The sequence below is a fragment of the Pavona decussata genome, unplaced genomic scaffold (assembly GCF_977016875.1).
Source record: "Pavona decussata unplaced genomic scaffold, jaPavDecu1.1 SCAFFOLD_59, whole genome shotgun sequence".
NCBI classification, from domain to species: domain Eukaryota; kingdom Metazoa; phylum Cnidaria; class Anthozoa; order Scleractinia; family Agariciidae; genus Pavona; species Pavona decussata.
Window position 1 is genome coordinate 959,017 of NW_028145481.1, and position 143,865 is coordinate 1,102,881.

The following is a 143,865-nucleotide window of genomic DNA, read 5'->3' on the forward strand; positions in this document are numbered from 1 at the left end:
AAGCAACAAAACTGAACGAAAAGTAATCAAAGCCAATAAAGGAGCACTAACATGTGCTAAAACATCAAAGTTACAGTAAGAAAAGTAGTTGTTCTTCATTGCAAAAAACTACCTTTCAAAAATTGGTTGCCATGGTAACATCAAAGTCCACGGTTTCCATGGATTCTCGGTTTGGTCTCTATCATGTCGTGTTATATTTTCTATGAAGTCAGACCAGCACTGCTTTTATTTGAGCTAAAAATATTGGCCTCGCGAGATCGATATAGATTGACTCTAAGAAGAAACTCGCTCGTAAGCTGTACTAGTTTGTTACATCGTTTATAATCGATTTTGTTACAGGGACACCCAGTGCCTGTTGTGGGGAATAGGGCGAAAAGAGAGTGAGCGGGGACCGGGGTGGGCCCGCTCCAGTCCCCGCTCACCAGTTTTTTCTCGCACTATTCCCAGTAATAAAGACTGTTCACAGACAAAGGCCAAGGCCACGATGTGTTTTACCGCTCGAAGACACCGTGGCATGTACTTCAACTATTCCTTGGAGAATTTTGAGTTTTACGTTTTAATCCAAGCTTCCTGTTTCCTACATGCAGTGAACATTCATGCAATGAATATAAAAGTCGAAAACATTGCTCATGGACTTTTAAACTTGATGGCTAGTTACAAAAACAAAGATTTAAAAACGTAGCATGCATGAAGTCAACAGTAGCCATTACTTGCGCGATTTGTTACGAAATTCATGGTGGAGCTTACGTTTGTATTGCTCTATGTTTTAAAAACGCTTTCCTTTATTCGTGACTTCAAGGTCACGTGTAGCGTCTAAGTATGCTAATCACTTTTTTGGGCTCGGAGTATTTCTACAATAAAGTTAAATTGAGGATTTGTTCAAGACAAAGAACTACTCTGAAAACCACATCACGGGTCCTCTCCAATTGCACTGCACCGCATCCACTTTACGACCAAATAAGGGAGAAACCCCGCCAGTCCATCCCGACAAGATAAAAAAAGAGCTCGACTGCCAACAGTGTATTATGTGAATATGAATATATGAAACATATATTTGAACTGCGGGTGGCTGCGAGGGTCTTTCTTAAGTTAGGGTATTATGTCTTTCTTCACGCGGGTATGCAAAATTGGCGCGTCCAAGCTATACAAATGCCTTTAAAGGATTTCTTGATGGAACCAACCTCGACACCTCTCTCACGGATACCGGTCTCTCACCTGCAGATAATTATTCGCGACATGTAGTACAGATATAATCACGGATACTTTTTCTAAACTTCAATGTAAAAACGCCTGCTGGCAATCCCCTACTTTCTGAATCAGCTTAATCGAAATTATAGCTTTTGACAGCTGAAAGCCACACTTTTTGCCATTGATTTTTTGCTCAGTTTTGACTTTTCTTTGTTTGTTTTATTCTTTCTCACAAAGTACAAACAGAAAATAGAGACAGGGTCATTGAAACGAGTTTTAAATTTACTAATTGAAACCCTAGTTAGATTGGTTAGCACCAATCAGTGAACAAAATATTGGGACAATTATTAAGATTTCAGATTGTTATAGAAGACATCGGTTTGCGTGGAGGGAACTCAAAAACTCGTAATATTATTCAGTGATTGTAGCTGTCCAAACAAAGTTTGAACCAGACGTATAAATTCAATTTCTGTTTTAACGTTTTGCAGATAAGAAACTAGTTGGATTACCCGCAATTCATAGCACATGACAAGCAATTTGCGATCCCCGGAAGAAAATCGCTTAATGGTTCAAAAAGACTCGAGAATTGAATAAATTATTCAGTGTGATAAAGCTCATCAATTCGGAAAAATAAATCAGCTTGGAAAATAAAGGAGCTAATTCGATGCCTGCACATCCCAATTTGTGTAAAAAATTTTCAGCTGCAATTTGTTTTCCCTTTCCGGTAATTACAAAGGATCTTCCACTGAAAAAAGACATTTACTTTACAATTTATCCGGGCATTTATGTATCTTTCCATTTTGATTTTCATCTTATCATTGTTTGGAAACGACAGACAAAATAATCAAAAATTCCTTTTAAGGAAAATCACGGCAACTCCTTGTCAGTTAATTTTCACCGCTCATTTAAGTTTGTCAGTTAATTTTTTTTTAAAACCCGATTTGTGCTCGAGCAATAATCTTGTTTTCTGTTTCTGCTTACGGTTAAAAAAAAGTCATACCCAATAAACAAGTAAAATGGCTACATTAAAATAACTCAGACTTCTTCATTTTCAATTAAAAACAAATTGTTTAATTCAACTCAGAATAAATTTTAAGTATATGTAGTTCGAATCCGTGCATATATAATATCTCACTCAAACAGATTCATTTGTTCAACGTGCCTCAGTCTTGACCTTGTTTTAAAATGTCTATTTTTTTTTTATGTTCTCTTTTCAATGTCTTCTGTTAATTCTATTTTCCACTGTTTTTTTTTTTTTTTTTAAGAAAATAAAGCTTCGATATATATCCATTCTAAGATTTGTGAAAATCTGAGCGTGACAGCTGATCAAAGCAAGACAACATCGCCCGGTCTGTACAAGGAAGATGTGGTAGTGAACATTAAAATCCTCATGCATGACAGTTCCTGGCAACCCAGGCAAGTTCATTTTTCAAAGGCAGGTTTGTACTCTCCGTAAAGCTCGAAAAGTTCATCCCAGTACTTGTTCAAGTTATAGAAATCTTCGACAGGCAACTCGTCGCAGTCAGGTCTTAGCTTCTCAACGAGTCGTTTAAATTTTTCCTGCAGTTTGTGAAGACGGTTGCGATCGCAAATCTCCAATAAACCTGCGAGCTGGTTGTTTTTCAAAGCGCGAGCCTTCATTTTCATCTTCTTCAGCATCGAATGAGGAGCATTGCATTCAGAATCTGGAGCGAAGTAAAGAATTTCCTCCAGGTTCAAGGCCCACCGAACTTTTTTGTGAGTATCGAGATGTATTTCATCGCACGAAAGCTCTGTTGTTGGTTCGCTGTCCATTGCCGGTCTCGATTAATAAATTTTACTTTGCACGTAGCTATCTCATGTAGGAGGTTTAGTAAAAACTGAAGTGCAGTAAAAAAGGCAAATGGCTTTTAACTTCAAGCAGCCGCGTGAAAAGTTATTTTTTGTGCTTTAATAGCTGGTCATGAAAACGTGAACTGGCCTTACCTTCAGATCCGGGAGCGTGCGCCTGCCTTCGGCAACCTGATATCATCCTCGGATTCAAATACACTGAGATTAAAACAAGCGCTGGGCGAAAAAAAACTATTCTTTTTAGATGTGACGCGAGTTTTGGCTGGGTTAACATTGTTTTTCAAAGGCTCTTGCTATTTTCAGTTTTGATCTTGGTTCGAACGCTATCACGCGTAGTTCATTGAAGCAGTTTGACGATCCCGTGAAATCAAGTCGCTAATCAAATTTTGACAGATAAACAATCCACCAAAGCCCCGCCTTAAAATCTCACCTTGTTTCACTGAATAAAATTTAAAAAGCAATCAAGTTGATCGGCTTACTTTTACGGTGAACTTAATCACCATGACTTAGAGCCATTTTACGTACTGGAGTCAGTCGTTAAGATATTGGAAGCAATTATTGTCATTTTGCGTACTTGAGAGGGAGTTTACACGTCAGTTTAGTTTCAGACGAGAAAACTATACCTCGAACTGAAAAGAAAAGCATTTTGAATTAAGAACGACTAAATTTTTTGGGTTTGCCGCATATGACGTTTTATCATTTTCCCCCAAAAAACCTACTATCTTTCATACATTTGGGAGCCACCTTCAGTACATCATGCATGTACACCCCGCTGACATGTATCCGCATTCGTTAATGTTCCTTAGGCTATTTAATTTTTAAGCATTCTTCGCGGAAGTTATATATGTTCGTACCATTCTCAAAGATCAATTCGAGTATTTTAACTCCAGTAAAGTTTGTTTAGAGGCTCAAAATATATTACTGTTTCTTATGCCGTGTCTACACTTAGCGTCCACCGAAGTTCACGTTGTTTATACTAACTCAAACAACCAAAGTAACCTGCTAAGAAAGGCGGCTGATAAGGAACAATCCCTGGAGGCATTTTCTTTATGTTGGGGTTAAAATAATTTCACGTGGAAGCCTTAAAATTGTAACTGATTTCATGTGTATCTTTGAATTGCACATTGGGAACATGCGTCAATAGAGAATTTATTGCGTCGGAAAATTAAAAATAATCAATTGAAAATACATTGTTTCTTTCATTCTGTAATTTAAATAGAATATTTCGTCGATCGTACACCGGCTGTAGGTGAAAAATGATTCACTATAATTTAAAAAAATTGCTCGATATCGGCTCATTTCATGTGCAACTTGTGTCGCAACAAAATTGCGGGGCAAATTGGAAGAAAAATTGCCTTGTGTAACTAGAATTTTATGATTTAAAACAAATGTTGAACACATTCGAAAAAAAATTCACTGCCTGGTAAATGAATGAGAATGATGTATAATTCAAAATGACACAGGCATACTCGGAAGATCTAGAAGGAAATCCGAGTGCTTACTAAATATCACAGGGGTCGAACTTAAGACCTTCCGATTACTAGTTCGGATGCTCTACCACTGAGCTACCGGAGACTCGTGGGAGCTAAGGCCATTAAACTAGGTTCATGGAACAAACAACCTGCATACTGCTAGGATTTGAATGTCCACGTGTAGCATATATGCGCAATGGGAAAAATGTGATGGTATATTTTTTGAAAAGGTATCATTCAAGTTTTCCTACTAAAGGATTCTGATCCATCTGGCCAAAAACTGAAACTCTAACACCACAAGAATTAATAGATGAATATCTTTTTAATTTGATAGTCATTCACGGTCTGACAGCATTCTGTGCACACACTGAAAGTTTTAAAAAAAGAAATCGAATTCGAGCTGTATTTATTTTCACTTGCTTGAAAAGTGAGCGTTATAAGTAAAAGAAAATAAGTAATGCGGTGAGATGGTGATAACAGTGCGGATAAGCGAATTCATTTCCGTCAATGTCCCTCTGTTTGCTCTGTGATATCACCTGCATAAATAAGGCAATCACGTTACTATTGTCATTGAAGCACGTACGCCAAACATACCGAGCGGTATCATAGCTCAGCTGGCAAAATCTGCTTTTACGGAAAACGGCAAATGTCAGATTCGCGTTCACTTTTTTTTTTTTGAGAAGCACAGAATTTAAAAACAGATGAGAATGGTAAAAATTGAATAATTCAGGTCTTCGATGCTAACGTGAAATTACTTGTTCAATTAGACTCTTGGGGAACGGGGAGCGGCCAACCGTAGGACAACCATGGTCACGTGGTCATTTTACCGTTTGCCGGACGTTTCTCTCAAACGTGACCTTCATCTCACGTGGAAAAGTTGAGGAGGAACTAGATTAAAAAGTTTTGCAAAAATCCCCGATGATTAAGGTTTTACGGACTCTAAAGGAAACATTGAAAACACTTATGTGAAGCTTAAAGTGATTACAAGTACATAAATTCAACCGACCCTTCTCACAGAGGATTTTCTAGCTTTGCCGTTTCTGCTTTCTTCTCGTATTTTGTATTTTCTTGCGGTGAAGGAAAACTGAAGGGTCAAACATATAAAGAAAACGAGCAGAAGTGACAAAGAGAAACCTTTTTTCTTGTAAATAGTTTAGTAGGAATATTGTGTATCATCTTTAATGTATTTATGTTGTATGTTTTGGTTAATGGCAAAATAAATGAATTGAATTTTCTAGCCGGGGGTTAAATTCAACGAGATTAATAAATACAAAAGGCGGACGATCAGTCGGCTTCGCCTTTGGTCGCCCCAGCTGCTCCGGGACTTTGAGCGTGATGCTCAACGAGTTTGCCCACAAATTCTAAAGGTCTCTGAAGAGTCTCTTGGCCGAGACGAAACGCCACGTCAGACTAGCCACGAACATTTCACAAGTATTTGACAATTTTTCAATTCTTTATTGTATATTTAACAATAATACCGCGAAATATCGCCTGATACTTAGCCGACAAGGCCGTAGGGCGAGTTAGCTAAAATCTGGCGATATTCCTCGATAGTGAGCAGGATAATTGAATTATTATTAATATAACAAAGTATAGTTTTATTTTTTCAGAAAAACTGGATATGTTCTTTTTTATGACATCATATGGTCTTTATTTGTTACACTCTTCTTACCGATACACGAAATTGCTAATGTCACAGAATATCTTTTATATACAGTCGACGAACATTGAGTGCATCATGGCCATATCTGGGCAGTGTTACAAGGCGTTAAATAATAATATCGAATATATTTTCCCCTGAATTCGAGGTAGCAAGTTGCGTATTCAAAAGAGGAAAGTCCTGGACAAGACAATCCTCCAGGGCTCAGTTCCTTTTGAAGAGTGGGGTTAGGTTAATAATTCTGGTAACGGACTATGCGAAACAAACAATCCCCGTCATTGTTTCGTGTAATTCCCCACTCCTGAAACTATGGGTACGAGTGGGGGCAGGAGCTTATGACCTCCTGGTGGGGGATTATGGGATCGTTTGGGTAGAAGGATGGAAATTGCGCTGATGAATAAGTGCATTTTTCGGCAGTCAGATGCATAGAAAATACTCTTTTAGGTGAAAACTATTTCACAAGAACTATGCTACCCCGAGAAAATGCTGAAAAATGCACTTATTTGTTGGCGTGACGTCCATCCTTCTACCCAAACGATCACACAATCCTTCACTCGTACCCAGTCTTCTCACAGCTTCTGAGGTGGGGAATCAGATTGCGTTCGACGAAGAAGAATTCTTCCTTATCCTAGCAGGTGTCACGTGATTACGTGAGTTTCTTGTGTAACCAAACCAAAAGCTTCAAGCATTTCTTTTTCGTTGGGTCGTCGTATACCATTTCGACGCCGCACTGGCATTGAGATTTGAAGAGACCATGCAGAGGTTTTGTGACATGTTGGAAGATTTTGTGCTTTAAGAATTGAGGAGACTTTGGCTCTCCTTGGCTTCACAAGAACAAAAGGGAAATCTATCCAAAGGCTATATACTTAAATGGTGGCCTCTCACAAGTTTGGAAATTAAACTCGACCTATCAAGTCTATAAAGTGCTCATGTACTCATGTACATGCATTTAGGGTCTCTTTATTCTTTAGTGTTTACAGTACCCATGGGCACTGAAAACAATAAAAGATAAATAAAGATTAAGAAAAAAGAGACCTTATATACATGTAGGCTCATCCAATTTATTTTTACCATTTCCATTAGATATGGTAACTTTGTTTTGAAGAACAAAAATGTGCGATTTTAGCTAGGAGCAATACAATTAAGTTTTCTTCCGTTACATCAATATATTTCCTTGCCCTTGGATTTACTCTGCAACGAAAAAAAAAAACAATGATGAAGTTGGTGCTATGTTTAAACTACGAAAATGCAAGCGAAGAAAGAGTAAGAAACACATGAAAAGCTCACCTCGTGTCTAATTCCGCCATTTCATTTTCTCTCGCAAACGCAGCGCTGTGTGGAGAGATCACCTGACTACGAGAAACCTTTGGTCACGTGGTAAAAATGGCGGGAAACATGTAGCGATTTGGTCGCAAAAAAAAGACGAAAACATCAACTTATTACTTGTTTTCTGCATGTTTTTAGTGATAAACTAAAATAACCCCTCGAGATTTTAGCTCGTTACTCGTTTTCCCGTTCATCCGTTAGTACCCGCAGTTTTTTTTTTCGTAACCAATGAACGATCTAACAAATGCCTGCTCTCAAAACGGACACCCAACCGCTGACAGATGAATGAACGGCCCATCGAGTAGGTATTGAATAAACCCCCTAAAAAATAATAATAATAACTAAGGAAAGAGCTATTTAAATCAAATATTCTGGAACACCCGCCCACATCGAACTGAACGAGAAAAAAGGTAAAAGATAGCGTGAATTTTACTAGAGTTGTTTGCTCATCTGTGCCACAACTGAATGTAAAAAACTGAAACCAACGTATATGTATAATAGTATTTAGATTGTACTAAATTCATGTAATTTTTCTTCTTCTTGCTTGGGAAAAATGAAATTAACGCTTCTCTCCAATAAACACCTCCCTAACATCAAATTATTTAAACACACCCGGGGGATTATTAAGCAAAATTAAAAAGAGAATCCATTTGAAATCTCATCGTCAGCGATTGAAATAACCCATGGCATCACCAGCCAAGAATGTAACAAAATGACTCATTACAAAAGATAATCAAGCTTTCACAATAGAGGGTTTTCACGGCGACCATGTTGGAGGTAAAAGCCAAAAAATATATATTTGCATAAAAATAGAATTTATTTCCCCAACGAAAACTATTTTATTGTCTTGTACCTCCAATATATGACTGCGGTGAAAAACCTTCTAAGAAAAACCAGGATTGTGTTTTAAACTAAATTTCACGTTTAAAAAAAATTCCCTTTTTATTTTCCTGAAAATAAATACCTGGCCTCAGTTGTTCAAAGAGTGGATAGTTTATCTAGCGTATAAACTCAGTGCTATCCAGCGCATAAAATATATTAGTTGGAGTACATTTTATCCTCTGGATAACGTTATCCACTCTTTGAACAACTGCGGCCTGTACTCGACGAAATTGAATACAATGTTCAGTTTTAACCTCAAGTTCAATAATTAATGATTTTTGTCCCTGTTCAAATCAGATATGACTGATGCGCTCTCGATTAAGAAACCATGCGAATTATCTTTTTTTCTGGAACAGTCAACACAAACACAAGAAAATATGAAATAGATATCATTTATTTTGCGTTCAATGAATTCCGGCCATGAATTGCTATTTTACAAAAAACCATAGTGTTTTCACCCTTTTTCCATATTTTCATTTGAAATCTGTACATCATTTACAAGAAATATCGTATTATTAATAGAATTGCATTGAAAGACGTAAACACATTTGTCGCCATTTGTTATTGGAAAAATTCAATCGATGTAATTGCTTGCGGCTGCAAAGAATACAAAAGTTCAAGTTTTGATGTCCCACTTTTAAAACAGACTCCAGTGACTGATTTTGAGTCTCTTTATAATTGCAACATTTCTTCTTTGTCTTGCTTTTCGTTATGTAACAAACGCAGCTAGAATTCTATGTCAGCTTTCTTCGATGTTTCTCTCCATCTGCCAAGCGCTTCCAAATGTCATCCTTGCTCGAATAACTCAAGCGCCACTGTATCTTATTAGTATCTGCAAGTTCTTTTAACCATAAAGTGAATTCTTTTTCTATTTTTTTTCTTTTTTTAACAATTCTTCGCAGCCACAGTTATGCAACTACATTATTGCACGTCTTCAATATTCACTGATTCTCTTTGTTTCAGAGCCTGCTGAAACTTTGTCGAAATCTCTGTTGTCAGATATGTTGTCGTTGCTGACTCCCGTTTTCTAAAAATTTTTATTAGCGCAGTGGCTTCTCTCAAGCCTTGAAAAAATACATAATTAATTCTTGCTTCGCATCGACTCGCCGTCTCTCGCTACACCCAGATGCTTTCTGTTTTATCCAAACCGGCAACATCACGGCCGATATCTCTGCTAAATCAACTGCCGCTTACTCTGTTTCTCTAGAAACCACCTTAATGTAATATTATTAATGTCCTTCGGTCTCGACATCAGCTTGCTACACCCAAATCGCGTTTCCCCTTCCGCATGAGGTCATCGTTCAAAATATCACAGTTAGTGTTTGTCTCATTTCTAGAATCCTTGCATTGCTACACCCACTCGCCTTTCTCGTCTTTAAGCCTTTCCTTAATCATGTATAGCTGTAGCAACTCATCCCATCTTCGCGAGCGATCATCCGACATGCTACCAACCGACAAGTCGTTCAGTTGTCTTGTAATAAACTGTAGTCCTCTCATCACCATTACAGTGCTAATCTGCCCTGCGCTTCGCGTCAGAGAATTTGCTGATCGCCGCGATTTCTTTTTACGGAGCTTTGGGCTTCCACAGTATTCTGTAAGCGGGGAAATCACGGAGTTGTTTTGCGTAGGTACAAAGTAGAAGATCTCAACCAAATCTTGTGACCAATGCACTCGCTTATGCTTCTTGTACGGTGGTGACGACGGATCATCATCGTTTTCCGTTAAAATAACAAACTCGTCACCTGAAAGAATATTGAACTCGTCCGGTGCTTGTACTAAAGACATAAGCGAAATTAAATCGTGTTTTGCTCAACTGTTTTCCTCGTTCTGTTTGAAACGTTTTCACGTAATAGTTGCAGCGTTTTTATAGACCCCGTCGCTGAACGGCCCTCGTGTGTTTTGCCTACTTCTTCCTAGTTTAAAAACATTGATAACAATAGCCATTCGCCAGCATTGGAGGCTTTTTTTATCGCCACGAGCACTCTGCTTTTGAATAATTGATTTCAGCTAACAAGGAATAATGTGTTATATAAATGTAACAAATTTTGCAGCTTCACGTTGCCATAGCAAGATTGACGTCCGAAATCTCTGTATGAATTCCTTTACACGTGTTCGTCAACAAAAAATCTTCTTAATTTATGGATTTATGGTAGTACAAACAGCCTTTCAAATTTTATCAGGCGCTTATTTAGAATTTTTTCTCAAGAAAATGCTGTCAAATGTCCCGCCAAGTGTTCTGGCGGTCACCAATCACATTTTATTTATTAAGTTTTCGATCGCGTTCAAATTTGGTGCAAAGTAAAGCAATTATTTATTTGTAAGATATATGTGACACTTTATTTGTTTATAACGGAGATCTGGAATTAGATTACCGAGAAATTAAGATATCTACGCAAACTATTTCCGTCAGTATTTTTATTAAATGAATTGGAGCAGTGGTGAGAGCGCTCGCCTCACACCTGACTGTGGCCCGGGTTCGATTCCCGGACTCGGCGTCATAATTTGTGGGTTGAGTTTGTTGTTGGTTCTCGTCTTTGCTCCAAGAGGTTCTTCTCCGGGTACTCCGGTTTCCCTCTCTCCTCAGATGAGAAAGCAACATTTCCAAATTCCAGTTCGATCTGGATTATTGTCAAACACTTTATCATGAGCCTCTGGCTTGGGAGATTGCGCAAGCACTTCCCGTGTAAATTTAATAACATTAAATAAATTTACTTTTTTAATTGCTGCACATTACAAACAATAAAACCGTTACCTCCCTAAAACGTGACAACTTCCTTTCGTTGACCGTTGATTATTTGGCGTTTTACGAGTCATGGAAGAATTTTGTTCTCTTATTTGGAGATTTTTGTTAAGGCGGCCGTTGAAATAAAATGATTCATTGGTAAGGAAGTGTGTAAGCTGAATTAAAACTCACAAGTATATTACATGTAAGACAGTGAACGTATAAATGAAGAACTGACGGAACATGATGATGGTGATGATATATTATATAATATTTCCTTTGAAAACATATATTATATAATCTCTCCCATAAAAAAACCAATAATATATGATCCTTGTTTTTTTTTTATCTTTAAGGCTAAGTATTAGTCTTTCTATTTTTGGCCCTTTCTCCGTTATTTTAATACCTTTATTCTCCTAATGTATATTGTGGAGATGACTGGAGAAGAAGAATATATAACATGATGATGATTATGATATGAATAATCTGACAACAATAACAATAATAATTTCGACAGAGGTATTTTTGAGTCAGTAACACAGGGAGCCCAGCCATTAAACTAGTATGCCTGTGTCACTGACTGAAAAAATACTTTTCTCATTTGTTCATCATAACATCACATGTTTATTTAACAATTATTCCATGAGCGCGCGTTGGATATGAGATGGTAAATAGCCAACGAGGCGCGAAGCGCCGAGTTGGCTATAACTAATCTCATATCCAACAAGCGCGAATGGAATAATTGTTTTATTAAATTCTCCGCGTTTGGATATTGCTGTTGAAGTTTACTGAATTTTTATATTTTAAGAAAACAATTCTTTGAAATTAAAACGACCGGATGTTGAGGCAACCTCCGACCAAAGCGCGCGAAACGTAATGATCACATGACACGCGCAGCTCTTTGCAAAAGGAGTTGAATGAAAGAAACGTTTAAATGTACGAATTATAACCTTTCTGAGAGTAGCATTCAAGTGCTTTTGAAGTTCCAGCTCATCGAGAAGCGTAATAGTTGTGCACATTTGAGCAAATGTTCTGCTGTGTGGTGCCGAGCGAAGGAAGAGATCAGGGCAAGGACGGCTTTTTTCCTGCTGAACTGAATTCCTCGCAGGCATTTTACAACACTTCAGGCAAGTCCAAGTGTACGAGGTACAACCTCACTGAGACAAGCATTCAGTGCAAGTTTTTAAACTTCAAGCTTATTTGAGAAGCGTAAGAGCTGTGCACATTAGTGCAAATGTTTTGCTGAGTGGTGCCGAGCGACGGAAACGAACATTATGGCCGACGCTCGTACGGATTTCATAGATGAACTTTTCCTGAAGCCCTCGTAAATGCGTAAAAACATAAAGACAGGCATAAAGCTCTTCCTGAGAAATTTCTTCGATTGGTTTTAACTGACCTCTTACCGCCAGGATTTGCAAGCTCTCCTGAAATTTTTGAAGGTAACCGGTTGTTATTGTTGTTGTTATGTGATCTAGAAAATCGTAAAATCTTGCAATTTTGAAGATTTTAAAGGAAACTTCAGAGATACGTACCATTAAATAGTGTCATACCGAACTTTGTGGCTTTTATTGTTGTTATATTGAGATGGCATTATTTGGTATTTCTTTCTTTTCTTTTTTTTTTTTCTACATTTTTCCGAAGAATCTTTCGCTTCTTGCCGAAAAAAAATTTAGCTTAGCGACACCTGGGGCATTCGTTTCCCATATAAGGTCAAACTACGGTATATGAGCTGATAACCGAGATTTAGTGAACCAATCAGAACGCTAGAAATGCAATATCCGAGGCTGAGAATTTAATAATAAATAATAATCATAATCGCATTGATAATCGGTGATTAATAATAATAATAATAATAATAATAGTAATAATAATAATAATAATAATAATAATAATAATAATAATAATAATAACTTTCTTAAAAGGGGAAATATGTGTTTATACAGGAAGATGATCAAAGAAAAACGAAAAAAAAATTAACACCCATCAGAAGCTGTCAGGAGATTTGCAAACGATATAAAGTGCATCCCAAGAGAGCCAGGGGTACATTGTGGAAACGAGGAAAAGCCAACTTAAGCGGGCGACAAAAGTTTCGACTTTTCTTTTTGACATTTTTCTCTCCTATTTTGACTTTCTTTTGCCCCAAATATCTGGTCCTGGGTCTTCGAGGATGTATGGAGGGCAGGGTAAGTATGAAAGTCGTCTCTGTTATTAATAGTAGGCGATCTTGCGTACTGTGAACATATGGACTGCTAAAAGGTTTTTTTGGGGGGGGAGGGGTAGGGAGGGGAGTGGGGGCTGGCTTACACTTTTGAGGAACTAGGATTTGTGCAGAACTATCTTAACATATCTCTCTACTTGGAATGGACAGATTTTTCAAGAATTTTCAAATGTTGGAAAGCTGTCTTGTCTGCGTCCGACCAGCGGCTAATAAACCGGAAGAAGTCCATCATAATCATAATCACAATCATATGTTGTAGAATTCAGTTGTTTTTCATTCTCGACGAATTCACTTAAATAAGCAATTTTCTTGTTTCTTTCTTCTTTTTTGAGGTTAGATACTTTTTGATCTCTTAGCGACAAGCATTTTGTTTTGAAGGTAATCGCGTTTTCACATTTTCCAGGTAATCGCGTTTTCACAAAATTTTAAGTGATTTCACAAACACGTTGTGTTGCTGTTTCGATAACCAATTCCATTGTTTTCTACGTAATTTCATTTGCAAGTTGTAATCGTATTTCATGTAAATTTCAGTAGCTGTAAGATAATTCCTCTTATTAGCACCTGAGGCCACTTTCGCTTCCTGTATTTGCTACTTTTAAATATTTTAGCACCCGTATCTTTCAACATTGCTGGAAATAAAAATATTTAATAATAAATACCCGCATAAATTTAATTCTGAGTGTTTCGAGTTTCAGCCAGAATTAATATATGTTTTGGTTTATTGTAAAATAAAGGAAATTATTTTATGAACCAGGGCAAAGGTACGTCTTCTCTTCTCTTAGCAACTCTAAAAAAGCACTGAATATTCCGGGACACATTCACACTAAGAACAGAAAAAAAATCAAAGATAAATAAAGTAATAAGATCATCTATTGGAGCAACGTTTGGTCCAGGTTCGTTCTTTCGCATCCCAGCCGTCAGGTTACCGCATTAAAGTTTTAAACTCTTTAAGGACTCCCTCTTTCGCTTTGGGATGCATCGTTTGAAACTGGAATTTCTCTCAGAAGACAACCTTCGATGTCGTTCATACCACACCAAACTGTGGGGTATAGGGAAGAGAGAAAAATCCCAGACCCGCGCGCTCCACTCGCCGATTTTTCTCTTCCCGTATGCCCCAGTTTGGGAGCCTGTTCCACAGGCTAATTATACCAAACCAAGTGACAGCGTAACCGCAGTATATTTTTACCCTTAGTTATCTTAAATTGTTGCTTACCATGGCAACCTTACAATAGACGGTTTGCTAAAAATAGGATTGATATTCAAAATAATAATTCGACACTAACAATGAAGCTTTTTGGAATCAGCCCACTTAATATATAGTTCCACAACCAGTATTGGCACACAGGTTAGAAAAATATATAAGTTGTCTCGCTTCTTCGATGTGTCTGTTTTTAGCGGCTTATATTTGTGCTTGGGTGGCATTTGATTTTTCTGGGTTGCCTTATATTCTTTATCACGAAGACAAAAGAAGAAGAAAATCCAAACAAACTACGCCATACCTACGATGGAAAAACATGCATAATAATTAATTATTAATAACAGAAAACTGATACTTATAAACAGGTAAAAACGTAGCGATATTTCACGAATAATTGTAATTCAAACTGCACAGCTGTTCAGACAGCTAGCTACAGCTATTCCACCCAATAGTTGTTCCATTGCATCCCCCACTAGTGCCACGAAAGTGTTTGCTTAGTGAACAAGTAAATAGAAAATAAAATAAGGTTAAGGTTTTTGTAGAAAATAAATGCTCGAAAAGAATTTCCTATTCTTTCAAAAGCTGTGGTAAATGTCGTTTTTACTAAACAGCGTCTGTGCGAGGTATATCATATGAATGCTATTGAGCTAACATTTGGTTTCCCCTGCCCTATAAATTTATAACAGTTAAGGCGTTGATAATAGACATACAAAAATTTCTCCAATCTGATTGGTGGAGAGCGACTCAATTTGTCTCAAATGTAGTGCATGCACAGAAACGTCAAATTGAGTGAAGAAAGTTGAAAATAGTACAAAAAAGATGAAATTAAAATGAGTGCCAGCACAGGCAGCCCAAACTCGTGTCACTAGAGAGCGTGTAATGATTAATTACTAGTGGGACGATGATCTTTGAGTGCAAGCGGTATTGGGTTACATCCAGCCGTTGAAAATTTAAACGCGGCGGTAACGCTTTGTATGGGGAATAAAACAATGTCGATTCCGAGGGTTAAATAATGCTAAATTTTTACCTTTCATTCAATAATATGAATAAACCTTACCCACCTCTGGTGTATTCTTGTGCGTTTGAGGATTATTTTGCCGTTTCGGGCATTCTTTGAAATCACTGTTATTCCTTTTATAAGACTGAGTCAAGGCAGCACCCTTGGATTTCGACCGTAAGCTACCGTAGTCCGCTCAGAGGCGGTTTGCGCCTCGAAATTCCATCCCAGCGGCGACTTTTCACGCACAGTTAAAGCCCCATGATTTACGAACCTCGGTGAATGCTATTGTAGCTTCGTCGTCAAAAATCCCGGATGTGTCAAAGAAGAAGACCCAAAAACAAAGACCGAAGACCGAAGACCAAAGACCCAGTGATCTAAAACGAAGACCCACTGGTCAGGGGAAAGGACAACAGACAAGGGAGTTCAGGAACGGATATTTTTTATTGAAAATTCGTTGGTATTTTTTAATTGAAGCAGGAATCGTTAAAAACATATAACTGTATTGTATTAACAAATTTTCAACACTCAAAATTATATTCTTTTCGAAATCTCAACCTCGGGTTTATTCTTAAAGTATTCTTAAAATTTCGCAAATTTAAGCCTCGATATTCTTATAAAATAAATTCTTATATATAAAGAAGTGTATGTGTTTTGGATCATATATATTGACTGAAACCTGGTTGGATAACTGCTTGTCCAAATGATAAATATATATTACGACATGTTAAGTACGGGTACACGATAGCACTAGTGTTATTAATAGTCTGTAGAGGTTTAAAAATAATAATGCCTTGCTTTAGCTATCATTCCTGTCATTTTAAAATTTTTATTGTAACTTGAAAAAAATGTGATATTTCCATGTAAGCTAATCATCTATATAAAAGCCCAGAAATTTTGTATACACTTTACCTGTTCAATTTGCTGTCCATTTATTTTTTTATTGAAATATTTTGAAAGTTTATTAGCAGAAAGCCAAGAGGCAATGTTTCTTAGCTTCTGGTTCATGATTTTCTGCATGATTATCCGCATTTTTATGACTGAAAACAAATTTGTTTTATCGCCAAATGGAATATTTGATAAAATCTCTGAACGTCTTGGAATATCATTCATAAAAATAAGGAACTCGGAAATGGCCCAAATTACAAGCAACATTATATGAAAAGTAATGAATAAATTGGAATTTTAGTGAAATAATTATCCATGAAACGTGCGTTCAGTATCCTTTCCTCACCACCCCTCTCTGTCAGTAATTTTTCCCGTTAGTTTTTCGCGTTATAGTTATAACCAAAGTCGATCGACTGCCCAATATTCAAATATCTTATCCGTTCTTGCAGCTGAGCTGCCATTCACAATCGCACTGTTCCTTGTCACACTGAAACGCGGTAAAACACTGTCCGTCTGCACGCACTTCCATCACACCCAGTCTTCTTGAGGGAAATCGTTTTCAACTTCAAATACGTTTTGCCAAGCAGTCTTCTGTTTGCTTGAAAACTGCGCAACTTCATTTTCAAGCGACATTTTTTCTAGTTTTTGCCGTAGCTCGATTGTTGCATTTACAGGTTCTGTTGTTCCCGTGTGTTTTAGCTGTAAGTCTGTTTGGTTTTCTGATACAGAATTGTCAATCTCTGTAAAGAATACACATTCAGGCTCTGGATCAAAAACGTGGACTATCTCGAGTTGTTTGGACCAGTGAACTTGTTTCTTGTGTTTGTCCGATTTTGTCGATTTTTTTCTTTTCAACTTAGTCCATGCTGAGTGTTTCATCATTCTACCATATACTTCAGTTTGTTTAAAAGACGATTTTTTTTTTGTAGTGCTCTTGTTAACTGTGCTTTAACCAAGGTTATACTATCTTATAATTTTGCGCGTGAAAAACAAACCTTTTATTGAATTCACATGTTCCACTAAGCACGTACACGCACGCTTTTCTAGAAGCGTGTTGCTATGTGAATCGTGAAAGCGTGAGTGAGGAGAAATTAGCACGTGATGCGAAACAAATTAGCAAATGTCGTGCCCGCGGATGCATGATCAGACGCTTCCAAAATAATAAGTTCGGGCGTTGTATTGTATTCCATTTCCGTATGCGCGAATAGTTAACGATAAAAATGGACATGATACTCCAGCAGACCGTTTTCTGTCCAGAGTTGAAATTAACAACAACAACGATGACAAAAATGTTCGTATGCGTTTCACAGAGAACGTAATTTTTGTGCGTGGGTGACTGTGTGGGGGTGTTAATTAGACATGCATCTTCTGTCAATATGATCGGAGGATTTCTGTATTTCTTCAAAATGCTAGGATTTAGACATGTTAGTTTCACCTGCAAACAAATAAATCAAACGATTTTATTTTTATCTTTCGAATTCACTGCTTTTGGCAGTCAACTAAACCGATATCAAAATGGAGCGTTTTGATTGGGCAAGAGAACATCGTGTTTGTCTCAGTAAAGTATTACATCCTGTCGTAACTTCTCTCATAGGCTCTTTACAAATTGTTTGGACGTTAATATGCCGAAGTAAAATATCACATGTCTTCCTACCTTCTCTGATAGGCTCTTTAAAGATTGTTTGAACATCAATATACAGACATGCCAAATTAAAATGCTAACAATTAAATTCACTGAATCAAATGAAAACTGCAAAATCATGTTTCCTGACGTTCTTGAATATTCGTTTAATTAGAAACGCCATCATTACTACGTGTGCTGATCGCGATTACGTGGACAAATTTGAGTTTTAAATTTCCTTTTTCTTTACATTGCTTATGAACATATTTGAACGTCTCTGATTAAATCATGTAAAACGCAAATAAATTTATGTTGTTAAGTAGAAATAAGGCACAAATTGTCTGTGATTCACAGCTCCAAAATCACAAAGAATTCCGTCTGAAATAAATCGTTTCAACACTTTCTTTTTTTTTTGCGTCGTAATAAAAGCATAAGAAGTTCCTTTCTTTGTTCGTCATTCAAGACTCAGTCATTAAGAGTTAACACCAACACTGTTACGTCTTTTACCCATCACTCCTCTGCAGATCATAATAGATTACCCATCTCCATAAGGTGTTTCACTTGTTATTGCTGTTCTACTGAATGTGTTAAATGCTCCGCGCAATAAGCTTTACCACCGTGTAAGAACCTGTAAAACTCACAGATGACGTAAAACAAAGGAAACAAAAACGTCCAAACAATACAGGGAGGAAAGCAATAACCTACAACACAAAGAAGAAGCTGTCAGGTTCTTACACCGCGTGAGGTAAACCCCGTTTTCACTACAGTCTAGATGTTTCCTCCACATTCACTTTCATTTATTTTTCATGTCAGGGTATAATTCCATACATCCTGATCGAATTTTACAGGTTGTTTTTGCCATCTGCTGAAAATATTAAAATTACTGCGAGGAACTTTCCCTTTTCAGAGCTATTTAAATGATACAAATTTACATAATATCAGAATCTTTATTCTGTACATAGCAGACGGCTGAGCAACATGAACAACGTTTACTTACATTTCCTAGCTCAAAACAGTCCAATTATCTACCCAATCCAGTTAAATGGCGAACCAGTTTCACGCTCGTTACACCATACAATAAGGTTTAGGAAAACAAAGCGTAAAATGAACCAAAGCAAAAGAGTCGAAGAGAAAGCAAAACATTATTCCATGGCAGACATCACGTGATTTTTAAACTTTACCTGAACGTGCGATTTCTCACTCAGGAATCATCGGCCGCGATGTATTTTGGTTGCCGTGGCAACAAAAAAAGAATTGGCCGTGCCCGGCTGTTACGTGGGCTATAGGGGTCCGGAAGTTGTACTGGTGTGATGTCACCGGTTTTAGAGAAGGTTTTTTTTTACCATCAGCTAGGGAATCAGAAAAAGACCTTGGATGACACGCTGAAATAAGATTTTTGTTAAATATTTAAAAATATTTAGAGCAATGTTCAATAAACAGAACCCTTTTTCCTCGCAAAACTGGAGGAAAATTTGGTGCACTCACTAATTGCTTTTATGTAATAAAAATTCTTAGTTTGCTCAGACATTAACTGGAATAAAAAGAGAAGAAAAGAAAGAGAGAAGATCAAAAAGTCCAGAAAAACAGGGAACAAAGACTATAAAACCAGGTCCTGGTTGTTCAAAGAGCGGATAGCGCTATCCAGTGGATAAATTGCTATCCAGCGGACAAAATGTACTCCAACCAATACATTTTATACGCTGGATAGCGATTTATCCTCTGAATAAAGTTATCCGCTCTTTGAACAACCGGGGCCAGGTCTGTAAACAAATTTTTTTTCACAGGTTTGGCTTTTATTTATTTTCTTTTTTTTTTAGAAGGAAAACAACTCATAATAAACTGTCCTATCTAAAAGAAGTTAAGCATTTCCGGCGTAGCATAAATTTTGTCAATCTTTCAATAAAAATCTGAAACGTACTGTTTTAATAAAAAACCAAACAAATGGATTTCTTTTTTTGAGGGAGTTGGGGGGGGGGGGGGGGAATAAGAGAGTGGATACGTGTGAGGCGCAGCACGCACACCTAGCTTTATCGAGAGGAACAAGAGAAAATGGCGATATCGGTGCTAAAACTTTTACGGTTATTCCAGACTGTGCCATTTGCTTAGTAAGATCATTCCAGTTTTTCCTTTGATTTTACAAAGCAATTTCTTTGTATCGCAATAGGGTATTGGAAAACCTGAAAACATTAACGCTGTTGGTGGTCAGTCTGAAATATTCTAAAACAAAAAAATATATATTTAGAGAGGTGGTTTAGATGTTCGCGTATAGTATAATTAATAATTAATCCGGCAGCAGAGTGGGGTGAAACCCATGGTACCAGGGACCTTAAGCAGACGACGACGACGGCGTCAAGGCAATCCGGACTCAAAAATGACATTCGCGTTTTCTGAATAAATTCGCGATGACTTCTACTCATTTTAGTTTGTTCTTGTTTTACAGAGGGCGACAAAGAAATGTACCAAACTTTATAACGCACGTGCAGAGCGAGCGTTTTGCTAATTAAAACTATTTTTTCTGACGTTCTCGTTGCCGCCGGCGTCGTTATGTCACTCGGCGGCCATGTTGAGCCTCAGGAGAATAATACATAATCCATAATGCCTCGACCATACAGCGAAGACTTGAGATGGCGGGCAATATGGATTCTGAGCTTTTTTTGAAATTTATTGCGTATTTCCTAGACTACCTTTCGGCATTGTTTTCGGCATTTTTGTTTTTGGACAACCTTTGTCGAAACAGCTGTATATTACCCTAGTAAACGTATTGTGATCCACACGGGGAAAATTGAAATATCTTTGACCTCGGTGGGATTCTCGGACATAGGTAATTTATTTCAAGTTAAGACAGAGCCTGAATAAATTTGCATGAATCAACCCTCTAAAAAATATAAAATAAAAATAAAGAAAAAACTCTGCATGTAAAACATAGGTTGCTTGCTAAACTGACTAAAATAGGCGACAAGGAGGCAACTCTGAATCGAAACTGACGTTATAGTACAGAAACCTTGTGCAGTCATAAGGACACTAAACGAATTATAAACGTGCCATAAATCAGAATTCGAAAACAAACCCTCCCTAAAATAACAAAACAGAGAAAATAAGCTCACCCTGGCGGCAAAAACTCTAACGGAAATTGTAAAAGAATGTTGTGTCGCTATAAAGGACACAGATAATGGATCAGAGAATTAACTCCGCAGTGTATGTTAAAGTGCTAAAGTGAACCTATGAATTTCCATCTAAGCGTTAGTCCTAGTAAGGAAATGGGAGACTGCATGAGGCAAAGAAAAAAATCTCTTATCTCTTAGACTTTTAAGGCTGGTTTCCATATGATTGCGGATCGCAGACCTTATTGCGATCTGCGATCTGCGATCCGCGATCATATGGAAACCAGCCTTTATGTAAACACACGACGATGAATTTTTCTTTCTGTTTCTTGACTTGGTCGCCGTCTCCAAGAATTCAATTCCAGGAAATTCCACCTACATTTGACATTTAAAAGCGAGTTGGAATAATCACGACGACATTTGAAAACCGCAAATACATTTAAGCCGGCAACACACTTGACGATTTTATACGCCGATCGCGGCGATCGGCGAAATTCGCCAGGTGTGGACGCGAAATACGGTCGTTTCGTTCCAAGTCAAAGTCACTTCGTTCCATAAAAAAATTCACTGATGCAAGATTCCACAAGTTTACACGTTGAAAACGAGGCTTGGAGCTGAAAATAGCTTGTCTGACGTAAATACGGCTAAGGGCTGTTAACTTTGGTCCGTATTTACGTCAGACCAGCTATTTTCAGCTCCAGGCAGGTGTTAACTTTTGAAATCACGCACCAGTGAATTCCATGCTAAAACAGTGTGTGTACCTTTTTTTTTCAAATTTAATTTTTACTACATCGGTACGTTTTGTTTATGTCCCTCATGTCACTTCTCCGCGTCCCTGATACCGCGTCCCACATCTCGCGTGCGCGTCCCACGTCCCCGAATTCGCGTCCTTGGGTCCCCTTCCCCGAGTCCCCGTCCCAGCCTTATGCTGGGCCGGAACTTAATTTTTTAAAAATATCTGGTTCGGGCCGGAACTTAATTTTTTAAAAATATCTGGTTCAGTTTTAATTCGGCGAATACATTTGTCCCCTTTAAATTATATTTCCTCATAAAGCTCGGTTATTACAAAAAAAATTGAATTCGATCGAGTGGAGAGTTGTTGTTTTGGTTTTGTGTTTTGTCGTCGTTGTTCCTCTTGCGTGTGTACGTCTGATTCTGAATCTTAAAATGAATATTACTAGAAATCTTGGATACGAACGGTAAACAACAAGCTAGGTCAACGCCTACTTAATATGTTTAGTTGTTTTTATTTTATTTTAGTAAAATGCCTTTTTTAGAAAATGTTTCTATTTTTAGTTTTATTTGTCTCGGAAGCTTATATATTTAGATGTACATCCTTTCGTTCTCTGACAATGTTTTCAACTCTTCAGTTTGTTTAAAAAATAGCACATACATACGCTACAAAATACCCTACTTTTGTTCATTCTAGTTTTTACATTTATATCTTGAATGACATTGATGTGATTTTCAACCCAGTAACACGACGACTTCGTCATGCGTGCATTGAAAACACAACCAAAGGCGTTCTGTAAATAAAAACAAGTTTATTTTCCTGTTTTCAACAGCGTCTTTATTTTTAGCAAATTACCAACACGGAAGCGCACAAGACTTCAATCCATTTTGGCATAGTGAATGCGACCCATTTGATTGTTGTTGAAATCTGATGTGCCTTTTATTAAGCTGAAACCCGCTGAATCGGCGCTGTTCACCACACTAGGCAATTTTGCTTGCCGACAGGGCACTTGTTTCGCAATTTTTTTCTTTTTGAAACACGTTGCGCGAAGGTAACGTTCCCTGAAGTGAACTGCATGTCTCGCAATTTTCAATTTGCTGCCAAAACCGTTGCGAAAAGTAGAATTCGCCATCGGTTCTACTTCACGCAATGGTGGCAGCAACAAAAACGTTGCGAGATACGTTCAAGTTTAGGGGCGTGTTACACCAGGCAACGATTCGTGCAACTTGTGTCACAACGGCGCAACGAAATCACGAGACAGGTTAAAGGAAAAATTGCCCAGTGTAAGACCGCCTTTGCTCGGCAATGGTTTTTTTTTTTTCGCTTGTGGTTTGAGATAGTAACTCCTAACGCACGCAATACCACGCGAATTTCGGTGAATTTGTGTTTAATTGAGTATTTCAGAAACTCCTAATAAAACCAAACACATCAGTAGATAACAAATACAGTTTCAAAGCTCCCATTTAAAAGCAATTCAGTATTGTAACGATTAAATATTCGTTGTTCTGAGCTGCGTCCTTACTAATCTGCAAGCAATTCTTTTTCTTTTTTTCTTTTTATGCGTAACTAAAATATTTTCAAACTCTCAAATTGAGCAGTTTTTGGTAAAATTGAAAAATGTAGACCAGTTTTTTGCTGACACATAGGCAATGTTTTGCATTTATTTGTCGCACTGAAAGCTTTTATCACGGATTTGCATATGTTTTGTAAAAGTGATATGTTCTAAAATTAACCTATATAAATATGGATCCGTTTGATCAGCATAATCACTACTTCATTTTTTACACTTTTTATTTATTGTTTTTTCCTTCGAAAAGTTTTACATGACACTAAAGGTGAATATATTCTTGAAAATTGACAAATTTCATTCAACCTTGAAAGACACTTGGAAACGTTTCAATTCGTAATAAATTAGCGGCATACGCTGTCAATCGTGTCTTATTTGATATGGCTTTTTACATGGGCTCATAAATAACCAGTCTTGTACGTGCAGCTAATATCAGTTCACCGATCGTGATTTAATTTCTTTCTATTTTAAGCTAGTAAAGCTCACCGATACTATTTTATACCCTGGCTTAAAAAAATAGCTCTATCTTGTTTGTACTTTTTTTTTTTACCTCGAATCGAAAATTGACGGTTATATTTAAGTAAATTATTTGCTTTAAAGTTCTTCTTCCGTGAGCAATGTTGATTTGATCACATTGTATTCAAAGCCGTGTCACAAAAGTCGCTTGTATGGCCGACTCAGCAATTTCATTTATCTTCCTCCTGATCAATGTTTATGGTAGTAGCTGCGGATATAAACATCCTTGTCTAAAAATAAGCAAATTTAAGCATAGTCAGCTAATGTTTGAGTAAGCCTTTTCACTAGGTTTCGAAATTTTAAAGTGTCCGCCACCCTTCGTCTTGCAAGACCACCTTGAGAGGCGTCCTTTCTTCAGATAAAGACGCGTTTCTAGAAATTTATCTTCCACTCTTTCGAGCGCACTTTTCTTCTAATTACTCATCGTTTCTTCCCCTGTATAGCTCAAACAGTTCGTCCCACTGCCGATTGAGGTCGATGTCGGAGTCGATCGCGTATCCCCTTCTAAACGTCAACTCACGGCGAGCGTTTCTGTTGAGAAAATTCCCATTTTGCCGAAATGTTCGATCAGCGAGATCGTTCGCCTTGTCTTTAAACTCCCGCAGTTTTTCTGTGATGCTTTTTCTCCGAGGTTTTTGTGGTGTAAAGTAAAAAATTTCTTCCAAATCCACCGACCACCGCACTTGTTTCGCAGAATTTTCAGCCAGTGTGATGTGATCACAGCTCACAGATTTCGTCAGGGCCATTTCGTTAGCGATGTTCACAGTTTCACTGCACACAAGCAGTTACCAAATGAATTGCGTGTCAAGCGGTACTTGCTTCAAGTCAACCTCTCTAATATCCACCTCAGACTTGCACTTCAGTCTCTTCGTTAGCTCGGTAACTCTGTTTTGGTAAGCCACGGGATTCAATGCTTATATAATAACAAAATCATTTGCATATTAAGCTTCCGCCGCTTTTTTGTCACGCGCCGGGAACTGTACAGGAAGCCAGCTTCGAGAATATTCTACGCCACATAAAAATCCCGAATTTTTCTCTTTCGATTAGAAGGTATTTAGTGCGTGTGTTACTTCAAAGAATACGACAAATTTGCAAAATCAAACAAAACCTGACTAGCTATGTTAACCCGAGGGGTTTGACAAAACAGCGCGTTTACCGCCGTGTTAATACCAAAGTGAATATCCATTTTAGAATTCATTTACCGAGCTTACTCAGCTCTTTTGCCTTGTAATTCTAAAATTACATAAGATACAGCAAAAACGACTTTAACAAAATTGCAAAAGTTAAACTTGTTTGCCAGCAAGCAGACTCGTCGTGTAATTTATTTTTTTCTTGATTTTAGTCTAAGTTCGAGTTACCATTATTTAACTTAATTTCTATTGATTTAAAGCAGTGTATCGCTTTCCCAATAACGCACGTGAGACATACACAGAATGCTTTTGTTTGGAAACAAATTTCTATACTGATGTGTCAGAAAACTATCGGGCAATTCTTGTTGAATGATTTCATTAACTTGGTACCGTATGTTTTTGCCTTTCATTTGAAGTATGGATAATTATTCTAAATAACTGGTTCCGTAAAATTAAACGGGCTTATGAAGACCGTCTAGTCTTGAGTCACCACAAAAATGAAACCGCAATGAGCATATGTTTATTTATTTATTATTTGTCCGTGTGTGGCTCGACTCTGTTTTATAAAAAAAGTTGAAAATCACATGCAGCACGTGCGGAACCAGACTTCACCTACCGCTAGCGTATAGAAAAACGCGGGAAAATCACTACACGCATGAACAGTTGAATACAAACATGAATATTTTGATAACAGTGGCTAAAGTAGCGGTGTCTTTTATAAAATAAAACACGATTCACACAGTTGCTTACCATAAAAACAGCTTGAGGTTGGTAATATAAATATATATCTTTCAAAATCTTGAATATTTGTTCTATCAGTAATAGGCCAATTTATTGCGGTACATATTCCGGCTTTACATGGTATTAAAAAGAAACGGTCTGTTCATTTCTTCTAGAGAAGGCGATCGTTCTGAATTTCCATTGTACATAAAGTTGTTAAAATCCACGAACTATAAAGTAATGTTATCGATTTTACCGGCTAAGTTTTATCTAACATGCATAAATTTAGCTTCAAATCAATCAAGACTGCGTAAAAACGCAGTATTTTTATTACCAGCGAAAATAAATTCTGTATTCTGTATTTTCTGTATTTGCGTTTAATAATGCGAAAGACCACTCAAGAGAACTTTCTCTTAGCTACTACTGGTAACAATAATGTAAAACTATTAACACAAAAAGTCGTTCTAGAGGTTTCGAACTTGCCCTTTTTCGATTGTGGTTAAGTTCTTTTCCTGTATCCATTAGCGTTCATGTAAAGTTTTCTTCCTGTAATTATTAATGTTCAGCATTTCCCACGACTTTTACCAATGGAATCAGAGGATTTAAACTACAACTTGAAAGTTTCCACAGTAGTAATAATTCCAAGAAAAAGTTAAGTCTACAAAGTCTGCAAAGTAAAAAGTTTTGCTGCAGTCGTCTTTCATCGAGCCATGTTTTTCAACTGAAAAACCGCAAAACCTTTCCAATCCTCAGAATATTGGCTTGGTGTCTCACATGCCGTCTGTTTCTCACACCCTTCAGACTATTTTGACTAAAATACTTGATTTTTTAATACCTACTGATACCCATATCCATAATTAGTAAAATTAGCGGTGTTGCTATCTGTCTATATTGGGTTTCTTTTATTCTCCTTATTCCTAATACGTTGAGCGTTCATAACGAATCCCTGTCTTCCGAATTTAGAGCCACTATAGATCAAAGCAAAAAGTACCTTGAATTTTGTGAATATGTAAAATGAATGGGGCACGTATTTCAAGGTAAAATCGTTTAAAAAGCAACTGATGTCACGCGTTCTTTAAGTGATTAGCATGCGGCCAATCAAGCATTGTCTCGTTATCACAATAAGGATTTTACTACAAAACAAAGACAGATAAACTAGCCGGGTCCCTAGAACCAAAACAAACTCGTGGAAAATAGGATTAAAATTTTATTCTATGGATCGACGAAGTTGTGTTTGTTCAGACTTTTACCCGAGTTATTCGTAGCGTGACTATTTTTCGCATTTTCCCGTGCTTAGCAACGGTTCATGCAATATTTGCTTCGGCGTTACGGTTGGCTTATCGTCTTCACGCCTGTTGTAATTGGTATAAAATATCATTGGTTGAATGTGCTGTGGTTTCACCATTTTGATCAGAAAATTGCATTCAGTATCCATAGATATACAACAACTTGATTAAGATTTTTTTTAGACGCAAAATTCCCTCTAACAGATCACAGAAAGCAATTTTGAAATAACTCTGGGAAATCGAATCTACAATATTTGCACATGCTTTAACTGCAACATCTTAACGAGAAGGGCCCGATTACACAAATTAATGGTCTTTTTTTTTTACCAAAGCGAATCAAACTCAGCAACAAGAGAGAAAGATTTATTTACAGATTCGAATTCTATAAAATTTCATCGGATTCTGTGGTGATTCTTCTTAAGCAAAATTTACCGCATGCTATATAAAAACAATTATTTAAGACATCGACCATAAGCATATGCCTTGTAAATATAAAAAGATACGGTTCATTGGAAACCAGAAAGATCGAAATACCGATAATTTACTGAAAATTAAGATAAGTGTGGTGTTTGTTAGACCGATTTGAGGAGAACTATCAATTGTATGAGTTGCAAGTGAATACATTTTTCTCTTTAAAATAGCCGTATCTGAATCTGAGGTGACGAAGATTAATACTGAAGAAATAAAATATGCGTTTCGCTTTGATAATTTTATTTGAATGATTCATCTTTGAAAAGCATTTCTTTTTCAGGCTCGAAATTAGCGCGAACCACACATTACATAACACACGGTCACGTGTAGAAATTTATTTTTTTCCCTTGGATACTTATTAAGGTAACTTGTGGCTAAATGGACGAGGGAATATTAAACAACTTTAATAATAAAATCATCGGAACCTTTACAGAGAAAATCTTCGCTCGTTGGCAAGAAACCATGGCTTTTCCTTATAAATATTTAAAATAGGGGTCCAAAAATATCGCAATACGATAAAATAGCTTTAATAATTAATATTGAGCAATTTCTGTTGTACATGACCTCCCTGATAAATGTTTAAAAGTATACAAGTGATAAATAGCAACATTCTCGTAGATGAAAATGGCGGCAAACCTAGGATATTTAAGCAAATGAGTCAGGCTGATTTCCACGTTTTTAACCAGAACAGTGGAGGGAGATGTGACAAGCAAAATATCCATCAATAAAAGTGAAAAAGAAATACTTCATAATGTATAAACCGAGGTTGATACGGAGTCCCAATAATATACAGTGCGAAAATGGCGTCTTCATTAGGAAAATGATTACAAGAGCCTGCTCCCGAACATTTATTTATAGCATCTAAAGTCAGCATCTTTTTCCTGAAGAATATGCAGAAAAATATAAACAGCAAATTACGAACTTCGTGGACAAGAAGTTAGTCGTGTAATTGCGAGGGGCAAAAGGTCCTGTACTTTTCTTGTAGGTTGTATTTTGAAGCCCAGAACAAAATAATTTTACACGCGCAATTCGAAATCAAGAGCCGATTGGAAGATTAAGAGTTGACTTGAATAACTCTTTCAGTCAGTGATAATTAAACCATTAAATCAAAGATTATCAAAATTGTTCAACAGTTACATCATCCAAATGCAGGTTTCGTTTCGTTGTAATGGCACGTATTTCTTTAACGTAGAAAGAAACACTTAAAAATATTGATAATCACAGAAAGAAATTCGAGATTAATATCAAATGGATTATAGCTGACAGTCATCGCATCTTATGTTTGTAGGAACAGAAAGTGTCGTAGAACTTCCGCTGCAAATGCTGAGTCAGGTTTTTCACTCTGTGGCGTGTTTCGGTGCTGCATGAAAGCAAAGCTTGACAGTTCTCAAATAGCAGCGCAAGCGTTGTAGCTCAGGGTGTTGGAACTGAAGGCACTGAAGTCACAATTTTCTTGGCTCAGTCTGAATCACAGGCGGCAGTCTGTTTCTCACTTGAACTCAGTCCATAATCGAAATCTTTTCGTTTTACGCTTCTAGCACGAAAAACTGAATTCTTAAATATCGCGGTTGAGTTTTTGTTGTCTTCTCTATATGATTCTTAATTAGGAGGCCAAGTACATTTCTGTCTGAAAAGAAGTGGGTTGGAATGTTGCAATATAACGTGAATTTGCGTCATCTTATCTCTGTTCCTGTTGACATTGCCGGTGAAGAAAGATTAGGACTTGAATACATCTCAAACAATATATCCCACTGTTTGTTGTATTCTTCAAAGCTCTGCACTCCAGAATCAAGAGAGAAGCAATTTGTGTGTCTCCCTATTAACCGCAGTCTTTTCACCCTCGTCTCGCTCATGCTCGTGAAAACTCGCAGCAGCGGTTTTTCTGTGAATTGCTCAGCTCTTTTTTTCGCCTTCTTAAATTTTCTTCTGATGCTTTCGCTTCTACTTCTGTGCGGCACAAAATAACGCACTTCTTCGAGATCATCAGACCATTGCACACTTTTCTTGCGAGCTGACCTTGTTCTTCTTTCTCTGATTTTGTCCAACTCCATATGATATTCTGCGCCATGTGCAAAACTTGTAAATTCACAGCTCGTAGATCTTCGTAGTGGCATTTTTTTTTTAAAATTTGAGAACGAATTGTTCAACGGTGGAGGAGGAACGTGATATTAAACCAAGAAATTCTATCCAAATGAAGTGTCAAAGCAAATCTTTCCGGCTTAGTCGATCATACGGTTCTCGTGGACAGCGCGACAGTGAGTTTTAAATGAAGTTGAGAATTTTGATTAAGACGAGGGCGCACGTTGAGTTTATAAATGTTCATTTTAATTAATAATTCATTCGCTTGTACTGTTGCAGAAAAAAACGCCTCTATAAAAGTAAACAGAAGGTTGCGTAAACCGAATCGAAACATGTTGTTGCCAGTCTTTCTTTCTTTTTTTCTTTTTTTGTTTTTAGCAAAACGTTTCTCGACTCATTTTATCACATTACCTGTAACATCGAGCCCTCGAGGCTTCTCACAACTTAAATAAGCTTTCAGGGTTTTGTTCGTATTCAAATTGACCGTGTAACCGCATGTCAGATCATCATTTTGCGTCCGCAGTCAACCACCCCAACATTAAAACTTTCTAGACACAAAAAGTTACAATTTTTTTAATTAATTTACTATAAACTAGATATACCTGTACAGGTCGAGTGAATGCTCGTACCTAGAAAGCTTCTTAAGATTAATTCTACCGAGTCAATGACTAATTAATTCATGGCAGACTTTCAACCGCATGTCCAAAATAAGTCGCATTTTCAATTCTTGATACCTTTTTTATTATTATTAAAACAGTTCACAAATTTTTTCAACCTTTTCGATGTTGTTTGGACAGTTTTTCTTTGCCAAACAAAATACAAAATACTGAAACTTTTTTCCAATCTTAATATCACCAAACATTGGGTCATTAAAATAGAATATTTCGTCAAACGCTTTTCAACCATTCTTTCATAATTTACATTTACAGCTGTTAAGAAACTTTTGCAAATGACCAAAAAAGGAAATACGCTCTGTAGTTTGAATTTTGTCTTTGCAATTACCAACAAAAAGTTGCACTTAATGTCGTTCAATTTCGCCGGTTCAAAAGTGTTTTGTAGTTTTACAAAAGAACATTTCGATTCATTTTACCGGCATCATTTTTATAATGTTATTCATTGCTGATATTTTCTTATCTTTTTTCTTTTTGCAACGAAAACAAATTCAAGAAAGTGTTTCGCAATGTTTCCGTCACTCCCTGACGTCAGCCTTTTTTTCTTCTTATTTTAACCAAACGAATTAGGCCACAGTAAATTGGAAACACCGGAAATTTATTCTACCCATGAGCTTCTATAATTCAACCAGTTTATTCTTCACCTTTTATCCCACAAAATTCCAATTATTGGTTGATGCAAATGTTTGACAAACTTGGCCGACAAAAGGGGCGAAGCCACTTCGATAAACGTTAGGAATCGTGACGCAGGCATTTAGTATTTAGCACTAAAAATACATAGCTAGTTAGCGTGGGTAGTTTACTAATGGATGGACCCATCCGCTTGATAAACAACACAAAACTGAATCCGCTTTTGAGGAATCTCAGGATCGGGTGACATTACTGGAAATCACACCTACGATTTGCGTATTTCGTAAAACGGCGACGTATTATCGATTTGAAAATCGTCGTTTTCAACCCACGTATGTTCCTTGCAGCGTCGAGAAACGTTCGGGTAGGCTATTGGCCTTACTTTATTTACGCACGGTTAAAAAAGTCATCAGGTCGATACAACATAAAACTACAAGATAAATTATCCATATCAAAATGTAAGTCATTCTTTTAAGAATAGCGATGTTCGTCATTGTTATCACACCGATGCCCTTGACACTTAAGAAATGGCGAGTCACTACCGGAAATCTTCGTATTCAACCCACTCTAGGCGCCGACACGCACCGAGAAACTTCGGACTTTGGTCGGCTGGTCGTTCGTAGGTTATTAATTACTTGCGACTGAATCTATTCCCATAGCATTTCATGCGATTAGCAAGCCGCCACCAAAATCCTTAGTATTTCTTCCACGTGGGCCCTCGACGGATGCCAAGCAACTTCGGACATCACTCGCATTCCTCCAACAAACACCTAACACCCTCCGTATTTCTAAAAAAATGACCATTGGAAAGCTTTCGTATTCAATTCACGTTTGTCTTCGATGGGCGCCGAAAAACGTCGGCCTTCAGTCAGCTTCACGATAATTTGCAAAAATGGTTTTGCAAAAGTCCGCATACTCTCCTGGAATATATAGATATTCGAATGCGCGTTATAAGATACAGGGGAGACTTAGTTCAAAAGCAATTGAAAGTTAACCTTATACTGTAATATCTGAGACTAACGAGTATTTAAAAGCCTTTTTCAGTAAGACTAAATTAGAACGTCAAAAATACGATATGAGTGACGTATGGATATTAAAAATAGGACTTTTTATATTTTTCTTTCAAGCTTTTAGTTAAGTCAAGAAGTTAGAGCAGGGATATCATTACTGGAAACCCTGTTATTCCCTTCGAAGCTTATGCATCATCCATTATTTGTAGGGCTACGTGTTTTGAAACTAAACCAAAAAACTTATCAGCTGATCTCAAAAGCTTTCATGATTTGATTAGCAATCTCATTTGTTCATGGAAAAACCTCAAATGACGAATTTTCAGCGCGCGTGTCTCAGGGCTACTATGAGTTGGACGTTTTTTACCACGTTATTAAGTTTGTGTGCCTCTTTTACTTAGGGTACGATCGGCGTCGTAGCATAATCACAACGACCGTAACTTGGCGAGTCATAAAGAGATCAGCCTGTTTTTGAAATTGCTGGAGCAGGATCGCTGCGTTCCACAGTAGCTACGCCAATCGTTAAGGCTCGTTTACATGTACGATTTTGTGTGCAATTTTTGTCGCACTTTTTGATCAACTAGTGGCGATTTCATTGCAATTTGGGCGCAATTTGTTCCCCGTGATATCGCAGAGGTTTCAAAAATCCTTGAAACTTTATTTACCTTGGCGGCGATTTGGGAGAAATTGCAGCAAATCAGAGTAAATACTGAACACTAATCGCGCTAGTTCACACTAACGTGACATCAAAAGTGAGATAGCTGGGAGAATGATGGCGTGTGTCAGAATGACCGCCGTCAACGATGCAAACGATTACATGAGCTGCACGATATGAGTATTTATCTTAAGTTGGTGTAAGATTGTTTTTCAGTTTGTTGTAGCGTTTATTAGCGGCAAACTATCTACTTTTAACTTTTAATGTAGTTCAGAGGACCACGGAATTGTAGTCGGAACCCTGAATTCATTACAAAACAATTTTCATTGCCTTTTAAGATCTAATCTGGCTAGAACCCTTACATTGTAATTATCATATATACAAATACATATGTGCATTTAAAATAGATAAATTCTTGCGTTTTCATTTCCAAGATGCGCTATAACAGATCACGGAGTCGGTCCTTTAAAGAATTCAGTTGACCTCTCTTCTCTCGTTGTTCTACAATTGTTTTGCAACTAAGCATCATTTCCTCTTAGAAAAGTCAAACTCCTCCCGACACTTCTCCGTAAGGTGAACATGAGCAATAAAGAACGTAAGGCAGTTTGTTATCTGGAATCGTGTAAACTCGCCCCCGACGATCGAGCCGGAAGCCAGGCCGAAAGCAAACGGTTAGCTATACGTGATCGAGAGAAATTTTGTCTCATTTGTGGGAGGCACCTTGTGTGAGTGTTAAATGAATTTGTGATGGACCTTTGGTCTTTTTCGCTCTTGGAATGAAGAGTTGTCAATTCTTAATACTGCAAAATTGTCACGATCGCTGTACTAAGTACAGAAAGGTGGCACGTATCCCTACCTTCTCATCTTATTTCGATCTATTTACAAAGTTGGCTGAAATCATCTTAATTCAGCTGTACAGAAACAAGGTGTCTATTTCTGTAGAACTAAAATAGATACTCTCACTTGTCAGAGCACGTATATATTGAAAATTTTAAAAACATCGTAATTTTATTTATGAAAATTATCGCCGACAAAAACACCACGTGACGGTCCTGCATTGTAGGCAGAATCCTACTCAGATTTCGGCAAGACTGAAATTCAACTTAAAGTTGGACTGAAGGAATAACAAGAGGGCCAAACTGACTTCCGCTCAATCGTATAAAGAGCCGACACTGGGTCAAATTCAAATAGCTACAATGACCCTAACACAATGAAAACCATTTCAATCCTGTGGGTCACTTCGTAGATGTCTATGTAAAATGAAAAAAAAAAAAAAAAAAAAAAAAAAAAAATACAGATACAGATACAGATACAGCATATTCTCTCTTATGTTTGAAAATATTTTATTCAAATATCTTTTTTTCTTGTCCAAGTTTCTTTTCTGAAGTTAAATCATTTGTCATTTGACTCACATTCGCTTCAAAATTCAAAATTTTCACTACTTGAATGTACATTATTACTTTGCGGATGCAAATAATAATACACCGCTTAGTGCATTTCGCTTTGTTACTTCCTTTGATCAAAAATTAACATAATTATCCACTTTCTTTTTAAAATGGACCAAAAATAGCGTTGTTAAAAATTTCAAAATTTACAGATCTTTATTTCTTTATTAAAATACCGCTTAACTTCGACGTTATAACTGATTCATCACAACTTTGTACACGGAATCATTGAGTCAATAAATATTACTTCTCTTAAAAATATTGCAGAAAATTGTTTCTTATAAATAAAATCAGCTGTCAGTACTTTTTTCTTCACAAAACGCGATGATGTCTTTCCCACGGTTCTTTAAAATTATTCCTTAAAATTTTTCACAAATCGTTTCCTGTTTTTAAAATTATTGTTACGAATGCATTACAAAGTCTTCTGAATGTTTTTTTCTCCTCAAGTCGATTTTGAAGGCACAGTTTATTACCATTATTATAGTACAGGCTCTCCTTGGTCAATATTTGAGGAACTGTTCTTGTAAAGCCTTGCACTCACTGCAGATGGAGTTTCCCCGGCTTATTTGCGACTTGTTTGCACGATTGACCGCTGCCGGTTCAACGTGTTTCCCGCGCCAAGCGTCAGCTCGGAGAAGCACTACATTTCAACTAGTAAAGCAAAGTTAGTCAAATGCCATTAATGTGATTTTTGCTTTTCATCTTCATCGTCATCTGTTGAATCTTCTTCATTCGCTGCAGCGCTTATTTCAAAGAGTTTGTCCCATTCCTTGATCAAATCTTCATACGTCACATTTTCGGCGTCAAAGGATCCACTTTGTCCATGCCTGAGAATAAATTCAAGCCCGTTCTGCACTGCATTTGCACTTAGTTCTCCCATGCTTGTAATTATGCGAAGAGGTTTGTCAGTTATTTCACTCGCTTTGCGGCGTATCTTGGTCATTCTCCTTTTGAAACTCTTCCGCAAGCTGCCCGGGGGAACATAGTATCTCACCTCTTCTAAATTCTCTGCCCATTGCACTTTTTTCTCCCCGTTGTACGAACCGTGGTCGCTTAAACTCCCCATGCTACTCATTTATGAAGCGAGTCAATCGTTTAACCTTCTTGAGTTCTCAGTACTGTTAACAGCTAAACACACGAGAGTATATTTATAACTGGCGATGCTGGAGTGAGCGATTGAATGTCTCACCGTCGACAGTGCTAGCATAATTTAACTACCGCCGGGAAAAGCCCACGCACTAATACCATTATTTAGGTATTTAATTCGTGAGGTTCTACAGGAAAGAGAAGTTATTTTTAGGATTCATTGACGAAACTGCAACTCATTTTGGCATCTCGACAATGTTCCATTTGTTCCACTTACGTCAGCCTTCTGGTGATTTGCGTCAAGATCCACCAAGGACAAAAGGCAAGAAGTGGTCGTTTGTCCATTTTCTCTCGGCTTTAAATGAGAAACACCACCAATTTTAACCAAAAACATCCGTCTTTTCCATGTTCTAGTCCATTCGGAAATTTTTTTCTCGTTCGGAAATGTTTTATTCTGTTTTATAATATATTTTAATAACCAACAAGACAAATTCTGCATTTAATTAGCGCCGAGAATAAAAGCAGAGGAACAGGTGTCTTTAACGTGATTGGCTGCTGCTCTGGGCTCTATGAAATGATTGACATTTGGCTGTCAGAATCAATCAAGTTTCCTCACGGAACCTATGTGTTTTTTTTACGAGTACGTGATCCTGCGGCTTAGCCTATAACGTACACGTGAAGATGATTGGTAATTTGGTACAGTTTAATCGGCAAGTGGCGCGGTTATTTTCGTTATTCATTCTCATGTTTCGACTAAATTAGAAACCAGCAAGTCCTCTAGCGTTTCTTCCTGAAAAGCCTTTTTGGTTTTTATTTATTACTTCCCGTCCTTGATAATAAATTAAAACAAACGGCAATATTTACTGAGCCTGCAGGAGACTTTCCGCAATAACCTAACCTTTAGTCTTTAAGCCGAAAACTAATTTGTATCAGGCAAGTAGCGGCCTACTTGATATGACGCGTCAATTCGAATACTAGCAAGTTCTATATAAGGAAATGAGTTCATTTCAACTGGCTTAGAATCGCTGTCGTAGGCATACACTGAGGCCTTTAAAAAAATGAAACTATCCAACACGTAGAATATTTCTGGAAAGTTGTTTGCTTAAAAAAAACGTGTTAACTTAATTTCAGTAAGGGTTGCTGTTCATATGCAAATTCTAGTTGGTGTTAGGTTTGAACTCTGCGCCGTGCGAGAATATTATTAGCTTGCAATTGTGAGTGCGTCACGTCCACAACTTCGCTTTTGTGAAGTTACTGGAAAATATTGACCCAAAGAAGACAAAGAAATGAATAAATAAATAAAATGAATAGTAAAAGACACTGGCGCATATGCACATCCTGGGAATTCAACTTATCAATTACAGAGATAATTCATCAAATGTCTCGTTTAGCTCCGGCTGTAGTCGTTTACCAATCTTGTAAAATATTATTAAACAGTTATTAGCAAGAGAATATTTGGTGTTCGAGTTACCAACCACTGAGTTATGATCAGGAAATTGTAGGTCATGATTTTCCCGAGAAAAGCAAACATGGTTACGAGCATAAATATATTTTGTTATTCACTCGTTCCAACAATTTAAAAAAGAAAACTCTAGGGCTTTGCTCTCGGGGCTTTTGTTAGGCACCGTCGGCAAGGGATAGGCTTTGCAATTTATGCAGTTAGGTTTTCCAATCCAGTATGTTTAATAGCGAGGCACAGGGCGTTAAGCATTTGTTCGAGCATTCTCGAATGGCGTTTGTCCCAAAAAATTATCGTTTTCAAAGGAAATAAGAAGGAAATAAAACTTACAGAGAAAATTAAAACTAACAGCTTCAAACCGGCCAAACAGCCTAGCTACGATAGCCCAAGGAGGGGTCAGCCGTTTAATTTAATGATATGGGTAGCTGCTGTATGAACAATCCTTATTAGACCCCTTGATTGTTTTAAGAATTAAAACCCTGTTAAAAACGTTCGAATCGATAAAAATAAACATCATATAATGAGCATTATGCGAGCATTTTAATGATCCTTTATGTTACTGTTTTGGGGGTAGATCAAGTATTTTAGTATAGACAATAGAATTCAGCTGGAGAAGTTTAATGAGGAAACAGAATGTACAAAAGCCTAAAACGGGACAGGGTCATCTATTTTTAGTAACACCTTCGACATCAGATAAAGTCGCAGAAAAACGGCCAAATTTTCTTTTAAAATGGTTATTCTAGTACACGGAAGCTATTCATACGTGTCTTCCACTATAGATGGCCAAGCTCGGGTATGGACTGACCAAACTTGAAAAAGTCGGGCCGACGTTTTTTCGCTACGCTAGTCGGCTGCGCCATGTTTTTTCAACCCATTGTTCTGGTGTTTCGAAATCGGATAAAATACTCTTCCTCGTGTTTAACATATTACCTCAAGTATGTAGAAAGTATTTAAATATAAATCTCACAACATTTTGACCAAAAACCTGTCCTAATCTATGCCTGTCTATATGAAGCAATATTCGGATTAATCTTTTAAAATTTCGTTTTTGTATCTTATTGAAAATAGAAATTTCGTTGTAATTACATGATTGTAAACTTCTAGTAATTTTCATTTAAACTTCAATTCGCTGGAATATTTATTTAAACTTAAAATTTCTGGTAAGAACTCAGTAGCCTCGTTTGCCAGACGAGCTCAGTGCCACATGAAGGGCGGCCATTTTGTTTTGTTTCTTTTCCACTTCTGTTTGGCAGCCCGCTTCGGCTTTTCGTCCGAGAAACGATTTTAAAAACAGTTATTTAGATGGCCATTCTAAAACGCCTTACGATGTCGATGGAAATCAAAAGAGTTAGGGATTTAACGGGAAGTTGAGTGGATTCTGTAAACTGGTGATCCTTGTAGATTTACTGGGACAGGCAGTGCAATTTTGCCCGGGATATATCATCTCTTGGTCACCAGTTTATTAATCTGAAGCCTCACTGTTATTGCGCTGATTCTCTTTATATCTATTGACATGTAAAATGCTTTGTCAAATAAATAATCCTTTTGGATGCGGGTTAAGCTCGGTCCAGGATGATTAAACGGAAATTACGAATTTTGCAAAAATATTTCAGCGAAGCTTAAATGAAACCTAAAAGAAATTTAAAGGTATAGTTAACGGAAGTTTAAATGAAAATTATACAAAAAGTTTAGATGTACTATTTTCAGTGAAGTTTCAATGAAAATTTCAAACCAATTTTAAATACAAAAATATGAAAGAAATCTAGTGAAATATATAATTAGTTTAAATAATATTTTTAATCGAAGATTAAATGGAAGCTTAAATAAAATATACTGCTAAATTCGACAAGGATTAACTAATGGTATATATGGGCAGGCACAGGGCAGCTGGGGTTACCATGAAAATACCAAGGCGGAAAAGCTCTATTTTCACTGTACCCTGATAAGTAACCTGCAGCTGCATTGTTTTCAGGATTGAAAGCACTGTTCTGGGCCCGGTTGTTCAAGCCCGATTAAGTTAATCCTAGGTTAACGTGAAGTTTGATTCGAGTTTAATTACTAATAACAATAAGGATGCTGCTAAAAGATTTCTTCCCTTTGCTTCCCTTAGCTTTCCCTTTCCCTTAGCTTTGGCTTGAACTTTTCTGTTACCATTAGCTTAAAATTCAGAGCACTAAAAACATTTTTGAAGAGCGATATGAAAATCACGGTTAATTTTTAATCGGGGAGTAGTGTTAATTGGTTTTCCAACAACCGGGCCCTGTTGTTCGCTCTTTTGTCCTCTCGACCAACCATGTGGGACGTTGAAAACGGTGTAGGCCGTGCTACACACGACTTTAAATAAGAATTTTTTCTGGTATTATTGTAATTAGTCACAGTGGAGAAGCGAAACAATCGAATGGTTTACCTTTGGGAAATGCAAATACATTTTATAGTTCTGTAAGCTGGCCGCTTTGAAAATAGTCTATACCTTGTTCCCTGTCGATGGCAGAAATATCATATTCCAGTGATACCACACTGATCCTACACATGTTGTCATATTTCCCGCCAAGTTTTTACAGAAGGTCTTAGGTTCGACTCCTGATAGGAGCGCTCGGATTTCCTTTTCCCGAGTATGCCTGTGTCACTTTCTAGAATAATACTGACATCATTCTCATCAGTTTTCTTGTTTAAAACTGCTAACTCGCGTTTATGGAAACCTAATTTCTCAATAACATAATTTTCGAATCGTACTGATTATTAGCTTTAACACAACAATCTTGCAAAGGTTTAACGAGATCAGGAAAACATCAGCCAATACGAATTGTAAGATCGCTGGTGGTTGCGCGCGAAAGAACCCCGCTGTGATCCACGCAGGGTGACGGATTCTCCTGTTTTGTCTAGAAAGACACGTTTTAGGAAGCCAGCAGGCCGCTTCTTGATATTCAAAAAAGAGAACTAAACAAACGAGGAACAAGCGTGTTGAGGGAAAGTTTTCACAGCCGGTTGGGTCGCACCCTCGACGTGCCTTTTTACTTCCTTTTCCTTTTCTTTTTTTTTTTTTTCGCTTAAATAACTGTCCTATCAAGTGAACCATTAAGAAGGGGACCGTTAGGTCCATACAATTAATTCAAAAAACCCCCGGGGTTTGTTCGTTCAGGCATTTCATTATTTCTTAACAACTTAATTCCATTGGACAGAGCACTTTTTGATGTTTGTACAAGCGAGCAGGTATTTTACGGCAATTTAATGTAAATTTCCTGAAAGATCAAAATGTTTATAAATAGTTTTTTTGTTCCTTTTTATTCAGGTGCTGTTTCAGTTTTACACAAATGTTCGTGACACATCGACAGGGATTCTTGCGTCATTCCTGAGTTTGTAAAAAAGATGAGCGTTCTGAGAGAAAACGCAAAGCTGATGAACTGATTTGGAAGACTAGTGCTTCGCTCGGCGGTTAAGTGTAATGGTCAACAACATCAGGCTGATGCTGGTTATGTTGATCGCTCTTGTTCTCCAAATGGGCCACTTAAATGCAAGATCCAAACTGGAAGATCAGTATGGTAAGATATTTAACTAAAATCACGAGTTATTACGAGATATTTACCAATTTCTGGCTTCAGATTCAAACTGCTGTTCACTTGTCTAGCATAACATTGGGGGTTGATACGGCCTACGGAAATAAGCAAATCAGATTCGGGGGTTTATAAACCTTCAACTGATAATTAAAGCGATCCAAATGGCCAGCTATTAAAATGACTTAGAATGTCATGTTGAACCCGGTTTAGATCGGCTACGATTTCAGTGTCGGCCACACCGTATCGAAGCGCAAATCGTACGTGTATTTTGACAACCGATTTGAGTTTGATTGACATCGCAGTTTCTTTGAGCGTGCCGGTCCGAGTTGTTGAAATCTGTTGAATAGGGCCGATCGACTGTCATTCTAATTTGTCGCGGTCGCAAATTGAACTTCAAAATGCACTTACGATTCGCGCGCCGATATATCTGTCGCACCGTCACAACAGGCCGACAAATTGTAGTGTTGAAACCGGCCCTTAAATTATACTCCACAGCAAAATTATCCGGGGACGCTGTCATTGAAACTTCTGAACTATGCTCCGCCTTTACAAATTCGAATTTAATTTAGATTGTTTCAGACGTTTGTGATTCTGAACTTTGTATTATTGAAATTCCTGCGGTGCAAAGAAAATTACCGCTATGAAGGAATGTAAAACTTTTTGCAGATTTATCGAGATTTGGCAGCCTTTAATCGAACAAAAATACATCGCGTTAATAATTATTAATTGAAAACTGTTTTTCATTTGCGAGGAACCAGTTCCGGCGAATGTTTATCTCAATAGGTGGCTCAACGTGTTGCATAATATTGGGCGAGAAAAGTCTTGGAAGAGCCCCAAGGGGGTGGGGGCAGAGTGTTGAGTTTGCTACTTATCCCACCCTCAGCTAACTGGCTAGGATTGAGCATTGAAAAGCAGCAGATGGTGCCTCCCTATTATTCATTAGACTGCGAGCAGTCTTTTTTTCCTCCTAATTCACGGCTGTAGTGCGCGATGGATGTAGCGGGCGCGGAGGAGAGCCTGTGGAGGGTCTTTTGATCTTCGTGTTTGCTGCCGATGACACCTCTTTGATAGATAGATCCACCCATTTCAAAAAACATTGTGATTTTGCGGGAAAGTGAAAACAAACACGACTGAGCGTAATCGTTCATGCTTGGCTATCTTTCATGGTAAATAAAATTTTTTCAATAACTGTCAAAATTCCCGCGCTCCGGTTGGCTTGTAGCTATTGTCTATAAGAGTACAGACAATAAAACTGACGTCAGAGGTAACGCGCGCGCGCGCTTTTAGAACGGGAAATAAAGCCAATTTTGCTCATACTTTTTCCATGTTATTGCGGAAAACAAATCGACGGCAGTTTTCCATGGTCTATAGTTTTATAAACCAAAAAATTTTGCTAGTATTTCATTAATTTTATAATTTTGTAAAAATTTCACTGACTAAAAAGCTAAAATAACATTGATTCATATTGGTAATTGAACTGAGTGGAGTGCAATTTGGTCTGAAATTATACGCGTGATTTCAAAATCAAACGAGCGCGCAGCGCGAGTTTGATTTGAAATCACAAGTATGATTTCAGACCAAAATTGCACGACACGAAGTTCAATTACCACTTAATTACATCCATTTTGAAATCACAGAGTATCACTGTCAATATTAATATTCTATTTGTGTTACTTCATTTCCATTTTGATGGGCTAAAGAAAGGATGCAATTTAGAGCAAAAAATGGTGCAATTTGGGAATAAATTGCACCATTTTGGACCAATCAGATTCCAAGGATCACCAGTGATTTCAAAATGGATGTAATTAAGAGTATAATTAAATAACACTCCCGAAAGAAGAACACACCAACAAAGAATTCGTTTATTTAACGATGATCTAACTGATGTCAAGAGGTTAAGATACGCCGTGTTCTCTAGTTGTCGTTTAACTCAAAACGTAACATTGTGCCTGACAAAAATTTCAATTACAACTATCCTTAAAACTATAGCAAATTACCAGAAGGAGAAAAGTGGTTCGGGGCCAAGCTAATACCAGGGTAATACTCCCGGCTGTTACCAAGGCTAATCCCAAGATGTAATACAACCTGGCTGGGACAAAGGCTTATCCTAAGGGTAATACTGCCCAACGGGGACCTACGCTAATCCCAGGGGTAATGCTACCTGGCTGGGACCAAGGCTGATGCCAGGGGTAATACTACCAAACGGGGACCAAAGCTTATCCCAGGGGTAATACTACCTGGCTGGGGCCATGGCTAATCCCAAGGGTAATACTACCTGGCTGGGACCAAGGCTAATCCCAGGGGTAATACTACCTGGTTGGGACCAAGACTAATCCCAGGGGTAATACTACCTGGTTGGGACCAAGGCTAATCCCAGGGGTAATACTACTCGGTTGGGACCAAAGCCAGTCCAAATTGAAACACGCACTGATCGAAAGCGGCGTAAGTATCACTTAGCTGAAATGATCTGTTCGTCTGACCAGAGAATTGTTAGGCACCAATAAACAGAACATATGACAGTTAATCTAGCTGCCTTTTCTCCCTAGTTCTCATCGAAGGTGACATGATGGTGGACAGATGGTTTCTTGAGAATTTGCGTCGGATTAATAAGCGAGGAGCGTTACTCAACAGGCTCAAGTCACGGCGCAGTTACTACTGGCCCGGCACTGACTACAAAAATGGCAGCCGAATTGTACGAATTCCATACAATTTAAACGTCGGATTCTTTACCAAATTGTTTGGTAAGAGTAGACTATTCATACTAGTGTTGCTGAATGAATAAGGATGCATATACTTTCTTTATGTTTTTGCTCGTTTGGAAGTTCAAAAAGGGACTGGGCCCTAGTTTATACATTGCTCAAACTTCGGTATGAAGAAATGAAAATTAGTAAGTTTACCAAGTTTGGTTATGTTTCATTGCGTAGTAACCAGGGTACGACCTGTCAAAAGTCGCCCAAATTCCATACAAATGTCTCTAATTCTGAGATGGTGTCCCCCAAATCCATACAAAGTCTCTAATTTTTCCGATTAATTTGTGAAAGCCTTTTACATGGTTGCAATCTAACGGCAGAACCTCAAACTTGGTAAACTGACTAATTTTAATGTGATTAACTCCAATTTCTGATTTAAAAACTCGTCCTCAAACTCCTTAACCATGGGTAATTTGCCTTATTCAATTGTACATAGAAACGTGTGTAGAAGATCCAGGCGGGCTAGCAAATAGGAAGAAAAGAGGACAAGTCATGTTGGAGGCGGGTTATCTTGCTACTTCTTGTATCCAGTTTACCTGCCCTTCACCCTCTAATAGATCCCTTTACTTTGTGTTTCTAGGTACAGGACCAGTAAAAGCCTTCAACGAAGCCATTGAAGAGTATCACAAGAGGACATGTCTCAGGTTTGAAGAGAAAACGGACGATGACAGGGATTATATAGAAATCATTTCTGGCACTGGGTGAGCGAGGGTTTTAAGGGGTGTTTACATGATAGTGTGTGCGACAAAAGGCGAACGTGCGATTCGCGTTTTAAAAACAACGAGTACCTAGATAGGAATACATGTCGTGCAAAATAATTCTGGCTAACTACAGTGAAAGCTCTCCTTACGGACACCTCTTTAATACGGACACTTCTCTCTTACGGACAGTTCACTTGGTCCCTGAGAAACCGAAATCCATATAAATCCTACCTCTCTAAAACGGACACCTCTATAATGCGGACACTTATCCCTGTCCCCTTAGAGTCCGTAACTCAATTTTACTGAGAAACTGAAAACACGTAGTCATCTCTGTCGTTTGCCGTTTGTCCATGAATTTTATCAGTCCGTGACACAGGCATACTCGGGGAAAAAAAATCCCGGAGTTCTGCTAACAGGAGTCGAAGCTATGACCTTCCGACAACTAATGCGCATTCTCTAACCTTGAGACCAATTTGTTAACTTCTTACTTTGTTAACGTGGACTACCTGTTCCTCTGGAGTCACTTCTCAATTTTGCGGAACATTTATGCTCCCCTCGACTGTTTTTCGTCTTTTCACAGATGCTGGTCTAAAATTGGACGGCGAGGCGGTAAACAGGAACTGTCTCTTGGTTCTGGGTGCGAGACGCGAGGACGAGCAATGCACGAAATTATGCACGCTATTGGGTTCTTACATGAACAGAGCCGTCCAGATAGGGATCGACACGTTAAAGTTCTTTTCCAAAACATTAAAAATGGTGAGAGTACACTTAAAATAATAGACTGTGAAAAGCCTCTCTTTTGCTTGAAAATCCGCGGGGAAGAACGCAAAAAATTGAGCAAGCACGAAATTCAAAGAGCGAGTCGCGCACGAGAGAGGCAAAGCCGCGAGGTAGAGTCGATTAGCGCGAGCGCCGAAAAGCAAGCCTTCCGCGCGCGCTATTCGCCCCTCGAATATGCCGGGTACTCGCTCAGTTTTTTGCGTTCTTCCTCGCGAATTTTTGAACAAAAGAGAGACTGCTCACAGTCTCCTACAATAATTACTTGGGAGATCTGTAATCACTTTATTTGGTAGATAAAGGAAACGGCAAATGGCAGAAATAACCACGTGATCATGTTTATCATAACATAAGCGCTAATCTCACTTTGCCGTTTCCCGTAAACGCGATTCTAAATCTCTCGATTCGCCCAGGTTACTAAATGGCTACCGACGATATACTGCCAGGGGTAACCCGGCGATGGAAGGTAGTATCCGATCGAAGGGGATTAGCAATATTCCTAGTTGATTCATGCTACGGAAACTGGGTCAACCTCCGGCCGCGTGAGCCAGTTAGGCTCAGCGCAACTTTACCTTAAACTTTTTTCACCTTACGTTTGTAGGGAAAGAGTCACAGTTCAAACTGACACCTCGACAAGACATCGGAAACTTGCCGTACGACTTTCACTCTCTTATGCATTACAGCAACAATTTTTACAGCAAAGACGATAGCCCGACAATTCAAGCGCGCATTGATTCAAAAATGCAACTTGGACAGAATAACAGCTTCTCTGCTTTGGATGTTGTGCGAATCAACATGTTGTACAAATGCCCTCAACTGCAAACAGACTGTAAGTAATGGCAAGTAATTTGGTACTTAGGGGTGTGTTTATCAGTACGTAATGTTAATATTCTCAATATTATTACTATAATTTATAACTATATGTTTTTATTACGTAAGTAGGAAGTTAGGTGTCCCCAATTAGTTTACAATTCTGTAAGCTAGATCAAACGAGACGTTAATAAAGTTCTTATATAATGATTAAGTGGACAGATCCTTTTTAGCTTAAAAGCTCTCACCTCCGCGGAGCCCTCTTTCGCGCTCGAGCGGAGACAAATAAAGAGAGTGAAATTTCCGACTTTTCAACCCTTTCTTTATATATATAAAAAAAGCCTCTGTCGTGGAGAAAGACAAAGCTAAGTTAGAGATATTGTCCCTGACTGAGTTAAATTAACGAGAAGGCCATCAGACCAACTTCGGCTTTTTGAGCTTTGGGAGGATCTCTGAGAAATAACTGCATGGAATGGAACGGTTATATAAAAAAAATTGAACATTTCAAGCCTTTTTTCTTCCATAGCAAGGGCGAAAAACATCCCACTTGCTTTGAGAACATTCAAAGTTACACTGCTACACACGTTTTTCACCTTCATCTGAATCAATTCCTTGAACGTTTATGATATAAAGACAACATAATATTGATAAATGTTTATACAATTTTCATGACATCGACAGTGGTGATGTATTTCGTTACTGTGTATACTGCTGACGTGTCCTTCGCCGGAACTGACTCCAAAGTTGATATACTTATCTGTGGAACGAAGGGAGACTCGGGCGAGATTGTGCTGGAACGTACCGAGGAAATTCCAGATCCTTTTGAAAGGGGAAGGTGAGTGAATTTGAAGCAATATTAACTGTTATTATAGACAAAGCGGTTTTTAACTGAGTTTCGTGAAACCAAACCCAAAGTACATACGTAATTACATTGGTCAATCACAAAAGACGTAAGCAGCATAATGAACCAATCAGAATCGAATTCGAAGCAAATACATGTACGCGCCGCCAAGCGCGGGAAAATACGTGCGAGCAAGTCACGATTGGTTTTTGTTTTGTTTCTCATTGGTTGAAAAAGTGGCTCGAACTGTGTATAGCCTGCGTGAAAAGCTCTAGAACGGGAAGAGGAAAGAGGGGAATATGTCGCACGCGCGAAGCGAGGGGAGCGCGGACCCTCGCTTCGCGCGCGCGCCTGATATCTCCTATATCCTTCCCTTTTCTAACTCCTATCAAGTACGCTACCGGATCATTTGAGATTTGACATTGAATATATGGACGGATAGGGCTACTCCGAAACCAAGTTTACATTCTGTTTTATTGTCTGGGTGATTTCCACCGTCAGATGTTTAAGTCGTGCCTAACGAAATAAGCATGCCATCGGCTAATAAGTGCCCTGTCTTCTGTCGTACGGTCCGCGAGTATGAAATTTAAATCAACCAATGAGAAGTCGACACCGGGTTAAAACTATGTTTTCATACGTCATTGACGTCGGCGCTCTGTGATTGGTTGTGCCGAGCAAGAGAAAATACAGGAAGTTACTTACACTGAAAGCGCAGTTTAGTATGGCGCGAAGTGTTATTGTCATTTAGTCGTCAGTGCAGTGTACTTTTTGCTAGAGTCATTGAATGACGTGTGAAAACCAGACTGCTGCACGTACCGCCGGCTCAACCTCCGTTTAGACATACTACAAAAAGTGCTTCCACTTGAGTTCCAGGAACTGAAGTAAACACATTTACATGATGTCGAGAAATAGCTTTGACCCTATCTTCTGAAGTTCTTTTACTAAATAAAACTTGATTCATTCTTTATTTTTTTATAATTTTTTTCGTTTTAGTAAAGAAACGTTCCCCGTGATTGTACCCAACATTGGTAAATTGGTCTCCCTAAAGATCAGACTAGCAGAGTCCTCTTGGTTCTGGAACACAAATGCTTGGATGCTGAAGAGAGTAAGTGGACTGTAAGCCTGCACAAAACTCATGTAAACTCTTGAAGACTCTTTTTTGACCATGCCTACTCAAGTCTCACTCCCCGATCCATTTTGTGAACTAGTATAGCACAAAATTAAACAAAAACCCGAAATTTCCTGTTGTGTTGGAAAGGAAGCAAGGAAACGAACTAGCTAGTTAGAAGTGTTAGAACTCCTCCCCACTCTCAAACGTTTGTGCAATGTAACAACTTTACAATCAGACGTCGTTACACCAATGGCATAACAACAAGACACACATGCATGAACGTATTTTCAGTATGTTATAACGGTCACAAAATTGTGAAGTTTTTTCGTTCGATTTGGCTAAGTGTTCCAAACAACAGCTGTTAATGATTTTTGATTAATCTATCATCGATACACTTCATTAATTAATTAATTATTTAATTAATAGTCATTTATAACATTTTTCTTTTGAGGTTGAAGTAGAAACGCCAGATGATAGGAAAAGACTCAAAGCGCCTGTGAAACTGGAATATAACAAGTGGCTTGAGCCCGGAGATCACGTTATACTGAGGCCTTAGATTGAGAATGTGGTCTCTGCAAACTAGCTGAAGTGTAACTCGAAATCGTTTAGATAAGCTAGGAGTTAGTTTCTACGGAAACTGTGGTGCTGTGTCGGTAGGGAGTGGAAAGGAATGTTTGGTCACCGTAAAGAGATTCGAGTGCAGACGTTTCGAGCGCGCCCTCGAATCTCTTTACTGCCACCAAATTACCTTATTAACTCGGAGAAAAACCACGCTGATTCGCGACAATTTATTTTGTATACATAAAAATAAATTTATACTATAAAAATTTGTAATTTCTGGTAATTGCTAATATTGTGATAAAGTCAACAAAAAAAAAACCTTCTTTTGCGATTTATAGGATTTATAAATTATTCCCCGTACAGTCCGTTTTAACACAGTGGGGTATACTGGTATCTCGAACTTGAGGAGGGAGTAGGGGTCCAACGCTTTCGTGTCGGTGTTATCTGTTTCAACCCGGGTATCTTAAACATTGTATATCTCGAAAACCCGTTAAGCTGAGCATATTATGCTAGATCTATCCAATGATGATAAGACTGACTAAGTGCAGTGTAGTGTAGTTACCATTCTTATAAAATGCAATGTTGTGTATTTAAGAAGAAAAGTTAGCGAGAAGAGTTTTGCACCAAATTTAATCTCATTCGAATGTTGTGTATGTTGTGAATATTAAAAGCAGAAATCGTGTTGTAAGTAGGCATTTTTTTGGACGTAACGTATTTCAGGCATATTTTCCTTGCCTGTCAAAGCCAGGAAAGATTTACATTTTATTGTAACGTAACATAAATATTTTTATTAAAAACTGGATCATTGATAATGCAGTTCCAGACTTTTGATTATGGGATGTCAGCCATTATACCATGTCCAAGAAATAGCGGTCATTAAATTGTCTTCTGGCCGTTCTTGTAAACTGAAATCAGCATGATCTAGCAATATAACTCGGTTTATTTTAATTAAAAAATTATTCCACTTGCGTTTGTTGGATATGTAATGATTATAGTAGCCTCGTTTGCTTTCAGCTGTGGTCTCATACCCCACGCGCGCTTGTGAAAAAGATATTTGTTAGTATAAGCTAGTTATACATACATAGAAATTAACACATCACTTTCTTTTCAACCTGCCCTGGTAATTTATCTAAATTATCTACTTTGTACTTTCAAAACAAATACGGTAATAAATATTAAAAAGCTGAATAATGATGGAAAGGATGACGATGGTAATGAAGACGATACGGGATTCACTCCCAGAAAATGTCCGCAGACAATCTTAATTTCCAACCCGCGTTAATTCGCGTGCGCTTAACTTGAGGTAAAGGCAATTGGACAAGTAAACTGAATAGCTTTCTTTAAATATTCAGAAAGGAGCCTATTTGCGTTTATTTAAGATGCCTTAATGAATGTCAATGTTCTTTACTTAGGTTATCTACATTCCATTTGGTATCCAATCAGAACTCGCTGAGATGATAGTTCCAGAAAACCGGCAACTGACTGAACGAGTGCCTTGTACTTCCTTGATGTTCCGCTGTTATGTTTCGTTGATTTTGTCTATGTTTGATTTTTCCATTATTTTATTTTATTTTATTTATTTTTATTTGTTATCGTTATTATTGCTATTATTTAGCGTTTTTGGATTGAGCTGTTGACGAACCCCCAGTGTGGGGCTGGGTAACCTGTGCTGATCAATGCCTACAATCACACGGGTCAGCTGACTGCCTTACATTGCGCATGACAAATTTTGCCGGGAAGAGTCGCGGGAAGAGAAAAAATTGCACATGGAGTAACGACGTGAGGAAAAAAATTCCAATTTACTCGAACAAAATCCTTCACAAGATGGATATACCGCAACTTGCCACTATCTTATCGAGTACATTTGACCCAAACCTGAGGGAAGAAGCGGAAAAAAAGCTAAATGAGGTAAAGATTGCAAAACTTATGCTTTACGTACGTATGTGCGTGAAGAGTCTGCTCAATTGAGCTCAACTCATCACGATATTCGCAAGTCACTGACTGTTTAGTTTTATTTTCTTTTTGAATTCACATATAATTTAGATATGTATCAATAGATAGAACCAGTGTTCCAACATTTTCCCTGATGGCACTGTATTAGGGAAAAAACTTATGATTTTGAGACTTTCCGAGCATAGATTGAACGAAAAGATTGAACGAAAAGTTTGAACGAAACGTTTTGACGATTAAATGGATTTGCTTTTTTTTTGACAGATTCACAAAGTGCCGGGATTTCTGTCGCTTTTACTTCAAGTCGTGATGTCGAATGAAGTACAAATGGATATTCGGCAGTCTGGTAAGAAACAACAGACTAATACGTGGAAACTATTATCTAGTTTAATTAAACTTATTATCTATATTAATTAGCTTACAATGCAATTGTTGTAGTTGGTAATTGATGGATTTATAGTAAAACCAGCGGGAACCTTGGTTTATGTTCAGTTTAATCAGGGTAGCAAAGGCAGGTTTCACATACATGTACCTTATACCAAATTCATTCTATTTAATTTATTTTTTCAATACAATTTGCCCCCTCATACTTGAGGATTATTGGTTGGGGGTTAATTAGCGGACATTGATAAGTGTATTCATGTGTCGCATAATTCCCTAAATTGCTACTTGTCATGGCTCCTTATGGCTAATTGACATGTACTGTACGATTAATCGGGTTGATTTGGTCCGATTTCAGAAAGAATGTGATCGAGCAGCCGAAAATCAGCCTGATTTATAAACTCCATTTACAAAAATCTCTTGCAGTGCTATAGTTTTTTTCTTTGAATCAGGTTGATTTTCATCCCACACTTCACCAATTACGGAAAAAGGAATTGGCCTGTAACATGCAAAATGGCTTATGTATGCGATTGAACCTATGGGTGGTTTGCATTGATGCCATGTTGGTGGACAAAACAAAGAAAATTTGTCCACATAGTTTGCATAAAAGCGGCAGGGAACTCCCAGAGGAGAAAAATCTTATTGTTCCTGTCCACCAACATGGCCGCCATGATGTCACATGCAAATGATCATTAGTCAGCATATGCAAATTAGCATCATGCATGGATTTTTGGCCTATAGTATAAAGTACATGTATACATTACATGAACCTCTTTGCTTAGGAACTTGGTCTTTGCTCAGGGTCTCCATTTCTTGTCTTGAAGACAAGGCATGCACATGCAATCACCTACCCTATTATAGAAGGGACTCCTTTCACCCAGCTTTAACATATCGAAAATGTCTGAAAATTATTGTTCCAAATGAGCTCTATTTTAGTTATGAATTTACGATGTAATTTTGTACAAAAGGCTAAAACAAGGAATTAGCTGATTACTTTCCTTTAAAACAAGAACGATCATCACAAAAGAGGAACCAATACTTGGAATTTGTTCAGTTTTTAGCAAAAAGCAATTTTTTATGTTACATGTAATTCTTTGTGTTGAAAAAATAAATACAGGACTAAGTTTCTTGCAGTCTTTGTGCCAAAAAAGAGCTTATTTGGAGCAATTTCAAGATACTGTACATAATCACTTACAGTAGTTTTGCTAAAACCCTTAACCTTTTGTCCCTGCAGGTGGAATTTACCTTAAGAACATGATCTCTCAGTATTGGAAGGAAAGAGATCAGACTGAGCTTGTTGATGGTGTTCCCATGTTTGTGATTTCTGATCAAGATAAAGCTACCATACGAGAGAATATTGTCGAGGCAGTGATTCATGCTCCTGAACTTATAAGGTATTGATTTGTGATTCAGCAAGGATTTACACTTTAACCCCTAATATCAAAGAACAAATTCTCCTATCTTGTCCTCATACTTTCCTTATAAAAGTACTGTGGAGAAGTTATTAAAATATCAAGAAAATTTACCAAGGATGATCATATGCTTAATTCTCATAACCTCAGTCGTTGAATAAGCATTGATATTAAAAGGAGAAATTTGATGCTGATCACTGTTAGGGCTTAAAGGGTTAACAGTTATTGAGTAACATTCTTGATGTCCTGGATTTTTTAGATGAAATTAGAATTCTGAAATGGTGATTTCTGTGGAGGGTGGAAAAGTGTCCAATAAAAACTAGTAGAAAAGTTGTGAGAGTGACAATAAGAGCTTGCAGCAACAAATTCAACTCACAAAATTAATTGTGCCATTTTTTTTCTATGCTACATGTACATGTATCTTTGTTTTGCTCCACCTGAGCTTTGTCACCACAATAATAATAATAATAACAATAAAATATTATTATAATATTTTTGTTATTGTTATTACACACACTCTTGTGATTTTGAAATGTTTACGTGCCATTTGTTCTATTGCCCCACTTCTACTTCCCTAGTACATGCACATAGTACATACATGTACCATAGACACGCACACCTGTTACACACCTTGTAATACAGGATTTTGTTTTAACATTTAATGTTAAAACATTTAAAATTGCTTACAATTCCAGGTTGCAGCTCACCGTGTGTGTAAGTCAGATCCTTCGGCATGATTTTCCTGAGAAGTGGCCAGGAGTGATTGACAAGGTGAACGGATTTCTGGCCGAGAACAGTCAAGCGACATGGATGGGTGCATTGCTTACTCTGTACCAGATTGTCAAGAAATATGAGTAAGTTGAAAAGATTGCTTTTGTATTAAAAAATGTAAATTAACACAAAATGTACACACATTTCAAATCAGAGATCAGATGTCTTTCAATATACAAATTAGATCTCTTCTTTCAAAATTTTCATGGTTTTATGTTTGTGGAAGAATACTTTTTGAGTAGATGACCAAAATAGTATAGTGGCCTGTAAGTTCCATTTCCACAAAAATTGAACGAGTTTAACCAATCTCGTGCCCAGTCCTTAGGCTTTTTGGCCAGCGGTTGGTTGCCAGGAGAGACTGGGGAAATGGAAAAAATTTAAATTTTTGGTTGGCTGCTCCGTAACGGCTGGCATTTTATTACCGTAGAAATTCTGCGGCAATAAAATTCCAGTTCCCCAGAGTCTTTCGTGGCAACCAACCACTGGCCAAAGAGCCTGAGGACTCCCGGTACAAGACTGTTGTATTACCGAAAATGTTTTACATTATTATTCTGTAAAGATGCAAATTTTAGGAAATATACAGCAAAGCCAGATTTAAAAAAGAAAGATTCAAATGGAAATGAACATGAAAGCTAAAGGTGCACAATAATAATTATACATGCAGACAAATTTTTTCAATTTAAGGTGTCAAATGCACTCCTGTAAATTACATGGTCATTAATTACTGCTAGTAATAATATACATTTTTTTAAATCATTGACTAGTTTACAGCATTTGTTTTTTTGTGTTGTTTACATCATTTAAATGTTAAAAATATTTCCTTTAAAATTAGATTCAAGAAGCCAGATGAACGCCAAGTTCTTCACAGTATCATGCAAGTTCTTTTGCCGCAGCTCTATGCAAGATTCACGTCCATCGTTGAAGATGCCTCTCAGCCATCAGTAGAAATACAGAAGCAAATCCTCAAGATATTTTTTGCTCTTATTCAGGTAAGTAACTTTCTTTAATGCTTATCTGAAATCAAATCCAAGAAATTGTTTTCTTGTAGTAACTTTTATTACATTTGGTGTGTAGTATTATTGGGAAGGTTTTGAATCAGAAATGATTTTCCACACTCCATATTCAGAGGTTTTGCAATACAGCTGTGAGCCAAAACAACAGTCAGGTTTTTAAGTGTAGCTATAAATTATAATTGTCCCACTATTGCACTTTTGTTTTCAGTATGTCCTTCCCATGGAATTAATCACATCAGAGTCATTTGGAAAGTGGATGCAGATATTTCAGACTGTGATTGCAAGAGATGTGCCTCAGGTATGAATGTATTTAAAAAATAAATATTATTTGAAAATAAGTACATGTAAATAAATAAATAAATTAGTCCTTGTGGGGCTCAATAGAGCTTTCAGGGTATTGTAAATGCATTGTCGTCTGTATATGGTTGAATCCCACTCAGCACAAACACCTTTTTTATAATGTCCATCCCCTAAAACAGACAATTTAAATTGTTCCCTGCTGTAACTGATTGAGTCATTTTAACTTCATGATTATTGATGATCCTGATGGAGTTGACCATAGCAAACATTCATTATTTTAAAAGCCAGTCATGCCTTAATCATGCACAATAAAAAAAATTGATTTTGTTTTCAGGTGGCATTGGAAGGTGATGAGGAAGAACTGGCTAAGCTTCCTTGGTGGAAGGCCAAAAAATGGGCTCTTCATATTCTGTGCCGTGTATTTGAGAGGTAAAATTACGTGGAATTTATTGCACTTAAAGTAGTTACAGTATTGTACAACCAGCTGAAATTTCAACAGTACATTGTACTTGAGGCTAATTTTAAGGCTGCACAGCCCACTAGAGCCAGCTGGGTTTATTAATGATCGATCTCAGCTACATCCCTGGAAATGGAATCAAATCACCCAAAATGAGACAATTTAAACTTACAGTACATGTATCTGACCTATTGTTTGTTTTTGGCCCTAGTAAGGGGATTCTGATCAAAATTAATATTCTTCAAAATATCAAGTACACCTGTACGGCGGTATTAATATTTGCTTGCTCCTTAACCTTGTACTAGGACACTTTGAGATACTGTTACTTGACGTGTAACAGTGAACCAAGAGGGCCGGGGATAATAAATATTTATAATTAAGCATGTGTTGTTGGCACCTCTTGTCCATGTGAGCCACAAATTCCCACTACACGCCCTTCAGGCTTAACACGGAGAGGAGCATTATGAAGAGTTCAAAACCGACCCTTAACCCTTTGTGGACCAAATTAATTTTCATGAATTTTCAAACTTTTCAGTGGCTTCTGATTTAATAGCCATATCTCCAAAACTGTTTATCATATTTGGATAATTTTTTCACAAGTTAACTTGCAAGAAAAATGTTCATCAAAAAATTAACTTGTGACATTATACTACGTCATTATGACATCATAATATTAGTTAATATTTAACCAAAGGCAAAACCTCAATTAATTCTCCCATTTTCAAATGCGGATAAAACAAAAGTGAGCAGCTCAAAAAATCGGTTGTGTGGCCAATTATTTTCTGCAACTCCTAACTATTGTTTTGATACCTAATTTACCTAGTAATTACATCTATACAACAATAAAAAGTCACTTTTTCTGACCAAGGTACTCCTCTCGCAAGAGCAACAAATGAGATAAAGCAATATCGATCTCACTCCTCTCTTCACTCCATGCAATGTTTTCAAATGTAAAATGTGCAGGACGGCCACACTCTCTCTCTTCTTTGCCAGAATCGCGGTATTCGCTAGAGTCACTGTCTTCGTCTTCACTGATTTCGTCAGGAAACCTTGGCAAATCTTCTTCATCTTCTTCCATTGGAATTGAATCTAAGGACTCAGCGACATCGGGAATATCATCTTCGAAGCCTTCGATGTCCGATTCGACGCCATCGCAAGGAATATCAAAGGTTCCTTGGAAAAAGTCGATCACATTTTGAGCGGAATACATTATTTCCCTGCGTGACATGCTGTACAAAGATAATCGAGAATAAAAAGCCGGAAAATATCGATGAAACGCTCAAAGAAAGACGAAAATGTTCGCTAATGAAAGCTACAGGCACTGTAAACACGAAAGTAACCGTGGGGGCCTGGTAACTTTATTTGGGATCGCTGCTGAGTAAAAAAATTGCAGTCACCTAAGGTGTCCGATATATCGGACAGTGGTCCGCAAAGGGTTAAATATACATGTTCTTTTTTCAGGTATGGGACGCCTGGCTCAATAACAAAGGAATATGAACAGTTTTCTGAGTACTATTGTAAACAGTTTGCAGGTAAGACTTGCAGCATTTGTACATTCTCAAATAATTTTATTTGTGCTGGTCAAAAATAGTGAGCTTCTTTTTTATGTTAACGAGAACTTGTTTGTTTATTTTCTGTAGTCAGTGTGACACAGATTCTCCTAAAAGTGTTGGATCAGTACAGACGGAAGGTGTTTGTTGCACCACGAGTTCTTCAGCAGACTGTAAACTACTTGAAAAATGGGTTAGTTTCAACAGTAATTATTTCACAGCAACTACAGTTACATTGTAGATCAGGTCATTTTATTTTACATATTGGGATGTCATTTCAACAGCTGTACCAGTTTACAACAAACGATACACTGAAAAGCAAAAAAAGGTTAATACCTAGAGGTCACTGATCAAAACTGAACAGATTTCTTTTTATTTTAGGATTTCAAACTCACTTCACTGGAAAATAATGAGGCCACATATACAGGTAGTGTATTGTTTGTTTAAAATCAAGTGTTCCCCTTGTGTTGGTTCATTTTCTTTATAATACAGCAGTACCAATGACATGCGACCTACAGTTACATGTACTGCCTTTAAAAGAATTGAGTTAAGTTGTGTTTTGGTGGACATTGATCACAATAAAGCTGTTGAAATTATTTTGAATTCTTACAAGATTTCAAGATAACAGAGCCAAGCAGTTGATGATCGTACCCGCTAAAAGAAAGTAAAGCGAGATTAAAATTAAATTTCCAGACCAGTTCAAGCTAAAAGAGCAAAAATGTTGTTAATTTCACTGCATGTGAGAATTTGCTCTGTGTACCTCATACGCATCTCTGATTTTACTTCAAATCATCACGTGCGGCAATTAAAAATTTTTAATTCAAAAATATGGTATCCTCAAAACGATGTTCTTTCTTTTAGTTGCACTGGCCTGGAAATCATCTTTGATCAAAGTTTTATCATTAATTTTGTCAGTTGGTAAAATTGTAAATTTCTTGGCTCTGTTGCATAATTAAATCTTTTCAGAATTCAAAATAATTTCAACACCTTTACTTTGATTGATGTCTTCCAAAATGCAACTTTATCTGACTCTTTTTCAAGGCGGTACCTACATGTATCACTTCAGTGTTATTGGTAACCACTGTACAATAACAACCTTGTTGTGAAGTTGAGTAAAATCTGGATAGGTACTTGTAGTGTACCCTGTTTTACTGGGTGGGTGCCTCACATGGGAGGTCACATCAATGAGTGACTTATAGGCTGTTGTGGGAAAGATTTTAAAAAAGGAAACAAACTTTCAACTTTCTTTCGTCAACTTTCAACTTTATTAATCTTTGTACAGTGGAACCTATCCTTACGGACACCTCCCTATAACGGACAGTTCACTTGGTCCCTGAGAGACCGAAATCCATATAAAGCCTACCTCTCTAAAACGGACACCTCTATAATGCGGACACTTATTCCTGTCCCCTTGGTGTCCGCAATAAAGAGGTTTGACTGTAGTTTAATATTACAATGACACTTGGCCTGCAAATAGCATTCGCTAATCTAGGCGGGTAGTGTAGGATTATTTACCTTAGTCAAGAGTACAGTAATTGCACAGCGAATTAACATAAATATGATTAAAATAGTTTTACAATAGTCTTAGATTGAAAGCAAACAATTTAACAGACTCATAAGTTAGAGAAAATACAATCATACATATGTAATATTATCAGGTAAATAAATTAATATCAATTAACATGAATGACAAACAAAAACGGTAATAGAAGGTGATTAAACGAGACAATAATTTCAGTGACAACAAGAATATGAAACAAAACAAACAAATAAACAGACAAAAAAAAAACAGGCGAAGTGTCCCTTACTTAGTTTTCTAGGACTGAGCATGTACATTGTCTACATACAACATTCTATTATTTGTTTGTACTAGTACAAGTTTGTTCCTGTGTAAACACATCTTTACTGTAATCTAATCTGTCATTAATTACTTTAAGCTATAGGTGTGCATTATTACAGTTTTTGTATGTTGTTGTCCTGACAGGCAATAATTCAAGACGTTGTTTTTCCCTTGATGTGTTACACTGATGAGGACGATGAACTTTGGCAAGAAGATCCATATGAGTTTATCAGAGTTAAATATGGTAATTAGCACAACTTCAGCATATTTATTGACATTAATTTTATGAAAAATTATGTATGTACAAGCTTTGCTCTTTGATCTACATAATGTAAGAACAGTTACTATGACAGCTGGCTGGCTTCCAGAGGAGTCTGCTGTAGAAAATTGTCTGTCTAAAGAAGCCTTAGAAATGGTTAACCCTTTAACCCCTAATATCAAAGAAAAAATTCTCCTATCTTGCCCCCATGCTTTTGTTATAAAAGTACTGGGAGAAGTTATTAAATATCTGGAGTTGAATAAGCATTGATATTACAAGAAGAAATTTTTTTGCTGATTACTGTTAGGACTTAAAGGGTTAAGGGAAATGTGTGCTTTAAAGAAAGGTGCCCATATTAAAGAGGGGTCTGTCTCAGAGTGGCCACCTCTCTAACATTGTAAGTGTGCATGGAAATGTATGACTCTTATGATAGAGTTAAATTATTGTTTGTTAACAGATATCTTTGAAGACTTTGTTTCACCTGTGACGGCAGCAGCCACCCTTCTCCACACAGCTGTTTCCAAGAGGAAACAAGTCCTTGATCCTACCATGGTGTTCTGTGTACATTTGCTAAATGTGCCAGCAGAGCAGCGTGACCCTCGGCAGAAAGATGGAGCTCTTCACATGATTGGAACCTTGGCTGATGTGTTATTAAAGGTAATAAAATTATTTTGAGATGAACAGTCATATGTAAGCTAAACGTAAGCTATGCTGGGGCAGTATTAAGCAGCTAGGAGCATAGTATACATGTACCTCCCCCTTGGATAGAATGCTAGTCCATCCCAGGATTACCATTTGCAGTACTGTATATCTTTGTTATGATATCCTTGTAACCACTGAAATTCTATGAAAATGAAATAGATAATAAGTGTACGTAAATTCTCAGAAAAAATTTTCTGAGCCCCCAGCGGGAATCAAAACAACGACATTTCCAATAACTAGCTTTGATGCTCTAACCACTGAGCTATGGGTGACTCATGCGGTGAGCAGGTCGCAGGCTTTGGGGTTATGTCTCAGGACTTCGCATCTCGCGAGTACACTGGACACTAATCATATAAGCAACACACTAAATTATCTGCATCTTGCAGGCACATTAAATAAGTGTTATGTACACTTAAAGATTTAGTGAACCAGCCATCCACCCAATGCTATGAAATTGAAATAGATAATAAGTAGTAATAAGCTAGGAAATTTTTTTTCTGATAATTTACAAGACTTATTATCTATTCATTTATTCAGAATGACCAATCTAATTCAGATCGGCTTGAGCAGCCATTTTTCCAGCTGGGAATAACCACTGTGGGCCGGCTTTGATTCAGACACCGTAGAAGTCTGCTTGGCCATCCCACCTTCACCTGTACTATACAGTACTCTGTTTGCAGCTTTCAGTTCATTATTCATTATTGTACAAAACCTGGAGAGGGTGATAACAAAACCTTCATGATATGATGAATTTAATTTTTACCCCTTCATTGTTTGCAGAGAAAAATGTACAGGACACAGCTTGAAAATATGTTGGTTCAACATGTTTTCCCTGAGTTCACAAGTTCCCTGGGATATCTCCGAGCCAGGGTAAGGTACAGGCTGTTTTATCTGGTACAGTGTTGCATGTCTTGTATGCCTGTGTAAAATAATGTAGAAAGCCTCAGAAATATTGGTAGAAACATTGTCCTTGTTCTTTTTGTTCTTCTGTGAACCTTGTGCTTCATCAATAACAGCAATTGTTGTATGTTTTCACATATTATGGAATGCAGTTGTACCTAATGAGTTGTGCAGTTTAATTAGGAGATCACTTAATAGATCGAGCTGAACAGTTTTCTAACTGGCTGTAAGCCCCAATAGTGAAAACCATGGTCAACATGTAATTTCTCCTCACAATATCAATACTTGATCAAACAAACAGATCATAAGAATAGAGAAAATGATCATTATTTAAAACACATTCTCTCAACTAATACAATGATAATATACGTGTAGAACAGTGAGTACAGAATGTTTGTTGATACAGCTGTATTCTGCCATACTATAAAGTGCTTAAATTTAATATGACATCAACTCAGTTCAATGCTCTGTTATCTTGTTGCTTTCCTAGGCTTGCTGGGTTTTGCACAGTTTCGGAGACATAACTTTCAAAAATGAAAGAAATCTTGCTACAGCTGTTGACTCTGCACGACTGTGTTTGACTGAAGACAATGATCCGCCAGTCAAAGTCGAGGCAGCCATTGCTTTGCAGTTTCTCATAGAAAAACAGGAAGAATGTAAGATAACCTTTCATTTGTTTTAGAATAACTTTATTAAGAATTTAGAATTAATATTTTAATACTGAGAAACTGTTGGGAACAGTAAAAATTGTGTCTAATCCAGGGAAAATGTTTTTTGTTGTAATTGTCTAAATTTTTTGTGCATTGTTAAGCAAAATTCATTGCTTTAAGCATTTTTGTTCTTGTAACAGTTCTGAAAGTGTTCTCCGAAGTTTCAATTTTCTTTTATTATGCCAGCTGATGAATTCTCAAAAGATCTTTATTTTTTTGTTCTTTGCAAGAAGTAAACAAACTGAATCGATTGCTGGTTTCCCTGGTGCAGATGTAGTAGATAAATGTACATAATAATAAATTTATTGCAAAATTAGTGGAAATTTGTAATGTTATTTATGCAGTTTAGATGGCTGATTTTACATTTTATTATTTTTGCAGCTAAGAAATATATTGAACCGCATGTACGTCAGGTTATCCTGGGTAAGTGATTCAGATATTTTTTTTTACATTTGTGTTATTTTGAGAATGTTCATGCTTGTGAAGGTCAATCTTTCCTGGCCCCCCTCGAGTATTGATTAACATCTTGTTCCTTTTTCACCCTTTTCAGAGTTGCTAAAGGTGATTCGTGAAACAGAGAATGATGACCTTACAGGTGTCATGCAAAAGCTCATCTCTACATATGGAGACCAACACCAGGTGGCAGGCATTGCAGTTGATATTGCCCAAGATCTGGTGAGTTGGTGGTATTCTTAAGTTCGCAAGCATGTAGCTAAGAAAAACCGTAGAAGGCTCATAACTAAACCAGCTGAATCTTTTGGACTGCGTAACAAAGATGATCTGTTTGTGAAATGGCAGAGATACAGCACAAGCACTGAAATCCTAAAATTTCCAATCATTTTCAGATTTGTTTTTTAAGGAAGTTACACTTACAATGTGCCAATAATTATTAATAGAAGTTACCCGAGTTCTCAACATTTTATGGTCATTTCTTAATGATTAACCGTGTTTTGATTTTTGTTTAATTTACAGGCAGGGACCTTTATCCAACTGTTAGATGGTGAAGATAGTGATGAGAAAGCCGTTACTGCCATGGGAATTCTGAACACATTAGAGACCATGTTGAATGTAATGGAAGCATCAAAAGAGGTAGGAATGTTAGTATATGTAATAGGACTACATGCTGTCCAATTTGGAAATAATTGGATTAGAAAAATTCGGAGGACTGCCAAATTGGACGAGGCTGTAGGCTGAGTCCAATTTGGCAGTCCGAGGAATTTTTTGAATCCAATTATTTCCAAATTGGACAGCATGTAGTCGTATTACCTATTAATTAAATTGTGTATTATTTAAGGGTAAAAAATAATGCTGATTTTGTCAGGAATATATCATTTCAAAATATCTTTGGTATCCAAATTAATAGTTAATTTGGATCGGTATCCAAATTAATAGTTAATTTGGATCGATATCCAAATTAACAAATAATACAATGGTTGCTTGAATGGGATTTCTGACTAGCAATATAATTATGGGATGCAATTTCATTCAAATACTTAATCATGATCTTGTGATTATTTCATCCACGTGTGCCAAGAGAGGAAGGGGAGGGGGGAGGGGGAAGGGGGGGTAAACATTTGGCCAAATGGAGAAGGAGCCTATTGGAAGATGGGCTTTAGTGAGGCATACTTTAGCATCAGTACTACCAAAAGGGAAATTACATGAAAAAGAAAAAGACTTAAGATTTGTTTTAGTCTCCAAGCGGTACATGTATGTTGGCATAAAGGAATCCTTGATGTTGATGATATCATATGTTTCTCTGGTGGTTGTATAAACACTTCTGGTGAAGTAGGCTCCGAAACTTGTTTGTGAGTCATTGCCCTCATACAAGTTTTAAGCTTTTTTATGTGGTAATTTATTTTGTGTGTAATTTGTTTTCAGATTGTCCATCAGCTGGAACAAGTAGTGATCTCGTTAATTGCGAAAGTCCTGGAGCTTTCTGTAATGGGTAGGAAATATTCTGATCAGATTCTGTATCATTAAATGAATAATTATGAGATTGTTTATTAGATTAATACTGCTTGACTGCTGATTGCATTCTTGAATTGTAACCAGTATTACTTTTAGAGTTCATCTGTGAATTTAAGTCTGTTTATGGTCTTACTTGTGTATTTGTTTTGTTTTTCAGAGTTTTATGAAGACATTTTATCCATCATCTGTACCTGCACATGCTTTGAGATCTCTGAGTCTATGTGGTCTGTGTTTTATATGTTGTACGAGGCTTTTCAGAGAGATGCTTTTGACTATTTTGCAGGTAATTATAAATAATAATCATGATTGTAATCATTGTTATTATAACTGACAATGTTATTTACAATGTATAATTTATGTGGAGAATATCTAGCCTCCTGTCAAAACTGTTCACTGTTATATCTTAAGTTATTCCTTTGGCTTACAACTAATGTTTGTCTCTTTCAGAAATGATGCCCTGTCTGCACAACTACATCACAGTGGACACGCCTGCCTTTTTAGCAAATCCAAAGAACTTAGAAATTATATACAACATGTGTAAAAAGGTCGGTTTTATTTTTGGACAAGTGTGCTCTTTATCTCTATATCCAGAGCCATCTGACAATTTAATTTAATTACATGACTCTTACTCTGTAATAGAGCCAAAATAATGTAAATTTTTGCTGATATTTGTAATAAACCAAAATTGAATTTTAAAACGACAATAACCATCCTCGGTCTCATTTCATTCATTTCTTAACCTTTGTATATTATTCAAGATTTTATCAGTTTTATTTGTTAACATATTTGTTTATTAACCATCAGATGATGACAGACTCTTCAGCACAGGAGGATCAGCAGTGTAACGCAGCCAAATTGTTGGAAGTAACAATCCTTCAGTGCCGTGGCCTTATAGATCAGGTTTGACAACAATGAAGCTTGAGATAAGTTTTGATTCTTTTTCAAAAAATAATTCACATTGCGCTCTTGGTGAAAGCCTAGAAATTGACCAACTTTGTCCCAAGAATCTAAAAGTTAACTGGTTTTCTTTCTAAAACGGCTAACACTTCTCACTGTATTTTTTGTTTGTTTGTTTTCTTGTAGTGGCTCCCATTCTATGTTGAAGCAGCTTTGGAAAGATTGACAAGGGAGGTGAAGGAGAGTGAATTACGAACCATGTGCTTACAAGTGGTAAGAAAACCAGTAAACATGAGAGCTGTTCAAAACACACCTTTACATTCTATGTTGTAGTGCTAGATTTCCTCAACACTGGTCGGGTTACTGTCCTTTAACGCTGTTATTTGGGAAAAGGAATATGTGATAATCCGAAAGTACTTTTGGAGCAGAAGTCTTTGGGTTATACTGTCTTGTACTAGCTTGTACTTTTGACAGTAAATCTTCCAGAAAATAGCTCTTTTAAAATCTCATCCTAAAAAAAAAATAATTGTAAATTTGTATAGTGCATAATTCCATGCACTCTCCAGATTGAAGTGGAATTTGGGAATTTGGAGATGTTGTTTTTTGAGGAGAGGGGAAAACCGAAGTACTCAGAGAAAAACCACTTGGAGTAAGGACGACAAACTCAGCCCACATATGACGCTGAGTTCAAGAATCAAACCTAGGTTGCATTGGTTGGAGGCGAGTACTCTCACCACAGCACCATCCCTGCTCCCCTCTAAACTCTGTGGCTGTAGTTTTCTTCCTGTGAGTCAGTGCCATAATAATTAAATGAGTGCAAAACTATGATACTCTAGCCTGCATGTAGACATTTGCTGCTTCAGAGAAAGTTCATGTCTGCATAAACACCACAGCTTCACAAAGCCATTACATGATCAATACCTACACTGATTAGCTGTGCTGGCTATGACAACTAGTTGCAGTCAATCAAAAAGTGACCCCTCAGCTGTGTGGAGTGTTCTACCCTTTTACAGATTATCCTTATGACTTTTTTTTCTTTCTTTCTTTTTTTGTGTATATAGATTTACTGTGCCATTAAATTGTGATGAATAAATAAATAAATAAATAAATAAATAAATAAAAAAGTCACTAAAGCACACACAGCCCTTATAGTGTTCATATCTGTGTTTGCAGGCTATAGCAGGGTTGGTATACAACGCACCTCTTCTTCTGAGCATCCTGGAGAAACTACAGTTTCCAAACACTCAAGAAACAGTCACAGCACAGTTCTTCTCTCAGTGGGTGAATGATTATGACTGCTTCTTTGGGTAAGCACATAATAGTAATAATAATAATAATAATAATAATAATAATAATAATAATAATAATAATAATAATAATAATAATAATAATAATAATAATAATAATCTTTATTAACATATACCAAGCAGCTGAAATTGTTATTTACAAGTTAAAAGTTGAGAAAAGAACTATTAAAACCTATTTACAATTCATTCCAATTTCGAGACTAATTTTCAAGCACAAACTTTGTAAGAAAATACAAATGTCATAATAATAATAAAAATAATAAAAACCAACATCTTAATCAACATATTCCAAACTATTTACAAGTTAAAAGTTCCAATTCCAAAAAACAGAAAAACAACAATTCACAGAAAATCAATAATAATAATAATAATAATAATAGTAATAATAATAATAATAATAATAATAATAATTAATAACTTATATTGCTTCTTATAACATCGAATGATCAAAGGCGCATTACAGCATGGAAACTAAACTTTATGTTACAAACACACTTGTCACTGGTAATGTAACAAACATCTGTCCCCAAAGTTATCAGCACTGAATTTATCCTTACAATATCACTGCTTGATCAAACGTACGGGTTAGGAGAATGTAGGAAGTGATTACCAAAGATCAATTAAAATGATTCGATGTTTGAAGAAATTTGTTCAACAAGCAGTTTTGCTGTTAGGTTTACAGGTTTACTTGCAACTCAGTAGTACCCATTTATACATCTGCATGCAGAAAGACTTTGGAATAGCACCAATTGTTTCAGAGTGGATATCTTAATAATAATAATAATAATAATAATAATAATAATAATAATAATACAATACAATACAACTTTATTGATTCCATCCACTAATGGTTTTTCAGAAACCAATTACAATGAGATATATTAAAGAAACAAAATACAATATAAATACTATAAGATATCTAAATAAAGGATAATGCGTATATTACACATCCTCAGAACTACCAACGAATTAGAATACAACATCATAAGATTTGCATTGCAATGATAACAATAATAATAATAGTAATAATAATAATAATAATAATAATAATAATAATAATAATAATAATAATAATGATAATAATATACTTAATATACTTAATATTTATTTATGTAGCGCTGGAAATCACTGCTTGTCCTAAGTGCTTTACAATAATAATGATGATGATGATGATGATAATAATAACACAACTTCAACGCTAGTACGTCCTAAAATTGCAACATTATAAAAATTATTTAATGCATTGAAAGGCAGAGCTAAAATTACATTCCATTGTGCTGACAAAGATTATAAGGTGAAAGAGAGAAAAATGTATGTAAATGGCAAAATCTCTGAAAAATCGCTCACCAGCTGACAAAATTAATTTGGTGAGAAACATTAATTTTTATCCACTGTATGAGGGACTTATCCACAAATAAGGGATTTCTTCACTCTGTTTCACAAACTGAAGCCCGGACTTAAACCCCTTATCCATCCAACGTGTTAACCAATTTGCCATATTATTCTCTGGTTAATTTTGTATGTATTATTTCAGTATCCATGATCGCAAGATGTTTGTGTTGGGGTTCTGTGCACTGATGGGTCTTCCAAGAGAGATGAGACCGCAGGCTTTACAGATGTGCTCGCCCCAGATCCTACCGGCCTTGTTAGTTGTATTCTCAGGCCTCAATAGAGCGTACGAAAGTAAGTAAATAAAGCATTTTCCCTTACAACCTTGGGGTCATACAGCAAAATATCCGTCCACAGTAAATGGCGGTTTGCGGGCAGCATTCTACGGATTACAATAACTGAAGCAGATTAGCTTATCAACTGTCATGTGTCTTTTTCTTCAGGCCGAGGTGATGATAATGATGACGATGACGATGATGATGAGGGAGAAAGTGATGAGGGTATGCTTTAAAGTTTTTTCTTTGTCCTGTTTCGCCATTTATGGGCTTCATTTCTATTACTTGTAGACTGGACGTATCACGAAAAAGCACATCTCTTCTCGAAACGAAAGTCTTGCAAAAGAAAGAAAAAGCAGAACTTAGCAAGTGCTCTTGGTATCCAAAAAAAATAAAAATTGGGCGTAACCATGCATTTTCGAGAAATAATAAAGCTTCAATTTGGAAAAAAGACAACGCCATGCTTTGTATTTTCCTGACTTTTTTTACAATAATTGTTGCTTATTTTTCTTTAAAAGATGCCCCGCTACCCCCCGTTTTCTTTCTGGATTCCAGTAGCCCACACTAGGATCTACTTTTCCCGCATAGTCATAAACTGTACAACAATACTTCTGTATTAGTAGGCACCGTCCTTAATACTCGGCGAGTAGATTCAATGCTCCTTGATGAGCTGCTCCGTTTTTTGTTCATTGTTTGTCTTTCTTTTAGACGAGCTAGCAAGTGACGAGGACGAAATCAACGAAGATGATGTACAATATATCGAAGGTCTTGCAAAAAAGGTTGGCTGTTAGTTCTCATGAATTTGCGTAAAGATTGTCATTACAGGTTTTTAGATCTTTGCAGATTGGAACAGGCACATGCACTTGCGTGACTTTCGTGGTTGCGTGACGCTCCTTTTGCAGAAGTAAACATTGCGTGACATGTACGAAAGTGAAGTGAAGGAGTGCAAGGGTTCTTCATTGCTGTTAAGATTGTCTGGTCCCCAATGTGAAGTTGCAGTGCGGTGTATATAACTGTTATTATTTATCTTTTTTTTTTTCACTGTAGCGTTTATGCTTTCCTCTTTTTGCTACTCTTTGTTTTAACTTTAATTCAAGTCCCTAAAAGTTGATCTCGATTTGTTGCAGGCTGCAGAACACTTGGACGATGAGGAAGTGGAAGACGAAGAAACGGCGCTTGAAAACTTCACGACATCCGTGGACAACGAAGAAACTGATGAATTTATCGCCTTCAGGGCTTCAATTCAAGGTATAACCACGTCTGCGTCATTTAAAACGCAAATTACTTTATTAGTGAATGATAGAGTGGTTTCCAATTAAGCGTTGAAAGTAATTTTGCGGTTTGCTTTAGTTTTGCCTTGATACGCTCAAAACTCGCGCCAATTTTTCAACCAATGACAAGCAAAATCAAACGTGCCTCGCTTGCACGCGTTTTCCCGCGCTTGGCGCCGGTTACAAGTATTTCCTTCAAATTCTGATTGGTTCAATGCATTGTTCGCGTCAGTCGTGATTGGTCAGAGTTAGAGCAGTTTTCAATTGAGTGTCGAAAGTAATTTCGCGTTTGCTTTGGTTTTGCATTACTACGCTTTGTGATTGGTTAACAAAACTCGCGCCATTTTCTCAACCAATAGGAATCCAAACCAAAACCAATCGTGTTTTGGCCGCACGCGTTTTCCCGCGCTTGGCGCCAGTTACATCTATTTGCTTCGAATTCTGATTGGCTCGTTGTGTTGTTTACATCTGTTGCGATTGGCCAGAGTAATTACTTTGGTTTTGGTTTTACGACACTCGACTGAAAACTGCCCTAACTCCTGTTACTGTAATAATTACAATCCTTGTTTCCCAGATGGTTAAAAGTCTCAACAATGAGCGGGTTGCTTCCCAGGAGTCAACTTTGACATTACCTCTCCTGGCTATCAACAACAGAACTTCGCGCCTTTGCGAACGAGTCGAAAGCACGGCCTGGATTTGGTTATGGCATTTTTGCGATGTTTCTCGTGAGGTTAGGTCGTAGACTGTCGCATAACTCAGGATAGTTCCGTCACAAGCATTTGTTGTTGTTTTTTTCTTTTTAGCCCTGCAGACTAGCGACCCGGAGTGGTATTCAGAACTGACTAGTATTCTGAATGGCGTGCAAGCCAAGGCTCTACAGGACGTGTTTGTGCAGGCCGAGCAGAGAAACGCTGCTTTAGGTGAGCAGAAATATAAATATACAGTGCCGGGAAGGGAGATTTGAGGGGGCAGGGAGGGGGGATGACTCAAGACTTTTGGCTTTGATTGGGTGTGTTATTATGGGGAAGACATACAAAATGGCCACCCTCGCGTGCGAGTCACACTAGAGAGACATCAAGTTTCTCGCGGTTTTCGCATTTCTCGTACACAAACCCTTCAAAAAATTTTGCCTTGGAGGTTGCGGAAACTCGAGGCAGGCCAAGTTGGTGTCTGATAGGGGCTCAGAACTTGATATTGTAGTCACGTTAGCAAGTCGTTGAAAAGTTCCTGACAATGTTCGGTTTATTTTTGCAACAGAATCCAAGAGAATAGAGCAGCAAGGAGGCTACATGTTCACAAACATGGCGGTACCTCCAACGTTCAACTTTGGACAGTGACAGGACTATGGCTTATGGCGAGTCACTTAGCAAAGATGTGTTAATGCCGCCAGACAACTTGGAAACACATTTGACTTCCCAGGAAATTGAGACAGTTTGTAGGGAAAGAGTTCTCTTACTTGTGCAGATGACATGAAAATTATTGATTGATTGTTTGGCTTCAAAGTTAATCTTTGCACAACGGAACAGGCACATGCACTTACGTGACTTGCGTGGTTGCGTGACGCTGCTTTTGCAGAAGTAACGTATTGCGTGACGTGCAGTACGAAAGTGAATTGAAGGAGTGCAAGAGTTCTTGATTGCTGTTAAGATCCCCTACTCCCAGATGCGAAGCTGTAGTACGGTGTACATAATTATTTTATTAAGGGTCAGTTCTACGGTTCTCATTCAATTTGAAGTTTCACAAGCGCTATTTTGATCAAAGATCGAAAACGTTTTTGGCAGGGAAATTGTAGGCGTTTTGGAAAAACACTAGAAAGCTACCAAATACTTGACAAGCCTAAAAACAGTTGGCATTTCCTTTATCTCCTTTCCTTTAATACAAGGAATTGTAAGGTTTCGAGAGAGCGTCTGAGAAAGCCCTGATATTGGGCTGTTTACTGTTCAGTTTTCCCAGGAGGAAAGTAGAGAAAATGTGTCAGATTTTTCATTTGATTCTCGCAGACAACAAACGTAACTTTGGTTAACTACACGGTTGATTTCAGTGCACATAAAAAAATCTTCTAAAGAGCGCTTTCCTGTGGGCCTGTTCAATGTTAAATTTTCCCTTTTTTGGAAATGAGGGAAAAGTGTTGTATTGGTCCTTGAACACTCGAGGCCACTTTTAAGCAGAGGTAAAACTGCCGGTTCTCTGTACAGTTGATAGTGGTGAAGGTAGAGAACAACAAAGCTGAAACAAGTGACTGATTTTGGACACGGAGAATGGAAAAACGAAAAATAGAAAGAAAGAAACAGCGTTATTTTTGTTAATGAAAGAGCAAGATACAGGCAGGCCTTTTTTCTTGTCACGTTTTACTACAGCAATCAGAATCTGAAGTCAGTTATGCTGACTCCATTATCTAATTATTATTTTTTAACAACATCGGGTTTACATGCTTTTGCCGTAGAAAGTTCGAGTTAAACAAGTGAAATGATTCTGATTGTTGTAATGAATTGTCTTCATAGTGCAGAGCGTCTTAGATAGTTGAGGGACAGATCAAGATAAGCAGAAACTCAAGCGTAAAGTGGCTAAAATGACTCTTGCAAAACATTTTATTAAAAGAGCAAAACAAATACTTCTCAGTTGGTCAATTCAAGCAGCACTTTGTGCTTTGTTACGTATATATAAAGGATTTTCACACTTTTATTTCATTAAAAGAATTAGTTTCACCTCTCTAGACATCTTTGTAAAGTGACAAAAGCATAGAACAAACGATAAACAATGGAAATCCGAGCAAACTGCTTTTTCCAACGAATGTTTGGTTTATCAACAGAGTTGATAAAATTTCAGCAGCAATACGAACGATTGTGCGTTTTGAGATCCGATCCATTTCGATGCAGCCTACAACAATTTCGTGTTGCGAGTCCTAAGTGCCAGAGAGGTATAGAATGGATATTTTCGGGTTGGAGGGGGTTGGGGGCGCGGCGTAATCAACGTTGCAACGGTCAGGAAAAAACATGTCGGGGAAAAGTCGGAGTTCTATTTTTGTCTAGCTCTGAATGAAGGAATTTGATTTCTGCGGCGTCATCGCCGGCTTTATTGCCAAAGAATTTGTCTTGGATGGTCGGCGAAAACTAGTTTGGGGTCTGTTCTGTCGCACTTTGTAATAATCATCGCACTTTGTAATACGTGTCGCACTTTGTAATAAAACTGTCACACTTTGTAATACCTGTCGCACTTTGTAATAACACTTGTCACACTTTGTAATAAAATAACTATCGCACTTTGTAATAACAAGTTGTCGCACTTTGTAATAAGCTTTTAAATTACTTTTGAATACCACGTTCGGTGGAAAATAAGTGAATTAACTAATCACCCAGGGTACAAATACGTTCTTCTTTAATATTTTACTTTGCACACTAAACTGAGGGGATGAAAAAGAAACGCGTTGTCCTCCACGCTTCTCTCAATTGTTATTTGTCTTGATGTATCGTGACAGGAACACTTCCTCATCACGAGTAATGACTTTTAACAATCGGTTTTGTTAGGCCGCTCCATCGACTCGGTACTAGTCTAATTTACCATGCAAATGACCCTATTGCATGTTTAATTTGTAAATGATAGCTTAATTCAGGTGTTAGAGAGGAAGAAACTGGAAAGTAACCTGTGATGACGCTCAGGACAGAAGGAGAGATTTGGTGTTCTCTTGCAAATCCTGGATCCTCACTGGAGGGTCCATCATTTCTGGATTTTGATCCAGAGGCAGCAGTGAAAAAATGAGTTTCTTCATCAAAAAGGCCACGAGGACCATTCCTCCAATCTTGAGGATATAATGCAGCAGATATTCAGAATATAGATAGAATCTATCCAGTCTTTTATTTCTTGGCCCACACCTCACTGCAACTCCCATCTACTAATACCTCAGCACACCACAAGCGAAGAACAATACAACTATAAATTCGATTATTTACCGTGCAGACCTATCGACCATTTACACTGCGTAGCGTGTATATTTCGAAGAACTGTGGTATTTGTCTTGTAATGGTGTCCAAGCTATCTCGACTTTTAGCCACGATTGTAGCACCTATTTAAAATCTTGTGACTACCTCCCCCCCCCCCCCCCCCCCCGCTCCAAAAAAAAAATCCTCATATAGAACAACTTACTGACACTTGGACCCAACCCTCTCGGGCATCTTTTCATTTTTACCTGGAGTTATTTCCCCTCTGTTCAGTTATTACACTCCATCGTTGCTAAACAAGCAATGTGATCTCCAAAATAACAATTGCGAGAAGCGTGGAGTAAAACGCGTTAGTCCCCTCAGTTAAGTATGTAGAGTAAAATATCAAGGAAGAACGTATTTGTGCCCTGGGGGATTAGTTAAGTCATATATTTTCTACCAAATATCCTATTCAAAGGAAATTTGAAAGCTTATTACAAAGTGCGACAACTTGTTATTACAAAGTGCGACAGCTTCATTTATTACAAAGTGCGACAACTTGTTATTACAAAGTGCGATAGCTATTTTATTACAAAGTGTGACAAGTGTTATTACAAAGTGCGACAGGTATTACAAAGTGTGACAGTTTTATTACAAAGTGCGACAGGTATTACAAAGTGCGATGATTATTACAAAGTGCGACAGAACAGGGTCAGTGAAAAGTCGGATTATTTTTATTTTATATTTGTCTTTTTTTTTGTCCTGGTGGTAACCCTCATTGTCGGTGATACAGGAAGCGTTTTTCCACCATGTGTTTGGACTTTCACTCTTCAATTTAAACACCGTCTCTACAGTGAACCACGTCCCCATCCAGCAAAGATGCTTCTAAAAAGAAACCCACTCTCCTCCACGTGCATCTCCGGGCCTTTATAAAGGAATTATAGTTCGTAAATGTTGGTTATATATCGTAAGAAGCCGGTGAATCGTGCAAATACATCGCACCATTTCTATCGGAGGCTCTGACATCATCATCCTTCGTATCAAACATTTCGCTCAATGAATCGTTCGCTCGTTTTTTATCATCTGATTCCTCTTCCATTACACAAGAAATCTCGACTGATTCTTCCGAACCCGAGCCTTGCTTCTCCTCCTCCAAGTGAACAGAAAACTCGATAGCTTTCGTATCCTTCTCAAACATAGCATAGTTAAGCGCGTCATCGTAAAACAATTCTCTTTGATAGGAATGAAAACTTGACGCTTTCAAACCTGCCACAGAAAAGTTCCCTTTGGTCAAGTTGAGGCTTTCGTCTGATTTTGATGCTTTTGTTTTCTTTTTTCTGTCTTTCATCGCGACAATGATGGCTTCGATGAGGTCAGGAATGCGTAGGTAGTAGGTTATGAGAATCACAATGAGGATGAAGATAATAACCATGAAGGGAACCAAGTGCCAAGGAAACTGAAAGGCTGGTGGAGCTGACGGAGGGCTGGTGGCTGGAGAATTAAAGAGAAGAAATAGGTGACTTGTATACTGTTAGACTACAACTCTTCCCTTCTTTCTCTTAGAGACGATCGAGCAAGAAGAAAAGCGCGAGACATCGGGTAACAAGGGAAGGAGTGTACTGAATAAAACACTAGTTAAGTGCAAATTTACACGATAAGACTCGACGGGCCCTACTTTATTTCCAAGCTCCCTCTACATTCAACGGCTTGAAAATGAAAGAACCCTTTCCTTTTATATTTATTTCATGAAACAGAGAAAGATGGACTTGCTCTCCAGAGTGGCGGATTCTATACCTTGTGACCATTAGCTGCAAAGGGCCCATTAATCTAAGTTTGAAAAGAAAAAAAATTTCCAAACCTGCATTAGATGGAGAAATGGTGGAGGACAAGCTTGACAATGTTGTTTTGACACCTTGGTGACTGCTAGCCATTTTAGATCTATCAGCTTCCCCGCCTTCTTGCTGCATACCAGAAGCATGTGTCCAGGACAAGCTGCTCGATTCACAACACAGAGAAGTGGCTTGAGCCGCTAAGGATCCGAGATGTTGTTGATGGGTGCTCATAGAACCATGAATAACCATTTCTGTGCTCCATGCTGCGTGTGGTTCGAGTGAGGAAAATACCATGTTGGATTGGTAATGTCTTAACGAATTGTCAGTGCTCTCCACAGTGGAGAGAGTTCTACTTGAAGAGGTGAAAACAGTGGAAGCAGATCTCAGTAAGGAAGGTATATTATTGCTCGTCATGTTTAACCCACAAGTGGCGATAATCATCACCGAACTTTGTTTCGCCTGAGAGGCCGATTCTGATGTATCTTTGCCAATATCAACAGTACTTCCTATCATCGAAGACGCGGAATTATCTAGGAAAAATTAAAATAGGATTTATTCAGTCATAGTTGTATATTCGGTCACCAGTAATATCAATAGGCCATTTACTAGTTGCCTTGAACCTCATTATGAATTCGAAAGCGAGGCAAAGTGCAAAGTTTTTATTATAAAATTAGTTTTCATTCATATGCAAACAAAACTAATTTTCATTTGAAAAGCTTTGCAGTTAGCTTTGGTTTCATAATGAGGTTCACAGCAATTCGGAAATGGCCTATTAGAAATCTTATTGGACATCACGTGATTTTCGCATTGATGTGTCCTCACATTTACCCATTTTTCTAACGTGGAGTTCTAGTTAGTGTGAAATCCATCGGTTTCCTGTGGATGTGCTGCTTTTTGGCCAGATATGTGACCGTGCTGGTTAATTAAGTTTCATTGGTACCATTATTTTAGGCGTTAACGCGTGCGTTAGTTCAACAATCAGTTATAATTACCTGATAGAAACACACTCGAAGACTGAAAAATAGTATTGTGTAAAAAATCTGTACTCATGGAGTTAAAGCTGTTTCCATGGATAAATGATGTAAACAATTTCATTATATTTCCAGCAGTTGAAAAGATTGAAGAGTAAGGGACATGGAAGTAGTCCGATTGTTGTAACAACGTTTCAGATTCGTTATGGATCTTCAAAGTAGATGATGCCATTAATAACGTACTATTATTGGGATTTGTCTTCCAAATGAATGATTCTCGTGATGAAGTTTCTTTGTGGTGAGGCTTCCAAAGAGATGACTCCTCTAATGATACTGTATTGCTATGGGTCTTCAATGACGATAATTCCTCTGATACTATTACGTTGCTGTGAGTCGGCCTTGGCGACGATTCTGGTGATTTCGTTCGACTGTGTTGGGACAAAGCTATTTCTGTTGTATTGAGACCATATCTGGTCTTGGAGATTCCAGAAGTAGCAGTCCACACATAAGAGCCCGTTTTGCTGTTATGAGGTGATATCGTTGCCAAAGATGAAAAGATAATTGCATGATGTGGCTTTAATGACACGGCTGTTGTACCTAGGTTTTGTCCACTCTTGGAGATTCCAAAGGTAGCATGCCACACGTTAGAGACAGAATGGTGTGATACTTTAGTCACAGACATCAAGGTAGGATTATTGGTGTGAGTGATCGAGCTTCTAGCTATAGTTCTACTGACATGGTACCCTGTAAAGCCGCCAACGGCTCCTTCTTCCGTTGATAAGTGGTGTGCTAAATCGATTGTATTTCCCAAGGTTTTCAAACTGCTATATGTTGACTTTTCCGAGGATTCACGCAGAATTTTAAAAGTGACTGAATCACCAGTTGTGTTCATACTTAGCGAAACTGCGTGAGAGAGGTTGGTAAGGTTTAGGGGAGTTCTGTTTGGGGAGATATGAGAAATGTCCACTGGAAAAGACCTACTTCCACTCACTGAAAATGAAAACGTTAAGGAGGCACTCGACTGAATAGATATTGCACCGATATCTTGGGAGTTGTTTCTCTTGGTAACATGGATTGTTTGAGAACGGTAGGGTTGGGATATCGTTTGAGAGATCAAGGAAGTGGAATGTAAGTAAGCATTTTTCAGCTTTGTTGCGGTTATACTACGATGTACTGTTTGTCCAGATGTGTAAACGGTTTCTTTCATTAACTCGCTATTCGCGTTTATAGATCCACTGAAAATAGACCAAGATGTTGCAGAATACGAGAAGGAGGCATTTTGAACAAACGTAGATGTTTTCATATTCCTTGCAGTCGAGTCTACGTCACTGTTTGTACCGTTAGTCGGAGAGATTGAGCTGTCGCCAAGAGAGGAATTATTCAATGTCTGCAATGCTTGCAATGGGGAAAACGTTTGTGTTCCATGTATCACAGAGTCATCAATGGTTTCATTGTGTCTTGTTGTACTCGAAAAAAAACTAACGTTTCTTGAAGATGACATGGTATTGGAGAGATTTGGAGAAGGCACCAAGAGGGAGTAGTTTAAAGAGGGCGTAGGGAACGAATCCTCTGAAGGAGGTCTGGCAGCAGAGTGGCTTGAAGAGGATGCCGTAACACGGGGGTAACTGGCCATCGTCGTCACACTTGTCAAACCTTTGGTTAAAAAAAAAACGAAAACAAAAACGAAGTTACTGTTAGTGTGACTTCCCTCAAAGACTGAAAATTACAGCTTTGATGCAACTATGTTGTAGCGATAACAGAACAACGACGTATGCGAGTTGTGAGTTCAAGAAAAAGCCATTTGGGTTGATTAATGCACCTGCCACATTCCATATAAAGGAGGGACGACCACCAATTGAAAGAATATCATTTTTCGGGTGTTATTAAGCACGGTGGATCCCAAAACGGGTACTGTCGCGAGGAAAGGGATCTATTACAGATCCAAATAAAAAGATCTTCCTCGTGTGCATTCAGTGGTACATCGAGTGAGTCACCATGTCATGTTTGTACATTCTCTTTGACAGTATTCTAAACCTTTTCAAATTACGTACCTGGGCAAGGGCCTAAAATACATTCCGCCGTATCCCAAGGTTTTCCAATCTCTGAACAGTTCTTGCCGGCAAATGCTGGAGGAGGGTTGGTGCAATTACGCGATCTGTTTCTGACACCGACTCCACAAGACACGTGACACGCCGACCAGTTGGACCAACTGGTGTACCCACCATCAACCGGTGCTACAACAACAACAACAAATCAGTTTGAATTTGTATGGACGTTACATTTTAATGCAGTTCTCATGACGCAAATGACTTTCAATGTTGCATCTTTTGGGCAGCAAAACAAGATACACGCATCCGAGTAGAGATAAGGTCCTCACGAACCTAGAGGCGAACATTACACCCACTAGCTTAACCTGGTGTCAGTGCATGAAACGACTACAAGGGATAATACAACTTCCCCATCGAGTCTTCCTCCAAGCCTTGCCTTGCTTTTCCCGAAAACGTTCAGTGGGTGTCGAGAGCAAAAATGAGGATCAGAGGGTCCAAGATTACTGCACCCACTCAACGTCCTAGGAATTGACCAATTAACGAAGGCTTCCACTCAGAGAATTCAAATTGGCCTAGATAATATAAATTGGTTCAAATTTCTGGGTTTCCAAGAATGTTACAATTCAAAATATTGTTTTTTTCAGGGGGTACTTTTGGTGGATTTATTGTTATTCTTAAATACAAATATCCAGACTAGTATTAAAATGTGTTCCTGTCCCTAAACTCCTAGGGTATCGAGACTTAATATTTCAGTAATAATAAAAATGTCACCACTTACTACAGTTCGATATCAAGCAGCTCTTCCTCTCAATGTCTGTCACGTTACCACAGACCAGTTCCAGTCCACTCTCTGGTAGAGGATTCACGCATGTCCTGTACCTGGTCTGGTTTCCATGGTGACAAGTCTGGGAACATTCCGTCCAGTTTGTCCACTCGGTCCAGTCCCCTCTGACTAACGACAAACGGAGCGAGTGCGTGAGAGAATTATACTCCATCCAACGCGCACAACACCTGCCACTTGCCAATTCTGCCAGGTGTTTTTACATGAGGTGAAAGCTCGCTTGTTAGTTGACTTTTCCCTTTGTGTGCGAGTGGTTAGGAAATTAACGCATGATACGTGAACAGATCATGTACACAAGTGATGCAATTACAGTGATAAGCTGTGCTAGTTATGCCATAACTTGGGGTGAAACGCAGTACAACTGAACTGTAGTTGGGGAAAATGCTAGCGGCTAACGATTTGACTTATTACAATAACTATCCAAATTTCCGCTGATTGGCTCATGGCTATAGTCTATAAGAGTACAGACAAATGACGTCAGATGTAATGCGCGCGCTTTCTTAACGGAAAATAAAGCCAACTCCGCTCGTACTTTTTCCATTTTATTGTAAAAAACAAATCGACGGCAGTTTTCTATGGTCTATTTAACAAATAGATTTCATTTTGCCTTGTGTCTTTACTCTGATAACGCACAGATGACGTCAAAACGTGGTGAGAACAAAGAAGTACGCTACGCGTGCTGATGTTCTCGCCACGTTTTGACGTCCTCTGTGGGTTATCAGAGTACAGACACACGGCAAAATGGAATCTATTTGTTTTATACAATAAACAAGATTTTTGGCCATATTTCGTGAGCGAACATCACGTTGACTGAGCCGAGTCAAAAACTTTCAAGCAAACTTTTAGGCCATTTATACACACACAGTTGTGATTCTTTAAGAGTATAATCCGAAAGAGTTTCTCTAACAATATTTTCAAATATTTTCAAATGGTTGATGCTTCTCAAAAGGGAATTGAAAGGGTAAAAGAAGAAGTTTAGACTGACCTTTATAGACGTTGTATGAGCAATGAAATCCCTTGAACTCTTTATCCTTGTCCGATCCGAACTTTATGCTCATATTTCCCTGTCTCTCAAACACTAAGGACTCATTCTGGACACCACAATATCGTCCAAGCACCGGAGAATCAGATGATACACCCGCAAGTAGCTCCATGTAATCAAATATACATCCATCTTTGTATTCCAAACTGAACTCATTACATTCCAGTGTGATAATTACTGAAGGGTCCAGCTGTATCGTCCACAGACAAAAGTCGATGAAATTCGGGTAATCACCCGGGTAATTGGGTGTGGTTATGACTCCACTCGTGGCGTTCATGTGTACTCTACATATACCTGTATATCAGAAAAATGAAAATTGTAAAGTTTATTCATTTGAATTACAATCACCTTCAGGTTAACTCCTTTGAAAAAAAAAAACCGATACCAGAGAAAGTGTATCATCATAAAAGGCTACCTTTGAACTTAACCGTGCAAGTCAAATATACGGTTCAAGTTATCTGAGGCAAGATAGCTGAAGCGTACTCAGGCTTCTACTGAGTTTACTCGTTGCACAAGTCAACTAGTTTGAGTCACAAGTCAAGCCGTTCGAGTCAGGCTAATTCTGTTTCTTCTATTTTCTTTTTCCTTTTGTTTCGTTGCTGTGATTGTGATTCTTGCTTTCATGAAAATGTGCCAACTGCTGTTCGAAGCATTTAACACGAACGAGATATTTTCCTTGTCAACGCGATCGCGAGAGTTCATTGTTGGTAGGAAATTAATCCCAGTCCTCATTCATTCTTGTCATCTATAATTTTCCTGAAAGGGTTTGTCCAATGTTGTTGGTGACTAAACCTTTTCCTTGTAAAGCCCACGTTTTAGGAAAATTTAAAACTTCCACGGCCGTCTACATTTTGCCCGAGAAGGGTATAGATTCTATGATACGTTAACCTGGGTATCTCAAAGACGCGACAAGATGGCTCTTGACACAGGCAGGTAAAACTTCATCCCGGTCCGCGGTTTCCTCAGTCGCGGAAATGAGATCTCTGCTTCAAGTGTATGCAACTACGGGTCTTAATCTTCCAAGGAAATTTATGAACACTAGGGGGTGTCTTATATCTTTCCACAGCAGCAGCGAATCACAGCAGCCGATGGCTCTTGCGATCGTTAATGAAAAATGTACATCATTATATCAAAGAGAATAACAACCAGAAGACATAAAAAGAAGAAAAAAAGGAGAAAAATTGGATCCTGATTCGAACTTGGTGACTCGAACTTGACTCGGGCTCGAAATTGACTCGTGCTTCGAGTAAACTCGTGCCAAAGAATTACACTGTTTTAATGAATGAAAGAACGTCGCAGTTAATTATGTATGCAACTTGTAAGCATTTGCGCTGCGTTGCACTATGTTGACTGGAGATTCCCATTCAAAACTGCAATCTAAATACATGCGAGCCTCACAGCTTAGAAATCATTGTACCAATGAGCGGTTATCTGAAGTATTAGCAGTCTCTCTGCACTACGAGAGTTAACTTGCTATGAACAGTAAACGTTAATTGAAATACTAAATTCTAAAACCCTCACCAGTATGCTGTAATATAAATCCTCGATATGTGGCACCATCGGTAAAGTTATCCGAAACAAAGTTCAAGAAGATATGAGTCCCAGATGAAGTGATGACCACAGGTTGTCTGGTGACGCCACAGTACCTCGAGACCAGAGGGGACGCCATGCTTTGTCCATCTCTAATCTCTAGGTAGTCTCCATCGCAATTTATCTGTTGCCAGAAAATCGAAAATTAACTTGCAATAAGTAAAAACACATTTTATGGTTATTGAGACTATAAATCTCACTAACAGGCCAATCACTGTTCGCAGTGTTCGTTTCATTTCTTATTAGTGCCCATCAGACAGGGCTCCAATAAAATCGCTTGCTTGTAGGATACGTATAAGAGGAAATCAGAGCAACTGGTGTAATGGTTAATTAGCACGTCGGAATTTCGATAGGAAGGTTTGCGTCTAGTTTGGTTTGTGTCGATCACATGTGGCTTCTGAGCCATAGGTTGCGATTACGATTGAACAAGACGACAAGTGCATTTTTATGAGACATGAATTGCTATATATTTTTTGTATTTTGTATATTTTTCTCGTGAATAAGCAACCTTCCGATTGTCACTGTGCATTTTTCGCTGCTGGGTAGAGGAGTGTCTATGAGATAAAGACACCTGCATCTTTTGAGGTTGAGGGAGGGGGCTGCAGGCAGAGACCACCATCTATTTTGTGGTTTGATGGTTCCTTTTGGAGTATACAACATACTGACGGCAGACTGTTCCCAACGGCGGAGGTGACGAGCTTCCTCGGGCCGGGGGCTGAACGAAAAAGGAGTATAGTATCCTTTTGGAGTATAGTAGTTTTGTCCACTTCCTTAAGATAAGCTCTCATGATTTAGACAGTCAAAGAATGAGTATCTTACCTCGAGAAAGATGATTCTTATCTGGACTTTGTTTCCAGTTGACACAGATTTTATCCATGTTATATTGGAGTTTGTAGGATACGTAGAAGGGGAGTCTGGGAAGGACAGTGTATCCGACCACTTTGTTAAAAAGACTGGTTCTGTCGCTAAAAAAAGAACAAGCATTGAGGCAGATTGCATGTACTATGTGTTCAAACAGATAACAAGCTCATAACTGTGGGTTTTTGCACAAGTGTGTGACTGCAGGTGTTACAGTGAAACTCGGTCAAGCGGCAGTACGCAGACATTCGTCACGCACACCTCGTTCGTGTGGTGAAGCCGTGCGTGACGAACCAAAGGGTTAAGGACCAGTCTGGGTAGGAGGCTAGCGTTCCTGCCAGGGATTAATTTAATACAATCTTAATTTCATTATCAATTTTAATAATCCGCGGTTCAAGTGAAGCATAAAAAATTCAAATTGTAACTAAATCTGGGAGCCGAATATTCAGTGGATAAATGCTAGGCTTCATGCTCGGCTGCGAACTGGTGTAAGGACGTACAGATCCAATGAAAAAAAAAACAGCAACTTGCCGTGACTGACTGATCATGATGCATCATTTGTGATTGGTTAGAGGTAGTTACTTTGATTAGGCTTGGTTTTATGACGTGCGTGTTAACAAATAACCAATACTGCAATAACTAATTAATACGCTACTAAAACAATATAAATGATACATGTATACATGGCTCATCACAAACATTACTGGGTTCTTACCTTTAATTGACTTGAATATGAGGAGAGTTACAAAACAACACGCAACGGGAATAATACCCTGAAAATAACGAGAACTGAGAAAAACTTCTTTGTAAAAATCCTTTACACAAACCTAACAAAATCAGACTGGAATGTTTTAAAAGCTAAAGCAGTTAACGTTGTTTCTCTAACACAGCACATATGACACAGTAAATGTTTGATTCACATTTGCTTGAGAAACCTAAAGACGCTGAACGGATCATCGCGTTATAGTTCAATAACTGACCGAGCAGTACCGTTTGATTAACAAATCCAACATTCGCTTATTGCATCAATAATTTCCTCCTTGAACTATAACCCACTAAGTTCCATGGTGAGAATAATGCCCCTAAAATGCATAAATAAATTGTAACTTGTTTTTCAGTTCAGATATTTCAGGTTTCGTGGTGGGAGAAACGCTTTTTCCAGTAGTGTAATATCAATTACCTTAAAGTGATCCATGAATCTCTTTCAATCCGTGGGTTTTTTTTTTTTTTAACCCAGTTCCGAAAACTCATCAACCGCGTGAAAATTATATCCCAATTGTATCTTTCCAGAGAAATAATTCCTTTTAAATGTAGCCAACTTATAAATACTTAATTTGCGGTGACAAATCCTGCGTAAGCTATGTAACAACAATTTTTTTGTCTGTACTTGGGTACTGACTAATACCTTTTAAAAGTGATTGATATGATCAATTATTAGGCAAAGAAAGATAAACAGAACATTCGGGAAAACATTACAGGACAGGTGAACTGGATTGCCTGAAACGTATCAGACTAAAACAAAACGACTGTTTACTGCGTCGTGAAACAAACTATTATATTATTTATTGAAACGAAATAGATCAACAATATCAAGTGTGTTGAATACTAATTGTTGTTGTTTTGATCAGTGCAAATCAATTTTTTAATGAATGGGTGACGAACGATTTAAACGCGATACAAGACGAATGACGTAGAGCTTATAATTGTTGACCAACGTACAGAATACAATTTTATCAAAAAATACCCTACTAGTACACAAAAACTAGTTTCAATCATTTCTATCTGCGGATGGCTAGGATGGAAAAGGATTGCTACTTGAAAAAATTGGCCAACTTTTTCAAGTTTCTCATGTGTATTGTGGAGAAATCGCCAAAAACAGATTTGTTTTTTCTTCCTCAGAAAAATCAATTCTTTCTTTCCTCCCGGTTCTCTAACAGCGATTTCACGTTTTAAGAAGAAGGGGTTCTTTGTCAAAAATTTGAGCAGTTTCGTCCAACATTCAGCAAAATCTCCGTGACAGTGCCCCTTTAAGTCCGGCGCATATGGTACTGAATCAGCTTCTAATTTCTCCTTACCTTATCATTACTTGATCAAACATACATACAAGACTGATGTCTTGATTTAAAGAAATTCTCGCAAGTCCCAACTAATACTACAAGGAATATACCGAGAATATGCATATTGACACTGGAGCTTCTGGGTTAAGTCGGTTAAGTTTCAGGTCACACCGCTCAACATTGGTTGATCATGATGTTCAACCACAACTTTTCCACTTTTTAGACGACTTTATCAATCGCATTATTCTTTAGTGATTCTCTTACATACTGTAGCTGTGACACCACACTTATTTCCCCTCATCTGGGTGTGTACATGTAATAGAACGTCACCCAACAGGTGCTAGGCAGGCCTGTTAATGGTTGCAGGCTTTCTCGATCTCGTCACTCACTCACAATCTCACGCCACGTCACTGGCTCGTTTCCAGCCAGGTAGGTACTTCATGTATGGGGACACACTTTGTCGTGTCATGATCAGCCTGGGCACTAAATCCCTGTATTTCTAGTATTTGTTTGGAATTTTTTGCCTCGTTTAATTTTGTTAACCGATTTTCTAGACTGGCAGAACTGAAGGAGAACCGGCATTCTTTGCCGCTTTGAGCCACTCGAAAGATGTCACGAATGAGCCATTTCCGAGTTGCTGTGAACCTCGTTATGAAAGCGAGGCTCAGAGCAAAGCTTTTCATATGCAGCATATGGGTTTTTTTTGCATATGAATGAAAACTAATTTTCATGATAAAAACTTTACACTTCTGCTCGCTTTCATAATGAGGTTCAAAGCAACTCGGAAATGGCCTATAGAAATGGCTGGCTTCCATGATGAAGTCACAAAGGATTTCACACCGATTTTAATCGGCACTTGGTAATGGTAATACATGCGGCTGGACTCACTTTTCACGGTTCAATAGTACTGCTCAATATGGGACCACCTTGTTAGCGTCAATTAGAAAACAATGCCGGACTGAGCTTTCATTTGAATGGTCCTTCCACACTGCAACAATACTACTAACACCAACAGTCAGTAGGAGTTTTATTCTCAGACTTTCAAGTGAGGCATGTATTGAGCGAATCGAAAGTAGTGTTTTGTTTACACACACGAAAGGGAATGATTATCTCCCAATACGTGAGCAGACGGAATGGTTCTTGAACTTCAAGTTCCAAGTATTTAAAATATTTTGTCGGCGTCATATTAATTATTTCCGCTAGAATATATCAATCCTGCCTGTTCTCGTCATTCGATGGGTTCACATTTGCGGTATCAAGCTGAACCTCGTGAAAAGCTAATCTGAGAGAATAAGCAACTATTGCTATTTTCGGGGCATATTTTACAGTCAGTTCATTAGAGTGGGCGTGCCAGGATACATAAGTATACATTAATCTTCATTTGCGTCCTAAGTCCTCCTCTTTGGCCCTCAAAATTAAATACCCAATGACTACTATACATTGGTTCTTTTTGTATTTTGAATTTGATATACTAACCAGCCAGTCTACTCAGTGTAAATTATATGTTTGTGTGTTGAGATTGTTCGTTCATTAGAGCTCTTGTATTTTACCTGTTGTTTTACAGATTTTGTAAGTTTTTTTCTTTATTTTTTGTTTCTTTTTATCTTAAATCTCTCAGTTAGTACGCGCGGTGCGATTGGTCAATTTTGCGGGCCGTATTTCACTGTACGGCGCGCTGAATTTCAAAGTTTCCTTTCCCGCGCACCCAATTAACCTCAGATATAATTTATTTCTTACTAACCTCGTTTTCTCGGTCCGTACTGTAAGTTACGAATCCTCGTTTTTTCCCGTTGATTTATGACCCGCGCGAAAAACTCGGTCCAAAACTTCCAGTACGGACCTCGAACTCGGTTAGTAAGAAGCATGCACTTTGAGCTCGTTGTTGCATTAGACTAAATGTTTGTAGGTTTTGTTACAATCCCCCTGAAGGCACCCAAAAAACAGGGCGCCCCCGGCTCATGTGAACACACCCTAATGTGGTTGGTTCAGTTAAATGACAAATGTTTTACATTCGGTTACTAGAAAAGGTTGAGCGACGAGCGTATTAGAATAAGTTTGTAGTACCTTTTATGATGTTGCGCAACTGAGAGGGGGTTTTCTATGTAGTTATATAAGGGAAGCCTACGCCCGAAAGGGGGGTTCTGCGTTTCGTTTTTGTTTTTTTTTCCTTGTAAATTTTAGTATCATTTAAGGGTCACAATAATATACTATGAACAGAAATGTTAGCAAAATGCAAAATGCAAAACAAATTACCACGCAAGGATTGCGCTTAATGCCAATAGACTCTTTGGGTTCTCTTTCCGGGAGGAAACATTTTTTTTTGTTTGATGTCACTGATAAAAGGGCTGCCATTTTATCAGTGAAAGTTGGAGTTAGGGTGAAACGTCCCCGTATGAAACTATATTAAATACCTCCCTTCCCCCCTTTTTCAAATCAGTGCTTAACCCCAAATACCGTTAGATCGGTGTTAAATCTCAAAATGCTTTTCCACGCCGAACTAGAGTTCTTTTCACTCAGTTCTCTGCCTGATAAATGAGGTTCTGTTCTCGTGTACGTCAGGACCACACTCACCCGACCCTCACCCGAACGATCGGCATAATTTACCTACTTGAAAAAAGAAACTGTTAAAATGAAGTGTTCTCTTATCTTTTAAATTTCGTGCTCAAGACCTTGCAACGTCACCTGTCCCTTGATAGTTTGAGTGGTCAACTCAGCTCATTGGATATTCCAAACAGATTAGATGACAAAAACGAGAACAGCAACAAGTTTATTCACGTGTCATTAAAATCTAGTTTACAATGGTGGGTAACCTAATTGGGGACACTTAAATGACGTATTATAACACCTTCCAGTTCTATCCAAGTTTTTCTGATTGGCTTTAACTCGACTTCAATTTATTTTGACAAGTCAACAGTGTTATCCTGTGAGACTTTGAATCATTAACGTTGCTGAGACTCCTTCCGTTTATAACTGATGGCAATGTACGGTGAAAACTGAGTCCTTAGCCATTTGGTAGCCAACCACAAAGATTCCTAGCTCTTTCAGAGCGTGGCCACGGTCAGTTAAAAGACGACAACCGCGCCAGCTGCATCATATCATCATCTCGTCCTCGCTAGCAAATCTACGGGAAAACAAAATGAACGTAAATTGAGGGTATCAATAGGATTAACTGACTGACTGGGGGGTATTTTTCCTTATCATAAGCCTATTAACGCATAAAAGGCAGATTATTTTAAGGGTATATGGAGCTCAAGGGCCCTTGAACACTTATGGAAGTCACTTGCAGCTTGTCATAAGAGCAGAAATGCTTTGAGATCAAATATACGCAGCAGCTCCAGTCTTAGTCTCCTATGCAGCCGTTATGAGGGTCGTCACGCAGCGCTTCTCCCCCGCGTTGCGTGACCACCCTAATAACGGCTGCGTGACCGGGAGACTACTCCAGACTTGATCAAATTCTGACAGTGTTGGTCGGTTTTGTAACTCTTGTGAAATAACCTGGGCCTGGTTATTCGAAAGCCGATTAACGCTAATCCACGATTAAAAGTTAACCGAGGGTCTAATCTTGCTCGTTTAAAATGTTTTTACAAGTTAATTTTAAGTTAATGGTAAAGAAAAGTATAAGTGAAAACGGAGGGACAAAAATCTTTTGAAATAATCTTAATAAATTAGTAATTGAAGTCGAATCAAAGTTCACATTAATCCAGGATTAGCTTAACCGGGGTTTGAACAACTGGGCCCTGAATATTTGCTTTTGTAATTAAACTACAGCTACGATTATTACAAGCTAGCTAAGTTGTTGTTGTTGTTGCAACTACATTGCTGCTTGTCTAGAAATTGAAGTGGTCTATGCCTAAAAATATTGTTTTAGGGAATTTTGTTTAATTGTTTTGACGAACGGAGTGACAAAATGATTATTCTATTGTTTGTCGACAAAATCGTAAAATTTTAAAGTCTACCAACCGACACCTCTACCCCATTTACACCTGAAGGAGAGCTCAGTTGACTACGACAACCGGCGTTTGGCTTTTTCCAACCGAGAGAAAAGCCAGAGCTAATGGTCATAGGTTCCATCTGTCGGCTTCTGCAAATATATTTTGCACAGTATTGTAAGATGAAACCTTGGTAGAGGCTTCGGCTGTAAGAGGGCTTAGATAAGGGTCCCAAAACTGACGGTCCCAAAATTGATTGAGCCTACGGCTCCAACAAGGGGGCCAAGCCAGGTTCGTTTTGAGAACGAAATGGATTTTTTCTTATGTGTCAGTTTGTTGGTTAACTTTGATAGATGGGACAAAAGAATAATGATCGGAAACGATGGGACAAAAGAATAATGATCGGAAAACGTGTACGCAATTTGACAGTAACGCGAAAAAAATATGAAGACAAAGGATTCAAAGGAAAGTGAGGCTGGAGAGAAACCAAACCACAGGATGATCATGCGTTTACTCATTGCTAGCTGAGCGTCAAATTTAATCAGATATAAAACTTTCAGGCGATAGCTCATGCGCTTGAAACCGCCCTCGGTATTAATTGCTATTTTTGTGTGATTTGTAGAAGTGCCAATTCTGCAGGAAATTGGATCATGTTAATTGAGCTGAATAGAGGGCGTATGTTCTCGAATCTTTTCGTGTTTATTCCCTATATATTAGAAAAAACTTATATTTCACCAGCGCTTCAATAGATTGGCCATGGCTACAACAAGCAATATACAAAATCTCTGCACTTCTCCTACTCACAAACCGTTACATTCTTCCGAAAAACAATGCCGATATAATTATTATAATCTAGTCACGCCAATTATCTTCGGGATTATACCGTTAGCCAATCAGCGCTCGTATGTCCCTCATAACTTATGAATCCGCGTCATTGCCATTTCCTATTGCGCTTTTTGCATATGGGGGTCAAGTCTTGGTAATTTGTGAGGTTCTTCGTGTTTTCGGCTGCAAATTCAACAACTAGGGAACATGTCTGATTCTTTGGACACCTCAAGCGGTGAGTTTAGGCTTTGGCTTCTGCATTTGTTCATTTAAAGCCGGGATTTGTGTCCGAAAATGAAAGTACCGATTAGAAATCTTAGAATTATCATGTAAAATCTCGCTGTTTGCACGCTAAACAATGTTGTTATCTATCGTTAGTGGTAGTTAAAAGATAAATTATTTAAAAGCACCGAATGTCATTCTGATTTGATCCTAACAAGCGATAAATGTGGCCCATGAATCATGATTGTCTGACAAGACCGTTTAGCTACATTCCATCACTACTACTGAATAAATGTCCTTGAAATTAATACTGTACTAATAAATCGTTTGTTGAATATTTAATACCTGTGATCGGAAGAAAGCGCTTTTTAGTTTTGATTGCCGTGATGTTTCGCTGTTGAAACTCTCCCTAAACAGCCAATGTTTTGTCTCTTTTTAACCAGAGACCGGACGCCGAAGAAGGTATCGCGAACGGGCTGCTGAGCAAGAGAATTCCGAGGAAATGGTAAATGAATATTTTAGTAGCATATGCATAGTAGCCATTCCCTTATCGTTGCTGTAATCTTTCTCTTAATAGAATTTTAATTTAAAAATCTAAACACAGCCAGAAGCCTCACATGAATAGCGCAGCTGGTTGGTGTTGAAAGAATAAAACTAAATGGTCTTTAATCGCGGTCATTACATTACTTGGGTGTGTCACAGTCCGCTTGGCCTGGCACGAAAACTCGAGGATCCGAGATTTTTCATTGAACTTCGTTTATTTTGGACATTTCGGCCATTATTTATGTTATATTTGCTTGGTTAGCAAAACAACATTTCCTTAGCTAATCGATTGTAGCGAAAAAGCCGACGAGTGTTTGTTTTGAACGATTACGGTCTCTTTAACAACCTTATCGCGCTCTTGGCTCGTCGCAATTGGATACTCTAGTGGTCAGAACAACACTAATATTTGAAACGCAGTAATCCTGAATTTTCGATGTTTTCGTTTGTTTTCGCGACTGCTGGCAAGCGCATTTGAAATCTACAGTTTCCTGAACCTAAATTTTTTTCATTCTACTTGGTCACGTACCATGCATTTGCTCATCAGTCAGAAACTACTGAGTCCACATTGGACAGTACTGTGCATAAAATGAACAATTCTGTACCATGTGATCACTAAAGGTTACTACACGATATGTTTGGATTGTTAAGCAAACTTTATCAGGCATCTGTGCACATAAAGAAATCTGTGCTTCTCATTTGGCCCCTTAAAACAACCATTTGCTGAAGCCACCTGTGTTGAACTGCAGGGGGGTGGGGGAGGGGGTTAGATGTCCATCTCTTCAGTCAGGATTTTGACTATCATGACCCAGTATGTGATAGTTTATTAGCTTGTGATCCAGGATGGCCACTGGTTTTTCAAAAAATACCAGTCTCACAAAATTTTAGACATATTTCGTTGATCTCACAGTATTCTATTTTTCCATCGGGACTGGGCTAGTGGAATAGTTTGAATCATAAAGAAAGCGTGATGTTGTGTCGGTTACCTTGCGTTATGCTACCTGTCATCATACCGGAAATTGATTTACGATAACATAATAACTGTAGGTCTGACTCATGTTTTCTATTCTGGTTATGTAATGTCAGTAAGTGCTTGATTTGGGCATTCAACTTTCAATTCCAATATGGTTTGATAATGTGGGTCTAATCATGTCACTTGCCACTACATTGTATCTTTTAAGGGGTGGGTAATGTAAATTTTAGACTTTGTGATATGGTTGAGGCTAGTGTTCTTTTCTGTGAGCCTAGCTGAGACTTCTTCAGTTAGCATTGCAAAAGAAGTAGAGGCGTTGAGACGGCCTGGTGAAAATATACTTCCGACCTGCACTTAGTGCTAAACATACCACCAACTCTCATTGGCGTCTTGTTACATCCAAAATTTTTGAACACTTTTGCAAGTACTACTGTAGGAAAACTTGTCAATTTTTATGTTTGTTTTGCATCAATGGCAATTCTTCCTCCCTTATTCTATTGATTGGCAATGAGAAGCCATCACATTGCTGCCAAAAAGTTGTCACAGAACAAAATGTGAACTAAAGATGTAGCATCAATTATGTGACATACTATTTTTCCCCAAATTAATTCAAATTTCCACACTGTCCGGTTAAAGAAGATAGTCCAGGTCTGTGAGTCAAGTGTGAGGAATTGTCATGTATACACAACATGAATGTTTTCAATCTACATTACGCATAAGAGCTGGCAGGTATTCAAGTGACTTTGTTACTTCCCATCTATTTTTAAAATTCCTTTTCTGCAGTTTCAGCTCTCATTCTGTGACTAACTACAATGTATGAAAGTTCATAATTATTTTTAAATAGTTATTTATTATGAAAGTCTTATAGAAATGTTCATGGTTTTCATGTTATCTCTTCACTTGGTTACATTAAAGGACCCTAGTCAGCCTCCGCCATTTTCGATGCCATCGAAATTATAGATATTCTTGGTGAAGCGAAATCTTATTGCTTAACTGTAAGTTGTGTTCCTGAAAGTATGTTTCATTATCTTAAGTAGTTTCACAGTGATTTCGTTCATTTCGACATGCTCCGAATAAAATGTAATAGCCAAACTCTCGCATATAAACAAAAACAAAGGTGTGGCTGATTAGGGCCCTTTAAGAAGTATGGGAACTAAAACCCAGATTCTTGCTTATCTCATTTACATGTACAGTTTCCAGACTCCTAAATGTGATTGGCCTATATTTAAAGAGAAATTAACAGTAGACCTGCACATTTCAAAAGCTCTAATTTCACTGGGCCCTTATAACCTGCAGCTGAATATTGTTTTTAGGTCTGGGAGCATTGTTCAGTTGTTCGTTTTTTTGTCCTCTCAACCAACCATGTAAGATGTTCCAAACGGTGCAGGTCCTCCCAAAATTAGAGGCATCACCTCTAATGATTTATTACTAGAATTTAAGGGTTTTTTTTACCTCCATAATAACATAAATTTATTTTTGAAACTTTCTTGCACTTTGGGTCCATTTCCAAATAGTAAATCCATAATTTTTTGTAAATCAAATGTAATCCAGGAGAGCTTTTGAAAGCCTAAAATTGTGTGAAAGGTTCTTCTCTTTTCCTAATGTCAATACAAGAGGTAGGAAAATGGAAGCCAAAAATTATAATACATATATCTTATTCGATGGTTTTACACATAATACACATGGATATTTTGCGAGTTGTGCAGAATTTTTCCAAGACCTGAATGGGCGAGGAAAAATACTAGCAATGAGCAAAATGTCTGCGGGTATTATATGTAAAACCATCGAATAAGAGACTTATTTTTCCACTAGAAAAAGATTTTGCTATTTTGGCTTCAATTTAATGGTAAGATTGTTGAAATACATGCACACCCGGCATTATCTGTCCATCAGCATATGGCAGGTGCAAATGGTGTAAACAACACAGAAAGTCAGTGAAATGTCGTTGCCCGTATTTGCTGTGTTGTAAACCGGTCAAACCTGGCCACTACAGTGTGTTACAGCATCATATTTTGTGCATTCTCTAGATCACCTTATTTGGTGAAATGACATAAAAGTGGAATAATAAATATTGTTATCAGCTTATGAACTACTCTGTATCCTTCTACTGTTGCTAAAAAAAGAAATTAAATATTCAAAAGTCCCTGGGTCATGCTTCATTTACTAATTATGTTTTCTGTTCAGTTTATTGGCAAAGTATAGGGTAGTTTTTTTGTTTATGCATTTTTAAAACGTCTTCTGGTTTGTGAAAAAATGAAACGGTTTCTGAACAAAATACTGTGTTCATATAAAGTACATCATATAAGCCACAGCTGTGAAATGATTGAACATTATAAATAAGAATTTGCAGCTGTAGGAGCTCTTGGCTTAGTAATCCACAAAGTTCAATTTTTTTTTTAAATCATGTGGCATTTACATCTTATGGTTTTCAAAACACATACGTATTGTACTCACTCGCTAAAGTAAGCTGCTGATCTGCAGATGAGGCTTCTTTTGGTGAAGTTATGATTGTAGACTTTTAAGTAAGGACCTTAGGTAGAGCCAGTACTGCAGTAACCATCTTGCCTCTTGTTGTAAGATTCTTGCTATTCAAAGGATTGCAGATAGCTATTTTGCCAAGATTTGTAGTTTGACTCCTGTCCTTATCACCATGTACATGTATTCAGCTCCTGATCTGTAAATTCATGAACAAGAAACACAATGTGTAGCATTTTCTACTTGCAGTGTGAGAGCTGCATGTTTGCACGTAGCAATTAAAAAAACATGACTTATTCTACAGCTGTAGTTAATTTCTTAAAAAGGCCACTGGTTATCACAAAGTCATCACTTCGAGCATTAGTCAGTTACTAAATTTTGCAATAACTTTGCCTTGATTAATGTTCATATCATACTGATGTTGCACATGAAAACATCAGAGTAGTAAAGATCATACAAATTCCTTCTGTGACATTAAAGCTTATCAAGGGAAACACAAAGCACATCATGGGACCATCCTGACTATCTATGATTTAACTGTGTTTGTTTTAAGTTGCGCAGTGTTTACTTGGATTGGAATTTATGTAGTGTACGTAACAGTAAACTACTTGCTCGTCATTGCATAGTGTCATAATTTATCTCAAAGGTTCAGACACAGTAGATGTGATATACAGTGTACAGGCCCCATGATGACATAAAATAGACTGATTAAAAATAGTTTGGTACACTTACTGTAAAACAGAGATGAGCACTCTCCTTTTTAAGTAGGCGAAAACCTATGAACTGCTAGTTCCTTTCTATGTGATGGAATGCATCCAGTTGACCTACATCCCTGTTGTCAATTGCCACTTGTGTTGTGTGATCGGAACAGGAGCCAGGCCTACTGGGCTGTGTTATTGTAATGAAGCTCTCCTGTTGCAATTTGATATGTGGCAACTCTGTTTTTTGTTTGAGTTATCTGTACCTCACCAAAACAGCTGGGAATGCTCTCTACTCTTAATTCAAAGTTGTTCTTTTAGCTTGAAATGTTTTCTAGGTGAATTTGCAAGCTTTAAGGTTCTAACAGCTTGGAAAAATAAGCTGTGATGCAAATGTCAATTAATAGGAGTGGATGTTTTTATTGGATCACTCAAAACAAAGAGTAATTATTTTGTCAATATGCCCGTGAATGCTTTTTTTGTTGTGAGGGACCTGGGGACTGATGGAAACGGGAGATAACCAAAGAAAAGTAATGAATCTATGACGAAGATTGTAAGCATTCCAGAGGCCAGCAAATCAATACATTAACAGACACCTTGGCTGCTGTTCTGAACGGCTGTCTTCTAGCTCCCTGTTCTCTGTACTTTAATCTGCTGTGTTCCTCACAGAGGTGGTGGACATTTGTAGGGCTATCATCTTAATTGTGTTTTTATCTGTGATTTAAAGTCAAGAGAACCTGAAAATGGAGGTAACAGGAATAATTTTTGGCTTTATTATTGTGAAATTCTGTCATGTTGTAAAGCTTGAGTTCAATGGTGGCTACAAGGCAAGGGTGACTCCCTTGTTTTGTTCTGTTTTCTTTTACTATCCCAAAGGTTTTCAAGTGCAGGGTTGTGTAGAATAATCAGAAGCCTTTATTTCTTAGCATCAAGGCATTTAATTCTGTTATCATTGAAATTTCACCAACAATTTTAAAGCCATCATGTCCATGTACATTTAGCCATCCAGTTCCTTTATGCAAATTTTTTTGTTTACACTAGGATAATCTGTAGTTGAGTATTTGATCTTTTATTTTGTATTCAACATGATTTTGTGTAGGAGAGTATTTTTGATGTTGTTTTGGTTGTGTTTGTAACTGCTATGCATTCAACATACCCTTGCCATTCAGTACTATTTCTATCTCATTGCTTGGAGCCTGAAACCATCTTTACTCAATGTTGTGTTACAAAGGGGTCTTTTTGGATAATTAGCATAAGCCAGCTTAACTAAAGCTTGAAAGCTGCTCTCAAGCTGAATTTCTCAGTTCTTATTCCATTTTTTCTTTGTTATCGCTATTTATTTTCTGTGTCAATATTATACTGCTTGCCATTTCTGTCGTGGGTGAAACAACAGCTGAATCATAAGAAGTTAGGATAGCTGCTGGGTGTTAGATCAAGGACTAGATTTGCATTTTACTCTCTGCAGGTACCCTGATAAGGCTTGTGTTCTACTGTTTTCAAGATTGCTGTTTTATTCTGTTCTCTTTGTCAGAAGCCTGTATTAGACTTTGTGTGTTATTCTGCTGTCAAACTGCAGTGAATTAAAATCATTCCTTATAATTTGTTCTTTCTGCATCTGTAATTCTTATCAGAAATTGTCTGTCTCTTCCAGTTTCACATCAGATCTCTTCTGTGATGGATTAACTCCTTTAATGTGTTGTTAGATCCAAGCAAAGACTTACAGTATGATCATTTTTGCACAAAATAATAACTACAGCTTTTTAAGCTTTTCTCTATATTTGGTCATAGTATTTCATTCGGTGGCTTTTAACATATTCATTCATGTAATGAAGAGCTAAGAGGTCATGCTTTTCAATGACCCCACCCTATTCCACAGTACATTCCTTACATTTTTGCAGGATCTTTGTAGCATACTTGCTCCAATTCAGCCCAAGAATGGCTTGGAAAACATTAGAAATCAAAATTTTGATTTTGTTATCACACCATTGGACAACACAACTTCAACAGGGAAGATATTTCCAAGTGGAACTCTTCAAAAGTAACAAATTAAACTGCATTAATTCTTGTGTGACATGTTGCTTCTGTTCTCCATTTAATATGTCAAGCTGTTTTGAATTTTTCAAAAGATTCACAATTATTGTTAAGCTGTTGACAAGAATCTGCTGTATTCTTAGTTTTTGTGTCCTATTCCTACACTGAACAGAAAAAGCATCCAGTGTAAAGTGTATTAGATGTACCAACATTTGCAGTGCTGCATTTTGGAACAGCATATTCAAGAACTTGCACAGATGCATGTACTACAAGTTCCTGTTGTGTAATTTGCATTTTTGGTGAATAATAATTTGTTTGATTTTGTACCGCTCAGTTCAACCCTAGTTTTGAATATGCCTGAAAATCCACGAATATCTTTCATTCATTTAACAGCTTGCATTGCACCTAAAGGTTCGAAATTGTATCAAATTTTTATCGTAGTTTACGAAGTTCAGTCATCAGACAAAAATATTAATGTGACAGTTTGGTTTGTGTACAAGTTGACCTTTTAAAGCCCTGACATGAACATACATGTAGCCATTCTCCTCACTCTTCTCCACATAATTTAATTGGTACTAGAGGGAGATTTTGTTTGGTTATTAATGCATCTTATCTTAAGTGATCATTTACTTCATTCTCATGAAGTTACCGCATGATTATCAAATACAGGACGTGACATTATGCTGGCCGGCCTGTTTGTTCCAAAGCCAATTAATGCTAATCCACAATCAAGAACTAATCAAGGTTTTCAGCTGCTTATAAAAAACGTTTTTAATAACTAGATTTTCAAACTAATCGTAAAGAAAGGTCTATGTTAAAACCGAGGGACAAAAATCTTTTGGAAAATCATTATTGACTGTTAACTTCACCCAGGATTACCTTTAGGTGGGGGTACACCTGAATTTGGATGGAATTTTCAGAGGTTTAAGGAAGTCATAGAAGAAAGAAAATGATTTTTGGAGCACTTACAGACAGTTGATACCCAAGCAAGAGCACCACAGGTTACTAGTGGACTAACTTGGTATCCATCCATTAATCATTAACTACAAATTCTTATTTTAAAACTTCACTAAATCTTCAATATTTCTTATTTCTCTTAATTTTACTACTCTTTTGAGAAAAACTATCCCCTCCCAAATATACCTAAAAATGACCCAAAAATTTACAAAACACCCCAAAACATTGATTTGTGTAATGAGCATACGGTTTTTGTATTGCTTGAAACGCGAATGAGATATTTCCGTTGAACCGATTTTAAGCGGCGTGAACATGGCTTCAGGTGTACCCCCGCCTTAATTGGGCTTTGATCAACTGGGCCCTGGTGACTGCTGAGGGACTAACTTAACTACTATATTGTTGTTATGGAAAGTTTCTAATTGTCAGTTCTTCCACATAGAAGTTGTTTGGACCATCTTTTTTATTGAAAAGGTTTTCTAGTTTTTCAAGTCACAACCATATTATTTTGGCAAGTTACATCATCAGAACACACAAAGGCCTAAAACTCATATTTCAATATTTCAATATCGTCGAGGCGCAAAACGTGGTGTATTGATTTTTCAAGATTTGAATTTTTATAGAAGTTGATTTAAGTTACATGTAGTCCCTCCTTTAAGGGTTAACTTAAACTTTCTAAATTATTGTCTTAATAACATGTCCCTGTTGGTTCTGACAAGATTTTAAATGCAGGATTGCCTGTACATGTGTCCATTTACAATGGTACATGTATATCAAGTCAGATCTGTGACATGTAGTCATCATGAGAACTGCTAGCTGAAATTACTGTCTTGTGTAAGTTGACATTTGCAAATCACTTATCCCAATAAAATGGTCGAAAATAATAACAAGGAAACACGAAATAAATTGAGATAAACAAAAAATGTGATTTCAAATGCATGTAGTTGTACTACTTGTAGAGTTATCCATCATGAAAAGCGTGACCGGTTGAATAATTTTGGAGTGAAAGTTTCAGTTATAATGTTGTTAGCTTTTTGCAGTTCTGTTGACCTTTTTTTTTTTTTTTTTTCAATGCTAATACTCGCTCTTCGTGACTCTTTTCTTGATTTACAATTCCTTTATGTGTGTAATGTTAAGCAATTAATTTTGTTGCCAAATTAATTACAGGACGAAGCAACAAAGCGAAGAGAACAGCGCAGAAGAGAGCGTGAGGCACGGCGTGCGGAAAGAGATGCAGAGGATGCTGCCGATGAGGAAAAGAGAAAGAGGGAAAGGGAAGAACGGCGCCGAAAAAGAGATACCCCCAAAGGTATAAAGTGATTTTACCTGCACACAATCAAGGCTTTCAAAAAATCATGCCTTCCAACCTGTCTCAGACCAGAAAGTTAATGCTTTATGCCAGTTACAGCACACATACAAAATGTAATGCTGTGTGCTACATAGGTTAGTTTTATTTTTCTGTACAGATTTTCTCGAGATTGATTGATTAGAATTTTCCTTTTATTTCTTTTCAAATATTTTAATGTGGCTAAATATTATTACTACAGGGGTGTATTACTAAATTTATTGTTAGTTAACATTATTTTGAGTTGGCAAAAAAAATTGTTTTTCTGAAACACCTTTTAAGTTACTAAGGAAAGTCCATAGCACTAATAATCATCACATTTAATTGGTGTTATACATGTACATGTACAGAACACTTAGAACTTTTTGGACAAGTGTTTTATGTACATATTGAACATGCTTCCTTTTTTTCTCTTCTTTTTGGATTATTTACTTTGCTTGTACCATAGAACTGACTAACATTAACAGCTGTAGCATAATGATCATTATTGTCATAACATACATGCGTATATACATGACTATACATATACAGATGAGCCTGCCGAGGAGAGCGCATCAGCCCGACGACGTCGTGAACGAGGTTAGCCTGCATACATTACCATTTCATTACAGTAATTTGCTACATACAGTGTATGGATGCTCTAGCTAAGGTGTAGTGATATTTTGTTGGTGATAGTGTGTTACATTGTAGTAAAAGCTCTTTAAGGACAGTTGGTTGGTGGGGGGCTAGGTTATGGCGACTACAGACTACGGCTGGAAGGAGCTTTTTAGAACAAGACGTAATGTATGTTTGAAAGGGTTCGAAAAGTCAGGGGTAAAAATAATTACAGTGTCCAACCAAAGCAAATCCAAGGGCCCCTTAACCCCGTGATATTCCATGTATATGTATACATAGGCAAAAGCTTATTCATACCAAATTAAGTCTCGGATCAGTCCTATTTCTTGTTACTGTGGCAGCAACCATTTGTTGTGTGCATCTGCGATGTACATGTACTGTCCCATTGAGATGTATAGTTTGTCAAGAATTCAAGTAACAGTATTGTGAGGTGAAAATCAGGAGGTCATCACATACCTGGGGGTAGCCTTATGACGAACCCCAACCCCCCCCCCCTCCTTGATGGACAATGTTGAAAAATTACCCTACTAATGCAGGGAGGGAGCACCACTGGAATTAACTGTTGAATAATATAACATAGCCAAAAACTCACCCACCCTCCCACTCTCCCACTTGAATCATAGTGGGGGTTGAAGGTTGCTTGTAACTTAACTTGTCTGCCTATCTGGATAACTAGATCTGTTAGTTTTATTTGACTGGATATTTTGCTCAAACAGAGGAAGAAGACAAGAGGAAGGCTGAGGAGGAAGCAGCGAGGAAAAGGGAGGAGGAACAGCGAAGACAAGAGGAAGAAAGGCGCCGACGGGAGCGAGAGGAGGAAGAAGAAAGGAGGAGAATGGAGGAAGAGAAAAATCGGATGAATCAGGATCATTTAGATGCAGGTGAAGAGGAGGAGGAGGAGGAAGAAGAAGAGGAGGAAGAGGAAGAGGAGGAAGAAACAATCATTGACAGACTGTCTCCCCAGAAAAAGCGTAAGTTAAGGCACAGAAAGGGAATTCAAGGTTTATTCTAGAAATAAGCTTTGAACAGTTTTAAGGGCCCAGTGACCAACATCAAATTTCTTCTCGTAATATCAATGCTTATTCAATACCTTAGGTTTTAACTTCTCCTCGTTACTTTTATCAGAAAAAAACAGTTAGATATATGGGGACAAGATAGGAGAATTTGTTCTTTCATATTAGGGGTTAGAGGGTTAAAGGTTCTGGTGTAGACTAAGAGATTTAAGTGAAACAGTGTACCTCTATTTTGTCAACAGAGGCTATTCTTGAGGGGCTTGCAGCTGAATTGCGCCGAATAGTTGAAGAGCGAGAAGCCAAGAATGTCCCAGCTTCCCAGCAGGAACTTGACGAGCTTGATCTCAAACTGCGCTCTCTTCGAACACAACTTCGCAAAGCTGAGGAGGCCGCGACTCAGCTGGCAAAACAAAAGAAAGAACTAGAGGAAAAGATGGCAAACAATACCAGAAATGTAAGTCAAGTGGAGCCAAATTATGTGTACCTCTTTCTGCCCTATATTATCTTTAAGAGAATGTTTTTAGTTTGTGTTGCACGTCACATGTCCAGAGTTTGATTGGAAATTATCCCTGTGAACTACAGAGCAGTTTTTAATTGAGTGTTCTAAAACCAAAACCAAAGTAATTTTTCTGGCCAATAACAAGGGGAGACGTTTGCCTAAACTTTCGCAGACACATGATAATTTAAGAGCGATTTTGTATTCCAGCAACTCCAAAAGCCTCCCGCGTGGGGTTTCTATAAGAGCAGGCAACTGGCGAAATTCGCCATCTATATCAAGCAAATTGACCTAAATTCGCTGCCTAGTTTCTCCGAAATTAATAAAATTACAGTAAAATTGAACTTCCATTAGCCGCCTACTTTGCAGTTTTTGCGGTCTGCTTAAAAACTTATTGAAACCTCTGCAAATGCACCCTAAATTCAAACTACGTTGTAGCTAAAATCAATTAATGTAAAATTCTCTGTGATCATATTTAGGCCATTTCTACATACTATGTTAACTAAAATACCCAATTGTATTTTTAGATCAGCAGGCTTCGTGATGAAGTCAAGAGGACGGAAGATGAGAACACTCGTTTAATCAAAGAGGGGAAGTAAGTATTTACCTAGTTTTACAATAATTTTTTCTGTGCGCTTAGCTTAATTGTTATATAGCTGGAATTTTTCCCCAACAGCGTAAGCTATAATTGGTTACTTCAAGGTCACATGAGATCTAACAATGAAACTGTTGCCTGTCAAAAATCTCTGAGCGAGCATCATTTTAAATTATTTACTCGTTTTCTTTGTCCAACCGCTTACCACCCATCACCAGATTTAATATTAAAGATTGTTTTTAAGGTGGTGAATGTGAAAGATTTAGAAGCTTTATCTTAAAAAAGGGGATAGGTAGAGTTAATTACAAAGAAAAATAGCCATTTAAAAACCTCTTTGTCAGAAGTTATAGTTATAGTTGTTTTATAGATTTAGGTAGGGGCCAATTTCTATTTAAGCTTGATATTAAAACACTGCTTGCTTATATAAGAATTTACACTGTACCAGGTTCTCTTTTGTTTCAAAGAGAATAAAACTTTTCATTGACTTATTTGACTTAAATATTACATCATCTTGGGTGTTTGAAAGCATGTGTAATCAAGCTGAAGACCGTGAACCTTTTTAGAAGCTTCAGCCATATTTCCAAGCAAAGCCTAAATTTTGAAGCCTACTCTCCGAAAACTGGATCTCAAGTTATGAATTAAAACGAACTGCTGTGTTTGTGAAACGTGACTTAGCTTAGTCAAAAGCGATTTTATTATTGAGAAACTGAAAACTCAACTCAGAGCTGTTGAAAGCAAAGTTTGAAGGCAAAGTTCTTGGTTAAATTGTCAGCTAAATTCTAAAATTTTGAGAGCGCAATGAACAGGCAGTTTTTGCTCTGCAGTTGACTTGGCAGTGAGGCCATGACCATTGCTCACGTGATTGTTTTGGCGGGAATTTTCCGCGTGCCGCCCTTTGAGGGAGGGGTAGGAGAGGAACCGTGGATGATGTGTTGAACAATCAAAGCGCAGTTGCAATCTAACAAAAACATTGTGGATTGGGTTAAAATAACAAAGCTAAAATAACATATCATTTTTTTCCAGGAAAGTGGCTCCACAGAAAACAGTGGTAAGTCAGTCATTGTTTATTTGCTGGTGTTAGAATAAAGAAAATCCCGACGTAATTGTTTGTTTATGTCGTTTTTCTGTGACCTTCCTTTTACAACCTCCATCACTAATTTCTTTCTTTCAATTTCTTTTTCCCCATTGCATTTCTCGTGAAACAGAAGAAGACACTTCCGCCAAAGGTATGTTTTGCTAGATTGTAAGTTTCTTATATTACAGTGTAACCACACCAGGAACACAGGGAGCCCGATTTTTCTTTTTTTTTTGGGGGGGGGGGGGGGGAGGGGGGACGAGAGGGGAGGTAAAACTTTCTTTATCGGTCGTTTAACAAAATAATAATATCAACACCACTGAAATTGACCTCTGAAAAAAGACAGCGTGTACGAAGTTAGGTGCTAGCATTCGCAATGTTCGGTAAAATTCTTAGAAATACTGGAAGGATAGTGTTTACCACTTTAAAGCAAACGACTCTCAAACTATGCCATTGTCACTTGTGACGTCATCGATCATTGCAAGTTTCAACTGCCGTTGCCTGTTTGCTTTTAATCTTTTACAGAAAGGCAACTTTGTTAACGTGGTTCGTAAAGCACAGGCCGCAGCATGGGAAGAGAAGTTCATGGCGATGAAAGCCAAACAGAAAGAATCCAACAAGGTCAGTTGCATTACAAGTTGTTTTTGTTGTCCACATGGGTTAGGAGTTCGTTTATCGCTCTTGATTCGTTCATCATCACCATTATTATGATTGTTTGTGCTATGGTCAGATTATTGTTTGCTAGGCAACCTGGGGAGCTTTCCATTTAGCCAAAGTTGTCGATTTAACCGGTTTAAATGCAAATGGTGCGCGCGGAGGTACTTCCATTTGCACGAAAATTCCATTGCAATTTTGTTGTCTCCTTGCGTCGTCACGTAAGCTTTTTGATGCACCAATGAGATTCAAAGTTTGGAACGACTGGAAAAAAACTCTTTCCATTTGACATAGAAAGTTTACGAAATTTCCACCCGGAAATTTTTTCTAAATAGAAAGTACCCCTGGTGTTGTCCACTAATCTTGATGACTTTTCGGTTATCATTATCAGGGTCGTCACGCAACGATCGGGGAGGAGGCTTGCGTGACGACCCTAGTACCGGTCTGGATATATTCTGTCTAAATTTTCTAATAGTTGATTTAATTTATAGCATATGGTTATAGTTTCCCATTTGCCCGTGAGAGGTATCTTGTTTTGAACAGTAAAAAACAGTAAGATTATTCGCCCAAGCTAATGTGATGATCAATGCGTACGCCGAAAATCCACCCTAACATGGTACCCATAAACAACAAATCATTCTTCACTTATCTGAGAAACACGGCCTTTTCCATTGCTATAAAAATGCATTTGTTTCACTTTTAAACTGGTGAAAATATATTATTTCGGCTTGAGGAAAATAGACTACGTTTGCCGAAAGTCACGTGTTGGACATCTATCGTATTGCATTTTGACAAGAGACTATGAGGTAAGAGAGCGAATCCCCCATACATGCCCCTCTTCCTATGAAAATTTTTTTCACTCGATTTTTGTTTGCGTTGCTATTTTAATGTCGACATATTATTGGTCAGTTAGAGTGACGTCATTTAACTTGAAACTCAAAATAGCATGGCGCGAACTAAAAACAGATTGAAAATAATTATCATGGGGCACAGGGATTCGCTCTCTTACCTCATAGTCTCTTGATTTTGATCACAACGATCTCTGTCTCAGTTCTCGTTTGGCATTGATTGTTCTTGACAAGATCCGATGTTTCACGAATTTTTGCGTCTGTAATGTCTCGTGTCATCGGGAAATACGATGCTTAAGCCCTACATCAACCGACTTGCCGACGAAGACGTTACTATATCGAAAAGGCCGTTCTAATGGAAAACGGATGAAAAAGGTTCGTTGATCGGGGAAAAACGTCAATTATAGTATATACTTCGTTAGTGATGATGTGCTTTGTAGATGTAGCAAACGACGTTTTCTATGTTTACACGTAGCTCAAAGGCCCAGTGAACTCTTTAGCCGAGCAAATCTCACGAATTAAATTCTAACGCTGTGTAAACTGTCGTTGTGTTGTAGATGAGCGAGGAGCTTATGAGCAAGATGAACCGCGTCAAGCGTACAGATAGCCCACTCCTAACAGGCCTGAAGAAAGACAAAAAAGCCAAGAAGAAGGACGACACCGAGGCCGCACCAGCCTGGACCAAGAGCCAGCTAAAGAAAGGAGGATCAAAACCATGGGGCGACGACAAGAAGAAAGAGGGTGAAAAGAAGCCCGATTGGTCAGGACGAGTCGCCCTCAAGAAGACCGAGAAGAAAGACATAGGAGACCTGGGTGGGGAGAGCAAGCGCCAGGATTGGCGGGAAGGCCTGAAGAAAGCTCCGAAAAGTCCTGGGTTCGAGGGACAGGATGAGGGCGATCCCGAATGGAAAGGAGTGAGCTTGCACAAAGTCCCCAGATCCGAAGACGACGATTAAACTTTCTAAACTATTCTAGAGTTCGTGATTAGATAGTTTTGCTTGAAAGGAGGTCTTTTGGACGATTTTAAAAAGCTGCTTTTTAAAGGCTATTTTTGTATGAATTTTTTTTCTTAGCCCGATAGTTGTGTTTTGTCCGTGTAAAGATTTAGTTTTTAATAGCTGAACCAGTAGTCCGTATGTTTTTTTGTTCCCTTCAGAGCGAAAATAAACGGTAAATTTCAACCCCTTTATCTCCATGAGTCAGTCAGTGATCATCAAGAAACTCTAATGGTAATGATATCAGTGATTCCCGCAAACAGGCACAGTCAAACTTGAGAAAAAAAGAACTATTGTTCTCCTTATAATTTTCAATTAGTGTTAGATAGGAGATTTTGTTCCAGCATGAGGGCCGTGAAAAAACCAGGATTCTCTCGGACTGAAAGCTTGACTGTGGGTTAAACTCGTGAAGCGAAATTACGCTTTGATCAGCACCGGAAGAGACGCCGTTTATGAAGGTAAAGGGTTATCAGGACGCTTCATAGGATGATGGAACACGATATATCAATTAAACGAAAACAGTAACAATGTTTCATTTTCAGCCAATCGATGTTCTGCACAAAATGATATCTAGGATGGCCCAATACTCTGCTATGTTGTGTAAATCAATAAAGCTGCTTGCTAATTCTCTTTAGTTTCTCAGTCTATTTTTGACATCATGGAATTTTTTTTAAGTGATATATATCCTCCAATCGGGCTGCATTAAATGTCAATCATGTCGTCGTTGTATCTCGTTTTAGTTTTTTGTGTTTGAATAAAGTTGGTTTTCTAGCATTAACTCCGTGTTGTTACTGAGTTTTCTTTTTCCACTTAACGTTACGTGACAACTCAATGTAACGACTTCGTGTCAGGCACAACAATGGAGATTTGCTTCCATTGCAATCCAATCCGGAAAAGGGGTGGGGGCGGGGGGATGTTTGCGATGGGAAAGTGTGGTTATCCTTATTGACAACCGACTTGCCTTAAGGCCTTGCTTAGAAATGCTAAAAGATTTTCATACAGTCCAATTTAGGGGAATCGTTTGTGGGTTGGAGGTAATATGAGTCCCCTAAAGACGACTGCGTGAAAGACTAATTTAGGTGCAGCCTTTTGGGAAAGGTCAAGTCCCTCTTGCTCGGTTATTACGCCCATAAAAGCAGTGTTAGTCAGCGCATACTTTTTAAACGTCGGACGTGCAATTAGTTTGGTAGGCTGTTGCTTCTTCATTGTTCGCCCTCTTTTCTCCCCTCCACGACGCGTGCATCTCTTGCTAGTGCTGGCAAGAAAATGACTAGTAATAACTACAAGGATATATCTGTGGGGTGAGGTGGGTCGGAACGGGGAGGTCCCCCGATTAGTCCCACCCTATGCCAAAAGGTGAAGGTAAATTGTAAGTATCGTTCGCGTCGATTTCCGGGCGATTGCGTTTTTACAGTCGTCGCTCATCTGATAAAAAGAGCCAGCCCTGAATGAAAGTACGACGGCGGTGCGCCTGCGTTACGCTCAGCGAATGAGCAACAGTACACGTTATGTCATTCGGGTGGGGAGGCGGGGGGGGGGGGCAAAATTTATTTAATAGGCTGAGGGCAAACAATTCGGAGAACAAAAAGCAAATATACTCGTTCCCAGTGTCCTTCGAAAAAACGGAAGCGAGACGGAAAGAGGAGCGAACCTGGGAATGACATGTCTACTTTACCATTTAGCCATTAGATAAATTCCGTCATTTCTCCATTTCTTCTTCTGTTTCTTTTGACGAGGAATCGAAAGCGTGATTGTATGTTTGCTGTTGTAGGATCCCGAGTGGGCTCGTACAGCCAAACAGCGTGAAGCAAAACCGATTGTGTCTATCATCGGCAGACCAAAAGAAAAACCCGAGGCAAAACCGAAGACGAAACCGAAGCCCGAATGGACGACTTCATCTGCACGCAAGAAAGACGCAAACAAACCCGCAACGAGGCAATCGGAATACTGGAAAGAAGCAAGACCTGACTGGGCGAAAAGAAGGAGTCCCGTCCGTAAGCCGAGCGGCAACGATTTAAAGAAGATTGAAAAATCGACTGCAGCAAAAGACGAAGTCTGGAAGGATGCTCGGCCTGATTGGGCCAAAGGACAAAGTCCTGTTTATAAACCTTCAGGAAATGATATAAAGAAACTGGAGAGGAAGACTTCTACAAAAGCATGTGATGTGTGGGCAGACGAGCGACCCGAATGGAGCAAAAGAGGGGGATCTGTTGTTAAAACAAGCCAAAAGGACATTAAAAAGGTTGAAGAAAAAAAGAAATTTGGCTATCCGATCCCTGAATGGGCGTCGCGAGTCAGAAGCAAAGACAAGGTGAGTTGGACAAGATTTTTCCCAAAAATCACTATTAATCAATAATGTCTGCGTCGTAATGTCCACACGGACAGGCCAAGGCTATTGGCAATATTCTCATACGAAAGCACGTTTTTACTGTTATCTTTGCTTTGTTTGTTTATTAATTTTTTTAATTATGTTTGATTGTTTGTTTTTGTTTCTGCGCACTTTTTATATCGTTCAACCCGCAACGCTGTTTTCTTCAAAAGTTAAAAGTGTGATCAACTTGCTTGTGGAGCTTGCGAACAACTCCAAAGTGCGAACGAAGCCTGATAGCAAATCTTTCCGTTTGCCCCTCTGAGGGACTTGAACAAGTAAGCAACTGGAGTCGAGGCAGCACCTCGGTTGCCAGAACAACAGCCGCACCCTAAACTTTTTGGATTATTTTAGCAAAAAAAAAAACTTCAGTACGGGTTAGTCAGGCGTACGTGGGTTTCCCACCTCGACTTTTGTCTCTTTCAATCTTGACTCAAAAGTGCAGCTCATATGAGGTAAAATAAAACCCGCCCTCATTATTATGACAATTTGTTGATTATTTTATTAACAACATATTATATTAATATGTTGAGTGCAAGGTATCCTTTCCATCAGTCGTTAAAATTGGAACAATACAATCAGGGTTAAATTCCTTTGTCTTTTGTTGCATGCAGGCCTCAGACGAACAAGACGGCAATAAAGGTCTTCTGAAAGCGGAGCTGGAGAATATTCTTGGAAAACCCAAAGAGAAAGTGGTTAGTAAAGTAATGTTATTATTTTTACTTAACATTTCGTCCATTTTAGTCAGATGAGCCGGATAATCTGCAGGAGCCCATGACCCCGAGCCTGTATCTCCCATACTAACCCTGGATTCAGCCAATGATAGAGGACCTTTGGAAGGCCCACAGTTCAAATACCTAATCAAAAAAGAGCAATGACAATTGAATTGTCATACGTCATACCTTTACGCGGGAAAAGCAGTTCTAGAATAAATCTACGCGGGAAAGGGTTGACTTAAAAAATTTTTTTTAATAGGGAGCTTAAGCAACGACGACGGCAACGGCAACAACAACGCCGCAAAACAATAGGTTCAATGAGGAAAAACAATCACTCAGCACGTGCGTTTTACATTTTGGTACATTTCTTTGTCGTCCTCTGGAAAACAACAACGTGAAATGACCACATTTAAGGTACAGATAGAGGCGACTAGTCATGGGCTCTTACCCATAGAGATAATTGTAACGAAATTCTCAGTCTCTCCCATGTACTTTCTGAGATCGTTTTCCTCACTGTCCGGTCTTTGTTCAGTCTACTATTAAAAGAAGCTTGAAGTTCAGTGTGATGCTATCTTTTTTCCAGCAAACACAATTAATAATCAATAAATTTGTAAAACAATAGACTAAAATTTAAATAGAAAATTTGTCTTTACTTTTTTTATTTTAATTTTTTTTTACACAAACAGAAACGACGCCATTCTTCTGAAAACCTCGCGGAAAGTTACCGCGCAAATATACGGTAAGTACATCCATGAATATTTAGAATCGAATATTTCCCCTGGCTATAAGTGCAAGGCAAGCAGGCAAGTTACAAGGATAAAGAAACCGATCAAGGGCGCGTTCCCCTCCCTTCGCGCGCGCATCCGATTCCCCATTTTTCTCTCTTTTCTAACGCCAGCCACGCAGGCTACCTCATCTCCCGCCAACTTGAAATTGCAGCGTCAGCTGCTTGCTTGAATTACGCTCTAGTTTCCCTGTTGCAAAGATGTCCAACAACGCCTTACCACTCAGTGACAACCCAACTAGTAAACACATTGTGAAGCACAGCCCGTTATCGCCTTTGTTTGGAATTCTGATTTGGAGACAGTGGATACTTATTCCGTTTCTCATGCATTTTTTTCTTTAAACATTTCTTGGTAGGAAATTTGCTGACCACCGTCTCAGCCTGCGAGTGAAAACGAAACATCGTCCCACATCCAATCCAGTAAGGCAGCTAATGTCACGCAAGGATGTCAGGAGCGAGCTCTGAAAAGGTAGCTGCGGTCACGCAAGGAGAACAGCATCAGCCAGAATGCTTTGTTTTCTGGTTTTAAGGATTCCTGAGAGTGGTCATCCTTTCAAAATGTTTGAAAAATAAAAGGTTTTAAAACAGCCTCAGCTTTAACAAATGAACACTAAAGAGAAGCTTGGCAAAAACCATTTCTGTCAATTTGTCGCGTGAAAGTCAGTACAGTGTTCATCGTTACCATGGTGACGTCGTCAAAGGTTTAGAGACAGGATTCGGAATAGGTCGGTTTCTGTCAACGGCGAGGCAAGGGATTAGATAGACCGGACAGGAACTGAAATCTATTTCGGGAAGCTGGAGCAAACATAGCAAAATATCACCTCTTCATTTCACCCGCATCACGTCAAAGCTGAGCTTGGATGAGGCCGGAGGATAGCGCCACGCAAAAAAAGTTAACAGTCAACCTCGTTACCAGGAGGCGAAAAGGAGAGACACTGGGGACAAGGCTTGAAAGGGTCAAAATCAGCCACGACTAACGAGAGCACATGTTATGGCCAATAGACAAGGCATGTGAACATTCGTTTAGGTCCTCTAAACACTTATAGAGATGTGAGAAGAAATATAATAAGCTTGCAACCCTTCTAGAAAAAACAAGCAACAAAACAATACCCCCAAACCTAAAAACAACAGCAGCTGCTACACAATTAAAACAACTACAGGCTTACAAGAACTGCCACACTATTGAGAAATAACGCATCTGATGCAGTTATTTACTGGACTATTTGTGTATTTATTCTTTAGTGTGCGAATTAAATTATTTATTACAAAAATGGCATCGAATTAACTTTTTCAAGAGAGTTCAATTCCCGAGAGAGGGATAAGGCTGTCTGCTGTAAAATTCGTCACCTTTACACCCGTCTTGGTTTCTGTGCCGGAGAGAGAGTATCAGGGTAACTCATTCAGACGCCTTACTAATTATATTGGGGCCCTGAAAAAAATTAGGGCGGAAAACCGGAAAATTAAAGTGCGGAGAATCATGCGTAACTTGCACGAGATGCGAGACGGAAGTACTTCTCCCGCGTATCATCGCAAGCTATGTTGTGTGTTCCATATTACTGAGTAAAATTAAACTGCACAAACCACTTCACTTCACTTATTTCCTTGTCCCCAGTGAGGGGGGGGGGGGGGGGTAGGGGCCGGAACAATCCACTACAAGCATTTTATTTTGACTCGTGCAACTACATGCAATCGCTTTATTATCTCCGTTTTTAAGGATCGTAGTATGTAGCCCGACAAAGATGAAACCGTGTATAAGCTGGCCAAAGATGCTATTTTGGCTAGAAAATATGCAATGTGATTCACTAGTGGCTTTTCAAAAACTGATAAACTTATTAGTGTCGAGAGTATTAATATTAAGCACTGGAGCGCTAAGAAATCAGTCAAATAAATACAAAAACCGAACATGACATTTTTTAAAATTCCCAACTGGTGAGAGGCAGACCTGTTGGCTATTTACATAGCGTGGCCTCGGATTTGAAAACGGGGTTACCGTGAAACAAAGCCTGTGAGTGGTCAGAGCGGGACTTCATCGGATTCAAAATTCTGTAAAACGGCCAAGTTAATATTCTTTCTTACTGAATTCGGATTGAAAACACTTTTTTCCTATCGAAAGAAAAAAGAAAAATGCCCTTAACCTTTAATTAGTGCGTCAACTCTGGTTACTACGGTTTGTAAGGTGGCCTAAAAACATGCTCAGTGGGTTTTTACAAGTCTGCGTCCACGTGGGAGCTAAACTCAGTCTCCAGAAGCGTAATCCAGGACCGGGGAGGAATACTCCTATATAAAAGTGACAGGGGTGATCATCATACCTTTTAGAGGTTGAATTTCTTGGCTCAGTAGTCCAAGGTGGGGTGCTAAAATCTAAAATAACTTCCATCAGAGGTAAGGTGGTACCTTTTAGGATACTGAGTCGAAAACTATTAAAAATTGTCAAAGTGTCAGTTAGTGTATTTTTTTAGAGTTGGTACCTCTTACGGATAGAAAAGTTCTTCAAACCACGCCCACAAAACAGAATTCAGGAACATTTTAGGGGTTCTTTTCAAAATTCGATCACCAACGTCACTAGAATATGGGAGTTCCCCCCCCCCCCCCCCTCAGGAATCCAGGTTCTCGAGGCCATCAGTAGATCTAAGGTGCTCTTGTATTCAAAAAGTGGGTTTGTCCAGGATAAACGTCAAGTTCCCCTTCTGGACCGGAGAAAGAGTAAACTTTTTGCCGAGACAAATCTTTGATAACGATCTGTTGGGAAAAAAAGGGAAGCGAAAAGCAATTAAGTAAACTGCGTTTTCATAACTCAAGTGGTTCATTAGAAATTGTGGTAACAAATTATAGCCTCGTTCGTACCGTCACTCTGATGCAAGTACCTGAACTGGACTGAAGTTTCAGTTCTTTTTCATTTGTTCAGTTGACGCCAAAGAGTACATTACGAAAGAAATTTTACGTAAGATACAAGGCAGACAGCAAACGACATGACTTCCGTCTTCTGTTCCGACTTTACTCTCCCCAGACCTCTTCTTGTTACTGCCAATAAGCTGGAGGTAAAGGAATGCATCTGTGCCAGCTAACCAGACGTTTGCAGTCTTTACAATCACACCAAAGTTCTTTTGTTATCTGTGTTAAGAGTGTCATTATTTCAGAACGATTTCACCTATTCGGACTTATTTTAGAATTTTACCCACTATAACTACCACTCAATAATTCAGTGGAATCCAAAACTTTTTTTAAAGCATTTCACTTACTAGATCCTATTGAAATGGTTCATATATATCATACTAATGAAATATATATTTTCCAACCTTCTGTGCTCATATCGCAATAAGCCAAGGTAGCCGCTCCAGTCCTTTGGGGATCCAGCCAGAAGTTACCGCTGACTACTTCTCCTGCTTCGTTTGCTTTGATCTCGGCGCACGACTCAGCTGGCAGCGCGGGGGTGGAGCCGAGACTCACTAAGTACAGTATTACAAAGGATTAATGAGCCTGAAAACGGGCACCCGCTAAACTAGAAATTAGTCAACCTCGTTCCCAGGGTCCCTCCTCTTCAACGTCCCTGGGAGGTGAAGAGGAGAGAGCCTGGGAACCAGGTTGGAAATTAGTGAGAATATGTCACATGTTTGTTGTTGTTGTTGTTGTTAAATATTGATTAGTAAATATTCATTTTAACAATTACAAAGGAAAAGAAGACGTAATACTAGTTAATAAAATAAAGCTAAAACAGAGACAACAACAACAATACGAAGTCAATTAAGAAGTTAATTGTGTGTTCTTTCTTGTAAAAGAGAAACTGCACATCGGCTAAATTACTTCTGCAAAAGAGAATATTTATTATAGCACTGTTGCTCAGTAAGCTTACCTCTGTGTGCTCCGCGCTTCATGTAGAACCGAGCTGGATCTGACACAAACTGCCTTGGGTTCGCCTCCTTTGTTCGGTTGTTCATTTCGCAGATATTCTTGTTTATGACATAGTTGTAGCTTTGGCATCTGACCTCATAATGGCAATGATACAAACAGCCAAACGGACTGGAAACTGGTAAAGTCTTAAATGTGTAATATTGCAACGCTTTGCCATGGATTGGTTCTTGTGCTGGACATTGGCTGCCAGCAACAGAGGCATCAGGTACGCTTCCATAACAAATGAGAGACAACGCAGAAAGAACGACAATGATAAACAACGGTTTTACATTCATTGCTGCTGATCAGAGTGTTGTAACATTTCCTGTAAAGAAAATGCACAAATTTGCGTGGCTCGTTAATGAATCAATCGCGGATGTCTTACTGGCAGAATTTAGTCAGCCTGCAATAAAACTATAAGCTAAGATAGAGTAGGTAAAGACGTTATACATATATTTTTTTTTTGACCCGTCTTCAAATGTCCTGGTTCTACAGTGGGGCAAGTTCAAATGCCCTGTCTTTTCCCAACCTCCCCCTTCTGCGGTTTGACATTGATAGGAGCATAATGTGTTGGAATCACGATGAAACGTGTCGCCCTTTTGCTAAACGGCCACTCAGAATCTCCACACTTCATAGAAATTGCAGCGATATTACACAAAAGATCGCACCCAAATCGCACTGAAACCGCAGTTGCCTCGCACATACGATTTGAAGCTGCGGCGCGAATACGCGGTATTAAAACGTTTTTTGTGGTGAACAGTAAAAACAAGCCTTTCTGTCTCGGGACTATTAATTGCTCTGATACTTTTCCCTTGGAAATTTGATGTTCTAATAACAAGCATATTATATAAGCCCTCGAAGTTGCGCTTCTGGGGCTGCTTGGCTTGAATATACTATCAGTCAATGGTCCCTCGAGCTCGAAAGAGACTAAATAAAAATTCAAAACTCTAAATTTGGCAAGACCACAACAAAAAGACGTTGAGGGATACCGGATCTTGTACACACTTGGATCAGTAAAATACTTAGGATAATAAATAATAAGAAAAAAACCTTGAGTTAGCAGTGTAATAGTAAATAGTGGAGCCAATCATATTACAGCATTTGTGATACAGATAAGACGCTAGTAGATTCAGCTGCTAATCAAGATTGTTTACCGCTTTTGTGTCTTTATCTTCAAGTTACTATAAGAACAAATTAGTTGCAAATTGAATATTTCTGGTAAGGATGGTTACTAATTTTTGCAATAGAAGTGTTCATAGATAATTTTCTTTTAATCGTTCCCGCTACACTAGCTTGCAAAAAAACGCACCGAAACGCATAAATTATTAACATACAATAGCTAAAAAAAAAAACATCGCACAATGAGAAAGAAGCCAGTTTTCCAAATAAGTCTACACTAAGTGGACAAATAGAATTATTTTCCAATTATTATCTCAAGTATATTATCACACATCGGATTAAATAAGCTGAGAATTCCAGAGTTTCAAGATGAACATTATTTATCAAATTGATATAGCAAAGTACCTTTACGTATACCTCTCTTAATTTTTTTCTCCACACTTTCTGTTGTTGTTTTAGTGGGATTTTGTTTCATCATGGTCTCCTACAGTCAATACTGACTACAGTAAGAGTGCCAAAAAACTATATTAAAATTATAATATATACAGTTAAAATATCCGATATAAAATATAATGTCAAGGTTTAACACATTTTTTCTAGTCGCTGTAAAGACTAATTCTTGATAAACACTTTTTGTCACTTTTGGAAGAATTGAAAGTTGTGCATCCGGTGGTTTTGCCTGTTTCGTTTTACGCTTTCTTTCAAATCTCTTGTCTTCAGCAAGAACAGCTTCATTGATAAGGTAATCCTTTAAACCTTCTTGGACACGAAACTTCCATTTGGGAGTGTCATAAATAATAAGCAAGGGGCAATATTTTTAGCAAAAGGATTAAAATCAACTGTACTTACTCGTGAAAAGGAGAAATCGTTAAGATTAACAAATTTTTAAAAGTAGTAAAAGCATTTAATCAACTGAAAATAAAAAAAATCCGAAATCCTAATTTCCTTACCCGCATAGTAGACTTTCCTTCGTACTGCAGTATAAATAAAGTGAATTACTTGCATTTAATGCGAAAATAAAGAGATGTTTGTGACAGTATAATGCGCCCATTGTTTTGAACTTTATCTTATAGCATTTTCAATTCAACCAGTTAGCACCAACATTGACATATCGGCATTATTGTCAAAGTGGTCATTTTGTTACTATTTTAACAAACTAATCAGTCACCATTGAATGGTTTTGTTTCCGTGCATCCAGATATGAATATAAAAAATACCAATTTGTTTTAATTGTTATGATTATCAATATAATTTTTTTTTCATCACGCAAATTCAGTAGCGATCTATATACGTAAAAATTGTAGTTTCACACTTTCGGTTAGTTTAACGGTTTCATTTTTAGGTTAATTAAGAGTTTTGATTTGTCTTCTTTCGTTTACTGTAATTCCTTTTCCTTTTTTTACCCATGAAAAATTAAAACAGACGGAGGTGACAGACCCGCCATGAGTCCACCAAGTTTCTGTTGCTTCTATTTCCGGCGGCAGTTGATGTTTTCCTCCAAGAGTTCGATATAACAATCAACAAGTTAAAATACTGGCGTGATACTACCTATAGGGTTTACAATTTAGACCTAAACCTTACCTGGAGGGTTTACAGTTTACAAATAACAGAGACGTGTGTCAGCTGCAAACTAATTGTGGACCGAAGGTAACGTTCCCACAGGCTACGGAACGTCTGCGTCACAGCTTGAATTGTTGTATTTGCCTCCCAAGGAACATCGCCTTAGATTGGAGATTTTTCAAATTTCAATTCACGCATCTGCAAACATTCGGGTAATTAGTGTAACTTCGGTAACAGTAATTAGCTGGCCTTGTTTCAAACTCGTCAGGATGGAGTACCTTAAATGTTTCACAGCTTTGAAATCCATTCGTGGTATGGCCGGCGCCATCGTGGACTACAAGCAGTCTCTTATTTTTCTTAGGGATAGTAAAGCGATCAAACCACGCGAGCGCGCGCGAAAAATTGCTTCCTGTGAAGATACGCGAGGCGCGGAGGGAAGTGAAATCGTTTCCCTCCGCGCAGTTTTCCGGCGAACTCGATTTGGGTGGGGGGTCGCTCTCTTTACCATCGCTAACAAAAATAACTAAGGGGTCACTCGCAATCTAGGCATCATCCTATCTCCTTTTTTGCTTTAAATGTGCGCACTAATATTCACAGCTGTAATACCAGGTACCGTGATTTGTTGAGTCTTAAATAACCAAGACTTCCACTAACTATCAAGGCTGGTATAGGGATAATGGCGCGAGGGTATTCTTTACTTAATGAATTTGGTAATTTTAAGACTCAACTGAAATAACATCTCAATTCCACCCTAATGATTTGATGTGTAGATTGCATCTTTGTTTTCTCGTTCAATGAGTGGTATTGCCGTTAAAGTATAATGTCTTGGTCTCCACTTAACAAGCTCACAGCTAAATTGGATGTCCCTAGAAAAATACCAAAATAAATAAATAAATAAATAAAATAAGTTCAGTATTTCAGCTCTATGGTCATATCGCCGCAAATGGTCCCCTAAGGTTCCAGCATGCCAGTTTTTAAACTTGCTTTCCTCCCACTCTTGACAGTATCGCATATGTTTTATGTTACGTTGCCTGTTGTTACTAACCAGGCGGCCTATTGACTGGGATATTTGAATACCGTAACACTAAAAAAATCTGTAAATAGTGAACACCGCTTTATTACCAAATAATAAAATCAAAGCCGTGAATTTGTGGATATCTAATATAAGCGTGTGACAGTTAATTTTTTTTTTTTTCATCTAAAGCTACAGAATAATAATTTCTAGTTGAAATTCAGCAAAATTGTAAAAACGCAAAATCGCTTAAAAGTAGCGAGACCACGCTCCTTTACTTGTCAACTGGAGAGTCCTACAATGAAATAATTCTTTAATTCCTTGTCAGTTTTCTGTCTCCCAATAAAGGTGCAGTCATCCCTTCACCAGCTTCATTTTCTAAGTCTAATCACATGTAAACAGTAGTTTACGATAAGGAGGTTCTGTTTATACAGTTATACTCTCATTAGGACTTAGTTCTCCTCCGCCGGAGGTGTACGTGTTGGCACCGTCCTTTATGATGATCTGAAGAAAAGGATAAATAATTCATTCAATAAATAATAATAATAATAATAATAATAATAATAATAATAATAATTCTTATAAATATATATTTACCATTAGCATAAATCTACTAGTGTTCTATCACGAATACCGTTCGCTGATTGGCTACGCTACTCACTATCTATTCTGTGATAGATAGTGAATAGCTGTTTTCAACAAAATGGCGGCCGCTTCGTCGCGTTTTCGAAGTGTCTGCGATGAGGAAATAGATAATTTACTTGTTATTTTTTGACCGACTAGTAGATTTATACTAAAACAATTAGATTATTCGCTCTCGATATCTATGCGTGATAGCTGATTCGGGCTGCGTCCTCATCAGCTATCACGCGATAGAAATCTCGAGCTCATAATCTAATTGTTAAGTAGATAATGTTTTCGCTCGCACCAATCAAGTTCCCAGAGCCCACTTCCTTTTTGGTCAGCACCAAGAAAGCGTCCTTGGTGCTGACCAAAAGGAAAGCGGGCTCTGGTAAAGAGACGCGCCGACAGGCGCCGATTGGCTACGCATGCTCAGTGGATAGCCTTTGCTTTTCACTTCCGAGCCTGACTGTCCTAGATTTTGCACGGGACATTTCCCCCTATTTTCCAGAAATAAAGTGTTCGAATGGGCATCGCTATCCACTGTCTTGATGTAAACTAAAACCATTATTCAACTGACGGTCGGTAAACAGTTGTAGATACCAGCCTCTAGTTCAGTGAAATGAATAATTGTTAAATATATCTTATGGGATGTTTCGTTTGGCAAGGTGGGTCAAAATGCAAACCGAAAGAAAAAATATGTCCGATTCTCGAAGTGAACTCGGATTACCTGATGACATCCCCAAACTCATTACAACAGTTAAATGGAACCTCCACTTTGACAACAAAATTTGGCGTTATATTGTTGGAAACGTGTAAATTCTTAATTTTAGTTTGAAAAGTAGAAATAACATTCAAGTGTGCAAAAAGTAAAATACGATTACTGGCGCCTATTTTCGCTTTTAAATTTCCCGTGCGCCGCCATTTTGGATTTTGTGACGTTATACGGTTGCCGGTCCGGTTGCCGCTATTGTCAGTGGGCGGAAGTTCTTTTGTGTGAAACAATTGAGCAACCTTATTACGTCATGAAACCCAACATGGCGGCGCCCGGGAATTTAAAAGCGAAATGAGCGATAATCAAATCCTGTTTTGTCCAACCCAGAAATATTATTTTCAAGTTTTCCAACAAAATGTAAAATGAGATTGTAGTTTCAACAATTTAGCGTTAACTTATTTCAGCAGTGGAGGTTTCCTTTAATGAACAGGATTTGCAACATAGTAGTTTAGTAGAAGAGTTTGCCCAAAGTATAAACGAAAACAGCGAATCATAATGCGCAGTAAAGCAAAATAACCAAAACAAACGCGAAAGTTACTTACAACACTCAATTGAAAACCAATCTAACCCTATAGCTTTGACGTACATGTTCTGCTTGTATTTGGTTCTTAATGATCTCCCCTACTGGAAAATCCACCCATTATCGTGTCGTAGTGAGAAGAAACAACTTACCTTAACGAATGTCCATCCATCGAAATAGCTTCCATTCGGGTTCTCTTGTAACCTGACTTTCAGATGACGAATAGTACCAACATCCTTAAATGCGACCAAGAAATGATCTGTGCTATTGTGAAAAAGAAATCAAGAATTTGAGTTTTCTTTTCTGTTTGTTATGGAGAGTGAGAAGCGGACGAACTACGAATTGGAAGATTCGGCTCAGAACATGTAATTCAATTTGGCGACCGTTCTATGAGCGGAAAGATTTGCGTCCAGTCTATTTGTCTTTTCCGAGCAAATCTATTTAGAACTACTTTTGCCGCGAAACGGTATGAACCGTTTTAAAAATAGATCTACTCGGGAAAGGGTCTCCGGATCATAGGTTATGAATAATGTCTAGTTTGCAGACAACAAACCAATAATATTTCCCGCCCAAGAAGTAGTTTTTGACATAGTATTATGTTGAAGTATTGAGACCTAGAGTTCAAGTGGTGTGTAAAGTAAGTTAAGGGTATCCTACAAAATGCCAGGAAACGTAAAAACCAAACTTCCAGATTATAATCTGGACCCAAGTTACGTCGACGTCTGGTCGAAACTAAACCTCATGCGATAAATTTTTACCATCTAAATCGTCCGCTTATGGTTTGTTTGTCGCTTAAACAACATGTGGCTCGAAGATATTAGCACTTTAGTGCTACACTGTAAATTCGAGGCTAAATAAAGTTGATTGATTGATTGATTGATTGATTGATTGATTGATTGATTGATTGATTGATTGATTGATTGATTGATGTGCAGTGTCCTTACGTGCCAGATTCGAAGTCGTCATGGTAACCTCCATGTCCAACACTGCTCTCCCCACTCTCCCCTCTGTCACCAATGAGCTCAAGGTACACAAAGGCATTTGTGCCGGAAAAAAAACCAGCAGTTTGTATTGTCACTTCCATGTTCCTGTCTAAACAATGTTATATAAAGGATCAGACATAGCGATTGCTTTTACAGAAAATATTTTTACATACGCCGTTCTTAGCCTAAACTTAGATCATCCACTCAGCCAATCACTGATCTATTTTCCATAAACTTTCTAAAATTTCTTAGCTGTAGGGCTCCGCGCGCGCGCCTTTGGCGCGCACGGAGCTCCACTAAAATCTACCGTACGGAAAAAGATGGCGGCTGTACATTCTACCACAATACCTTGCGGACCTCACACAGCCAACTGGTACAGAACAAACCATATTTTTGGCGCAATTCGTCTCTGTAATAACAACATTGTGTATGCTAGGTTTGAAGTTTTAGAACGTTTTCTGTGCGTTTTTGTGAGCGCTTTTAAGGTGTTCATACGCTGAGAATTATGAGTAGATGTAACAGTCGGCATCTGTTTCGGAACGGTGGATTAATTGTCAAGAGGTTTTGACTGAATTACGGCCAGGGGTATAATTAACATGCTATATATATATAGAGAGAGAGAGAATACAGTAAACACCCACATTAAAAAACCTACTTTTTTCAAGGTCAGCCTGAAAATAAGTCTTCATGTATTTATTGTAAGGCTCTTATATAACAGGTGTCTAAAATGTCGAATGTCAGCCTTAATTCTAGTGTATAAATAGTTTAAAATAAGCAAAAAGTTCAGTTAATTTATTATTTTTATTTTTTTCCAAGTTATCTTAAGAATAAGTTAACGAATCAATAATTAGCTATGAATCGCTTTTACAATACTGTATTTGTTATAGTCATGCAAATAAAGCTTGTTGTGATTGTTTGCCTGGAGGCTCTTCATCCACTTGTTCTTTTATGCGGGTATTTACTGTACTAATGGGTCATTTTGTTTCTCGTTTTAGATAAAAGGCCACTCGGCTAGGTCCTCATGGCTTTCTATCCGTATGCTCGTTGCACTATATTACGTGTGAACACTCCCGTAGATTGTCTAACCCTTACATAATTTGCTTACAATACGCACCTATTCACTTAAAACCTACCAACTGTATAATGAGGCAATTAAATAACACCAGTTTTCATTAATGGAAACAGACATTATTTCGTTTTATTTTGTCTTGTACTAGTTTGTTTTGATTCGTTATGTTGTGTGTTCCGTTTTCTTTTGTTTTGTTTGGAACGAAATCTATTGACATTTGTCCTGTCGCATATACCGGCAGATATCAGGGGACCCCTAACGGTTCATATCGGTGGATAACTTTTTCGGAAGACCTAAATTGCCTCAGGAATTAGAATATTTAGTCGTAAAGAAAATCTAAAGTTTTCTTCGGCAAAATGTCAGCTCAAATTTTCGTCACACTAGAAAACTAATTCCTTTCGTTTTCGAAAGTGCAAATACCTCGTTAAAAATGCGAAAAAAGAACAGCTAGCATTTTCGTAAAACAGCTCGTAGATTCAGGGAATAAGATTTCGTTCGCTAAAACTGTCTGCAAGTTAAATTATCAGCTAAAGCATGTGAACAGATCATACTGTATGAGTTCACACAGATCTGTTTTTAAAAGCACACAGAACGATCCGGAAATACAACATTTTAAGTATTTTGTTTAAATGTTCTTGTTGGGCACCCCTGAGATCTTGACAGTTAATGGTACAAGTTTTATGTAATGTTTAAAACACGAGAAGCAGTGTTTTATCGGGATTTAAAACCTCGAGGCGCAGCCGAGTGGTTTTAGATCCGATAAAACACGTGCTGAGAGTTTTTTAAACGGCTTCAAAAACATTCCTGGAGAAGCGTGTGTCAAGAGAGTTGATAATAATGATGCTTTTTGTGAACGTTGTAAATTAGCATACGAGAAAAACATTAAACACCGCATGGGAGGGAGAGTTTTTATCGGATATAAAACCACTGCACGTGACGTTTTATCGACCATTTGATAGGTCAATGAGCTTATGAATTGTTAATGAGTTTTTGAATTGTTTTTTTGTTTGTTTGTTTGTTTGTTTGTTTGTTTTTGCAAGCCAAGAAAAACACGTCATGGTCAGTAGAATTTCGAAAGTTCAACGGAGTAAATTTAAGATAGGGTTAGAAACCTAACCTGGATAAATGATCAACTCTAGATCTAAAATATACATTTGTACTTACACACATTGCTTCCCTCAGCACATCTGTACAGTCTATTAATCTTCATGATGTCATCAGCCGACATGGCATTTCTGTTTCCAAGCTCCATATTTTTATTTGACTTGGCTTCCATGGTTACGAGTTCTTTCGACTTTGCAAAAGCGTGCTTGCCATATTGCATGATGGAGTGAAGATCATAAGCAAACCCTAAGTTGTCATTCTGGCTCGACCCGTATTTCTTCATTACGCTTTCCCTGAAACCTGTGAATCAAACCATATAGTAATTGTCAGGATAAAGCATTTTCCCTTTATCAGCTTAAATTATCAATTGCACAGTCTAAGTCTGTTTATAGAAGAAGTATGGCTCCTTGATCTAAAAAATGTATTCTGCAGAACTTTCCTGCGGTATTGTTTTCATGCTGTACAAGATGGTTCTAGTTTTTCAGTCTGTGGATGAAATCCAATATGACCATTTAAATGAAAGCTACCAGAGCAGTACTTTCCTGTGGTGCTGTTTATTATGCTGTACAGGGTGGTTCCAACTTTGGAGTCTGTGGCTCCACTGAAATCCTAAAGTGTGACCATTCAAATGAAAGCTTCTGAGCAGTACTTTCCTGTGCTGCTGTTTATTGTGCTGTACAAGGTGGTTCTAACTTTTGAGTCTGTGGATGAAATCATTAAGTGTGACCATTCAAATGAAAGCTACTGAGCAGTACTTTCCTGTGCTGCTGTTTATTATGCTGTACAAGATGGTTCTAACTTTTGAGTCTGTGGATGACATCCTAAAGCTACTGAGCAAAATTTCGTTACACTTGAAAACTAATTCCTTTCGTTTTGGAAGGGGCAAATATGTCGTTAACAATACGAAAAAGAGGTCTGCTAGCATTTCCTAAAACCTGAACGACTAGTAATTTCGGGAAATAAAATTCCGTTTCCTAAAACCAAAGTTCGGCCTTATGTGCTTACTGGCGCGCGGAGAGTTGATGATGATGAAAACCAAAGCATCCGAACAAACACTCTCTATTAGCCATACACAAACACGTCTTTAAACGAGCGCCAATTAAACGATCTGGGAACACAGTAGGCAACATTAAAAAGTATTTTTGCTTTTAAGTTGTCTTTGGGTGCATGTCTTGTAGTTGTTTCATGTTATTGCGGCCCCTAAATATTATCATAATGATTGTTTTAATTTTCTTTCTCTGTGCGCGAGCGGGTGGAATTCTGTAAATCATGCAATCTGATTGGTTCCGGCAGCGGGCGGAATTTTTCGATCATGCCCGCCAACTCAGGTGAATTTGTTGCGTGATTTATTGAAAGACCTTGAATCTTGCTTTGTTGCGGAAAAAATAAAAAATAATGTTATTTACCGCTGTAGGTCGGTCTGTATTGAGAAAAACTGTGTCCACCGTCTTGAGTACAGTTTTTTTCCCAGTACGGACCTCCCGGCCGGTGAATAACATATATTTAGTTTGATAGTAATGGGATAGTTTGCCAGAGTAACAAAAAATTCAAGACTTGGTAACATACTCGGATCAATGTTTTCCTCATAAATTGTTAGGTACTCATCTCGGTCAGCTCTGTTGTGCTCATGGTAAAACCCCAGCACGTGCAGGAGTTCGTGTAAAATTGTTCCTTTGTATTCGCAGGCTGCAGCAAGATAAACGACTTGTTCGTAGCCTTGCTTCCCGATTTTCGATTTACAACTAAAACAAGAAGACAAAAAATATTCATCTCAATGTCATTTCAGGCATCTTTACCTTACAATTCGTAATTAAAGAAATTCCCTTTCTAAATTCGTCGTATTCAGTCTCAAAAATATTCCAGAAATATTTGCACGTTCCAATTACGTACCAAAATCTTCAACGAAGTAACTGACTGAAAATACATCATTCTGATTATTTATATCCTGTGAACAGGCTCCCAAAGTTGTGCAAAGGGCTAAGGAATAAAGAGCGGGGCAGAGTGTGCCGAGGGCGGTCTGTGCGGCGAGAACGAAATGCCCCACCCCCCTCCCCCCGCCTCCTCCTTTCGTTCTGATCCCCAGACCGAGCTTGATTTTTCTCTTCACCTTATAATGGAGATATCATTCGTCAGGGACTGCCTATTATTTAGGGGCGACCTGCACAGTTTGTAGCGTCTCACATTATAGGTCGAGAGGACCAAAGAACGAACCAGAAAAACAATGGAGCTGCAGTTTATCAGGGTCCAGTGAAAATAGAGCTTAAGAAAGGGGCAGGCCAACTGATTATTTAGCACCAAAACTAAAGTCGAAAAATAATTATCTGCTACATTATTTCTCGACATGGTTTAAACTAAATCAGTCCCTTCTCTCCCCTCCCTTCTTACTTACCCTGCACCTTCCTTAAATTTAACATAGTCCCGTTCGTTTGTCTGGGGACGAAAACGAACGCAGGTGGCCACGTCCAAATCCTGTATGGCGCGAGCTAATTCAGATTCTCCTCGTGAGTCTAAATCTGTGATGAAAAGCATAAAAATTCCCTTAGCTCACTGCAATTTACGACCGTTTTTTCCAACAACTGGATGACTATTTAAAGATATAAAAATGTTCAGGTTTGAATGATTGCCCATTAATTGATTTGCTGACTAGCTGACTGACTAATAAAATGTCTGTCTGTCTGTCTGACTGACTGACTGACTGACTGACTGGCTAACTGACTGACTGACTGTCTGACTGACTGACTGATCGACCGACTGATTGTCTGAGTATCTGACTAACTGACTGTTTGACTGATTGACTAATTTATGTGTCTAACTAACTGACTTACTTACTGACTGACTGACTGACTGACTGACTGACTGACTGATTGGTTTTTTAAGTGACATGACTGTTTGACTGATTGACTGAGCGACTAACTGGTGTATCTTTCTAATTGACTTATTCACTGACTAGAATGTGGATCAATTGGTAGGTCAGATGAACAAATGGTTGACTTTTAAAGCAAATACAAATGAAAGTTTTATAAAGATCTATATTCTGCTGGTTTATTGCAAGATTGCTAGAGGAAGTCTTTCACGCCTCCCCAACAATTTACAGCACGTAAACTGTCAGAGGCCAGAAAAGTTCCGCTGACTTCAGGAGTGCCTGTCGTAGAATATGCTAAAGAACCTAAAGCTCTGGTTGGATTATCAAGTGAGGAATGTTATTCTATTTGGAAAGATTGTCACTAGACTTCATGGAATTGTTCTAATCTTTGGCGGTAGTTTTTTCAGTTGATGTGTTGCACGTTAGCTAGGCTTCTGGTCAGATATATATATAGGGTTAAAGATGAGTTAGGAGTTAGTGTTATTCCCTCATCCATAGAGCATTTTCTTTATTTAAAATGCAATAAGCCTCATCTTACAAGCGGAGATCACCCTGGAGATGAGGTTGAAGGAGTCTAGCTAACCGAAGATATGAAAGTGTGTTTCTACATCTGGGAATTGGGGAGAAAGGGTGAGGTAGAAGGAGCTTGATACTTCGATTTTCTAGCCCCATACCGTTGATATTCACAGGGATCTTGACGATAGTCTTTCCGCCTTCTGTAGAGGTTGCCCATCTGTATTTAGAGGAACGAATCACGCCTCTTTTGACAAAGTCGTCTCTCTCATCCAGCGATAGCTCATTGGTGCCTGCGTAAATTAAAACATCCTTGAAAATTCAGTTATCACAACGCTACTGAGCAGTGCTTTCGCGTGGTGTCATAGATCAAATTAACATCCAGTGATTCGTGGTGTTTTCCTGTGGTTATAGGCATTTGATCGTTCAATTCAGTATTTTATAATAACTGTCAAAATTCTCGCTCGCTGATTGGCTCATAGCAGGAGCTTATGACCCATAAGCTCCTGCTCATAGCTATTCTCTGTAAGAGTGCAGACAATAAAAATGACGTCAGATGAAACGCACGCGCTTTCTCGAGGGAAGATAAAGCCAAATCCGTGCGTATTTTTTTCCATGTTATTGTAAGAAACAAATCGACGGTAGTTTTTTATGGTCTATACGCTTATAGACCACAAAATGACGCCGTAAAATGTTCAAAACCACCCACCTGTGAGCTCGTTGAACACTTTATGGCGTCATTTTATGATCTATTCAACAATTATACAATAAACACTGTAAATCTCGCGTTTTGATTGACGTAGAGGAGCTTGTGATTAGAGTTTTTACAATAACTGTCAAAATTTTTCGCGCGCTGATTGGTCCGTAGAACAGACAGTGATCAGAGTCTTAAGTCCAGCCATGGTCTGGTCAACAAAGTTTTGCAAACTGTTTTGGCGAGTAGCGGACAAACTTAGGCAAATTTGCACAAGAAAGCAAAGTGTCGGATGAAAAATTGGACAAAGACCATTGCAAGTGACGTCAACCACGTTAAAAAAGCTTGAACTTTGCTTTGATGTGAAAAGGAAAGAAAAATTTGTCTAAATATGTCACCGATACAAATCTGGTAATGGCGAGTAATCGATCACAAGTGGCGGTGAAGCGACTGACATGCTGTAATATTTTGGGGTCACCAGTTCCTTCTGGAATAAATGTTAGTTTTAAAAATATTTTTAGTGAAATTGTCAGTGAAATCAACCAGTTAGAGGATCGCAATTATGTGTATGAAGAAATTTAAAAGTTTCCGTGAAAGTTTTTGACTCGGCTCGGTCAACTTGATGATCGCTCACGAAATGTGGTCAAATGTCTTGGTTATTGTATAAAACAAATACGGATTTCGATCAGCTAACATGATCGTCCGCCTACCAAGATCTAATCCTCTGGCCAATTTTCCTTAGTCATCAAGTGATCTTGATTCAGTTCATTCGGTTGGCCGCTGTTTATTCTCGCGTTCTGTTCAAAGATTGTGCTCTTCTTACTCCTCCCGCTACGTTGTGATTAATAATCTGCATACTATGGTGATCAAATATTTTAAAGTCCATCCTAACCTCTGAACTTTGTAACATATTTTTTAGAAAGAAAAACTGCTATGCGACCAATGGAAATCGACCCAGCGAACTTCATAATATTTTCAACGATTTTGCCGTAAATCACAACTGAGAATTATGGGCACTGAAGCACCGTTCAATTATTCTCCGGGAAGTATTTGGAAAACTGGATTGTTGATTACCTAATACGGGCGGACATCAAATTTTAAAATCCGTATTCGCATAAATATTGATTGGATATGCATTTGTTGTACTCACTTAAAAATATTTGAAGTCAGTCTTAGCCTCTCCCAGAAATTTTTCAAAATTAAATTTTTCGATTTCTTAAAGCAAAACCTGGACTTAGTCACACTCACAGAGGTACACTGAACGACAAACATAGCTCTTGTCCGATCAGCTAAGAAACGAATTTTTACCTGATCTCCTAAACGTTTCCACAGGAGAGGCTACCACCAAACCAAGGCTTACAAAGAGCAAAATAGCATTCAACAAGAACATTACAAATTGTCGCTTTTTGGGAAGATCTCGCACAGACTTCGGTGAAAGTAGAAAAGACACAACTAAAGGGGTGTCGTTAAAAATAAACGGTCACCTTGTTTTAACTGACAAATGCAGCTGTTCTGTTGCACTTGAATAAACAACAATGAATGCGCAGGCAATAATAGTTTGTTATAAAGTCCATTGAGAAATCTGATTGTTGCGGAATAAATGTATACATCTTTTTTGACATCTCTAGTGAAAATCGTTAATTAAGTTTTCAAACTCGCTTCGATAAAAACGTTAGGTTAGCCAAGTCGGTTTCAGTTATTCTATATTAACGTATGCTGGCTTAATGTTCCCTATGGAATTGCGTGTACTTGTTGTACGCTTTTTTGTAAAAGAAACGGTCAACGTGATAAAGGTTTTCAAATGGAAATTCATTTTCATAAACAAAAGCCGCAATCACAATTTCACACTTAACGAGTTCGATTTGTGCTGCAATTAAGAATTATGTTGCAATTACGTAGAAACTAAATTCTGCTAAGTTCAGTCTATAGTAAATGAGATGAACTAAAAAATTGGAAACAAAAGTGAGTTTTGCTGGCGGTTCCTTTTTCCTCGCAAAAGGTAAACAAAAATTAAAAGTCTCTTCCGATCGTTATTGTTTGTATCATAATTGTTTTGCGAGTTTTCTCTCTCGTTGCACGGTTTCATTGTTTTAAAATACTCCCCAAGGAGATTCTTAAGAGTTTAAATTGATTTCTTATTATATCTATTATAGCACTCAGTTCTACAACAGTGATTTTCCTGTTTATGATTTGTTCAGTTTTAAACATTTTTGTATTACAATAAGATTTTGGAACATACTTTTGCGGTTGATAAATCCCTTTTATTTCCACAATAATTTCATTGCCAAAATTTTATTGCCAAAATTGCACAATAATTTCATTGCTAAAATAATCAAAAAGTAAAATAATAAACAAATACACTTTTTTATAATAACGAAAAATTGTTTTCGGAATATTGAAACAAGAATATCTCTTGGGTTCTTGGAATAAACCATTAAATGTTCAAACATTCATTATACCCTTAACCCCGTGTAATATGCGAAGACAGTGTTTTTTCTTTTGCTCTAAGAGCAAATTTTCTAACAGCAATTTTTCCCAGACTCGCGATTATTTTTAGATATCAATTAGTTTTAAGAGTGACTCGTCTTAAAATCCTCTTATTCAATTTTCATCTAGAAATAGATTTCGCTCCAAACTCTTCCATCAACTTCTCTTGGCAAGTAGGCAACTGAAATTTGATTCGCTCAAGGCAGAAACACTTTGTACCCTCAGACAGTTACTACAGTTATTGAAGCTTATGATTGCAATTCATTATACTATAAACGTGAAGGGTCATCGTTCATAACTAGCGAATAAGGAGGTTTTGATTGATCGTAAAAAGATTACGAAAACCCTCAAATTGAGGTCGTTAACGCTAATTGCATCCTTACTGCGCATGCACGTGATTCATGTCATACAACAATCTCGTTCTCAGAGGCTGCGTTCCTTTTGGTCAGCACCAAGGAAGCAAGACCTCTGGGCTAATCAATGTCAAAATCCAGCAAAATCGAAATCTGATTGGATATTACATTTTACCGGAAGCGTCTTTGAATCGGAGGTTTCAAAACAAGAAAAGAAATAGACTGTCAAAGATATCAAAGCAAAAACCGCGATAGAATCAAAATGCAACTAAATTTTCATACGCTTCTTATTTTTTGCAGTGAGTATACACGAAAAAGATAGCAAGTCAAATCACATGACTAAACGGAAAAGGCGCGAAAACCTTTGCGATATGTTGCAGCGTTTGACAAAGCTGAATGACAGTATGACACTTGCGTCGGTCGAGGTTAACGATGGACCTGACAATTTTCGGAAAAACTCCTATAATTATCGACTCTGAAATGCGGTTCATAGTCAATGCTGGCCGTTTAAAATCGTTCTCAACATTGTCTAAAGCAGATAAGAGTTTAACAGCCTTTCTCGTACTGTTAAAGGAACTGAAAGAAGCAAACTTGTAATCCATTAGGCACCGCGGAGTCTGCGAGTTGATCTGACTGGAGCAGAATTTATTGAAGATTACTTTGTTGAACAGGAACAGATATTGTATCAGCAGCCCAGCAGAAACATAATTGAACTTGAACAAGGAAAACCAACGGCCTTTGTTACCAATGCTTTAAAAGCGGAGTATTCAAGAACGTGTGGCACAAAAAGTGGTTCAGAAAGCGGACGGACAGAAAGACAAAAATATTAACGCTTGGAATAGCGATCGTTGTCACTCTTTACACAACAGTTCATTTGTGAGCTTTGTAAGTTTACAGCTTATAGGACTGATAAAGTACATCGAGTGCAGGTAATTTTTTTTTTTTTCAGGGTGAGTTTCTTAAGCTTGCACCGAGTGTGTGAATTGAAAAAAAAATTGCCGCTCTTTCTGATACGGCTTAGATTTTCAAGTTGCTGGTTATTTTGGTTGAACGTTTACAAATTTGTGGCTTGTTATTAAATGAACTTCTGTTATTTTATTGTATTTATTCTGGCATCATGGTATCTGGGTAAGCAAAAGCTGATCTTGTGAAACCTATCGTTTGTAAATTTTACGGCGGAAAAAATTAAGCTTACGTTTGTAAACATTTGTTGGTATTTGTCGTCGACGGCAATCAGGCTAGGAACGATATCTTGCTGAAGTTTCTCGAATGTTGTTTGAAAATCTTTACCCTGTTTTAGTTAATTAGGTTAAAGCTTATATAACCTCCGACCAGGCTCTATTTTCGTTTCGCTATTAACTTTACCGTGGTGTCATGAGAAAACTTGGCTATCTCATACTGCGTGGTCTGCGTATATTCACCCCCATTTTAAAGTTTTAAAAACTACATTTTACAAGCGAAAACAAGCTTAATTTAATTCCAAATGAGTATAGTACAACAAATGGTTTCTAATCGCCATAGCCTATATATGTTTTTTTTACCCCTGCCTATGGAAAATGTTTGGTTTTCTAAAACGACCTGACAATGTGCAAAATGAATTTGTCGCGGTTGAGAGAGGCAAATCGTCGACAAACCCAGATTTTACGCAGCCTTTGTTTTGGTTGTTTTGTTTTCAAGGAAGTCTCACATGAATGACAATCACTGGCAAACGGGACAAATGGAGGTTGTCGCCTTTTTCACTCGTTTTCTTGGCCTTTGATGCTCTTTACCAGAGGCTGTCTTCCTCTCAGTCAGCAGTATTCCCCCTTTAAACCGGAAAAAGGATCCTTGCTTCCGGTTTCTGATTAGCCCAGAGCTCGTGGACGTGTGGCCACCGCTGGCCTAAAACGCGCGCGGGCTCTGGGGACGAGATTGGTCATACAAGAATGCGCACGCATTCTTACAAATCTAACCACATATAGGTTGCGTTAACTTTGCCCTCAGTTTATTGCTTCTCTATACCCTATCACTTGGAAATGTCCTTAACAGTACAAATTTAAAGAAAGTGCCGGATATATATGAAAATTTGTTCAAACCTTTTTTGGTATCTTCACAGCCGAAGGAAGGATTAAAGTAATTCTTCAAAACTAATCTTAATGTCGCAAAACAGTATCATTCAAAAGTTACAAAATTTGAGCCTTACAACAAAGTTGTTACAACCTATTGAAATAAACTTGGAAATTACGCAAAGATTGTGGTATCACGTGTTTCATTCGTCGTGATTTCCACTGGCAGGTAGCACACTCGACAACAAATGGCTGTTTCGGTTTTTACTGGTACCGGATTTAGCTTGGTCGGTTGTAGTCTACGACCTTGAAATCAGCCATGTTGAGCTCGAATCAAGCCTGCCGTGGTTGACGACAAACAGAGGTAACTTATTATTAAGCATAAATTTGAACCACCGGTCCAGGAAGGAGAAGCTGGCGTTCTTTCCGTTAGGATGGTAAATTTGGTAACTTAACAAATCGACGTTATTTCTAGATGCTAAGAAAAACTCGTCGCTGGATTGGCAAGCTTAAGCTTTTTGTTCCCCGATGGCTTTTTGTTTTAATCCTCATACTAATTTCTGCCCCGATCCTTCAACGAATCAAGCCAAATGGATTCCATCTTGAGCCAGTTCCAAGGATTCAAAATTGGAAAGAACAAGAAACGACAAATAAAGTAGTGCTCAGTCCTCTAGCTGGTAAAATTGATGGAGGAAAAAACTGGGCAAGACTTTCGAGTGACAGGTATGTTCAAGCAGAGGATTTCGTTAAAACGGCAAAACAAACAAGTTTTGAAACCAACCCAGCGACTCATTTAACCAAAACGGGTAGCATGGGAATGACTAGTAATAATTTGTGGAATTCTACTCAAAAGAGAGGCGTTAATGTTCATATATGGAGAGGATTATGTTGCCCAAAAGTAAACAGTTTAAGACAGTATCCCCTTTTTCCAACTTTACCAAAACAGCGTTTGCTACGTCACACCATAAACTCTGGTCCCCTGGGAACCTGGTACGGGCAAAGAATCATGGGATACCTTCATCCACCGCGCACGGGATATTACATATTTCACTTAGATGCACATGTATTTGCCGAGTTCTGGCTCGGCGTGAAACAAAGCGCCCAAGATGTTGAGCTAATGGCAAAAGTTGCAAAAGAAAGTGGAAAGAATTCCTTGTTAAAGCCTATTGGCCAAACATCGAGAGAGCTGTATCTTGAGCAGGGCCAGAAATATTTCTTTGACGTACTTCACGTGATGAACGGTGGGATGATGCGTCGGGATCACGTGAACGTCACATGGAAAGTTCCCGGAAGTGAAAGGTTTACGGAGGTTTCTGAAATGTTTCTCTCGCCTGTATTGAATGACCAGCCTTCACATTTGATTTACCCGGCATCGACCGCAAAACAAAATAATTTACTTCAGAAACCCCGCAGCGTCATTGATACAGAAATCAACGATTCGGACGCTGGCGAGGATGATGAAGACTATGAAGGAATTGAAATTCCAAAAAGAAAAACCAAACTGCCAGATGAATTTTCAATTCTCTTTGGAAAGGATTTTGACATGGAAACTCAATACGACAAAAGTAATTTTGAGCAAATTTTGGACATGTCAAATGAGCTTCTTTCCATTCTGCCAAGTTGTTCTTACGAGCCAACTTACGCCATGAAACAAACGTTGAAGCGATTTGAGGGAGTCTGGAAAACACATTTTAGTTCTGTTTTCCCGGATGATGGAGCAAAAGAGTTCATATGCATCGGAAACAAACAGAAAAAAGATTGCGCAGGAAATGGCTTTCTAAGCGAACATGAAGTGTTTGCCCTTGTACAGACGTTTGTGAAGAAACTTAATCAGGGTTATCCAGGGTAAGAGTACTAGTAGGAAGTTTCCTTGTCGATTATTTTGAGCGCTTCCCCCCACCCCTTTCCTTTGATTTGACTTGACTTGACTTGACTTGACACCGAAGTTCAAACATCTGGAAGTCAAGAGAAAGCGGTTCGTTTCTCTGGCTACGATACATATTTGTCATCGTCGTTTTAACCTTGGCTGCTGTTTAATGAGACAATACGCATTGTTGTTTTCATAGAAACAAAGTGAACAGCGGCCCATTCAGAACTTCATGTAAAGTGGGGGTCCCAGGGTAAAACGAGATGGGCTCCCAGTGCAAGAAAGATGGAGGACTGAAAACGTTTCAGATATATAGAAGGATGTCCCTCCTCCAACCAAAAATCTCTCGCAAAAAAGGAGCCTGCCTGAACCGAGATATTAGTCTTGATCAAGTTTCCAGTTTCTTTATTTCCACATATTAATTAAACACTAAGAACAGGAATTATGAAGAAAGGAATGTGGAGGTGTGAAAACGAAAACTTATGGGGTTAAAAAGTGTTTACACACCTGATCTCTTACTAAACAAAAGGATATCTACATTTAAATTAATCTTAGTTAGCGAGCGTACATGGAAATAAGCAAACATAAGTAAGTAAAGTAACCGAATAAGTAATGAAAAAGAAGAAGAAAATAAATAAATAACTATGCAGGAAGTCAAGAAATCACTCTCAGGCTTCGGATGATAGCAGATATTCTTTTAATCCACCGCTTGTGGCAGCACTGTCCGAATGCTAGTACAAGTCAGATCAAGTGTCCTGCATGTGTTGAGAACAAGTTAAAATCATTCAAGAAATTAAATTAAATCATTCTAGAAAGCGTATATCATCAGCTCTTGCAAATTGTAAATTTCCGTCATGTGTTTAAATGTTCCATACTAACCGTATATTAGCTGTAAAAACCCGGTGCAACTCAACTAAATCTTTACTCTCTGTTTTCAGAAAATACGCCTTAAAAGCTATCGTTAATATCGAGAAGAACCAGGATGCCTCCCGAGGTAATCGATATCTTTTCGAGCTCGTGTTCCGAGACCAGGCTCAAAACAAGATCGTGAAGCTGTCTGAATTTGTGTATAAATTCCATAACAGCTCAAGCCTCTTCAAACCAAAGGGAATCACGTGGCAGAGGAACGTGACAGTAAACGTGATTTTGACCGTGAAAAACCAGGGAGGTTGGGCACAACACTTTATCAACGAAATGTCCCGGATTTGCGCAGAGACACGTGACGGTCACGTGAATATCATCATAGTGGATTACGGCAACCAGGACCTGGATGTCGAAAAAGCTTTGCATGAGTAAGTATCTAAGTAAGCAAATCTTCATATCCGAGAAAAGAAACCTTTTAAACCTTTCCAATCTTCATACCCTGAATACTATACTTACGAAGTAGACCCTCTCTTAACAGGATTGTTCTTGTTGAGCCAATAGTTAGGTTCAGTACGATGCGATATTGTAATCAATAATATAAACGACCACCTTTGGTGAACCTGATTAAACCACCATGACTACGTTTCTGTCGTCCTGAGTAGCGCAGTAATTTCTTACCTTCACTGTCCAAGCACTCCGGAATTAAGTTTACATTTATTAAACCAACTGAAATCAAACTTGATAAAGGAAAATGTGGAAGTGAGCAGTATGATCTCTATCGTCTACGTGTTATTGTTTGTACTTGACATCTCACCAAACCCAGTGCTAATCTTTGATCTCTCTCTAGAGGCCTCTCTCTATTTATTAAAAACCGCCCGTTTCAACATTTTTGACTGTTTATGCTATGTATTTACTCCCCGTTGTTGGCATAGTCAGGCTGCCTCTTGTGGAGAGCTCGCCAGGTTACACCACACATGTCCGTTCTCTTCTTCCCACACACGCATCCAGGGAAACAGTCCATCAAGTACACTCAGAGGTTACGGAAAGTTCGTTAGTGACGCGTGACACTTGCACTTGTATAACTGGTAGGATTGATATTATAATAAATATCGAAAAGTGTCAGAAATTTTTTTAAAAAGACAAACGTTTTGGGTATATAACCCTTCTTCCACACTGAATAAGGGTTATATACCCGAAACGTCTTTTTAAAAAAGTTCTTATTTTTTTCAACATTGCTGACACTTTTCGATATTTATTATAATATCAATCCTACTAGTTATACACTCAGGGTTTTCCTGGTGTTCTCCCTTGCCCACGACATATCATGGGTCGAATCAATTTTCCTTCCTAACATTATGTTACGAAATGAATGTAAATATATGAAGTAAATATTTTGAACTGCGGATGCCAGAAAGATCAAATAGAAGAAAGATCCTGGCAGTTAGTACTCAACTTAAGTAGTTATGAAAAGAAAGCCTGAAAAAAAATTCAGGCTTGAACGGGATTTGACTCCATGACCTTTGCGATGCCGGTGCAGTGCTCTACCAACTGAGCTATCAAGCCAACTGGGAGCTGGTCATATTGTGAGTTCGTAATATATCCGTGATGGATGAACAAATGAATGTGAATATACGGATGAAAAGCTTTCAGGCTTTCTTTTCGCAACTGCTTAAAGTGCCCCTAACCCTTCAATTTGTTTTCTTTTGGTAGATTTCCATTTCTGTGAAGAACTCATTTTCGAAATTTTTTTTCAGAAATATTGAATCCTTTCTTTTTTACGAGCGCTTAAAGTTACTGAAATTTTTAAATTTCAATTTGCGCGCTTTAAGCCCCGCTGGACAAATTTTTGTCTCGTGGGCACATTAGGAACGAGCCAATGAGAAGCGACACTTTCTTCGCTGTGACGTAAGAAAAGGCCTCGGATCGTTATCAGAAGGAATCTTATGTATGCTGATTCCTTTCTCTATATTTCGAGAGTTGCTGCATCCAAAAACCACACATTTTCCAACCATTTTCTCTGTTTACAATTGAAGCATTACCGCGAATCTTCGGATATTTTTGCACGATGTCCTTTTCTTACGTCACGCTCCCTATTTGGCCGAGTGGGGGACTAATGCGAACGATAGGTGAAAATATCGACAAGACTGCCTTCACTTCTAGCGCTTGTAAAAACAAAAGGATTCAATATTTCTCAAAAAATTTTTCGAAAATGAGTTCTTCAAAGATATGGAAATCTACCAAAAGAAAACAAATTGAAGGGTTAGGGGCACTTTAAGTTGCGTACTAACTGCGAGGATCTTTCTTCTATTTAATTATGTTACTACTAACTTAACCGGAAGTTGTAAGATAACCTTCGCCTTGTTTTTCCACAGAAGTTCCCTGACAAACTACAGAGTTTTGAAGCGTTCTGGTGCGTTTCACAAGACTGAAGCCATCCAGTCAGCGGTCAGAACCATTAGTGATCCACATAGCATTGTTTTGCTGTATGACCTTCACCTCCTCACGCCGACAAATCTGTTCAGTGCTGTCAGAAAGGTAACCGAGTTTACCATAGCTTACTTAGTTCCTTCCAGTAGAAAATTGAAGGTACAATATTATGATGTCCCTTGAGCCCTCGTCAAAACTAGAAAGTCGATAAAAGTTGACGAGAACTGACAGGAATGAAGAGAACGTCGACGACAATTTTCGGCTATCGAAGAGAATTGACGAGAGTTGACGAAGAGCGAACGACAGTTGACAGGAGTTAACGAAGTGTGAATGACAAGTGAAGAAAGTTGACGGCAGTCGACGAGAATTGACGAGAGTTGATGCGAGCTATAATCTTGGACAGTTGAAATGAAAAATTAAGACCACCCCTCCCCCCTCCACAACCCCCCCCCCCCCCCCCCATTTTAATGATGGAAAATTGGCCCGTTTTGTTTTTCGCGCGAATTCATCATTGATTTTAGGGCGAGGGGGGTTTAATTTCTTTTTTTATTCCGTCCAAGATTGTAGCATGACTGTTTCCTTACTTATGTTCGTATTATTCTGTATTTAAACACGAAATTGCCAGCTTCTGGTCGTTTGTTTTCTCTCACATCCTCAGCACACTATCGAAGGAAGAATGACGTTTACTCCAGTTCTCTTCCGATTAACTTTCTGTGGCAGACCGCTGACCAGTACAACACAACCCAAAGGCTTCTGGGAAACCTTTGGCTTCGGGATATTTAGTAAGTCACTCTTCAATAGTTTTCTTTTCAAAAAATATAAGCGTAATGAATACGGTGTTTTTCATGCCTATCTGTTTGACCAGACGGCTTAGAGTTTGTTGAAGAAAGCGAGCTTAGGATTGAAATGGTGAACTACGTAATGCAGCAATGTTTTCCTTCTTCGCTAGATTTTTTTCCCACTTGCTATTGTCACTTGTTTATTTTACCAGAAGAACTTTTGTTGACATTGTTCATGACGATATCTAACATCAACGTTGAATTATGTATGAAACAGACGTTTTTGAATTAACGTGAGGTGGTTGATGGGAATTCTTTTGCAAGGTTATTTTTCAACCGAGTAAGAGGCGAAGTTGTGTACATGTAAACATGGTAAAAAACGAAACCGATTACTCCGCCAAACCGACCGAGCAAGCGACTTAAATAACAATGGAGGTCTGCGTTCTAGTAATAAAATGGCATTTTTTACAAATTTTGTGGTTTCGTAGCTCATCAGAATATCGACAGGATGTGCGACAAAGACGAAAGTTAAACAAAAACATAATATTGCAATTGTCGTAACGTTTTCGCTTAACTTTTAAAAGGATGCCGGTTTCACTCAAACCGTGAGCCTTGAGAAAAACAGACAATGTTCATTCAAAACTAAAAACGCTTTGCTTTCGAAAATCTATCGTGTAAAATAATCTGCTGGAATGCTCAGATGATTTATTTGTTCGTGTTGTTGTATTCTTTGTTAACTTGCAGGTATTTTCAAGTCAGACTGGGACCGATTCGGAGGAATGAACGTTGAGGACTTCCAGCACAAGTGGGGTGGAGAAGACTGGGAAATGATTGACAGGGTACTGTCTATCGGCTTAGAAGTTGAAAGATTACGCATGCCCGGATTTTATCACTTTTACCACTCCAAAGATGGAATGTGGGACAACAGCGTGTAGCAAAAATATTTTTGTGTATCACCTGTAAAACGTCTCTGTTCTGTTCTGTAAACAATATCGTACGCTTAGCCTCAGAGAGCAGACGAATTTTGTTTCACCCAAGGAGAATTAAACAAAACCCGAAAAAGACGTTTACTCTTTCAGGCTACCACACACTCAACTGGACCGTTCATAGTTTTCCGGATGACTTTCTCAGAATCTGCAAATAGGAAGTGGTTTCTTGGAAAGACAGCTGGAGATTAAAACAAAGGGGATGAAATAACTCTGGGACGGCTTATTGTTATTGTAATGTAGGGCAAAGCGTGGCTCGTGGAATCACCTATCAACAGCCGCGGGTGTGACATGAAACGATAAAAAAATCATTGCGTATACTACACTGGCAAAACATTGTAGACAGCGCTTATTGACCGTTTGAGCAAAAGTCCTAAGGCCTTTATTTACATTAGCACTCCTGCTAGATGAACAAAACAGTTCTTTTTTTCATGCCTGTTTGATTTTCAAAAGAGTGCGTCATTGTAACCTATTTATTAATTTAAAAGCTATCCCGCTGCAAGAGTTCAGTTCCAAGAAATTGTAAAAGATGTACCTTTCAAACAATGCCTATTCTACCAAAACAATTAGCCAATAAAATATTGTAATGGTATTTCGGCTGAATTGCATCCTTAAGCAGTCTCTCAGTTTTCCAGGGAAAAATCCCAGAAAATATAACAAGAAGCTTCACAGTATAGTCGTTCTGGTAGAGCACTGAAGTAAAACAATCGATAAGCCTTGGCGTTTGTTAACACTAAGTAAAAGCTAAATGATTTGATTCCCAACCAGAACCAGTGCATCTTTTTACGTATAAACGTTGTGGCATGCTCAGTACTTCATGTTCGCCTAATGCAAAACTGAATACAGTTAAATACTGCTTGTAAGAATCAATTGGATTTAGAACCTGCAGGCTAAAATTTTAGCATTTCAACCCCATTATAATAATTTAAGAACCTGTTGAGTCTAAAAGTTGAAACAAGTTAAAGAAAGTGAAATAAATCAGAGGACCTAGAGCAAAGTTTGTATTTGCTTAGTATGTAGTCATATTATTAGACATAATGATGTTTATTATACATAAGGGAGGGTCACACTCATGTTGAATTTGTCGTTGGGCAAGTAACAATCACCTTTTCCTCTTGAGAAAATAAGAACCTATTTAAGAACCTAAATAGCCCGTATGCTCAGTAGACACCAAATATATAAGAACCTTTTCAGGCTGACCTGGAAAAATTTAGGTTCTTATATGAGGGTTTTTACTGTATTAGGAATTTTGATAATAAACTTCAAGGGACTCATCGTTTTTGGTAATCTTGATATTCATTCAGTGATTTCTTAGAATTCTTCAAATTGTATCTCACAGCGCAGTCTGCCCCGGTACCTGACGCTATTTAACAATAAATAAAAACACGAAACAGGAATTGAAGAAAACTTTTACTTTGTTTAGTGCAGTCTACACATCCGCGAAATTTAATGCCTAAATTTGTTCTTAAAAGAACTTAGCAACGTACAAATTTTTGGTGTATATAGCGATAGAAACGGTATCGATCAACACAATACTAGGGTCAGTTCAATAAAACTTTTACTCTTGTAGTTTAAAAGTTGGGTTGTTGTTTAATTAAATACGGAGATACAAAAACAAACTCAAAGAAGAGTTCAAAAACTAGTTCAATCCTCAAACAACGTTTCTGTCATTGGTGGTCAGTTCCTTGGTTACCACTGAGTTACTAAGGCAGTATGCTCCTCAGCGCATTTCTTCTTACATTCCAGGCGTAATTATACATAGCCAATAGCTCGTTTTCCATGCGTCTAGCTTGCTCCTCGTTCTCGGCAGGTTTAAAACGAACCCACAGTTCGTATCCTCTTCTCAAAGCATCATCTACGAGAGCTGATTTATGATTGCCTTTCTCGCAGTACCCATAAATTCTGTTCTGAAGATTACGAGTGCTGCCAACGTAAACTACGCGAGGTTCCCAACCGAAGGCCACAGTTGCTCTCCATTCGTACACTCCACAGAGGTTACGAATACGAACTCTAGGGTTGACTTCATTTAAAGCAGCCAGTATTCTTGGATTCATTGTACCGACTTCGCCGTGTCTACGTGGTTTAGTGCCTTTCCTCATGGTATTACTGGGTGCCATAGCCCAAATCCAGTAACTCCAACCTTCAAGTGGAAGATGGCTGTTTTCTCTTAGCAGTGTTAGCCGAGCCATTCTGATTTCAAAGCTTTCGGAGTTAGGCAGCTAAACTTCCGGGAATAGGCGTTGTGTTTGGCTTTGCATTCTGATATGATGCCGCACCTGAACTTGCTGTCCAATAGCGTCATGTGATCGAGATTATTACAAATAATAAGCCAATGAAAAATGCCGCAATACTCCGATAACTGCGTCCTTAAGCTCTTTCAGTTCAGCGAGTCTTCCAGGAAAGAGCTACAGTCAATATTATTAATAACTGATATGATTTTTCAATAGGAACTTTATTATAAAAAAGCTCGAATCTTTTTTTTTTTTTTACTTTTGAGCTCGAATCTTTTAGTCATCAATGGGAGTAGAGCAAACGCTGATAGAAATAGCAGACTCGTTTTCCTTCTCGACGGAGAAGTGCGCCCATCGTTTTTTCGATTTTTCAATTGAAAAATTTGTCCGCACAACCAACCCTCTAACACAATGACTACCGGCTATAAGGACTAAAATCTCACCTCAAACATTACCCCAAATTTTAGGTAGAAATTTGGGATCTTTCACTTCGAAAACCCGTAGAAATCTAATAACTATTAGTGTAAAATCAGTGTTAGAAAAAGCCCCTAACTTTCTGAAAATGAAACCAGCGTTGCGACTACATTGTAAAATTATATTAAAAAAAACTTCAACGCACAACTATTTAGCGAAGAAATCATCATTAATTTACTTTCATTGTGTGTTACTTTCCTCTATTTATCTCTGGCTCTAACTTCCATACCGATCAATAAAGTGTATTACTGTTGAAGAAATGTCGGGCATTTGAAAAATACATTTAGGATTTTCTCCTCGCAATCTTTTGCCCCTTGTTGCTACTGACCGACTGTGTTTATTGGAAAGGTAGCAGAGGAAAGCAAACAATAAAGATCGAATGATAAGCCAGCATTATTATTTAAATCAGAAGCAATTACGGCTTATGGTCTGGGTTCGTTGGAGGATAAGCCCTTGCGTGGTATTGTCAGTCTTGCCTGCCGAATATGATACATACATTCATCTTCATTTAACAATGCAGGTTAAAAGTGAATTGGCTAGACCGAAGTCCTGATGTGCTAATTAAATACAATCACATTAAAATATATAAATTAAAATTAGGAAAACAAAGTGAAGTCCTGTAGATTATTCCGAAGCCAGTGAAACCTGTAAACCTATTACGGTTACTACTAGCTGTTACTGATAACAAAGTTATCCCACCATCCTATCCATCGAGAAAAGGACGTAGCTACTGGTTTTAGGAATAGAAAGGAAGAGCGGTTAACGTATTCAAGGCTTTAATACAGAATAGACGCGTTCGTAAATTTTTCCTCGGGTGGCAAACCTCACAAAGGAAATTGAATTCTACACTAGCAAGAAATTCAGTAAGTAAACCAAAGACTAAGAGGGGACAAAATTTCATCATGGTTTTATAGTATTACCCATGAATATCCTTGGACAGCAATGAAGAGCTGTTTCCCCCCTTGTTAGGGGTCATCGGCACGGCATAGCCACTATATGCAGAGGCGTGGTTGGAGACCGGCTTAAGCCACGTCTCCACACAACATTCTTGGACAAACTATTTGTCTCATTTTTCGATAATCTGTCTAGAAGGTTTTTCAGTCAGGAAATGATGTTATAATCCCTAGTCGTGCTGGTGTGTGTCCAATTCAATTATTCAAATTATTGTTTACAATAAATATCATGAACGTCTCAAGAAAATTGAAGCCATTTTGAACGCTATTAAATCTTTTCCGGCAATAAATTCGGCATTAGCCAGTGGAGGTAGACTGTTTTGTGAGCGAATGGCGCGCGATGCAAGCGATTTTAATGGGTAATTACACTGTGAAACTGGCTCCTTTTTGGTTCTCTCGGGTGACATTCAATCGAGAATAGAGAGGTACAAGGAAGTGTTTGCGTGCATTGGTGCACTGACGGTAGCTACTTTTGTGCCACTCACGGCTCGCGTGTAGTTATTCACGCACGATTATCAGTGAGTGCCAAAGAAGCCGGCTCAGACTTGTAGTAGAGGAAGCACTGATTTCTTTTGTAACAAGCATCTTATAATTAGCAGTTTGAACTATATTAACAGCCAAAAAAGTATTTTCTCTGCCCATAATGACTTCCTTTTGAAAATCTTCGACTCAGTCTACTAAGCCCATTACACTAAAAACCATAATCTTGCAGTACAAATAGATTTGAAGATTTAGAGCTAAGAAAAACAAAATTTAATAGAACGCTTACAGCCTGGAATGTATTTTTCCGTCTTCAATCAGATTCTGTTTTTTTTTTTTTTAATATTCTTGGTCGTTCACAAGGTTCAATGACTCAATCCCTCAATGCAACACCTTGTCAACTTCCAACTACGAACACTTATTTTAGCCTGAAAGAAGCTCGTGTATTAAAATCCTCGGTAATCCGAAAAGCCCATTAGAACGTGAAGACTAGCTAGCAATTTACTTCCGTCGCTGGACTTATAAACGCGCTATTTCTGTATTTGTTGTTGGATCGTCCTTTAGTTTGAAGCCATTGTTCCGATAGATTCCATCTATTTTAAGAAGTGTTTCTATAAAAAAAATGTATATATATATTGCCATATTTTAAACCATTCGCTGGAGAATATCAGAGTTCGTGCAAACAACCTATCGAAAGGGGATTTACTTAATTTTATACTCGAGTGTGTAAATTTATTACTCCGCATTCGTTGTCAGTTAATGACTCTAAAATTAGAGAGAAAATTGATATCTGGTTAATGGTGTTAAAAAGCAATATTTAGTCTATTTCTTATCAACTTTAAATCCTTCCTTTCCCCTCTTTTGTTTGAAAATACTTATTACAATTTCAATAAATGTGTTATTCAAAACACGAGCAAGCGATGAGTCTTATTCGCGATTGCAAAATCCCCGCTGGGTGATTCGGCAGGAAAATGAAAACTAACTCATTGCACCAATATGCTAATCGAGGCTTTTAAGAGTTGCAGTGTAATTGTGTGTCTTTCCAAAATACATAACATTGATTGATGGTTTTCATTTTAGCGGTTTCGACCGGCGTACGGTACCGCATTAAAACTTCTCCTATTCTCGTATTACCCTCAAAGGATCTTCAACGCTCGGTGGCGCTAAACGAAGTCAATCGAACAAATGTTGGTAAGTATCTAGGTGAAATACACATTTAACTCAAGTGCATGCTAATAAACTAACGAACTAACGAATACATAGGATAAATATTCAGTGTAAATAGATTTCTTAGTTTAGTTTTTTTAGTTCCCACTTATCGAGTGGAACCATTTGTGCTTCCCTTGTTAGCTAGTTAGAAAATAACCGCGCACAAATGTATTCTTTACTGCGATGAATTTCTGTTTGCCCTAATTTTTTCGCAGGTTGATTCAATTTATTTGTCAATATTTAATGTTAAGATATATAGTTTGTATGGACAACAAGAGAAGGGGTTGCCAGTAATTTGTCATGGCAGAACAGCGAAATACAAGACTTAAGTCATTCGACAATCGTAGCTTATTTCCAACCAATCTCCTTGACTTACTCCAAATTCTGAAGTTTCTCTTTAATGAGAAATCTAACTTTTCTTAAAAGAAAATTATGTTCACTAAAAGCGGCAGCGAACACTTCCAAACGCATAACGATATACAAATACTGTATACAACTGAAAACAGGAGTTCAATAATTATTCGTAGAATAAGCGATACGTTAAGTGGAGAAAATAAACACAAGGTTTGGTTTTATGCTTCACATAATTATTCTAAATATATTAGGATGATATCGTGAACAATCTTTGTTATATTTTCTAGTTTGATGCTATCTCCTCACCAGCTTTGCAAAGTGTATATACGTATTAAATGACTAATGATTCGGTCAATATTTGTCAAAAATCGACGAATCCACTTCAAAAAAATCTTTTATCTAATTGCCACAATCTCTTCGTTTGCATCACACTGGGCGTACGAAAAATGTAAAAGCAGTATTGAAACATTTGAATATGACAAAACCTTACCTTAGGACACATCAGTATATAATAATTATTTAGTTTTTATCGCAAAAAAAAAAATTCTTATCAGGAGAGTATTAGTGTTATTACCTCTAACAAAAGGTGATTTTTTTTGGGCAGAGTAACATTTATATTTTGTCGCTATGGGAAGGGGAAAATGTATTGGTAAAATTGGAAACGATGCCATTAGCTGTTGGAATCGACCCAAAATGATTTCCTCTGACGTGGGCGATGTTTGTTCCTGCAATATGATAGCCACTTAAGATTGGTCTGCTACGAAGACAGCTGGTTGACAAAGCAACCTCCTTTAATTAAGATCTAGCGGTAATCAGCATTAAATTTCTCCTTGTAATATCAATGATTATTCAACCCCTGAGGACATGGGAATTAAGGCTGTGATCACCCAAGGTGAATTTTCTTGATCTTTTAATAACTTCCCCCCAGTACTTTTATAAGAAAAGTATGGGACAAGATAGGAGAATTTGTTCTTTGATATTACAGGTTAGAGGATAACACAAGCAGTTTTGAAAAGAATTATACCTGGAAAAATAAAAGGTTGAACGTCAGTCTGATTCGGAAAAAAATTTTCTATTCCAGTGCAGTGCTCTACACTATTTTATGAGTTCGTGATATACCCGTGATGGATGAATAAACGAGACCAAATAGATAAAATTATCAGCTACTATAAAGTTGGGTACAAAACTTCGATGTTCTTCCATGACCTTAAATACTTTCCTCGGTTCAAATATATTATTGCATATGTCCACTCTCGAAACAATCTCTATATCGAAAATGATGTTTTATTCAGTCAGTGAATAGGTATTTATACTCGGAAAAACGAAATCGGAGTTGTCCAACAGTAGTAGAATCTATGACCTTTCGTTTACTAGTTCGGATGCTCCGGCCACCACTGAGCTTAATGAGACTCGTGGCATGGGAGCAAGGCCATTAAACTGGGTTCTTGGGACAAACATCCTCATTGCATACTGCTACTGCATATGCGCAATGGAATTAATGAGAATGATGTATTATTCAGTATATATTTTTGGTTTAATAACTTGTTACCTCAAGGTACAAGAGGAAAAAATTTCCATTGCCTCTCTAAAAAAGTATCTTCAGTTGATATGCAGTTAAGCTCGTTTCAGTCGGTGACATCAATGAAAATCCATAGCAAACTTAGAAGTCTTTACATTTACGTTTAAACATCAGAACTATCAGATGATAACTTGCATGGGAGATAAAAGTCCAAAGAGTTTTCAGTAGTGCAGTAAACAACACAGTTACAGACTGGCTGTCTCTTGACTTGATGGCCGTATGGCAGTTTTGCTGAACGTTATCTGATATTGTTGCCAGGTAACTTTTGTCAATCCACCGAGCAATAAATTTTTGGAAGCCTTAGCAGCGAAGACGCCACTATATTAAAATTGGCGTTTTATTTAAACGTCGTCATGATTATCCCATTTAATTTTCTGGGGTTGAATTCTTGGCGAGCCCACCCAAGTTTCAATAGAAAGAAGAATCTGTCGTCGTGTGTTTACGTCCTCCGTATAACATCCCATCAGGAAATTTCACGTCCTAGTCGAGCAGTGACGGCGAAGAAATGCACCAAAAGGTGTTATGCACGTGCAGAGTTGTTGTTTTGGTTATTAAGCCTATTGCTTTTTTTACGCTGTCGTCGTTGCTAAAGCTCCCTTTTAAAAATGCTTTTCTGCACGACATTGCCATCTGGGTACGAGTAATCACGATTTGGTGACCATTTCAAGTCATGGATGATTCTACTTCGATTCTCCGCAAAAATGCTGCAAAGAATAAAATTTCTCTTTGCAAGTATTTTTAGTCCACATAAAATGCGAGTTCAGTTCTTGGTTAATTAAAAGTTCCGGCCAAGCATTAAATAGTGTTTGCCATGCCTTTTTTTACCACCCTTTGAAGTTATTGTCGTGTAACAACAAGGATTGTCTATAAATTCTCTAATTGGGTGTCATTCAGTTAATAAGGACGCTCATTAAGCAACTGAACCGAAGCAGAGTTGCGCAAACAGCCACTATGCTTTGTCTGAAGTTATTGGGTTCCGTATTGTTTCTCTGCAAGATTGGTGTGAAATGTATATTTCTAGCTGATAAGAAGGCACGCTTTATGCGATTCACACAAACAACGCTTTTAAGTATAGAAATAAGTTTTCGTTATGAATGACAATATTCGATGAGGTCAAGATCTCGAGCTTTGTAGCTTTAGGCCGCTACTCTCGGATAGAAAACGGAAGGTTTTGTAAAACAAGTGTTCTTAGCTTATCGTAACTCTCTAATCGAAGCGGTTTTGCCTGTAAAGCGCCCTGCGAAGATTTTTCAATATTTATAGTTTGAAAGGAAATCAAATTTTATAGTTGTTAATTTTTTTAATTTACACCACATGACAGTGAATGCAAGACGCTGTGATTCTAAGCATTTAATTGGTTCTTAGGTTGTCAAGGTTTTCCCGCCAACAGGACACAGAACACGCGCGAAATCAGTCTTACACGTGCTTAAACAACCAAACGATGTCGTCTTTGATCAATAACAGCTAAATAACACATGCTGATTCATCTTTTTGATTTATCGATCCTTTGGATTGTTAAACAGACGAATCACCGACAAGAAAAACCCGTCGTACTGGATGAAAGGTTTTTGTTATCATGGTTAATTGACTATGCAACTTAATTATTGTCACAATCACACGGCTTCATAGTTTATGCACAGTGGTTTTGCAGAATTCATTAACAATCTCTTTGAACTCTGAGCGCCTGGCTTATTCGCGTCAGTGGTAACATACTTAAAGGGAATCAACGTATTTGAC

At 38.1% G+C, this 143,865-nt stretch overlaps 8 protein-coding genes and 1 long non-coding RNA gene across 15 annotated transcripts in view; 6 read left to right on the plus strand and 3 right to left on the minus strand.

Annotated features, from left to right (window-relative positions):
- The first annotated feature begins 39,613 nt into the window (after positions 1-39,613).
- Positions 39,614-48,199, plus strand: LOC146479313 (hatching enzyme 1.2-like). Its single transcript, XM_085110945.1, has 8 exons — positions 39,614-40,097; positions 42,659-42,853; positions 43,443-43,563; positions 44,144-44,319; positions 44,942-45,169; positions 45,832-45,985; positions 46,985-47,096; positions 47,554-48,199. Exons 1-8 carry the CDS (start codon positions 40,001-40,003, stop codon positions 47,656-47,658), a joined length of 1,188 nt encoding a protein of 395 aa, XP_084967071.1. The 5' UTR covers positions 39,614-40,000; the 3' UTR covers positions 47,659-48,199.
- Positions 48,200-49,381: 1,182 nt separating this feature from the next.
- Positions 49,382-69,728, plus strand: LOC146479314 (importin-7-like). 2 transcript variants are annotated; one of them, XM_085110944.1, is made up of 29 exons: positions 49,382-49,571; positions 49,878-49,959; positions 51,229-51,388; positions 52,102-52,260; positions 53,010-53,166; positions 53,399-53,488; positions 53,825-53,919; positions 55,409-55,479; positions 55,588-55,690; positions 55,879-55,924; positions 57,482-57,581; positions 58,054-58,253; positions 59,079-59,168; positions 59,689-59,854; positions 60,290-60,331; positions 60,459-60,583; positions 60,881-60,997; positions 61,787-61,853; positions 62,034-62,159; positions 62,324-62,421; positions 62,681-62,776; positions 62,960-63,046; positions 63,947-64,080; positions 65,615-65,763; positions 65,913-65,969; positions 66,453-66,523; positions 66,872-66,992; positions 67,819-67,935; positions 68,273-69,728. In XM_085110944.1, the coding sequence occupies exons 1-29, from the start codon at positions 49,383-49,385 to the stop codon at positions 68,350-68,352; spliced, it is 3,195 nt and encodes a 1,064-aa protein (XP_084967070.1). In that variant the 5' UTR covers position 49,382; the 3' UTR covers positions 68,353-69,728. The 2 variants fall into 2 exon arrangements, 1 of the variants encoding a protein (XP_084967070.1); XR_014864942.1 differs by lacking the exon at positions 68,273-69,728 and having other exon boundaries at positions 66,453-66,522; positions 66,870-66,992.
- A 1,922-nt stretch (positions 69,729-71,650) lies between these two features.
- LOC146479315 (uncharacterized) lies at positions 71,651-81,392 on the minus strand. The gene is made up of 10 exons (XM_085110837.1): positions 81,292-81,392; positions 80,827-80,884; positions 80,073-80,218; positions 79,185-79,377; positions 77,607-77,957; positions 76,559-76,732; positions 75,784-75,966; positions 73,754-75,385; positions 72,788-73,291; positions 71,651-72,420 (listed from the first exon to the last, which is right to left on the minus strand). Exons 1-10 carry the CDS (start codon positions 81,304-81,306, stop codon positions 71,888-71,890), a joined length of 3,789 nt encoding a protein of 1,262 aa, XP_084966963.1. The 5' UTR covers positions 81,307-81,392; the 3' UTR covers positions 71,651-71,887.
- Positions 81,393-84,919: 3,527 nt separating this feature from the next.
- Positions 84,920-92,421, minus strand: LOC146479316 (uncharacterized). Its single transcript, XR_014864943.1, has 3 exons — positions 91,865-92,421; positions 91,112-91,331; positions 84,920-85,289 (listed from the first exon to the last, which is right to left on the minus strand). It is a non-coding gene; the product is annotated as an uncharacterized LOC146479316 (long non-coding RNA).
- On the plus strand, positions 87,010-103,229 carry LOC146479317 (uncharacterized). 4 transcript variants are annotated; one of them, XM_085110946.1, is made up of 11 exons: positions 87,010-87,157; positions 87,588-87,649; positions 95,983-96,124; positions 96,692-96,739; positions 97,492-97,746; positions 98,031-98,242; positions 98,812-98,879; positions 99,903-99,927; positions 100,085-100,105; positions 100,480-100,575; positions 102,014-103,229. In XM_085110946.1, the coding sequence occupies exons 1-11, from the start codon at positions 87,130-87,132 to the stop codon at positions 102,410-102,412; spliced, it is 1,356 nt and encodes a 451-aa protein (XP_084967072.1). In that variant the 5' UTR covers positions 87,010-87,129; the 3' UTR covers positions 102,413-103,229. The 4 variants fall into 4 exon arrangements, with proteins under 4 accessions (XP_084967072.1, XP_084967073.1, XP_084967075.1 ...); XM_085110947.1 differs by lacking the exon at positions 96,692-96,739 and having other exon boundaries at positions 87,011-87,157; XM_085110948.1 differs by lacking the exons at positions 87,010-87,157; positions 87,588-87,649 and adding an exon at positions 92,421-92,579.
- Positions 102,797-107,383, plus strand: LOC146479318 (uncharacterized). The gene is made up of 5 exons (XM_085110870.1): positions 102,797-102,844; positions 104,223-104,762; positions 105,434-105,514; positions 106,222-106,274; positions 106,676-107,383. Exons 1-5 carry the CDS (start codon positions 102,797-102,799, stop codon positions 106,782-106,784), a joined length of 831 nt encoding a protein of 276 aa, XP_084966996.1. The 3' UTR covers positions 106,785-107,383.
- A 6,621-nt stretch (positions 107,384-114,004) lies between these two features.
- LOC146479319 (hatching enzyme 1.2-like) lies at positions 114,005-124,475 on the minus strand. The gene is made up of 8 exons (XM_085110979.1): positions 124,349-124,475; positions 122,508-122,639; positions 121,360-121,483; positions 120,537-120,712; positions 119,031-119,270; positions 116,759-116,906; positions 115,967-116,078; positions 114,005-114,402 (listed from the first exon to the last, which is right to left on the minus strand). Exons 1-8 carry the CDS (start codon positions 124,428-124,430, stop codon positions 114,325-114,327), a joined length of 1,092 nt encoding a protein of 363 aa, XP_084967105.1. The 5' UTR covers positions 124,431-124,475; the 3' UTR covers positions 114,005-114,324.
- Positions 124,476-128,222: 3,747 nt separating this feature from the next.
- On the plus strand, positions 128,223-135,779 carry LOC146479320 (uncharacterized). Of its 2 annotated transcripts, none has more exons than XM_085110838.1 (5): positions 128,223-129,770; positions 130,731-131,084; positions 133,029-133,191; positions 133,742-133,865; positions 134,607-135,779. In XM_085110838.1, exons 1-5 carry the CDS (start codon positions 128,401-128,403, stop codon positions 134,795-134,797), a joined length of 2,202 nt encoding a protein of 733 aa, XP_084966964.1. In that variant the 5' UTR covers positions 128,223-128,400; the 3' UTR covers positions 134,798-135,779. The 2 variants fall into 2 exon arrangements, with proteins under 2 accessions (XP_084966964.1, XP_084966965.1); XM_085110839.1 differs by having other exon boundaries at positions 133,032-133,191.
- Positions 135,780-139,924: 4,145 nt separating this feature from the next.
- Positions 139,925-143,865, plus strand: part of LOC146479321 (uncharacterized) — a 23,397-nt gene continuing 19,456 nt past the window's right edge. Inside the window, exon 1 of one of the 2 annotated variants that reach the window (XM_085110951.1) lies at positions 139,925-140,177. In XM_085110951.1, coding sequence (XP_084967077.1) covers positions 140,051-140,177 — 127 coding nt within the window. In that variant the 5' untranslated portion in view covers positions 139,925-140,050. Of the gene's footprint in view, positions 140,178-143,784 lie in introns of those variants that run through there. The other variant, XM_085110952.1, reaches the window with a different exon arrangement.

Coding starts and splice junctions, on each gene's coding strand:
- LOC146479314 (XM_085110944.1), top strand. CDS start 49,383: ATGACAAATTTTGCCGGGAAGAGTCGCGGGAAGAGAAAAAATTGCACA. Junction 62,160..62,323: donor TGCTTTTGACTATTTTGCAG/GTAATTATAAAT, acceptor TGTCTCTTTCAG/AAATGATGCCCTGTCTGCAC. Junction 66,993..67,818: donor CTTCAGGGCTTCAATTCAAG/GTATAACCACGT, acceptor TTTTCTTTTTAG/CCCTGCAGACTAGCGACCCG.
- LOC146479320 (XM_085110838.1), top strand. CDS start 128,401: ATGCTAAGAAAAACTCGTCGCTGGATTGGCAAGCTTAAGCTTTTTGTT. Junction 129,771..130,730: donor CTTAATCAGGGTTATCCAGG/GTAAGAGTACTA, acceptor CTCTGTTTTCAG/AAAATACGCCTTAAAAGCTA. Junction 133,192..133,741: donor TGTTCAGTGCTGTCAGAAAG/GTAACCGAGTTT, acceptor TCACATCCTCAG/CACACTATCGAAGGAAGAAT.
- LOC146479315 (XM_085110837.1), bottom strand. Junction 76,733..77,606: donor CTCATACAACGTCTATAAAG/GTCAGTCTAAAC, acceptor GTTTGTCGTTAG/TCAGAGGGGACTGGACCGAG. Junction 73,292..73,753: donor TTCGAGTGTGTTTCTATCAG/GTAATTATAACT, acceptor AATTTTTCCTAG/ATAATTCCGCGTCTTCGATG.
- LOC146479319 (XM_085110979.1), bottom strand. CDS start 124,430: ATGTTCTTGTTGAATGCTATTTTGCTCTTTGTAAGCCTTGGTTTGGTG. Junction 121,484..122,507: donor GATCCCTGTGAATATCAACG/GTATGGGGCTAG, acceptor TTTTCATCACAG/ATTTAGACTCACGAGGAGAA. Junction 119,271..120,536: donor TGAGGAAAACATTGATCCGA/GTATGTTACCAA, acceptor TTTGATTCACAG/GTTTCAGGGAAAGCGTAATG.
- LOC146479318 (XM_085110870.1), top strand. CDS start 102,797: ATGAGGGCCGTGAAAAAACCAGGATTCTCTCGGACTGAAAGCTTGACT. Junction 102,845..104,222: donor CTCGGACTGAAAGCTTGACT/GTGGGTTAAACT, acceptor TTGCTGTTGTAG/GATCCCGAGTGGGCTCGTAC. Junction 106,275..106,675: donor AGTTACCGCGCAAATATACG/GTAAGTACATCC, acceptor ATTTCTTGGTAG/GAAATTTGCTGACCACCGTC.
- LOC146479313 (XM_085110945.1), top strand. CDS start 40,001: ATGGTCAACAACATCAGGCTGATGCTGGTTATGTTGATCGCTCTTGTT. Junction 42,854..43,442: donor ATTCTTTACCAAATTGTTTG/GTAAGAGTAGAC, acceptor TTGTGTTTCTAG/GTACAGGACCAGTAAAAGCC. Junction 47,097..47,553: donor ATGCTTGGATGCTGAAGAGA/GTAAGTGGACTG, acceptor TTTTCTTTTGAG/GTTGAAGTAGAAACGCCAGA.
- LOC146479317 (XM_085110946.1), top strand. CDS start 87,130: ATGTCTGATTCTTTGGACACCTCAAGCG. Junction 97,747..98,030: donor ACTGTCTCCCCAGAAAAAGC/GTAAGTTAAGGC, acceptor TTTTGTCAACAG/AGGCTATTCTTGAGGGGCTT. Junction 98,243..98,811: donor TGGCAAACAATACCAGAAAT/GTAAGTCAAGTG, acceptor TTGTATTTTTAG/ATCAGCAGGCTTCGTGATGA.